This window comes from Somniosus microcephalus, chromosome 2 (assembly GCF_052327205.1).
Source record: "Somniosus microcephalus isolate GS21.2 chromosome 2, FLI_Smic_1.0, whole genome shotgun sequence".
Classification (NCBI taxonomy): Eukaryota; Metazoa; Chordata; class Chondrichthyes; order Squaliformes; family Somniosidae; genus Somniosus; species Somniosus microcephalus.
Window position 1 is genome coordinate 275,140,430 of NC_140988.1, and position 144,179 is coordinate 275,284,608.

Genomic DNA, 144,179 nt, shown 5'->3' on the forward strand with positions numbered 1-144,179 from the left:
GAGGACAACAGAGAACAGGACTTCACAGGCCCAGCTGTGAGAAGAAAAGTGTTGAGGTGTTGAAAGGCATAGCAAGGAGTATCAACACTGTAGCTGAGATCGTGGAGGGCTGTTTCTCCGGGGTCCCACCCATCTCCCACTAAAGTTACAGCAGGAGATCAGGACAACCCTTGCAGAAATTCAGAGCCCAAATGTTTTGAAATCTGCCTTTTTATTTCTATGGACCAAAGCTAACTGGTACTGCATCATTTGTTTATTCATATAGAGCAAAGTTGACTGATGCTGTTAGATTTGAAAATTTCAAAGCACTACATTAAAATGCAGTCTTTCTGGTGAGCTCAGCTTTGTTTATATCAAAGTGCAAAACAACTCTTCAGATCATTCAGTGCCTCATTTAAACCTCATCAGCTAGGACACTGCCACTGTACAAAGCTGTGCATATTGAAATGATTATTTTTTTCAACAATTTGAAATATTTGATGGTTATTCTACATCACAATTTCATTGAAAATGTGCTGGGAGACCAAAGTCAAATAGTTCTTTGTTCGAACAACACAAGACACTCAAGTTCTGGTCTGCATCAATGCGCATCTGTGCCTTTTTACATTAGGAAACGCTAAGTACATAATGTTGGAGGTAAAATGAAGTGCCGTTCTGTTGTTCAGTTTTATTTTTAAAAACGCTTTGTTTCCATGGAAACATATTTAAATGTAAACTGGGGAGGTTGTTGTTCTATATTAGCACAAGTGTAAAACTCAGAAATACCACTAGGTGGCAGAAGATATCTTTCAATTTACCGTCTCACAAAATAGTGCCATAAACCAAATCTTTGAATGCAGGTAATAATACAAGAAAATGCAAATAAAGGAGATTTTACATCAATAAAGTCACATGAATTAATTGAGCACAGCGGCACTGAGCCCTGGCCTAACATTGAAAGTTCCGGGGGAGTTGGAAGGGGCAAAACCTCTACCCACTGATTATTCTGGCAGCAACACAAGAGGAGCAGGGACTGCAACTTCAGGATTTCCCTTGTCCCCTGCCTTCAGAGGAAGTGGGCTCCACCTTAAGGTCCAGGCCAAGATTGTGAAGAAAAAAAGATTTGTTTTTCAGTTAATTATGAAGAAAGGAAAGCAAGAATTTGCTTTTATATTGCACCTTTCATAATCTCAAAACATCCCAAAGTGCTTTACAGCCAATTAAGTTTTTTTTTGAAGTGTAGTTACTGTTGGCCTCATAACAAAAGGGATCGCTGGGGGCCCCTTGTAGGTTCTTAGCGGGGGGATGAACCGGCACCCCCTGGAACCGCCAAGTTACGCCAGACCTTCCAGCATGTTGGGGCAGGTGAGTGCCAGAGAAATGTCTCCAGCGGCACAGACAACGTGTAAAACAGAGGACTTCCTCCGAACCCCATGAACTTTGGCAAGATCTGCAGCAGCGAGCCCAGGTGGGCGTGCCCAGGCACTTAAACTGGGATGCCTCTGCCTGTAGATTTTTGGCCCCACTGTCATTTGTTACATGTCCCAGCTCCTTTGTATTTAAATATCTTAATCTACATAAATAGATTGATATCCAATATAGATACAGGATCTATCAGAAACTGTAACTTCTTACAAAGAGAGACTTCAGGCTTCAGGTGAGATAGATACAGGCTGTGAAAGGGCATATTTTCCAATACATGAAGTTCACGTATGAACCCTTAACATGCTTGTCTATATTCTGTAAAACACTGTTTTAGGACAAGTGTTAGCCTATTTAAAATAAACAGGTTAACCCCGCCTAAAAACTGAGCACAGTGGAATGCAGTACAAATACATTAAGCATTCATAGATGAACTTCACCAATTAGAAAATAAACTTTATTAAAATGAAAAGATGCTACTTCTAATTTCTAAATAATTGGTGATAGTCTCAAATTAATATAAAGTAGTACCTAGCCTATGGGAAGTTATGTGTGCCTTTAACTCCCAACAAAGGGTTTCTACATCACTGCAATGTGAATCAACTCCGCATTGTTCAGCTTTTACAAGCTTTAGAGCAGACCTGATGGAAAATCAAGGAAGAGTGAAACACAGGCTGTATATAATGCATTGGGTACCTTAGGTTATAGGGCTAAACACACTGAGTGCCAGTTCCACGTTGATCATACTGTTGAGTAAATCAAACACCAGCAGTTACAGGTAAAAAAATCCTGCATGTATTGGAACTTATGCAGTGGGTTTATGGTATGTTGCACAACCAAATGAGATGCTATACATGGAAGAGAGAAAATTTGTATTGTTTGAGAAATGGATTTATAATCCACAAAGGGCAGAATACCTGAAAATGACCTCTAATGATCTCTAATACACCTCAGGTCAGTCCCAATCTGAAAGAGAAAGATAGGTTAGCCTTTCAGATAGGGCTCTCATGGTGAATTTACACTACACTGACAGTGTTACTTTGTATTGCACACTAAAGTTGTAAGGGGTAATGTTGCGAGGCTTTGCTTCTGGTATGAAGCCTTGCTCGATGCGAGTGCAGGTCAGAGATCAAGATATAACATTATAGGACTGATTCTACAACACAAACTTGTCTAGTGAAGCTCCCTATCAGGATGCGTACCTTGCTAAATTACCCCTACAGTGTAAATCTGGAGTTAGGGCCCAACAAGACTCGCTGGTCAGGCACTAAGTCTGGATTTATACTACACAATGTTAACATTAGTTCAAAGTGAAACTGCTCTGCACCAATGCTATAGTTGTAGTGTAAATTCTTTAATTATCCCAGTGTGCTAACAATGTATATGAAAGACATTGGCCGAGGTGTTTGATGGTGCCACGCCCATTTCCCTGGTGCAAAATGGGTGCCTAAGCTTCCAATATGGCAGGCGCTCATTACGCACTGGCTACGGTCAGGAAAATGTGGTCCTTAAAGGGATCGCTGGAGGCAGCTACCAAAAAGGTAAGTTTTTAAAATATATTCAAATATACTTACCTAAATATGGAGCAGGGAGGTGCAGGAGTGCCCCTCTCAGCTCCAATGCAGTGCCGAAGACCTTTGCCGGACCCCACTCATGCCCCCTCTCTCTTGATCACCACCTCCCTTTCCTGATTTTCCCCAACTCTCTCCTGATCACCACCTTCCTTGATCTTCCTCCCCTCTCCCGATCATCAGCCCCCTCCCAATTGCCCCCGCTCCTGATCACTTCCCCTTTCTCGTGATCGCACCCTCCCTCCAAATTGCTTCCCCACTCCTCTAGGACCTAGCTGAGGCTGCAGGTTGTCCATTCCAGTGCCAGGATCGTTCCTTGCACCCAGTTTGTGCCGGCAGGCTGGCTTTCTCCAATATCCAGGCCATTGAACCTAAGGCTATAAATTTGCAAAAGCAAAACACTGTGGATGCTGGAAATCTGAACTAAAAACAGAAAATGCTGGAAATACTCAGCAGGTCAGGCAGCATCTGTGGAGAGAGAAACAGAGTTAATGTTTCAGGTCGATGACCTTTCGTCAGAACTGGAAAAAGTTAGAGATGTAACAGACTTTAAGCAGGTGCAGAGGCAGGGAAAGGGGGGAGGGGAGGAAAGAACAAAAGGGAAGGTCTGGGATAGGGTGGCAGCTATGAATTTATGCCATCTTTACTGCACTGGGTCAAAAATTTACAAGACTTCATGCATCTAACAGCTTAAAAAAACAAATTTGTTCCAAATTACAAGGCAATAAATGTTTGCGCACTCTTGTGATTGTGTCCTTCTTGCTACAGTTAAATATCGCAGCATCTGCACAGCCACTGTGCGCTTGGCCTCTCATTTGTTTTCTTTGGTGTTCGCGTGTTACCTGAGTGATCGTGAAGTAAACCTAAACCTAATCAAGTTTAGTATATTACTGCCTGCCTTTCCATTTTCATTATCACAGTGGGAAAAATGAATCTCTGCCGGAGAAAAGCACACAAAGCAGCTGGACCGCAAATGCTGCTTCTGCTGCATGATCTGTTTGCACTTCCTGCTCGGTGAGATGGCAAGCGCTGTGTGAGAAATCCAGACTCTTCATTTTTTTTATGTTGTTAAGTGATGCAGCGAGCATTCAATTACAGTGGGATTCCAGCTGCAGTCAATTAAAATTTTGGATCCAAATAACTGTTTAGCCTCCATGCAGGGAAATACAGAAACAAATGTATAATTGCGTGTGATTATGACACATTACAAAACTGTCTTTTCAGAAAAAACCCACAAATTATTTCATTTACGGCTTGAAAACTTTCCCCTGACTTCATTAGCATAAGATCAACAAATCCATACCTCTCCTTTTCTATAGATTCTAACTCATCAAGTTTTATTTGGACAATGTTGATAAGCAATCAATTAACACAGACCCATTGATGTTTGTGTACAGTTGTGCAGGTCTGTAATAATAACATTAGAGCGCTGTTGTATTAAAACTGGAGAGCAATGCTGGAGAGCATCCCAGTCCCTTCAGTCACTTCGATCGGACTAAAATACCATCATTGCTTAGGATTACCAACCCTGTCGGCCAATTGGAACATCATTCCCTTCAACGTGAGAGAACTCCTTCTCAGATGAGGCTGCCACTTTGAGCAGCTGATCACTCAGCGGTGGTTGTGCAGTCCTCTGTCTAAACCAAACTGGGGAACTTAAACAACTGCTGGTTCAGCTGCTCCTGTGGGGCAGCTGTCACCCCAGCACTGCCATCCAATTTAAATGCATACTTCCAGTATTAAAACGCTATAGTGGGGATTTATAGGATTTCTATAACATGATTTATAATGTCTCTGCATAATAAGTACCAGCATTTTGTGAACCTGCCTTTCATTTTGACTTGGGTGAGTGCTAGAGACAAGATTGGTTATTTAGCCATGAAATATAGGTAGTACCTTGCCAACATGAAATATAGATTCTAGTCAAGTAGTCAGATCCGTTATACGAACTGCCTAGTGTGAAAATATATGGGGTGAAATAGCACCGTGCAATATTAATAGCAAACATGGTTACATGTTGATATGAAATTTTTCCGTCCAAAGGCACTTAAAATAAGTGGATCAGTGCATTCTTTAAAATAACAAATAAAGGTGGCTCATACGAACAGATTTGCATGTTCATCACTAATACTGCACAGTGCGATTACGAACCCATATGAAATAATTGATCCCCGGCAGTGATCATATGAATGTAATCCAATCACTAGGTTCAAATGATGGGGGTGGAATTCATCTCCAGTGGGGGCACAAAACATGCGGTAGTGGATCAGCCAATGAAATCCGTGGAAAGAAGATTGGGCGGGGTGTATAACGGATGCTGATCCACGATCGCCCATTTTACACCCCCACCAGAGGTGAATTTCACCCCTGATATCTTAAAGCTTCAGTGTTTAAAACTATTGTGTGGGTTGCCCATTAGCACCTGGGATATTTTTCCAGGACATTAGTTCAGTGTTTCTACCAATCACTAAGGTCTTGAGACCTCTATCCTTATTACAGTTGGCTCTGGCTGCAACCTGTTGCCATGCCATTCAATATAAAAAGGAAACCAAACTACAATATTTAGTTACCATCCCTGATATCTCACTTTTTTGTATCCATTTGCACTTTCAGTTCTACGTTGTCAATGTATTCAGTTTTAGGTCTGTTTTTTTGCTGGTTGCAGGTGTTGTATTGAATTCCAGCCATCAGTACAGTCTGTGTCACTTCTCCACAATAACGCTCACACTGCAGGGCTAATAGCTGTGATGTCACTAATGCATGCTTACCAAAAAATCATTAGCTGGTAATTACTATAAAATTCCATGGATTACAAAACAACGTGTAAAAATATTATAATCTAATCAGCTGTGACCATTCCGGCCCTACAATAATTATGTTTGTACAGTGTCGCTGGCTGTCATATGAAAAGTGTCCTCCAGATGTTGCTGTTGGTACTGTGGAGCCCCAGCTTAGAGACCAGCGACAATGAGATAATGTAGAAGAGACATCCGCACTAATGGGCCAATTTACTGTCCACGTTGCAATTCCAGCTGACCATTTGTACATTTAAGTGGCCTTCTTCATGAGGTAAATCATCTTTCGGTTATTGCTTATTGTGCTGAGGGTAGTCTGAATTTTGATATTTTCGTTGCATTTCAGCTCTTGTTCTTATAGTCTGGAGTGCAGATTGGTCCAGGCTGGATTGTATATTATATTTTATTAATACTGCTCCACTCTGTGACTGACCCATTATGATCATGTGACATGAACATCCTCCCACACCCCTCTGAACTGCCAAATACGATTAAAGTTCATCCCAAATATGGCAGATAGGTTTGATTCAAACCCATGATTGCATACTTCAGAAACAATTGTTTTCTTCATTTTTTTAACAAATTAAAGAGGAAGGAAAGTCTTTTTTTTAAATATAGAATCAGATTATATTACTTTGTACAAAATGTTGTCAATTTTGTTCATTTTTAGTTCCCTCACTATGCCTGATTTGGGGCATTCCAAAAACAGCTCTATTGACTTTAATGTAATCTAGTGCTTAAAATTTTAGATAGAAAGTCACCCAACTCTGGCAGAAATGAATAGTCAGAAGCAGTGGTCCCCCCATTAAGGTTAGTGAAGCTGATTCGGGATCTAAGTGGGCTGTCATTGCAGTCTAGTTTACTGGGGGTGGCTGAGGATCGAAGCAGAGAGGTGAAATGTCAGCTTCTGTGAGGGCAACAATCACAAGTAAAATCAGTGCTAGTCACTACAAGGTAATATATATAGTCACTTTTTAAAATGTGATTGAGGGGGAGTGATTGGAACAGAAAGCATTTCCTGCAAACATTCTTTTCCTTTTAGTGAAATATAGATAGAAACTTGCCAATGTGAATTCTAGTCAACTAGTCATATCCATTGTGCAAACTACCTAGTGTGAAAATATATGGGGTGAAATAGCACGGTGCAATATTAACATGTCTTCTTTTATGTTAAAAATATTGAAATAAACATTAATAAGATTCTTGTGATATACTAAATGAAAGTTTTGATTATTACATCTTTCCTTTCACCTTACTTCAGACTGACTGCAGAATTGTGATACTGTAATCCCATGCAATAATGACCTAAACTGTCCTCTAATTCACTATAATCAGGAAGGCACAACAAGAAGCTAAAATGGTTTCCATCAGAATAAATCATCTAGAGCTCACTCCAGTCACAATACCCTTAACATTCTTTTACTTTTGCCAGCCAAGGGTGTCCTAGGTTTTTGTTATGAGATAGTAAATGGAGGAAATTATTTCCACAAATACTCTGCCTCAATGTCCTCCTAAACCAGTTCAAATCTCAAAAGGATGTCATTATTTTCTGGAGGATAGAAATAGAGGACCGTTGTCACATAGTACAATGATGAAGTACTGTGCTTACTTACTTCTTATACCGTACGGTGAATTCCTAGAGTGAGTGCAGCAGATTGAAAATAGCACCAAGTTCTTAAACTACCATTACTGATTCATGCTGGCTTTGTCTGATCAACTCGTGATTAAAGAAATGCTCCAGCATGCTTCAGCCTTGATGGAGTAAGTTACATTCAGCCCGTGCCTCCTATGCCACAATATATATATATATATAAAATAAAGGTACATTCATTATAACCATATTTGGAGCATGAGAGGAAAGGCATAGCAAGTCACGGTGTATTTGGGTTAGTTGGTAAACCTGCAGTCCTGATGGTATCTTTAAGGCAGCTTCTGCTGAGCAGAACAGAGTGAGTATCATTTTTCCTCAACAGCGCCCGACAATAGATTGCGGCTAAGGCTGACAAGGCCCTGGGGAGGTAGTGGTGCCCTCTACCAACATATGGTCTGAGAAGGGTCTCATAACAGTTACAAGAGACTCAAATGGGATTTGCATTCTAAATCTTTGCGGGCCTTATTTCTATTCCCCAGGAATAGTCCATTATTTTATATTAGTGTTTTTGCTATAAAACATTTATGAGTAAATTGTTTGGAAAGACATTTCAATATTGCAATATTTGTACAGAGATAATCCACAGATGAAAGAGACATCCATGGTGCATACCATGTCGCATGTTCTAATTGGTGATCTTGGTTTGCATAATACAATATCTAGTATTTAGAAGCACAATATTTTCTTTTTCTTATTTTTAATTTTCTCTTCCAATTTCTACCATATATTTCTCACTCTTGCGCATTGAAACAAAATGCCTATCATTGACAATCAATGCAAATGAATGAAGTAATACCACTTTTTACACACTGTCTTTATAATATTATCAACACTCACAAGTGCAACTAACATACCTTTTCCAAATGCTGCACTCCTTTTAAACATTTTGCCTAGTTTAACAATTTTTATGAATTTAGCCAAATCTGGTTACCTTGTTGACAACTTTGCGATAACTAAAAGAGGCTATCGGCCTCATTTTGGATATACAGTTAATATACATGCAACTTGTCCTAATTATATTAGCGACCGGAACCAAGTGCTGCGTGAGGCACCCAGCCAAGGCATGTTAGAATAGAAAGGCCCGAGGGTCGTCCTAAATTCGACACCCCATGCAGCTCGCTGGTCGGGGCCTGACCAATTTTGGCTGCCTCGGACAGTGGTTGAAGCCCACAGCTAAGTCCCGGGGAGGGGGCTGCAGTGAGGAAATCAGGAGGGGGAAAGTAGGCCGGCATCAGCCACGATCTTAATGTGGAGGCAGGAGGGCCACTCCAGCTCTTCCTGGCTCTACATTATGGTAAGTTAGAAACCCTTGCTTGCAGGCTTCTTCTGCAGCCTCCAGCAGTCCCTTTAGGAATGTAGGAAGAGGAGTAGGCCATTCAGCCCCTCGAGCCTGTTCTGCTATTCAATTAGATCATGGATGATATGTTTCTTAACTCCATTTACCCGCCTTGGTTCTGTAACCCTTAATACCCTTGTCTAATAAAAATCTATCAATCTTAATTTTAAGGACTTGTAGAGCCTAAGAAAGTATCTCCGATTTTAATCGCTCCAACTTTGGCGGCCGTGCTTTCAGCTTCCAAGACCCTAAGCTCTGGAATCCCCTCCCTAAATCTCTCTGCCTCTCTACCTCTCGTTCCTCCTTTAAGTCGCTCCTTTAAACCTCCCTCTGTGACCAAGCTGTTGGTCACCTGCCCTAATATCTCCTTATGTGGCTCGGTACGCTCCTGTGAAGTGTCTTGGGACATTTAAGGTGCTATATAAATACAAGTTGTTGTTTTTGTTGTTCATTGCCAAATCTCCTTTAGCTGCACGCTATGCATTTCATTGGCCCATGAGAGTTAGCAGTACTTCTAACAGAAGGCGCTGGAGTGTACTCTGTGTTCTGGATTTCATCCACTGCCAGATGTTTTTCTCATCTTTAAAAATACGTTAAGTAGCTGGAAAGCAGCAGGAAATAGGATATCATTTTTCCTCTGCTCAATAATTTTAAATAAAACTGGTGGATCCACCTTGTGTTATTCATAGTGAGTGAGAGAATATGCTGCTTTATAACAACAGGAAGTGCATGGGTAACACTTTGCAAGTCTTAGCATCACTTTTCCATGCCTTATAGTGGTGCTCTAGATCCAAGACTTTAAATTATATAGATACAATTACATAGAATATACACCACAGGCCATTTGGCCCACCTAGTCTATGTTGGTGTTTATGCTTCACATGAGTCTCCTCCCACCCTACTTCATCTAACTCTATCAGCAAATCCTTCTATTCCTTTTTCTCTCATGTACTTATGGTAGCACTCTCACCTCTGTCGGATGGTTGTGAGTTCATAGGCCCCATTCCAGAGATTTGAGCACATAATCTAGGCTGTCACTTCAGTGCAGTACTGAGGGAATGCTGCACAAATTGGCTGGCTGCTCTTCAAAAATAAAGTAATTTGTTGGCTGCAAAACACTTTGGAATGTCCTGAGGATGTGAAAGGTGTTATTTAAATGCACGTTATTTCTTTCTTTGAGATGTACAATTGCAGTATTGTAAATGTTAAGTATTACATAGTATTACATAGTATATTGCGACCTCTACAGGTGCTTAGGAGGTGTGTACGCGCCCGTAGGGGCCACGCAAGTTCCCAGTTTAGACATGCGAAGCTTTGCGCTGAAACCCAGAACTTGTGATCTGTCAAGAATCTTCTCGACAGATCCTCCGCATCCCCGGGAGATGGGCCTCTGCGGGCGGAGAGTTGCGTTATTTGCCCAACTTCCGCCTGCTGAATGCCTGTGAAATTCTTATGCCAGCTTAAGAGTTTTAAAAAATAGAAAAAAAATTGTTATCACTCATTTATACATTAAAAACCCTGTCCAATAAGGTAAGTTTATTTTTAGCCCCATTAAAGCACATACTTTTTTTTCAAAACATTTAATTTTTGTTTAAAATATTTAATTAAATGGTATTTGAATTCATTTTAAATATGGAATTTTTAAATTTTATTTCATGTGTTCGTGTATTTTTTAAGTGATCCCCATTCACACTTATGGGGTTTCTGTATGTACAGAACTCCCATAAGTATGAATGGGGATTCCCTTCTTTTATTGGTTGGGCCAGCCCACATGATCCCAGGGGCGCTTGTGAACCGCATGCGCCTCTGGGATATGTGGGCCTCTGCCCGCGCGTACCTGGAGAGGCCCAGGATCGGAAATCTCCATACCTCCTAGGCCACTAGGTAAATTCGTAGGTTTTTTACAGGTCAGAGGCATCTGCCCACGGGAAGCTTCCGATTGCAAATTTTGGGCCATAGTATTTACAGCAGAGAAACAGGCCATTTGGCCTAACAGGTCCATGCCGGTGTTTATGCTCCACATGAGCCTCCTCTCACCCTTCTTCATCTAACCCCATCAACATATCCTTCTATACCTTTCTCCCTCAGGTGTTTATCTAGCTTCCTCTTAAATGCATCTATGCTATTTGCCTCAGGTATTCCATGTGGTAGCAAGTTTCACATTCTAACCACTCTCTGGGTAAAGAATTTTCTCCTGAATTCCCTATTGTATTTATTAGTGACTATCTTATAATTATGACCCCTATTTTGGACTCCCCCACAAGTGGAAATATCTTCTCTATGTCTACCCTATCAAATCCTTTCATAATCTTAAAGACCTCTATCAGGTCACCCTTCCGTCTTCTCTTTTCTCGAGAAAAGAGCCCCAGCCTGTTCAGCCTTTCCTGATAGTTATAACCTCTCAGTTCTGGTATCATCTTTTAAAATCTTTTTTGCGCCTTCTCCAGAACCAGATAGCAACAATAGCAAATCTTTTGTTCATTATCATACAATTGTGCTAGTTATGATTTACAAGTAACGACAATGAGGAGAATGTTGTAATACTCAAGGCCTTAATATGTGTTTTCACCCTGGCCTGTACCTCAATCAAGGTTTGTTTTGACTAGATTTGCTAGTACCTGAAGATGTGGGTTTATCCTATTACATTACTCTGTTTGGTCTTTTCTAATTGTGTAGTTACAAAGAAACTGCTTTTCATTATACATTTATACAGTGTCCTCCTTGTAAGTTGCTGAAGTGTACAGTGGCCTCTTTCATGCTCAGAGCGGGATATCGCTAACTCTGAATAAGTGTCACGTATCTTACAGCATGAGACCCACCTTCAGTTCTCCTTTTAAAAACCAAACAATTGCAAAGAATTTTGGTTAATATATTTTTTTCTGTGTTGTTTCTGTTGATTTAAAACATGTATTTTGTTTAAATGGTAAATGATCATAACGTAATCAAGGGATCTATGTAAATGAAATGATCATGAGCTAAGGACTACTTCTGTTATGCCATTTCATAACATTTGCATTTATACAGTGAAATCCCTCAAAATGCTTCATGCATTGAATTAACTTTGAATTGTAGACTAATTAATGACTTGTGTTAATTCAACCCAGACTGTAAAGCTGAGAGACTCCTTCCAGACAATTTGCCCAATTATGTATTAGTTCGTACTCATTAAAAATACCAAAAACAAAATCAACATAATAAACAGAAAAAGCATCAAGGTGTTTAATGTCAATTTTTTATAACAGTTTGATTTCCCCTGTCACTCCCCCCACCCGCACCCCCCACCAAGGATATGTACTCTCTTTTGAGGGTATTAACCCTCTTTTTACCCAATTTTCTTGCCTTCTAGGTGACTTCTCTCCCTTGCCTCCCCCCCAGCATGTTCTGAGGTACACACCTCCTGCAACAGAAAAAGTAATACAAGTGACATCTTCCCAGAATACTGCCAATGCCACCTTTGGCCAGCGCCCAATAGTAGCCAGCTGGAGAGTCACATTCAGTTTCCACTCTCTGCCTTCGCCATTTCGAGGTTCAAAACTCAGCTGACCCATGGATCAATTCCTCCATACTGCAGAGCCATTTAATAGTGCACCAGTGCCCCATTCCAGTGCATTACTGTGCCACCTGCAACCATTTGAATTTTTTAAAAATGGCTTTGATGGTGATTACTATAAATGTATTTTGATCCCCAACTAATATATTTTACTTTCTGCTCAGTTTCATGTCGGTATGAATCTGAAATCACTTTACACTGACGTTAAACTAGCAGTCTAAATGCACCCTTAAACCATGGCCTGTTAACTTTGTTTATACACATTACAGCCTCTGAATTAAAAACAAAATCCTCAATTCCCTATGTAATTTGGGTTATTTCTGCTATTTCCTGGTGTCAGTTACAATTGTGTTATTTAAATACCAAAGTCGAAGATTCAAGTAAGAACAGCAAAGAAAAAAAGCTTTCACTTTGAGGGAATATGTTTTTTTTATTCGTTTATGGGATGTGGGCATCGCTGCCAAGGCCAGCATTTATTGCCCATCCCTAATTGCTCTTGAGAAGGTGGTGGTGAGCCGCCTTCTTCAACCACTGCAGTCTGTGTGGTGAAGGTACTCCCATAGTGCTGTTAGGGAGGGAGTTCCAGGATTTTGACCCAGCGACGATGAAGGAACGGCGATATACTTTATGGAACAGCTATATTTCTCTTATCACTTTTAAATTTGGAATTTGATAGCATCTGAAGTGGTCAGATGGTGTGCATTCATTATATAATTATGATTACACAATTATTCCCATTCATCCCTATTGTATAGAATTCCAATGTACCTCGCCACTTCCCATTCACTTGCATTATAAAGAATATTGTTAGATGAAATCCTGATCCAAGCAGAAAAGATTTCCCACTTATACATTTTCTTTTGATGCTCAGCAAATGCCAAACATTTCCTAGTGATAATGGTACATTTTAGAGCGGCGAATCTTCCAATCGGTGAAGTTCACGTTCAAATGTTTAAAGCGCTCGTACTACATCCTGTGTGAACGATTTTTACGCAGGCATTAACATGTTTCGAATAAGTAGATTAACATCTGTATCAAAGCAATGCACACAGGAATTAAACATTCATATGTGAACTTCACTAATCTGAGGATTCTACTCTTAGAAGCCTAGTTCTTTTTATATCAAATGTAACTGCTTTTGCTGTTATTAATTCGATTGAATTGCTTAATTGATGACTGAATGGGCCATGATACAAATATTTGAAAATTGTTTTTATATGTAGTAGGAAAAAACTTGATCCAAGGACCTACTTGTCCTGAAAAATGTGTATTTATCAGGATTTAAAACAGAACACTAGGATTGAATGCATATCTTGCCTTGCACTACACCACATGAGACAAATGTCACATAACCTTTTGGTCAGTAACATTCCAAATAGTCAAACAAAGAATGGACACCCCTTAAGAAAAAGAGGCTTTTTGTGGTAGAAGGGATCCACTTATCAGAGATCAATAATTTGTATTGATCATTGTACCAATTAATAACCACAACCTGGGGTTATTAACTTCACTAATGAAGTAGAACATGGAAAAATCAGTAAGTAAGACATATGATGCTGAAATGCAATGAATTGGGCTGGGATCACTTCTGCCTAGTTGATCTTACATGATTCTGTCTTTGTCTTTTAATGGATAGTGCTGACTTGCCAATGTAACCCTTATTCATTCTAAGAAAGCCTTTGTGATCTATCACAGTTCTTCACAGTATATATTCTATTTGCCGTTAAGCTGCTTATTCAATTACTTTTTTAAAAATCACATAAGTTGGACACATTATTAAATGCTAAGTGTGATAGATGTATTTTTTAAATTTACAATTAAACGTAACAATTTTGTAGCATTTTGTGTGTTTGAAATGTGTCTAACAATGTTTTCCATCAGAGGCCTGTGCCCCTTTGAGAAGCCCAGAGCTTCAGTTCATGGAGCTTATGGATTTATAACTTTCAGCTGAAGAGACTCAACAACTTCCAGCATGTCTCTGTGTCTGGGCAAACAGTCTTGTAGAAAAAACTCCCAACTTGCATCTGCAAGTGATCTGTGCATTGTAGCCAGAATTGTAAAGAAGGATTTTCCTCTGAAGTTATGACAGTATTCCAGCATAACTTGGGCAGCTGGGGCTGCCAAATTGGGTGATGATGACCCGTCCCGTAAGATCCCTGCAAATTTACTAGCCTGCATCAGTCTTCAGCAAATGCCAGAAGCAACCTGTGTAAAAATGGCCAACTACACAAGGTGACAAACAGGGTGACATCTAAGGAGCATCCAGTGCTGCTACCGATGGTTGATAGAGGTTTTTTCAAAGTTAAATGATGCCCTCCCCCCACCCTCTACATTTTGCAATCGCCTACCTGGGGAGCTTGGAGGAAGACAACCGTTTAAGCTGCTGCGAGTGCTGGAGTCCTGTACATTCCCATGGAAGACAGCCTGATGCAAGCAGAAATTCTGCCTGGTGTCTGACAGAAAATCTTGGCCAAGAGATTGGATTGTGCCTGAGTTGGGGCATGATCCCGATATAAGCACGTGCCCAATGAGGTTGGCGCTGGAGCCATGGCAAATTGGTCTGCTGGCCTCAGGATTAGGATAGTACCGATGAGCTGTGGGCATCAGTTCCAGCCTCAGAGGCAGCTTGTTCATTGGTAGGGGGGTGGGGGGCACAGTGGGCGGGGGTATAGGTGTGGGGGGGGAAAAAGTCAAGAGACACCGAGAGAGATTGACATTATTTATTTGGTATGATGGGGCGCATATTTATTTATATACCAGCGCTGGATAAGGAAAAGCACCATTTATTTATATTCCATGATTCAATCAAAAAACATTTGCTCCCAAGTCTCTGAGCAGAACCCTTACAATCTTTTGTGCATTCCTCCCACATTCCCACACCCCAACAATCCTCTTACCTCGCAATCACATCATCTCTCACTCATGAGAAAAATCACCATGAAAGATCCACCGGTACTTAAAAAGAAAAGTAAATTAATAATTGTTTTTTAAAAAGAGATATTGACACTTTGAACACACACCAAGGGATGCAAAAAGACTCTTCAATAGCAATTTTAAAGACTATTATTTCTAACTATTGTTTGGAGAGCATTCCATTTTTGAGACCTGTAGGGTTTCTGAGACAACATTTCTCAGATGAAAAGCAGCCATGTACAAATTGCACAATTAAAGAATCTGACTGATCCGGGAGCATTTAATTCACATATTTTCTCCAGTAGTTCATGGGTTTTGTCTGATGCATTCATATGCAAATCCACATGTATTTTGCTGTTCATTTTTTATTCCCTGCTTAACCAGTGCTCACCTCTATCGCTAAAGTTACTCTAATGAAAATCTCCAGAGAACTGCAGAAGCAGTCACTACAAAAAGAGATTTACAGATAAATATCCCACTTAAAAACATGATTTGTTTCATACAAATTGCATTGCATAACAATTATCTGATAGGAATTGGCAGCATGCTGTTCATAAAAGAAACATATTGGAGTGAAACATTGTTGCTATTTACCATTTATAAGCCTAGAAATTCCTGTCAGTGTATGTGCTTAAGCTGGCAACAAAGGAGTTTATGGCCCAGAAAATTGCACGTTGCTGAACTTGCTTGTTTTCTGGCTGCACAGCACTGTGCTTGAAACCCTTGCACTGCTTCCTTGGTGGCAGTGCGCATTCTTACATAGAATGTGCAATACCTTCAGAAGCAAAGCAAATCTGTTGCTGAATATTGTTGAATGGGGTAGCCTACAATTTCCCCTTTTTCACACACCCCATCTGAAGTGTACTGATCAAATGGGTACTAAAGGCTAGTCAAGTTCTCACAGGCCAGGAAATGGGCTCTTAAAACTGCATTGTCCTTTTTTCTTGTGTTGATGTTGAGTTGAAACCTTGATTTAATAGAATAGAATAAAAATAAGTGGAACAAAGAAGGGATGGCAGAGCCTGCATGCATCTGCCAATGTGCCACCCATCACATCCAGAGGCCCATGTGCAGTTGACACTGGCCTTTGGATTTTGATACTCCCCTGTGCCCTAGCAATGGTGGTACAGGCTCGAGTGGCTGAATGGCCTACTCCTGTTCCTAATGTTCCTATTGCCAAGGCTGGATGGGAGGGATCGGTGGGGTTTGGTTAATAAGTGCCAGGTAAAAATGAAGTGAAAGGAAACCCAATTTGGAGGCTTGAAATAGAGTCTGTGGTACAGCACCCAGGCCTTGTTTGATACCTGGGAAGGTGAATGTACCACTGATTGAAATGGTGATGTGAGGATTGTTGCCCTGTGTGACATTTTAGGGCACCGCCCCCAACGGACAGCAAAGCACCATACCTGTCACAAGGCAGCAGCCAGGATCAACAGTCAGTGCAGTATGGGTGGCGTCTATAAAGCTCTGCACTATTAGGTATCCTGGAACCTCGGAAATATTCTGTACCCTGTCCAGCTGAGCTTACTTTGCACAGGAGGGGACAGAACTTAACTTTGTGCGATAGTGTAAAAGAGGTGATAGCGAATCGGCAGCCCGTTTTACATCTCTCCTGATTTTCATTTTCATTCATTTCAATGGAAAGAACAATCGGAAAAGATTTATAACAGGCTGCCGTTTCACTATAATCCGTTTTACACTGTCACACAAAGAGTCAAGATCTACCCCGGAGTGTGAGGAATAAGTTGCTCTTGCAAATGGTTAATGCATCTGTCAACAGCTGACTGATTAAATTTGAATATGTCACTGGAGGTGACTTGGAATGATCCAGTGGCAACAATTTAAATGCACCTCCATGGGACGAGCCATTCCTGTACCACATGTTCTGTGCGGTTAGGCCTCATGTAGCTGTATGACAGTTTCTCTTGTGAAGCAGAGGCACCAACAACAGATCTCCTGTGGCTTGTGTAGATAAGTATGTTGGGATCCATAAATACAGGTCCTGCAAAATTATGGTTAGTGCCTTTGCTATCTCCCTCTCAGGCTACTTTAATATTCTAGGAGGTATACCATCTAGGCTTGATGCTTTTTCTATTTTTCGTCCCACTATCTATTTTTAATCAGTGTCCATTTAAATATGAGTCTCTAGTAGGGGCTCTGCCACATCTCCCACAGGTACGTCTACAGTCCCACTTTCACCTTCATCTGTAAACAATGAGACAAAATATTTATTAAGCATCTTCACTGTAATGATCAATAACATGTCATTCTAGAGTGGTACACTAGATGGAGCCGTAGAGCTGTATAGAGCTGTATATTTAGTTGTATGTGTTTAAGACTACACTACCCACGATGCACTAGGCTACCCACAAGGCAGTAGTCAAGATGGCTGCCTGCACACAGAAGTACACATGCTGAATCTCTACAGATGCTGCACCTAGAGAACGTGTACTGAATAAATGACTAGCTAGAAGCTAGCTGTTCATAATAAGAATGTCTAGTTATTAATGAACATATATTACGAACATAACATGGTACCAGGATTGGTGAAGATCTGCTCAAAATTGTGAAATGCGACATGGAGAATTTGAAGCCACCGGAGTTTTTGAATCTCACGGGAAATGTCGACTACAATTGGCGGACTTTCAAACAACAATTTGAACTCTACATTGCTGCCATCGGGTTCGGTACAAAGCCAGATGCAAGGAAAATAGTGTTGCTGCTCACGGTTGCAGGCCCACAGGTGATAGAGGTATTTAATACATTTGTATTTAATCCAGAGGAGAACAGAGAAAATTTAGACGATGTGCTAAAGAAATTTGATACACATTGTTCTCCCAAAAAGAATGAGACCTATGAAAGATACGTGTTCCATTCAAGGACACAGCGGCAAAATGAGACTTTGGATAGCTTTGTGGCTGATCTGAAACTGAAAGCACAGACATGTAATTTCTCTGAACTGAAAGCATCCATGATTCGTGACCAGATTGTGTTTGGTATTCAGGATAAAAAGGTCAGGGAACATCTGTTGAGAGAAACCGAACTGACATTGGAAAATGCTGTGAAAATATGCCAAGCCAGTGAGCTAGCTCGACAGCACGCGAAGACTTTCAGTGAAATCAATAATGATGCGATTGTAGTCAGTGCTGCTGTCGGTGCTGTGTCCTACAAAGGAAAGAAAAGTGGGCAGAACAGAAATGAAAAGCAATCGGAGGATGACATTTTTAATTGTAAATGCTGGGGTTACAAACAACAGTTAAAACAATGCCCAGTGTTTGGAAAAATGTGCACAAAATGTCATGGAAAGAATCACTTTGCCAAACAATGCTTTTCAAAAGTAACAACAAAGAAAGGGCAACAAGTCAATATGATTGAGGACACTGATTTAAGTGAGACATTTTTTGTACGAATGGTGTCATGTGACAATGTCAAAAATGATACAGAAAATGTGCAGCCCTCAGATATGGATAATGCTGAACATAAAGTTAATGCAGTAAAAGAGGACAAATGGATGATCCCACTGCAGATAAATGGAGCATTAGTTACATTGAAACTGGACACTGGTGCAAAAGCAAACTTAATCAGTATGAGCGACATTAAAAATATGAAATAAAAGCCCAAAATACAGAAAAAGTCAGCACTACTGAAGGACTACAATGGACAGAAAATAAATAGCTTAGGTGTATGCAGACTTAAAGTGACAGTCAAAGACAAAGTGCATCATCTCATGTTTTCTGTTGTGGCTGGAGGACTTGATTCACTACTGGGTGACAAAGCTTGTGAGGACTTAGAACTGGTCAAGAGAGTATACCGTATAAACTGTGCCATAAACAGACCAGATGACTCAGTGGATTCTGTAGTAAATAATTTCCAGGATGTGTTCAAAGGATTTGGAGTTCTACCATTCACTTACAAGATCCAGCTAAAGGAGAATGCTCAGCCAGTGGTACATGCTCCACGAAGAGTTCCAGCACCCCTGCGTGACCGGCTCAAGAATGAACTGGACAGAATGACCACACTAGGAGTCATCAGGAAAGTCGAAGAGCCAACAGACTGGGTTAACTCCACGGTATGTGTAAAGAAAAAGAACAATGATCTAAGAATATGCATGGATCCAAAGGACTTAAATGCAAACATAAAACGTGAACACTACCAGATTCCCAAGCGAGAAGAAATCACCAGTGAAATGTCAGGTGCCAGATACTTTTCAAAGCTCGATGCCTCACAAGGATTTTGGCAACTGAAACTGGGTGAAGAGAGCACCAAATACTGTACCTTCAACACACCATTTGGCAGGTATTGTTTCCTCTGAATGCCTTTCGGGATAATATCTGCATCTGAAATCTTTCATAGAGCGATGGAACACATAATTGAAGGTCTGGAAGGAGTTCGGGTCTATGTTGATGACATCATCATCTGGGGCTCCACACTGAAAGAACACAATGAGAGACTGACTAAAGTGCTACAGAGCATACGCTGGAATGGACTAAAGCTCAACAAAGCCAAGTGTCAGTTTGGCATCCAGGAAGTCACTTTCCTAGGAGATAATCTATCTGGTAAAGGAATAGAGCCAGATATGGAAAAAGTAAATGCCATACTCAACATGCCCTGACCCACTGATAAAAAAGGAGTGCTACGCATCATGGGGATGATAAACTTCATTGGAAAGTTCATTCCTAACTTGTCAGCCAAGACAACCTGTCTGCGAGACCTGCTACATAAAATAAATGAGTTTGCATGGACAGAAAAACATGAACAAGAGTGGATGAACCTCAAAACAGTGCTGACAACCACACCTGTACTCAGTTTCTTTGACCCAACAAAGAGAATCAAACTGTCAACGGATGCATCAAAGGATGGCCTAGGCGCAGTCTTGCTACAAGCAGAGGGTAAAGATTGGAAGCCTGTTGCCTATGCCTCCAGGTCTATGACTGATACTGAGTGTCGATACCCCCAGATTGAAATGGAATGTCTAGGCTTGGTAGTTGGATTAGAAAAGTTACATGGCTACTTATATGGACTTCCCACCTTCACAGTTGAGACAGACCACAGCCCACTGGTTGCCATCATAAAAAAGAACCTGAATGAGATGCCTCCAAGAATTCAATGACTCATGATGAAGCTGCAAAGATATGACTTTGAACTGATCTACACACCAGGCAAATACATAGTGTTAGCAGATGCACTATCCCGAGCACCCACAATGAGTCATGTGAGCTCTACTGAAGAAGACGTGGATGTTCATGTGAGTATGGTCACTGCCGCGCTGCCCGTGTCAGACACAAAATCAAAGCAAATAGCAGAAGAAACAGTAAAAGATAGTGTTACAAACAGTAATAGAAAACATTCATCATGATTGGCCAAAAGGTTCCTGTCCAAAATACTTTCACATAAGGTCAGAATTGAGTGTCGCAAGTGGACTATTACTAAAACAGAACAGAATAGTCGTTCCACAGGCTCTACGTCAAGACATGCTCAAAAGGATTCATGAGGGACACCTCAGAATTGAAAAATGCAAAAGGAGAGCAAGAGACACTGTTTATTGGCCTGGCATAAATAAGGACATTGAGAACATGATAGGCAAATGTGAGACATGTCAGAAACACCAAAACAAACAAACAAAGGAACCAATGATAGTAGCTGACTTACCAACAGCACCATGGCAAAAGGTTGGTATGGACCTCTTTCATTTAAATGGTAAAGACTATCTAATAGTGATTGACTACTATTCTAACTATCCTGAGATGGCACTGCTCTCAAGCACACCAGCAAGCAGTGTCATAATGCATGTGAAATCCATCTTCGCCAGACATGGAATTCCCAGGATTGCAGTTAGCGACAATGGTCCGTGCTTCAACTGTAAGGAGTGGCAACAGTTTGCAGCACAGTATGACTTTCAGCACATCACATCCAGTCCTTTGTATGCTCAGTCAAATGGTAAGGCAGAGAAAGGTGTTCAAGTTCTCAAGCAGCTACTGAAGAAAGTGACAGAAAGCAAGTCTGATCCTTATCTCGCCCTGCTGAGCTACCGAGCCTTACCTTTAGACAGTGGTTCTTCACCTGCTGAACTACTAATGGGTCGCAAGTTGTGCACCATGCTACCCTGCTGTGCAAAAGAACAGCAAAGTAAGGAACTGAGACAGAGACTTCAACTGTTAAAGCTGAAACAGAAATCATACTATGACAAGTCATCCAAAACTCTAAAACCATTGACAAGGGATGATGTTGTCAGGATTGAGGATCCAGATGCATGGAACAGGAAAGCTACAGTTCTTGAGGAAGTACGACCGAGGTCATACACTGTTAGAACTGAGGAAGGGCAGATTCTCAGGAGGAACCGCCATTCCCTCCTGAAAACACAAGAAACTATCCAAGAGCAGTTTGATGACAATGCCGCAACTGAATCTTGTCATTCACCACCAGAACAATCTCATGAAAACACATCAGACTTACCCATGCTGAGAAGACCCACACGTGTAGTAAAAGAGCCTGATAGACTTAATCTTTGAGTACAAAGAAAAACTATGTTGAAAATGTATTGACTGTTGTGAAAATGTTTATGTTTATAGAGCACTAACAAAAGTGTTACTGATATCATCTTTATCATTTTTCTTGAAAGTTGATTGATATTGATTTTGTTAACCTCAAAGAAAGGAGGATGTAATGATCAATAACTTGTCATTCTAGAGTGGTACACTAGATGGAGCCGTAGAGCTGTATAGAGCTGTATATTTAGTTGTATGTGTTTAAGACTACACTACCCACGATGCACTAGGCTACCCACAAGGCAGTAGTCAAGATGGCTGCCTGCACACAGAAGTACACATGCTGAATCTCTACAGATGCTGTACCTAGAGAACGTGCACTGAATAAATGACTAGCTAGAAGCTAGCTGTTCATAATAAGAATGTCTAGTTATTAATGAACATATATTATGAACATAACATTCACCATTCTCTTATTTTCAAGAATAAGATGGCCCCTTCATCTCCAAGTAGGTAGAATTAGGAATGCGGTTCTGCTGAGGGAGTTTGAGGAGCTAGAATCCAAATGAAAAAGCAGAACCTCAAAGGTCATAATCTCTGGATTGTTACCTGAGCCATGCGCAAATTGGCATAGGGACAAACAGATTAGAGGTTTAAATGCGTGGCTCAAAGAGTGGTGTGGGAGGAAGGGGTTTCAGTTCATGGGGCACTGGCATCAGTCCTGGGGACAGAGGGAGCTGTTCCATTGGGACGGGCTCCACCTAAACCGGACTGGGACCAGTGTCCTGGCAAATCGAATAACTAAGGCAGTAGACAGGGCTTTAAACTAATGAAGGGGGGGGGCAGTGGGAGGATTCAGGAAGGAGTAAATTTAAAAGCAGCAAGAGAAATGTCAAGGCTTTATGGCAGAGTAGAGTTTTGGGTAAAAATAAGCAGAGTGGGTCCGGAAGGGACAGAGAGAGTAACAAAGATAATAGGGCATCAGTGACTAATGTGACAGCAGCGAAAAATAGAAAAAGGTCAAAGCTAAAGGCACTATATCTGAATGCGCAAAACATTTGCAACAAAATAGATGAATTAATACCACAGATAAAAATTAATAGGTTTGATCTAATAGCTATTACAGAGACGTGGTTGCAAAGTGACCAAGGTTGGGAACTAAATATGCCAGGATACTTAATTTTTAGAAGAGATAGGCAAAATGGAAAAGGAGGCGGGGTAGCCCTGATAATAAAGGATGGGATAAAGACTGTAGAGAGAAAGGATCTCAGCTCCGAAAATGAAGAATTAGAATCAGTTTGAGTGGAGCTAAGAAACAGCAAAGGACAGAACACATTGGTGGGAGTAGTTTATAGGCCCCCAAACAGTAGTTGTAATGTAGGGAAGAGTATTAATCAGAAAATTAGAGGCATATGTAACAAGGGTAATACAGTAATCATGGGGGACTTTAATCTACATATAAACTGGGCAAACCAAATTTGCAGTAATAGTGTGGAGGACAAATTCATGGAATGTATACAAAATAGATTTCTAGAGCAGTATTGTCAGGGTTGCTGTCATGGGGCCGTGTAGACACGGGGCCGTGCTGTCCGGGCGAGGCTGGTTTTGGACCCAAGAGCAGACAGACGAGGCGAGAAGCAGATATGCAGTCTTAAATAACAATACTTTACTAGAATCACACAGGTAAACAGTTACAAAACATAGGAGCTCAAGACAAGCTACCACATAGGCAAACGGCTAGTCAAGATAGGAACTCAAGACAAGCTACCATGAGGCAACCGGCTTGTCAAGACTGAGCTCAAGACAAGCTACCACAGGGCAACTGGCTTGTCCAAACTGAGCACCTTGTCAAGACTAAGCAACTTGTCAGCACCTTGTCAAGATCGAGAACAAATGGAAGAACCACAGAACTTAAATACAAGCAAAAACATAACACAGATAAACAGTTATAGACATAGGAGCTCAAGACAAGCAACCACTAAGGGAAACGGCTTGTCAAGACTTAGCCCAAGACAAGCTACCCCTAGGCAACCGGCTTGTCAAGGCAAGCTACCACAGGGCAACCGGCTTGTCCAAACTGAGCTCAAGACAAGCTACCACTGGCAACCGGCTTGTCAAAACTGAGCACCTAGTCAAGACAGAGCACCTTGTCAAGACTGACTCCCTTGTCAGGACTGAGACCAGAGGGAAGAGACCACAGAACTTAAATACAAGCAAAAACAGGTGAAACCAATAAATCTAATAAAAGGCAGTTAAATAATAAACACAGAAGAAACTAGTCACAATTAACAAAGGGAAGCAAACAAGTGAAGGTGCCATCTAGAGGTTACTGACGGAACTGACCGGCACCCTCACAAGTATGTTGAGGAACCAACTAGGGAACAGGCTATTTTAGATCTAGTATTGTGCAAAGAGAAAGGGTTAATAAATAACCTTGTGGTAAAGGGGCCTTTAGGGAAGTGTAACCATAATATGATAGAATTTTATATTGAGTTTGAAAGTGATTTAGTTAAATCCAAAAATAGGGTCTTAAATCTAAACAAAGCAAACTACATAGGTATGAGGGGCGAGTTGGCTAAGGTAGATTGGGAAACTACATTAAAAGGTATGATGGTAGACAAGCAATGGCTAGCATTTAAATAATTAATACATAATTTACGACAAATATACATTCCTTAAAGGCACAAAAACCCCACAGGAAAAGTGGTCCAACAAGAAAAGTTAAAGATATTTTTAGATCAAAGGAAGAGGCTTATAATGTTGCTAAAAAGAGTAGTAAGCCTGAGGATTGGGAGGATTTTAGAATTCAGCAAAGGAGGACCAAGAAATTGATAAGGTAAGAGAAAAAAGAATAGGAGAGTAAGTTAGCAAGAGACATAAAAACAGATTGTAAACTTTTCTATAGGTATGTAAATAGGAAGAGATTAGTGAAACTATATGTGGGCCCATTAGAGGCAGGGACAGGAGAAATTATAATGGGCAATAAGGAAATGGCAGAGACATTAAACAAATACTTTGGCCGCAATTTTCCGAGTGGAGGCGGGTTGGAGTCGGGTTTGATGTTTGGCGGGTTCCTGTCCCACTGCTGGTTTAATCCGCTCTGAAATAACGATTTTTGCTTTAGTGGGCTGATTAAGCCCATCGTGCGCGCTACCCGGCCCAATCTGTGGGTTCAGGTCTGCTGCTCGCCTCTGCTGATGTCTTTCACCAGCTGCATTTAAGGGGCCCATGCAGCCTTGTGGTTGTTCATTCCTATTCTGCTGCTTCTCAATGTGGCACTTATCGAAATGAATGCTTCAAGACCAAAGGCATCGCCAGGATTTGATGCTGACTCCCTCCATGCTCTTGTGGAGGGAGTGAGAGGGCGCCATGTAAGGTTTCGCAAGAATTTCCAAAATTTCTACAGTCCCAAAGATTATATTTTTGATTAAAGAAAACCTGGGTAGAATATACCTTAAAAATCCAGGGCATCAAAAATGACTGTCAGGCCTCGTGGCAGAAGAAAAAAAAAGGCAGCCTGTGTGTATGTGAAAAGGAAAATCAAAGATGGCTGTCCGGCCTCGTCGCAAAAGACACAACACAGCCTCTGTGTATGTGGAAGGAAAATCAAAGATGGCTAATAAAGGATTTGAAAAAAAAAACCAGCCTCTGAAGTAATGAGGTATTTAAACTGTCAATCAAATACAGTTTGGGAAGCTCCAGCATGAACAAAAAACTTTGTTTACACGAACTCTCTACAATGTTGACTCAAGAGATTAAGGCCTAGAAATTGAGTGGGCTTTGCGCCCATTTTGCAGCGCTAGAGGTCATTGCGCTGGACTTACAGCCGGTTCAGAAATTCCCTGGGGCCCTACCATCGGCGGTAGACCAGTTGCGCTGCGCCGGCACCGATGACGTCATCGGTGTGCGCAGCGTCCCGGTTGCCGTGGTGACGGGCCCCAGCACCGAAATTGAGTTGCGGCCGCCTCGCCCGTGGCAGCCGCAACTAAGACTCTGGCAACCGAGTCTTACAGGAGTTTGCGCCGGCGCATTAAGGTCGCGCGGCGGCCGGCCGCTTTCCCACCGGCCGCCTGCCCGCACCTCCCTCCCCGGACTCCTCCACCCCCCCCCGCGGAACAGATGCTTCTGGGCTGCGAGCCCGGCACTTCCCCGAGGTGCCGGGCTCATTTTTGTGAAGATTTTACCGGCCAGCGGGCGGGTGCAGGGAGCTCCTCCTTAACTGAAGGAGGAGGCCTGCATTTCCCGAGCCTGCCGCACCGCATCGGGCGCCGCAGCGCCGGAATAGCGCCGCAATGCGGCAGGTAGCGCCCATTTTCAGGCGCAAACACCCTTCAGTAGCGCCGGCAGCCGTTTGGGCGCGGCGCTACTGAATTTTTGGCGCGCGCAGGGGGACTTAGCGCCGGCGCTAACTTTCCGGTGCTAAAGCCCTGGCGCGGCGCCAACTGAATTTCTAGGCCTAAGTACTTGAGACTGTCAATTAATTGCGGTTGGGCAGTGACCGCAGGACAATGGATTTGTTTACACTAACATCCAAGGGCTGTTTACTCAGCACTTAAGGAAACAGACATGTTTTTTCAAACTAAGACAGCTTTATTCAAACCAGTCAATGAATGGGGTAATACATTGAAACCCATCACAGTCAATGGGGACAGATCGATTCCCTTTTGTATAGCCCAGATACATCCGGATTTGGGCGCGAAGATTTTGGCTCCCAATTGGGGTATATAGATAGCCTCTCAGGAAGCCATTCTCTCTCTCTCTGCCGCCTCGCCTCCGTGCTCTGCCTACAGAAGAACAGCTCAGCAAGCCCACCCAAAGAAGTGGAATACCAGCAGTTACTTTTAAATACTGGGGTATCTCTACTTCGGGGTGGTGAAGAATACAGACCGCAGGGGCACGGAGCAGGCGTTTCACTGGCGAGCATAGATTTTCTGGCCCATTACAAGGCAACCTAGATAGGTATTAGGGGTGGGAATTAAGGGGAATTTTTGTTAAATTGTAATTTTAGTCAATTTTCCCTCGATGTGTCCGTTTCCTCTCCCCTATTAAGTAAAAGTGCTGTACTAAGAAAAGTCTGCAGTATTAAGTAAAGGTCTGCAGTATTAAGTAAAAGTCTGCAGTATTAAGTAAAAGTCTGCAGTATTAAGTAAAAGTCTGCAGTATTAATTAAAAGTGTGCTGCACTAGGTAAAAGTGCTGTATTAAGTAAAAGAGTAAGCAAAAGTTGTAGTGTATGTGCCTTTAAGAGCCCCATGTGTACTGTAATGCCGGTAATGGCCACTTGGGCTATATAAGCCTGTATATTGTGTTGTATCAGTTAGTTCCCCTCCAGACTTTGTTTAGTAAACACCTATGAAACCAACTCCTGTCTTCAGTGTCTCTATCAACACACAGACACAACAGTGGCGACGAATTGGAAATGGACTTACCTGCAATTCGGCAGCACCTCAAGGACATCGATTCTTCTGGCGTCCAAAGTTGAAGAAAAATCAAGAAAAAGAAAAAGCTGTGGTTTCACCAGCTAGCCAAGCTGGTGGCAGGTACTGCAATAATCCTCCCTTGGCGTCGGTCTGGGGCTCCAGCGGCTGGCTCTACAGCTGGGCCAAGCAGCGAAAGCGGAGGCAAGCAGTAACAGACGGGGAGGGAGCACTCGGGAGATGGCCGGCGCTGCAAGCAGGTCAGCGTTCAGACCTAGAGAGAGAGTCCGGCGGGAACGAGTCTCCAACTGTAAATAAATAAATAAAAAGAACGGAAACCGTGGGAAACAGCGTTGTCATCGGCAGCAGTGGCGGGGAAGCGCGGGAAGCGCCATATCTTTTCTGCAGAAAAGAAAGAAAAGCGCGGGAAGCGCCATTTTATTTCTAGGATGCCTAAGTCTGGCAATATTGATGCTTTTGATAACGAGGTAGAGGATTGAACCACATATGTGGAAAGAGTGGAGGTATATTGCACCGCAAATGGAATAGAAGATGAAAATAAAGCTTCAGTACTGCTAAATCTAATGGGCGCAAAGACATACGGGCTGTTACGAAATTTAATCACTCCAGCCAAACCAAAGGACAAGAATTTTAAAGAAATTGTTGATACCCTACGGGAGCACTTAAACCCAACACCACTGCTGATAGCGGAACGATTCAAATTCTTCAAGAGAAATCAACACAAGAATGAAAGTAACGCTGATTACCTCAACGAATTAAGAAAGCTATCAAAACACTGCCAATTCGGGGCAGGACTAGCAGATTATCTTCAAGACAAATTCATCTGCAGTCTCTTAAGTGAAGGAACACAGAAAAGGCTGCTTTCTGAAAAAGATTTAACACTGGACAAGGCTTTCAGTATGGCTGTATCATACGAAGCAGCCGCAAGAGGAGCTGCAGAGATACAACAAAAGACACAGGACTTCGGTACCCATGAAATGACACAGGGTTTCGAGAGATGTTATCGCTGCGGCAGATCCACCCATGACCAGAGGGACTGCTGGTTCAAGGACAAAGCATGCAGGCAATGCGGAAAGATTGGACACATTGCACGGGTATGCCGATCTGGACACAAAAAATCCACAGGAAAAAAAAAATCAATAAAGAAAAGTACAGAAAGGTACAAATGATGACGGACAGTAGCTCCGAAGACCAGAAGAGCGATAGCGACTCCGAAAACAAGGGACTAAGCTGTCTCAAATTACATAATGTAATTGCCAAAGATGATTACCAGACCATTTGGGTTACCCTCACGATAGCAGGGTCCCCAGTTAAAATGGAGCTAGATACAGGATCAGCTCTGACCATCATAAATCGATGGGATTACGAGCAGCTATTTCTGCATATACCTTTAAAAGACACATCCATTATCTTGAAAACATATACGGGGCAGAAAGTATACCCCAACGGAAAAATAAGGGTGCCTGTTGTATACAACGGCAAGGAAATACAAAAGTTGTATTTATACATTCTACAAGATGGTGGTCCACCGCTGTTGGGACGTGAATGGATCAGGAAAATACGTTTAGACTGGCACTCCATTCAGGCACTGACGGTGACCAGTAAGAAAAAAAACGATGATGACGTCATACCTGAACGATTAAAAGACATCTTGGCCAACGCCAAAGAAGTGTTTCAAGAGAAACTAGGAACCTTGAAAGGCATCACCGCATCAATAAAAGTGGAAGATGCAGCAATTCCCAAGTTTTTTAAGGCAAGACCGGTGCCATACACAATTCGTCCAGCAGTCGAGGCAGAGCTGGAGAATTTAGAAAAGGCAGGCGTATTATCCAAAATAGATTGGAGCGAGTGGGCAACACCCATCGTTCCAGTCATGAAGAAAGCATTGAATAATGATAAATCTGAAGGACAGAGAAAAATTCGCATCTGTGGAGACTTCAAGGTGACTGTAAACCCGATCCTTCACACGGTACAGTATCCTCTTCCGAGGATAGAAGACATTTTCGCCTCACTATCCGGAGGGAAACGTTTCACCAAAATTGACTTGGCACAGGCATATCTACAGATGGAGGTTGAAGAGGCCTCTAAAAAATATCTCACGATAAATACACACAAAGGTCTGTACCAGTACAATCGACTGGTTTTCGGAGTAGCATCCGCTCCAGCTATCTGGCAAAGAGCTATGGAGCAAGTCCTCCAAGGGATTCCGGGGACTCAATGCTACCTAGACGACATCCTTGTAACAGGAGAAAACGACAACGAGCACCTTGCCAATTTGGAGCAGGTGCTCACTAGGCTGAGAGAACGGGGCCTACGAGCAAATCGCCCCAAGTGCGAATTTTTCCAAAATCAAATGTCATATTGTGGCCACATAATTAATAAGGAAGGGTTGCATAAGTCACCTGAAAAAATTGAAGCGGTCATAAAAGCCCCAGCACCTGAAAATGTTTCACAATTAAGGTCGTTCCTGGGGTTAATAAATTACTATCATAAATTTTTACCGAACTTATCAACTCTTCTACACCCTCTTAATGAACTGCTACAAACAGGAGTAATTTGGAAATGGAGCAAAGACTGTAAACGTGCCTTCCATAAATGCAAAGACTTAATCACGTCCAAAGAAGTTTTGGCTCATTACAACCCATCACTGCCAATCAGACTGGCGTGCGATGCATCCCCTTACGGCGTAGGAGCAGTATTATCGCATAAATTCCCTGATGGCTCGGAACGGCCGATAGCTTTTGCGCCACACTCATTGAACTCAGCTGAGCGTAACTATGCCCAAATCGACAGGGAAGCACTCAGCCTGGTATGGGGAGTGAAGAAATTCAACCATTACCTACACGGACAAAAATTTACCTTGTTGACTGACCATCAACCCCTCATCTCCATATTCAACCCTAAAAAGGGTGTTCCCATTATGACAGCGCAAAGGCTACAGAGGTGGTCCCTTTTTCTAGGGGCACACCAATACAACATAGAATACAAAGGATCAAAACAGCATGGGAATGCTGACGGATTATCGCGCCTACCATTGCCAACGGTAGAAGAAGCACCTACCGTAGACCCAGTGGAAATTTTCCACTCTACCATAGTCGAATGTCTACCAGTAACAAATTCTGCCATTGAAAGGGAAACTAGAAATGACCTGACTCTCTCACGAGTCTACGATTTAACAGTGAAGGGATGGCCAGTACATGGCGAACCACTGTTGCCAGCACTCTCGCAAAGAAGAGAACAGCTGTCAGTGTGCCGAGGAACCTTGATGTGTGGATCCAGAGTGGTGATTCCACCCAAACTCAAGTTTAAAGTTCTAAAGGAGCGTCACGAGGGGCATCTAGGTGGAGTGAAAATGAAGAACCTAGCCAGGGCGTTTGTATGGTGGCCAGGTATCGATGGAGACATCGAAGAAATGACCAAGAGCTGCCTAGGATGCCAGAAGGTCCAAAACGCTCCACCTCAAGCCCCTCTACATCCATGGGAGTGGCCCTCATCTCCCTGGCAAAGGGTACACGTCGACTTTGCTGGTCCATTTATGGACTCAATGTTCTTAATTGCGGTTGATGCACACTCCAAGTGGCCGGAGGTAATAAAGATGTCCTCCACCACCACGGAAAAAACCATCACAGTATTAAGGACCATATTTGCCAGGAATGGGCTGCCGGAACAGATCTGTTCTGATAATGGACCGCAATTTGTGTCCGAAGAATTCAGGAAGTTCTTAAAAAACAATGGGGTTAAGCACTACATGTCCGCCCCATACCATCCCGCCACCAATGGATTGGCTGAAAGGTTTGTCCAGACCTTCAAGAAGGCCATAAAGGCCATGGGTAATGAAGACATAAAACTTCAGCACAAGGTGGATAACTTCTTGTTCGCATACAGGAATGCAACACATATGGTTACAAACCAAACTCCAGCCATGATGTTCTTCAATAGAAGCCTAAGATGCCGGCTGGACTTGATCAAGCCCAACATCAGAAGGGACGTGGAGAACCGGCAATTTCAAGGCATGAATGAAAGACCAACTAGAACCTTCCAGATAGGTCAACAAGTTTTGGCCCGGGACTACCATACCGAGAAATGGCAGCCTGGAACTATCTGCACACGACTAGGACCGCTGATGTATACCGTGGACATCGGAGAAAGCATAATAAGGCACCATGCTGACCAGATCATAGAGTCATCCGAAAAGGGACAACCTACACCACAACTCGATATGCCTAACAATGAAGTAGAGATACCCATATCTACCTCTGATCCGGTGATACTGGAACCCAATGAACCCGACACTAGTATTCAAGCCGAATCAGCCTTGCCAAAAGAACCTACTACACCACCAGAAACTACTACTCCACCGAGGTGTTATCCGGACCGAGTCAGGAAGCCTCCAGAAAGACTGACTTATAATTAATTAACTGCAGCAATGTGTAGATTATTTTTCTTGTAACATGTAATTAATAATTACTTAAAATATTTTGTACTGGTTGGCTAAAAGGGGAGGAATTGTAGTGTATGTGCCTTTAAGAGCCCCATGTGTACTGTAATGCCGGTAAATGCCACTCGGGCTATATAAGCCTGTATATTGTGTTGTATCAGTTAGTTCCCCTCCAGACTTTGTTTAGTAAACACCTATGAAACCAACTCCTGTCTTCAGTGTCTCTCTCAACACACAGACACAACAAAAGTGTGCTGCACTAGGTAAAAATGTTGTATTAAGTAAAAGAGTGCTGTAGTAAGCAAAAGTGTACTGTATTAAGTAAAAGTGCTGTATTAAGCATAGGTGTGCTGTAATGATTATTTTCAATTTATTTCTTTTTATTTCAATAAATACTGGTCTTCTTTGCACCCAACCACGAGTCTCGCTTTGTCTACATCGCTATTGAATAAGTCAGGTGGTCAGAACCAGAAAAGGGGAGCGATTTTAAACCGCACGGAGCTCTGGAGCAGCTCAGATACTTCTGACTGGCCAGAGGCAATAACCCCAGTTATACCCCCCTTAATTTCTACAAAATGGCAACCGCGGCAGGACCGTCGGCAACAGTATGCGATGTAGCAGACGGTGGTTTGGGTCTGGAGAGAGAAGCAGTTATTGGTTTTCTTTTTATCACCCCACTGATCTGTTTGTGGTTAGGTGCCTGCAGTCTTGGGAAAGTTACCTGCAGGCTTAGGGAATCTAAAGCAGAGAGTTAGGATAGGAAAAGGGAGATTGAAGAATTCCAGGCCAAGATAGAGCGCCTGGTGGTCCAGTTTAGTGAGGGCAAAGCCACATGAGGCACGAGTCAGAGTACCTGAAGTGCCTAGTTGCAGAGGCCAAGAGCAATGAGATGAGGGTGCGGGAGGAGAACGCCCGCCTCATACAAGAAATAAAAGAGCAGGAGGAAAAGGTTAGGGAGGTAAAGGCAGCATATAAGCTGGCCTGCAAGCAAGGGTTTGAGGAAGCAGATCATGGTCCCTGTAGGGAAGAGATAGAAAGCTTGAATATGGCTTTAAAGAGGGCAAAGGGGATGATATGTCTGATCAGCCCAAAGGCAGGTCAGCCGGATTTTACCAGCAACCCAAATAAAACCGTCCCACAGGCAGCACCCAGGAAAAGGTTGGTCAGGGAATCAGAGGTCCCACGACCACCATCCATGGCTCTGAGCTTTCAGCAGCTCTGGCAGCAAAGGGGGGTTGAGGATGAGGTGGTAGAGGAAGCACAGCAGGCCCCGTTAGATAGGCTGGATCCAGGACCAGTGTACCCCCTCCGACAACGGAAGTACGGTCTGCCCGTCGATGAAGATGACCCAGGGGACATCCAGAATCAGTTTGTGGTGCCGTATGGCACCCACCAGCTCAGGGACATGGTTAGCCACATCCACAAGCTCACTACAAAGGGAGACCCCTCTCTACACTTCAGGGAGATAGAGCAGGCAGCTTGTGTAAATGACTGCGATGACGCAGAGCAAGCAAAAATGCTGCTGTTTTCCCTGGCAGGTGATCTCCTCCAGGCCCTATCTGGCGAGTGCAAAAGGGGGCAGAAGGATTATGAGGATCTGAAGAATGAGATTTTGGAGGCCATGGGACTCAATGATGGTAGTCCGTTCGTCCGGGTAGAAAGAACGGTGCAGCTCCCTGGGGAGTCCCCGCAGGCGTTCGCAGACAGGCTGTGGCCAGTCTACCGGAGCGCGTGCCCGGGAATGCCAGGGCAGGCAGCACTGGACCCAGTCCAATTGACTCACTGGCTCCGTTGTCTTATGACAAACAGCCTACCCCAGATCCAAGCCCAGGTCGTGGCTTGGTTTGACCCCCGAAACCCCCAGGCCACCGAAGAAGCGGTGATCCGCCGGCTCACAGTATCCTTCAGGAACATGAGGTGTGTCGAAGTACCCCAACCTAAGGGAAAAGTCCATGAGGTTAAACCTGGGAGCCAGAGTAAGAAAGAGTGGCACCAGGAGGGGAACCGTCCCTCCCAGGCTAGGTTAAATTGTTATGGGTGCGAGAAAGACGGTCACTGGAGAAAAGACTGTAAGAATCCCTGGAAGGATAGCAAGGGAAAGGATCCCACAGCCCCAGCCCAAAAGGCAGGATCAGATATCCCTCCCGCAGCGATCGAGTCATTTTTACAGTCCCTACGGTCTCTTCTGACTGGCCAGGAGAGAGTAGCAGCCACCACCGGTGCTTTGGTCCCGTCTGCCCCACCCCACTCCCAGCAATGACTAGAGTCAGCGCAACCGGTTGACCTGTGTCTCCGCAAAAATGCTGAGGGGAGCAGGCCCTATGTTAAGGTGGGGGTGAAGACGGGGCTGGGGAGATATTCGGTGGACACTGGAGCCTCCAGCATGGTGGTCAACTCAGAAGACCTGACCAATTCACCCCAGCCTAACAAGGTCCCATTTAGCTTAATGGGACCCACAGGGAAACGGGCAGCTGGGAGTGAACCTGAGGTCAGAAATCCTCAGCCCACAGTGGGTACAAGCTCACAGGCTGCACAGGCAGGCGCTGTGGCTTGTGTTAGGGGAGGAGCCATTCATGACCAGTGTAAGCTGTTTAAGCAGGGGGACAGGAAAGGAGAGTTCTGCGACCCCTGTAGAGCAGGTCTGGTAGCAACAATCCGGAACAGGGGAGGCACACATGGGATAGCTTTGGCCCCGGACCAAAAGCAGGTCCAAGCCCAAGATTCCACCTTTAAGGCCGCCCTGGTAATGGAAAAGGAGTTAGAACAGAGTTACTGGCAGGCTGCCAGTTATATTAAACAATGCAGGTTGTTTGAGCCGAGGGCAGGGAAACAGGCAGCTGGGATTGTACCTGAGACTAGAAATCCTCAGCCTGCAGCGCGTACGCACACACAGACTTCACACGCAGGCGCAGTCGCGTGCGGGAGAGGAGAAGTTCCCCAGCACTTGGCCTGAGCAATTCCCCCTCTCTTGTGGGACTCCGGGGAGGAGCCTGAACCAGGTTTGAGACCTGAAGGGGAAGGCTCTCAGCCACTGGCAGCCAGTGGCAAGAGATTGCCTGTCCCCAGCCCAGGTTTGGGAAGGGAGGGACCTGAAGGAGGAGGTCCCCAGCCAGCAAGGAGTGTGACCCGAGCTAAGGGTCCGCTCGCCGGGGTAGCCCCACCAGCGACACTCCCTAGGAGGTCTCTTTGGGTACCCCAGCCCAAGAAAGTATGGTCACCAGCTTTCCAGTGGAATAGGGTGGTCTCCCGAGTCAGGGAGAAGCCAAAAGACAGAAGTCCCCAACCAGCAGCCATAAGCTGCGAGGGATTTAAAGTTGGGATCAATCCAGCCACGCCACAGGGAGCAGCCTGTGGCAGCCCAAAGAGGGATTAGGCTGGCCACCCGGAGATGGGTGGCGCTTGTACGTAGCTTTGTTCAAGTAATGTGTATAAAGGATTAAGGTAGAACGTGTTAATTTTAAATTTTATATTGCATTTCGGTAGTGTTAATTATTAGAGTATAAGTTTGAAGTATGGTACCATTCCAGAGGTTGTATTATGTGAGCCAAGGTCGCGGGACCTGATCACACTCCCCCGAACCAGGGGACCTGGCTAGATGTTTTCTTTTTAAAGTCTTTTTCAGAGTTCCGGAAGGTACAGAGGACCATCGTGTCTTTGGATGCTTGAGGAAAGGAGCACCCCTAGCCCATGATGGGAGGGGTCTGCAGGAGACAGATGCCCACAGCATTTAAACTGTTATTGGAGATCCTGATTAAGATTAAGAGTTTACAAAAAGCTTGTTAATTATTTTATATTTTGTATTATGTATTGGTCCCAACTCCAAAGGAAATAATGTGTGAATTTAGTTCCTAACTGTAAGATTGTACTACTTGTTTAGAGTTAATTGAACAAATTGCATATGCCTATGGATTGTCGTGTTTGCAGATTGTAAAATTTGAAAAACATTTATGGCTGTAGAATGGTGCCATTTATTAAAGTGTCAGGCTATTGCATTATATAAAAAAAAGGAAAAGGGAAGCTCGTTTTCTTCCATTTGTTTTTTTAACAGATACGTTTTGGCTTGGTGGTAATCCCATTAAAGGTGTTGTATCGTGTTAAAACGATGTCACAAGTGGTGCAGGGGCATTGGAACCCCTCCATGCTTGAATTATTATAAATACTCAGTGGTGCAGGGGCATTGGACCCTCCGTGTTTGAATTATTGTAAAATTTGAAAAACATTTATAGCTGTAGAATGGTGCCATTTATTAAAGTGTCAGGCTATTGCATTATATATAAAAAAAGGAAAAGGGAAGCTAGTTTTCTTCCATTTTTTTTTAACAGGTATGTTTTGGCTTGGTGGTAATCCCATTAAAGATGTTGTATCGTGTTAAAACTATGTCACAAGTGGTGCAGGGGCATTGGAACCCCTCCATGCTTGAATTATTGTAAATACTCAGTGGTGCAGGGGCATTGGACCCCCCCGTGTTTGAATTATTGTACATATCATGTTTTTCTGTCGATAGATGCCTACCATGTACTGCAATTCTCTCTGGGTAGGGGAGATGGAGGTGTCGGGGGATCAAAGATAGATATAGATAAGTATAAGGGAAGGTTGTTTGTGGGGGTGGTCAGAAATTATTGCTCACCTTTGGATGGGATACTACAAGCAAGTTTTAGTATCCGATGGGGGACTGTAAGGTTTTGCAAGAATTTCCAAAATTTCTACAGCCCCAAAGATTATATTTTTGATTAAAGAAAACCTGGGTAGAATATACCTTAAAAATCCAGGGCATCAAAAATGGCTGTCAGGCCTCGTGGCAGAAGAAACAGAAAAGGCAGCCTGTGTGTATGTGAAAAGGAAAATCAAAGATGGCTGTCCGGCCTCGTGGCAAAAGACACAACACAGCCTGTGTGTATGTGGAAGGAAAATCAAAGATGGCTGATAAAGGATTTGAAAAAAAATCCAACCTCTGAAGTAATGAGGTATTTAAACTATCAATCAAATACGGTTTGGGAAGCTGCAACATGAACAAAGAACTTTGTTTACACGAACTCTCTACAATGTTGACTCAAGAGATTAAGTACTTGAGACTGTCAATCAATTGTGGTTGGGCGGTGACCACAGGACAATGGATTTGTTTACACTAACATCCAAGGGCTGTTTACTCAGCACTTAAGGAAACAGAGATGTTTTTTTCAAACTAAGACAGCTTTATTCAAACCAGTCAATGAGTGGGGTAATACATTAAAACCCATCACAGTCAATGGGGACAGATCGATTCCCTTTTGTATAGCCCAGATACATCCGGATTTGGGCACGAAGATTTTGGCTCCCAATTGGGGTATATAGATAGCCTCTCGGGAAGCCATTCTTTCTCTCTGCTGTCTCACCTCCATGTTCTCCCTACAGAAGAACAGCTCAGCAAGCCCGCCCAAAGAAGTGGAATACCAGCAGTTACTTTTAAATACTGGGGTATCTCTACTTCGGGGTGGTGAAGAATACAGACCGCAGGGGCACAGAGCAGGCGTTTCACTGGTGAGCATAGATTTTCTGGCCCATTACAAGGCAACCTAGATAGGTATTAGGGGTGGGAATTAAGGGGAATTTTTGTTAAATTGTAATTTTAGTCAATTTTCTCTCGATGTGTCCGTTTCCTCTCCCCTATTAAGTAAAAGTGCTGTACTAAGAAAAGTCTGCAGTATTAAGTAAAAGTCTGCAGTATTAAGTAAAAGTCTGCAGTATTAAGTGAAAGTGTGCTGCACTAGGTAAAAGTGCTGTATTAAGTAAAAGAGTAAGCAAAAGTGTGCTGCACTAGGTAAAAGTGTTGAATTAAGCAAAAGAGTGCTGTAGTAAGCAAAAGTGTACTGTATTAAGTAAAGGTGCTGTATTAAGCATAGGTGTGCTGTATTGATTATTTTCAATTTATTTCTTTTTATTTCAATAAGTACTGGTCTTCTTTGCACCCAACCACGAGTCTCATTTTGTCTCCACCGCTATTGAATAAGTCTGGCGGTCAGAACCAGAAAAGGGGAGTGATTTGAAACCACACGAGGCTCTGGAGCAGCTCAGATATTTCTGACTGGCCAGAGGCAATAACCCCAGTTATACCCCCCTTTAATTTCTACAGCCAAGAGGTACTGTTCCCCTCAAATGGACGGAGGAAGCCACCTCAGCAACCAAGGCAGCCTGGCTATGAATTGCTGAGGGGGTCAGTGCAAGGTCGATCTGTGCACGCACCTGGGTTCAGTGCAGGAAAAGGTTCAATGACGTGCTACGCACAGCAAAAGTGAGAATAACATCACACTTACCTTCAATCTGCTCCCCATCTCCTCTCATCACCAGCACTCTGCATTGTCAACGTACTCCTGCACATCCCAATTTACCCTAACATCCCTTGCACCCTCACCCATCCCTCTCTCTCTATGTACAGAATCACTTCACCATACTACTATGCACCCCTCACACTCGCTATCACTGTTATGCAATGACAACAACTAACAACGCACAGGGAGGGCCCTTGGTATTGGCACCTCACTCCAGCTTTGTCTCCCTCTAAGCATCTATGCTATGGATTCACTACACTCACTCCAACATTCTCACTCAAACTCCACTTGTGTCCCTCATTGCAGGAAAAGAGAGCCCACAATAAGAAGGAGAGGGGCAGGACAGGAGGAGGGCCACCTTCGATTGCCCACTCGACCAATGCTGAGGAGGCTGCTCTCAACATCGTCTGAGGATCTGGAAGTGGGGGACGGTCAGACGGGCACAGTAGAGCAAGCTGGTGACAGAGTAGATTTGCAACCCTCTCAATTAGATTGCCTGAGTGACTGATATGGCATCTGATGTTCATACAGATTGAGCTCTGATCATCTGGACAATTGGATGTGCCTGCTATATTAACATCACATGTGTAACTCATGCCTTTACTCCCCTACAGGACCATCGAGAACCCCCCTCCCCACTGTCCAGGAGAAAGAGCTGAAAGACTCCACAGAGGAAGCTGCAACCTCTGAGGGCGCAGTGTCAGCAGAACTGAGCGCACCCAGCACCAGTGCAGAGACACAAACCTCGGTGGGTCATTCGCGAGATAGATTAGTGTTGTCACTTGGTGTATCACAGCTCACTAGTGAGCATCAGCAGATGGTGGAGACAGGAACAGCAGTAGAGAGTCCTCGTCGGAGGCCGCAGGGCGTTCCTAGCTCTGTTCAGCTGCATGTGGACCCTGTGCCTCTGGGGCCATCCAGAAAGAGAGCGGTGCTGGAACTTCAGCAACAAGTGCAGGAGTCTCTGACAGGGTTTGCATCCATGGTAACTGTGAGTGTGCAGAGAATGGAGGAGTCCATCTCAAACATAAGCAATGCTATGGTGGAGGCAATGGCACATGAGCATGCCGCCATGGACAGTGTGGCAACCTCCTTGGAGAACATAAGTCGCCAGACTCAACAGAGCATGGTGGCTCTTCTAAATAGATGGCCTGCAATGGAGGCTAGATGGGCAGCTATTGAGGAGAGACACCAGAGGTACATGGATGTCCCTGTCATGAGGACTGCCAGTACAGAGGCGGGTCCTCATGGCCCCACTGATGTGCAGCAGGGTGCTCTCCAGCTACTTGCTAGCAGTGAAATGCGGGCGACCCATGAGAGGGATGTTGGTGGTCGACAATGAGGATGTGTGGGCTCCTCTCCAAGTGCTCACACTCCCATGCCACTGCGGAGCCCTTGGTCAGAGCCCCAGATTCCTCACCCAACTGAGATGGCCATCTCAGCCCCTGTACAGCCACAGGAGGAGCAGACTGTTGTTGAGCCCTCCCAGGCTCCCAAACCCAGAGGACACTCGCCAAAGGTGTCGAAGCAGGAGCAGCATGAAAGTGAGCAAGGTGCCTCAACATCTGCTGAAGCCACAGGGGAAGCACCACGTAGAAGCACGTGTAAGAGAATGTTAACACACAAATAGTCACAAGGGTAGTCACTTGGGTGTTTTGATGTAATACAAATTGAAGATTATCATAGTCATTTCAATTGTAGTAAAGAAATGCGATGGCAAAGATTCAAAGAGTTGGCCTATGTGTGCCCAGAAATGGAAGTGTCACAGTGAGGTGTCAGGGCACCTTTCATCTGTAATAATGGTGGTGAGAGTGATAGGAACCCACAGTTTACTGTACAGATGGCGTATGGTGTGTTAAGAAGGTGGCAGCCACATGTGTTTGCTTCGTAAACTTAAGCGAATCTGGCATGGATTAGTGCATCCCTTGCCTCACGGCCAGCAATATGCTCGCGTGCTGGTGGAACTAGCACATCCGCCTCCGCAAGGTCTTCCTCCTCCTCCTCCTCTGAGGATGAGGAGGAGGCTGTGCACTGAGCCACTTGTTCCTCAGGCAGCAGTAAGCCACGCTGCTGTGCGATGTTGTGCAGTGCACAGCAGACCACGATGAATCTGGAGACCCTGGCTGGTGAGTACTGTAGGGCTCCACTTGATCTGTCGAGGCATCTGAATCGCATTTTGAGCAAACCGATGGTTTGCTTGATGGTGCATCTGGTGGAAATGTGGCTCGCAATGTAGCGCTCCTCAGCTTCATTTGATGACCTCCTCAATGGCGTCATAAGCCATGTCTGCAGGGGATAGCCCTTGTCTCCAATTAGCCATCCGGAAAGTTGGGTTGGCGGATTGAAGAGCTGAGGCACAGTAGACTGCCGCATGATGAACAAGTCATGGCAACTGCCAGGGAACTTGATGCAAACATGCATAATGTTCTTGCGGTTGACAAATACAGCAGGGTTGTGATAGGGTGCCCTAATAGCCACATGTGCGCAGTCTATGATGCCCTGTAACCTTGGCAAGCCTGTCATATTTGCAAAGCCAACCGCACGCGCAGTTACACTTGCTTCATCTGTGGAGAAGTGGATGTAATTGAGTGACTTTGCAAAGAGGGCATCGGTAACCTGTGTGATGAAAGTGTGTGCAGCCGACTGGGAGATGCCGCTGATGTCTGCTGATGATCCCTGGAAGGACCCTGAAGCAAAAAAATTGAGGGCGGTGGTGACTTTGACAGCCACTGGTAAGGAGTGTCCACCCACTCATCCAAACCCTAGCACCCGGTCCCTACACCGACAGCCATCCCACCCAAGCCCTATCCCCGTAACCCCGCGTATTTAATCCCCACTAACACTAAGGGTCAATTTTTTTATCATGGCCAATCAACCTAACCCGCACAGCTTTGGACTGTGTTGGGTTTGATAGGAACTCCCAGACCCGACACTTTGCAAAGTTGGGTGGAGGTGGGATGACGGCGGGTTCCGAACCCGCCGTCAATCAAAAAGACTTTAACCTCTGACCTGCCTCCAAACCCGTCCTCTGAGCGCCGGCAAAATCGCGGCCTTTGTATTTGTCTTCACAGTAGAGGATACAAAAAACATTCCGGAAGTAATGGGGAACCAAGGGTCTAGAGAGAATGAGGAACTTAAAGAAATCAGTATAAGTAAAGACATAGTACTGGAGAAATTAATGGGACTAAGTGGCAACAAATCCCCTTTACCTGACAACCTGCATCCTAGGGTTTTAAAGGAAGTAACTGCAGAGATAGTGGATGCACTGGTATTAATCTTCCAGAATTCCCTAGATTCTAGAACAATCCCCAAGGATTGGAAGGTAGCAAACATAACCCCGCTATTTAAGAAAGGAGGAAGAGAAAAAAACAGGGAACTATAGGCCAGTTAGCCTGACATCAGTAGGCAAAATGCTAGAATCTTTCATTAGGGACGTGGTAACAGGGCACTTAGAAAATCATAATATGATTAGGCAGGCAATAACCTGCTAACTGACGCCGAGTTTGGGTTCCGCAAGGGCCACTCAGTTCCTGACCTCATTACAGCCTTGGTCCAAACATGGACAAAAGAGCTGAACTCAAGAGGTGAGGTGAGAGTGACTGCCCTTGACATCAAGGCAGCATTTGATCGAGTGTGGCATCAAGGAGCCCTAGCAAAACTGAAGTCAATGGGAATCAATGGGAAAACTCTCCATTGGTTGGAATCATACCTAGCACAAAGGAAGTTGGCTGTGGTTGTTGGAGGTCATTCATCTCAATCACATGACATCACTGCAGGAGTTCCTCAGGGCAGTGTCCTAGGCCCAACCATCTTCAGCTGTTTCATCAATGACCTTCCCTCCATCATAAGGTCAGAAGTGGGGATGTTCGCTGATGATTGCACACTGTTCAGCACCATTCGAGACTCGTCAGATACTGACGCAGTCCGTGTCCATATGCAGCAAGACCTGGACAACATTCAGACTTGGGCTGACAAGTGGCAAGTAACATTCGCACCACACAAGTGCCAGGCAATGACCGTCTCCAACAAGCGAGACTCTAACCTTTCCCTTGACATTCAATGGCATTAATATCGCTGAATCCCCCACTATCAACATCCTGGGGGTTACCATTGATCAGAAACTGAACTGGACCAGCCATATAAATACTGTGGCTACAAGAGCAGGCCAGAGGCTGGGAATTCTGTGGCGAGTGTCTCACCTCCTGACTCCCCAAAGCCTTTCCACCATCTACAAGGCACAAGTCAGGAGTGTGATGGAATACTCTCCACTTGCCTGGATGAGTGCAGCTCCAACAACACTCAAGAAGCTCGACACCATTCAGGATAAAGCAGCCCGCTTGATTTGCACTCCATCCACCACCTTCAACATTCACTCCCTCCACCACCGGCGCACTGTGGCTGCAGTGTGTACCATCTACAAGATGCACTGCAGCAACTCGCCAAAGCTCCTTCAACAGCACCTTCCAAACCCGCGACCTCTACCGCTTAGAAGGACAAGGGCAGCAGACGCATGGGAACATCACCACCTACAAGTTCCCCTCCAAGCCACAAACCATCCTGACTTGGACCTGTATCGTCGTTCCTTCACTGTCGCTGGGCCAAAATCCTGGAACTCCCTTCCTAACAGCATTGTGGGTGTACGTACACCATATGGACTGCAGCGGTTCAAGAAGGCGGCTCACCACCATCTTCTCAAGGGCAATTAGGGATGGGCACTAAATGCAGCCCTAGTCAGCGATGCCCACATCCCATCAATGAATAAAAAAAAAGAGTCAACCTGGCTTTATGAAAGAGAAACCGTGTTTGACAATTCTGTTAGAGTTTTTCGAAGATGTAACTAATAGGATGGATAAGGGGGAACCAGTGGATGTAGTCTATTTGGATTTTCAAAAAGCATTCGATAAGATGTCACACAAGAGGTTATTACACAAAATGATGACTTATGGTATTGGGGGAAATATATTAACATGGATTGAAGATTGGTTAATGGACAGACAACAGAGAGTAGGAATAAATGGGACTTTTTCAGGTTGGCAGGCTGTAACTAGTGGGGTGCCGCAAAGATCAGTGCTTGGGCCTCAGCTATTTACAATCTATATTAATGACTTAGATGAAGGGACTGAGTGTAACATATCCAAGTTTGCTGATGATACAAAGTTAGGTGGGAAAGTAAGCTGTGAGGAGGACGCAGAGAGGCTGCAGAGAGATATAGAAAGGTTGACTGAGTTGACAAGAACATGGCAAATGGATTACAATGTGGGGAAGTGTGAAGTTATCCACTTTGGTAGGAAAAACAAAAAAGCAGAATATTTTTTGAATGGTGAGAGACTGGGAAATGTTTGCACTCAGGGGGACCTGGGAGTCCTTATACATGAATCACAGAAAGTTAGCAAGCAATTAGGAAAGCAAATGGTATGTTAGCTTTTGTTACAAAGGGATTAGATAATAAGAGTAAAGAAGTCTCAGTACAATTATTCAGGGCATTGGTGAGGCCACACCTGGAGTACTGTGTACAGTTCTTACCTAAGGAAAGACATACTTGCCTTAGAGGGAGTGCAGCGAAGGTTCACTGGACTAGTTCCTGGGGTGAGGGGATTTCCCTATGAGGAGAGATTGAGTAGACTAGGCCTACATTCTTTAGAGTTTATAAAAATGAGAGGTGATCTAATTGAAACATATAAAATTCTTAAGGGACTTGACAGGGTTAATGCTGGGAAAATGTTTCACCTAGCTGGGGAATCTAGAACACGAGGTCACAGTCACAGAGTCAGGGGTTGTCCATTTAGGACTGAGTTGAGGAGAAGTTTCTTCACTTAAAGGGTTGTGAATCTTTGGAATTCTCTACCCCAGAGAGCTGTGGATGCTCAATCGTTGAGTATATTCAAGACAGAGGTCGATAACATTTTGGGAACAAAGGGAATTAAGTGATATGGGGATAGAGCAGGAAGGTGGAGTTGAGGTAGAAGATCAGCCATGATCTTGATGAATGGCGGAGCAGGCACAAAGGGCCAAATGGCCTACTCCTGCTCCTATTTCTTATGTTCTTATGTTCTTAAGTGATTCCACCTCTTCTTTGTGTATCCTGTTACTTCTTATGTACTTATCAAAGTCCTTGCTCTTTCCTTTTATGTTAATCAACTTTACTTCTAGACAAAACATATTTAGCTTGTGTCCATCCTGTATTTAAGTATCTCCAACAGCTAGTTCGATTGGGGCTAGGTTTCCTTTTGTCCCACTGAAATTATTTTCCAGTCCAGCGCCTTTATCTTTCACTTTTTTATAAATCTATTTTCAATGTGAACCTAATTAGGTTGTGGCCACTATTTCCCAAACATTTTCCTACTTTCTGGTAACTTAGTTATCCTGCTTCATAACCCAGAGGCAGATCTAGCAATGAATCCTTTTTTCTTGTACATGTAGAAAAAGAAATAGTCCTGGACATATTCCAAAACTTCCTCTATTTTAAAGGAATAAAAATTCCCATTATTATAACTCAATTACTGCTGCAAACCTCTCAACATTTCTTAATAACCTTATTGGTTTCTTTGGCACTATTTGGTAGTCCATAAAGGGAGAAAAGGGCATTGTTTAAAACGGGAGAAAGGCATAGACCGAGTAATTACAGGCCAGTCAGCCTAATCTTGGTAGTGGGTAAATTATTGGAAAAAATTCTGAGGGACAGTATTAATTGTCATTTAGAAAGGCACGGATTAATCAAGGACAGTCAGCATGGATTTGTTAAGGGAAGGTCGTGTCTGACTAAGCTGATTGAATTTTTTGAGGAGGTGACAAGGAGGGCCGATGAGGGTAGTGCGTTTGATGTAATCTACATGGATTTTAGCAAGACTTTTGACAAGGCCCCACCTGGAAGACTGGTCAGAAAAGTAAAAGGCCATGGGATCCAAGGTAAAGTGGCTAGTTGGATCCAAAATTGGCTCAGTGGCAGGAAGCAAAGGGTAATGGCCGAAGGGCGTTTTTGTGACTGAAAGGCCTGTTTCCAGTGGGGTTCCGCAGGGCTCAGCACTAGGTCCCTTGCTTTTTGTGGTATATATCAATGATTTAGACTTCAATGTAGGGGGCATGATTAAGAAGTTTGCAGATGATACAAAAATTGGCTGTGTGGTTGATAGTGAGGAAGGAAACTGTCGACTTTAGGAAGAAATCAATGGACTGGTCAGGTGGGCAGAAAAGTGGCAAATGGAATTCCATCTGGAGAAGTGTGAGATAATGCATTTGGGGGGGTGGCTAACAAGGCAAGGGAATACACTATAAATGATAGGGCACTGAGAAGTGCAGAGGAACATAGCGACCTTGAAGTGCATGTCCACAGATCCCTGAAGGTAGATAAGGTGCTTAAGAAGAAATACGGAATACATTCCTTTTTTAGCCGAGGCATACAATATAAGAGCAGGGAAGTTATGCTTGAACTGTATAAAACACTAGTTAGGCCACAGCTAGAGTACTGCGTACAGTTCTGGTCTACACATTACAGGAAAGATATAATTGCAAAAGAGAGGGTACAGGCAAAATTTACGAGGATGATGTCAGGACTAGAGAATTTTAGCTGTGAGGATAGGATAGGCTGGGGTTGTTTTTTTTGGAACAGAGGAGGCTAAGGGGAGATTTAATTGAGGTGTATAAAATGATGAGGGGCCTAGATAGAGTGGATAGGAAGGACCCAGGGGGGCATAGATTTAAAGTAACTGGTAGAAGGGTTAGATAGGAGATGAGGAGAAATTTTTTCACCGAGAAGGTAGTGGGGGCCTGGAACACGCTGCCTGAAAGGGTATATTCATAGTTGTAATGTAGGAAATGTGGCAGCCAATTTGTGCACAGCAAGCTCTCACAAACAGCAATGTGATAATGACCAGAAAACCTGTTTTTGTTATGTTGATTGAGGGATCAATATTGGCCAGGAAACCAGGGATAACGCCCCTGCTCTTCTTTGAAAGAATGCCATGGGATCTTTTACGTCCGCCTGAAAGAGTAGACGGTGTTGGATCCGTGGTTCAGTGGATAAATAATCACACGGATGCTGTACATTAACAAATAACAGGTCTTTACTGGAAGAAGGTAATCTCTAGACTGGGGGTACAGAGGCATGCGCAAAGCTTATATACAGGTGTGGTCACTGCCGGTACTACAGTATACAGGAGCTGTAAAAGTAGTTCTGACTTAAAGGCACATACACTACAATTCCTCCCCTTTTAGATTAGTAATACCCCTAATATTCAAATTAAAATTAACATTTCAACATGTACATTAAACAACAAAAGTCCATTTATAGATTCAGTCTTTGGGGCGGCTTCCTGACCCTTTCGGGATAGCGCCTTTCCGGAGGTTCTTGTTCTTGGTGCAGAGGCGATTCTGACCCATTTTCATCGGACAGTTCGTCGGGTTCCACTGCTACTGGGTCTGAGGTAGATGCTACCGGTATGTCGGGTTCATCCCCAGGTACTCGAGACATGGGGTTGACGCATTCCTGTGACGCTAAGATCTGATCGATGTGGCATCTCACAATGTTCTCCCCAACATCCACTGTGTACATTAATGGCCCCTGCCTTGTACATATCATTCCGGGTTGCCATTTCTCTGTTCGATAGTCACGGGCCAAGACTGGTTGCCCTACATTGAAGCTCCTTGTCGGCTTCTCATTGATGTGCTGGAATTGTTTGTCCTCCACATTTCTTCGCACATTTGGTCTGAGCAAGTCCAGATGAGATCTCAACCTTCGGTTAAAGAACATCATGGCCGGGGTCTGGTTGGTAACTGCATGTGTCGTGTTTCGGTAGGCTAATAAGAAATTGTCCATCTTATGCTGTAGTGGAATTTCATCGTCGCACATGGCATTTATCGCCTTCTTAAAGGTTTGTACGAACCTCTCAGCCAATCCATTGGTGGCTGGATGATACGGGGCGGATGTGTAATGCTTTATCCCATTCCTTTTCATAAATTTTTGGAACTCGTCGGACACAAACTGTGGTCCATTATCAGAGCAAATCTGCTCTGGCAAACCGTTTCTGGCAAATATGGTCCATAGGACTGCAATCGTTTTATCTGTAGTGGTTGAAGACATTTTTATCACCTCAGGCCACTTTGAATGAGCATCCACTGCTATTAAGAACATTGAGTCCATGAATGGACCAGCGAAATCAATATGCACCCATTGCCATGGAGAGGAGGGCCACTCCCATGGGTGTAGAGGGGCATGTGGTGGTGCATTTTGGACCTTCTGGCATCCTAAGCAGCTCTTAGTTAGGTCTTCGATTTGTTGATCGATTCCCGGCCACCACACATAAGCCCTAGCAAGGCTTTTCATTTTCACTCCCCCCAGAAGACCTTCATGTAGCTCATTTAGCACTCTCTCCCTTAACTTGGGTGGAATCACCACTCTGGATCCACACATCACTGTCCCCTGGCATACTGACAGCTGTTCTCTTCTGGATGAGAATGCTGGCAACCGTGAGTCGCCATGTGTTGGCCATCCCCTCACCGTCAATTCATATACCCGTGACAGCGTCAGATCATTGCGGGTCTCCTTCTCTATATCCGCGTTTGTTACTGGCAATCGTTCAATTATTGATGAATAAAATATCTTGATAGGGTCCACTGCTGGTGCTTCCTCCACAGTAGGCAGTGGCAGGCGCGATAGCCCATCAGCGTTCCCATGCTGTTTCGTGCCTTTATATTCTATTTCATATTGATTCGCCCCTAGAAACAGGGACCATCTTTGTAACCGCTGTGCAGTCATCACTGGAACGCCCTTCTTAGGGTTAAAGATGGAGACAAGTGGTTGGTGGTCAGTCAGCAAGGTGAACTTCTGCCCATGCAGATAGTGTTTGAATTTTTTTACTCCCCATACTAGGCTGAGGGCCTCCCTGTCAATCTGGGCATAGTTGCGCTCGGCTGAGGTTAGTGACCGAGACGCAAAGGCTACTGGCCTCTCCAACCCGTCTGGGAATTTGTGCGACAGCACCGCTCCAATACCGTAGGGTGATGCATCACATGCCAAACGAATTGGTAGTGCTGGGTTGAAATGGGCCAACACCTCTTTTGATGTGATCAATTCTTTACACTTCTGGAAAGCTCGTCTACGTTCGTCATCCCACTTCCATGGTACCCCTGTTTGCAGTAGGGTTTTCAGCGGGTGTAATACCGTAGACAAATTTGGTAAGAACTTGTGGTAGTAGTTTACCAGCCCGAGGAACGACCTCAGTTGTGACACATTTTCCGGTGCTGGAACCTTGACTACTGCCTCAATCTTGTCAGGGGACTTATGTAACCCCTCTTCATCGATGACGTGGCCACAATACGAGATCTGTTTCTGGAAAAACTCGCACTTGTGGCGATTAGCTCGTAGCCCATACTCCTTTAATCTGGTGAGCACCTTCTCCAAGTTGGCGAGGTGATCAACATCATTTTCGCCCGTGACCAAGATGTCGTCCAAATAACACTGGGTCCCTGGAATCCCTTGCAGGACCTGATCCATCGCCCTTTGCCAGATAGCCGGAGCCGAGGCTACTCCAAATACCAGCCGGTTGTATTGATAGAGACCTTTATGAGTGTTGATCATAAGGTAATGTTTCGAAGCTTCTTCAACCTCCATTTGCAAGTACGCCTGGGCTAGATCAATTTTGGGGAAGCGTTTACCTCCAGATAGCGAGGCGAAAATATCCTCAATTCGTGGAAGCGGATATTGCACCGTGTGAAGGACTGGGTTCACTGTCACCTTAAAATCCCCACAGATGCGGACCTTCTTTGGTTCCCCAGGCGTATTACTCAACGACCTCTTCATTACAGGAACGATGGGTGTAGCCCAGTCACTCCAGTCCACTTTGGACAGTACTCCTGAATGTTCCAACCCTTCCAGCTCTGCTTCAACAGCTGGTCTGATCGCATAAGGCACTGGTCTGGCCTTCAGAAACTTTGTGCTTGCATTTTCCTCTATTTTAATTGTTGCTGTTATTCCTTTTAGTGTTCCTAGTCCCTCCTGGAACACTTCTTTTGCGTCAGTTAGCATTTTTGACAGTCGTCCAGGTGTGACGTCGTCATCCTTTTTGGCCTCAACCTTCAGTGCCTGTATGGAATGCCAATCTAATTGTATCTTCTGGATCCATTCACGTCCTAGCAGTGGTGGTCCTCCATTTGGCAATACATATATATCCATTTTAGGTATTTCCTGGCCTTTATATGTCACTTTCACCCTTATTTTTCCTTTGGGGTAGACTTTTTGCCCCGTACATGTCTTCAAGACAATCTCTGTAGCTTTCAAGGGTATGTGTGAAAATAGCCGCTTGTAGTCTCTTTGATTTATGACTGTTAGAGCTGACCCTGTGTCCAATTCCATTTCCACTTGTGCTCCGTCTATCTTGAGTGTAACCCAGATAGTCTGGTGATCCTCCATTTCAGTTACCTTATGTAGTTTCAGACAACCCAGCTCCTTGCTTCCGGAGTCTGTGTCACTTTTCTGTTCATCTGAACCACTGTCCATCACCTGGTGTACCTTTTTGTACTTCTCCTGTGGAGATTTCTTACTGTTGGTTTTCTTCCCAGACCTGCAGACTCTTGCTATGTGTCCTGCTTTCCCACACTGTCTGCACACTTGGTCCTTGAACCAACAATCTTTCTGGTCATGTGTTGTTCTGCTGCAGCGATAGCACTTCCCTGTTCCATAGGACATTTCATTGGCGCCATATTCTTGCGGTCTCCGTTGTATTTCTGCAGCGCCCCTTGCGGCTGCTTCGTGTGATACTGCCATACTGAAAGCTTTGTCCAGCGTAAGGTCCTTTTCTGATAGAAGCCATTTCTGGGTTCCTTCACTTTTTAGCCCACACACAAACTTGTCCCTTAACGTGTCTGCTAGTCCCGCTCCAAACTGGCAGTGTTTCGATAGCTTGCGCAGTTCCGTTAGGTACTCAGCATTGCTTTCGTCTTTGTGTTGGTTCCTTTTATGGAACTTAAATCGTTCTGCTATCAGCAGCGGTGTGGGGTTTAAGTGGTCCTGTAGGATTTCTACTATGCTTTCAAAATTCTTGTTTACCGGCTTCTCTGGGGTTATTAGATTTTGCAGTAACCCATAAGTTTTTGCACCCATGGAATTTAACAGAACCAGTGCTTTATTAGCATCTGGCACTTCCCTCGCCCTGCAGTACATCTCAATACGTTCCACATATGTCGCCCAATCTTCGACTTCATTGTCGAACGTAGAGACACTGCCACTCTTCGGCATCCTTGGGTGTGCGTTAACTATCACAAATGGCGCCTCCCGCGCTTCCCCTTCTTCTCCGCTGGCACAAAATGGTGTCTCCCGCGCTTTCCTTCCTTCCCGCGCTCGCCCTTCTTCTCCGCTGCGGCTTCTAAAAATGGCGCCTCCCGCGCTCTTCCTTCTTCTCTGTGGCTCAATGGCGTCTCCCGCGCTCTCCCTTCTTCTCCGCGGCTCAATGGCGTCTCCCGCGCTCTCCCTTCTTCTCCGCAGCTCAATGGCGTCTCCCCGTTCTTCACCCCACGGACCACGTTCAGCCCATGAGCACTGGCTGTGCTCTGCGCGTTCTTCTTTTATATTTTTCGACACTGCTCAGTCTAGAACCCGGCTGTTTCTTACCCTCTCTCTCTCTGGTTTGTCTTATTTTTCTCGACGCCGCTCGGTGTTCAACCCCCGGCTGCGCCCTGCGCTCTTCACCCTCTGTCTTACCCTGTCGACGCTGCTCGGCTTTCTCTCCGCCGTCAGTCGACTCCAGCCGCCGCTGCTCGGGAAGGATCTGCGCTGGACCTTTCGTCGGTCTCTTACTGCTCGTTCTGGCTGGGGAACCAAGCCCGGCTCTGCACAGCCTCCCCTGCGAAGTTGGATCCCTGCCTGACTGCTGGGCGGTTGCTCGTGGTCAACGCCCGTGTTCCTGGCCTCGACTATTTTTTTTTAATGTTGCAGGTAGATTTGAATTGACCCTCTTCGCCACTGTTGGATCCGTGGTTCAGTGGATAAATAATCACACGGATGCTGTACATTAACAAATAACAGGTCTTTACTGGAGGAGGGTAATCTCTAGACTGGGCAACGCTTATATACCAGTGTGGTCACTGCCGGTACTACAGTATACAGGAGCTGTAAAAGTAGTTCTGACTTAAAGGCCCATACACTACAGACGGGGCCTTGGTTTAACCTTGCATCCGAAAGACGGCACCTCCAACAGTGCAGCACTCCCTCAGCACTGCACTGGAGTGTCAGCCTAGATTATTGTGCTCAAGTCTCTGGAGTGGGACTTGAACCCGCATCCTTCTGACTCAGAGACAATAAGTTCTACTGTTGAGTTGGTAAAAAATGCTTAAAGGTAAGTCAAATATTTATTTTTGCTTCATCATTCTAGTACTTGGTGCACAGGCTTATGCATCAGTTGTTTTATGTTCTGTATCTAATTAATTTTTGTATCTTCTGTGGCTCTGGGTAGCAGTTGACAGTAGCTAATGTCTTGGCAAATACAAGAGAGTCTTGGGGGGGAAAATTCAGCTGGTTTGCGCCTCCCATTAGCGCCTTAAGAGGGCGCTAATGGGGTGCAAAGCAACTAGCCTCTCGCGAAATTGACCGGACATTTTGCAGCGGCGCTAAACAATACCGCCCGATCTCCTGCGCATGCAGATCTTGACATCATTCGAGAGTGCAACACACTTGTGATGCCCCGGGATGGAAATTGAGTGGCGCCCCCCTCCTTTCCACCTGGCGCAACCAGCGACAGGTAGACTGGAACACTTCCCAGTTGCTGTGAGGCTGTGGGGCGCTATTTAAAGGGGGCCTCTTCCTGGCTTTGTGTGGTAGCCATTTTTGCACCACTCGTTCTGAGAGAGAGAGAGGGATTTTGAGAGAGACAAAGAGAGAAAGGGAGATTTCTGCATTGAGTCAACGCTGTCTGAGGTAGTTTTGGTTTCTGACCATAACTTTGCAGGTACTTTGGTTTTTGACCTTCAAACTTTGATTGCCTAGATACTATGGGGGCTGCAATGGATGGGGACGTCGTCCTTCTCCATCACATTCGGAGGGCACAGAGACGCAGAGAGAGAATGGCAATCATGGCCAGATGGAGGAGGGCCAACAGGCCTCTGTACAGGAGATCTTACCTTCCCAGGGTTTTTCGCCAACAGTTCTCCTACATTAATATGTCTGAGTAGCAGTGTTTGCGAAGGCTGCGCTTCAGCAAGGAGGTGGTCACTGAGCTCTGCCATCTGCTTCAGCCAGATCTGCAGCCTCAACTGAGGAGCAGGACATCTCTGTCGGTGGCAGTGAAGATAACAGTGGCTCTCAACTTTTATGCCACCGGCTCATTTCAATCAGCTACTGGGGACATCACCAATATCTCCCAGTTCGCGGTGCATTGCTGCATCCGTCAGGTCATAAATGCCCTCTTTAAAAGGAGACAAGAGTACACCTCTTTCCCCATGGCCCCGGACAAGCAGCAAGAACGCGCAATGGGCTTTGTGATGATAGCGGGCTTCCCCATGGTGCAGGGCACCATTGACTGCATGCATGTGGCTTTGCGTGCACCACAAGAGAATGCCGAGGATTTCCCCAACCGAAAGGGCTTCCATTCCTTAAACATTCTGTTGGTCTGTGACCACAGACAGTTGATACTCGCTGTCAATGCCCACTTTCCTGGCAGCAGCCATGATGCCTTCATCCTGCGCCAGACTTCTGTGGTAGACCTTTTCCAGGCACCGCATCACCCAGGTGGTTGGCTTCTCAGGGACAAGGGATATCCTCTGTGCACCTGGCTGATGACACCGCTCCGTACGCCCAACACCCCTGCTGAACTGCGATAGAACGAGAGCCATCAAACTACCAGGAACATCGTTGAGCACACAATCGGCGTGCTCAAGCAACAGTTCCGCTGTCTGGACCATTCTGGAGGAGCCCTTCAGTACTCGCCTGAACGAGTCTCCCACTTCGTTGTTGTGTGCTGCATGTTGCATAACCTTACAATCCTCAGGACCCAGCCAATGCCACCAGGCATTGGAGCACCACCAGAGGAGGAGGAGGAAGAGGAGGAGGAAGATGAGGAGGATGATCATCAGCAGCACCAAGGCGGGAGGGAGGCACACAATGTACAAAGTGGAAGGGCCGTCCATCAAAGGCTCATAGCAAGTCGCTTCTAGGCCCCTTCTCAGGAAATGGCTTCTGCCATTCAAACAACCTGAATGAAACCATCCCACAACCCCTAAGCCGGTCAAAGCAACAATGATTGCAAAGACCAAACATGTACATTTTGAATACAGAAACTTATTTATTTTACAAACTCTGTGTGTCTCATTTCCGCAGGACAAACTAATAGAAAGAAACACAAAAAGACAGTCATTAACATAACTGGCTCTCACAACCTGGAGACAATGTCCAAAACAGTTTTATTTGACCACGAACCTCGGCCTTTAATAAAACAATGAACAACATTTTGTCACACCTCCTACTTTTTCCCAATCGAGGGTGATCTGCTTCCCTTGCGAAATTCCCCCCTTCCCACCCTGCAGCTCCTCCGTAATGGGACCCCAGTGGCTGGAGCAAGGCTGGTGGAAGGCTGCTGATTGTCACAAGCTGAGACTGCAGATGCCCTTGAAGGACAGCCTTGACCAGCTGTGGGCCTGGAGGGCCCGGCTTCAGACTGCACCAACTCTGCATGACCGGCAGCAGTCTGTCCTGCAGGCAGTGGCAAGTGCAGTGGAGAAGTGACAGTGGTGGCAGCAGGAATGCTGTCATCTTGAGAGAGGACTGCACCTCCCTGCTCGACCGACACACTGGCACTGCCACGGGGCAGCACTTCAGCATCCGGAGCAATCTGCTGGAGCACAGATTGCTGGCCTGCTGCGGTGCGGTGAGAGCCCTGGGGAAATGTGTCCAAACCAGCGAGGAAGGCAGCAGTCAGTGCTCGCGTGGCCTCAATCTGCGTCTGCATGAAAGCAGCCAGTGACTGCATTGCAGCACTAAGCATTTGCGTGGCAACCGCCTGTGCTACAGCGAAGTGCTCCACACTCCTTGCCAGTGATTCAATGGATTCAGGCACCCTTGCCACTGCAGTCATGAGCACAGTGTGCCTGTGCTCCGCCTGGGTGCTCATTTCAGCGAGGACCCGCTCCTCCTCTGCGTCCAGTGCAGCAGGACGCAATGACATACTCTCCCTCCGGGGAGAAGGCCCCCGAGCTTCCCTACCCCCATGGCGTTGCTGCAGCCCGCTGGGTCCTGGAGCTTCACCCTCATCAGATCATTACCCCCTGCTCCCCTCCAGGGAAGGCGTGTTCCCAGTGTGGGCATGGGCTTCCTCGGGAGAGGGTGGCGCTGATGATCCGGCTTCCTCTTCCTCCTCGCCTTCAGCTTCACTCCCACTGGCAGCTTGAGGACCCATCTCCTCACCTGGTGAATCACCATCTGAAAGCAGCGAGGTACAAGGGTGGCTTTAGTGTGAGGACAAGGTGGTAGCAACAGAGGCATGAGTGCAGCGATTTAGTGATTTGGATTGAAAGTGTCAAAGGCTGGTGTTGTGAGGAACAAGTGGAAGGAGAGAGGACAAAAAGGTGATGACCTTACCGTTGCTGTCCAGAACGGGGTCGACGTCTCAAGTGGCGACGGGTCCAATCACCCGGCTTGCCACAATCCTGTGGACGCGCACCTCAAGATCGCTGAGGCATTGCAGCTGAGGCCGCCCTCCACCCGTCAATTGCTGCTGTCTCCTATTATGAGATAGCTTGGCCTACAAGAAAAAGGATGGCGTCTGAGTAAATATACAGCCATGGTCTTGCCTGAAATGCCTCCCATATTTGAATAGCCCTTACTGTATGCAGCCATGGTCTTGCCTGATGTGCCTCCCATAGTTGAATAGCCTTTACTGTATGCAGCCATGGTCTTGCCTGATGTGCCTCCCATAGGTGAATAGCCCTTACTGTATGCAAAGTGTGGAATGTGCGTGTGTGTTTGATGAAAGGGCCATAGGTGTTGGATGAGTGTTGGGCATTGGGGCTTTTAAGACCCTCTGGCCATAAAGTGAGGTTGAGATGGAGGGATGGAGAGGTTTTGAAAAAAAGGCACTCACCCTGACGACCCGAGTGAGGTCGTTGAACTTTTTCCTACATTGGAGATGGGTCCTAGGCACCATGCTGCTTGAGGTGACTCTCTGAGCCACCTCCCTCCACACTCTTTTGTACTCGCGTAGCAAAGACCTCCTGCCACTCTCTGGGTACAGGATGGATCTTCTGCGCTCCACCGCGCCAACCAGAGCCTCCAAGGCCTGCTCACAGAAGCGCTGTGCTCGCTCCCTGGCCCTCTCCATAGTCTTTGGCTGCAAGATTTAGCCACAGGTCTGCCCAGGCCGAAATTCAAGGCTCCAATGAGCAGGGTGTGGCTGCAGAGCAAGATCGACCCTCCCCTTGAAGAACTGACCGGCACCAGTGTGTCTGTGTTCAATCGCTAACTGGCAGCACCTGCACAGTGCCCGCCCTCTGAGGTAATGCCTTGCTCCTCGGCCTTAACGCCTTAAGAGAGGTGTGTAGTGCTTGATTTAGTGCTCCAATCACCTCCAGGGGCGATAAAAGCCAAGTTTGCCATCAGAGGCGATAATTAGCGCCAGGCGCTAAACTTTGCGCACGGCCGCTAATGGCGCCCCAAACAGAGCTATACCGAATTTCTCCCCATTGTTTTCTAATGAATCTCCATAGCATAAGTGATGGTGGAAACTGTCCTGCAGTTGTGTAGGGGGTACGACCCTGGAAATCGAAGGGTTACAGGATGAAAAGGATAATGTGTATACAAACGACTTGTTCGTCTTCATTTTGCAGCTGTCAAAGTCAGTAGCTATGAAGCATTTTCATAGTCTGATATATTGTGTGTTTACTTATGGCTAGCTTGCCAGTGTTGCCGCCGCCTGCCTTGCCAACCCATATTAAAGGCTGGCAAGAGGCCCTCCCAACAATACTATACATGAAGCACTCAATGATGAAAACAATGAGTTGATTTAGTCAGACAAGAAACATCTGTTGCCTAAGAGACAAACTCTGCTCCAGAGAGGAGACTTTAAAGATTGATTGGAAAGGATTTTGTCAATCATGACACTATTGTGTAAATATATCCATGATAAAATGGTGGTTGGGCGGCTGTGAATCGTCTCACATTTCATAAGGCCACTGTTGCAGTGTAGAAAGGAAAAAGTGTTATAGTGGAAGATGCCGAATTTCAGCCATCTAATTAGTACAAAATGAATGAACGTATGGTACAGGTAAATGACTATTTTGGGATTGGCAAAAGCTATCGCTAACACACATCCCTATCTAAAATGAACTTACTGATGAAATTCTATATTGTAGTTTAATAATTAATTGGTCAGGTCACTGTGTCAGTTTTTAAAACTCAATACAATGATTTATTAATTCATCTGCTTGGGTTCAGGGGTAATCTTTACCAGAACAATTTCACATTTTGAAAAGCACTGCATGAAATGCTGTGAAGCTTGGAGTACATTAATTAGGATGCTCTATAGATATCATTCTTTTCAAAGTCCATATAATCTTAGAAATAGTGGTACTGTTATTTTAAATTTTTAGTACCATTGATTTGGGTACATATTCTGAACTCATATATCAACAGAATGACGAGGTCTAATTTTCTCAGTTTATCCTTACAATTATGTATTCACATATGCATTATGATGTGCTCTTTATTTAAAGAACTTGTTAATTTATTTGTTCTTGTTACAGGGAAAATATGATGTTGCTTGAATGGGGCATCTCCTTATGCTTTTCTTTCTGCAACAATACTAAACCTGGTATGGCATAGATGATGGGAAACGCTGGCCCCTCCATTCACAATTCTGTCAATGCACATTTGGTGTGAATTATCTTAAGGCAGGGAACAATAGATTGAGCATGGCTGTTGTAGCAGAAGCAGTGATAATACTTCAGGTAAGCTGTGGTGCAGTGGTAGCATTTCTGCCTCTGAGTCAGAAATTTGTGGGTTCATAGACCCACTCCAGAGATTTGAGCACATAATCTAGGATCGCACCTCAGTGCAATACTGAAGGAGTGCTGCACTTTCAGAGGTCCCATCTTCTGGATGAGATGTTAAAGTGAGGTCCCATCTGCTCGCTCAGGTGGATATAAAAGATCCCATGACAGTATTTGAAGATAAGTAGAGGAGTTCTCCTGGTGTCCTGGAAAACATTTTTTTCCTCAGCCAACATCATTAAAACAGGTTATCTGGTCATTTATCTCATTGCTGTTTGTGAGACCTTGCTTTATGCAAATTGATTGCCGTGTTTTCCTAAAATAACAATAGTGACAACACTTCAAAACTACTTCATCGGCTGTGAAGTGCTTTGTGACGTCCTGAGGTTGTGCAAGGTATTATGTAAATCCAAGTTCTCTCTTTCTTAACAATTAGATTTTTCTTGAAGATTGTAGTTCTAAGAATCAAATACGCTAGTATTCATTTAATGGATTTTACTACAATGCCAACCATTTTCTCTGTCCACCAACTGTTGAGAGTTCAGGAAGCTACATGCAGTAATGTACAACATGTAGTAAGTATGCTTTTTTTGAGGGAATATTCTTTAAAACATATTTTGTTACTTTATTGACTTTCTCTCATAACTAATTGCATAAAATAATCTCTGTCCTATTCCTGGACACAGCAATCCAGGGAGCTGAATTTCTACCTACCTCTTACCTTAACATCAAGCAAGTGAGCACCACCAGCACAACTTTGTATCACTAAGTTGCCTCTTTCCTTTAGTCTAGTTGGTAATTTGGAGAAAATAAATATATTGGAAACATGTGTGTAGCTCATATTTATTGCTATTGACAAGTAGACGATCAAGTTACTCCAAGGGTAGCATTTCACCCAGCTATTGCTAATAGGAAACTTGCTTCCATTATTTCCTCAGTAAGAGGACAGCCCCATTTTTATCCCAACCCACTACATCAGCATGGTGTTCCCCTATGTTCTTGGTCTCCGAAAGCTGAGAATTCTGGACTTTTAATTTAAGGCACATTTCTACTAGTGATTGTCCTAATAGAGCTAGAAATGAAGTTTCAATAAAGTTGGGAATTTGAATTACATAGAAACATAGAAGATAGGAGCAGGAGTAGGCCATTCGGCCCCTTGAGCCTGCTCCACCATTGATGCGCCATCAATTACTCAAAAGACTGAGGTTAAGCGAGTAACAACCAGGCTTTTATTAACTAAAGAATGAAGGTCTAGCCTCGAGTGGTCGACCCGTCCAGAATACTAAGGGACTGGGAGGTAGTCACTTATATACCTGGAATAGTGGGAGGAGTCAGCCGAGGCATGTCCAGACCTGTACCTAGTGGAATACACATACACATACAGACAGGTATAACAGTGGTTTACCACAACTATTCAATGAGATCATGGCTGATCACCCAAACTCAGTACCCTGTCCCTGCCTTCTCCCCATATCCCTTGATCCCTTTAGCCTTAAGGAATATATCTAACTCCTTCTTGAATATATTTAATGAATTGGCCTCAACTGCCTTCTGTGGTAGAGAATTCCACAGGTTCACCACTCTCTGGGTGAAGAAATTCCTCCTCATCTCTGTCCTAAATGGCTTACCCCTTATCCTTAGACAGTGACCCCTGGTTCTGGACTCCCCCGCCATCGGGAACATCCTTCCTGCATCTAGTCTGTCTAGTCCTGTTAGAATTTTATAAGTTTCAATGAGATCCCCTCTCATTCTTCTAAACTCCAGCGAGTAAAAGCCCAATCGACCCAATCTCTCCTCCTATGTCATTCCTGCCATCCCAGGTATCAGTCTGGTGAATCTTCGCTGCACTCCCTCCATGGCAAGAACATCCTTACTCAGATAAGGTGACCAAAACTGCACACAATACTCAAGATGTGGTCTCACCAAGGCCCTGTACAGCTGCAGCAAGACATCCTTGTTCCTATACTCGAACCCTCTCACTACGAAGGCCAACATACCATTTGCCTTCTTAACCGCCTGCTGCATTAATTAAATTAATTTATGAATATCTAAATGTAAAAATCATAGGAACATAGGAACAGGAGTAGGCCATTCAGCCCTTCAAGCTTGTTCCGCCATTCAATGAGATTATAGCTGATCTGTGGCCTAACTCCATATACCCGCCTTTTGCCCATATCCCTTAATACTTTTGCTCAACAAAAAGCTATCGATCTCCGATTTAAAATTAACAATTGCCATTTGTAGAAGAGAGTTCCATACTTCTACCACCCTTTGTGTGTAGAAGTGTTTCCTAACTTCATTGTTGAAAGGTCTGGCTCTAATTTTTAGACTATGCCCCCTTGTCCTAGAACGTCCAATCAGCGGAAAAAGTATATCTCTATCTACTTTATCTGTTCCCCTTAATATCTTTAAAACTTTGATCAGATCACCCCTTAACCTTCTAAATTCTAGGGAATACAACCCTAATTTGTATAATCTCTGCTCGTAATTTAACCCTTGAATCAATATGAATCAATATGAATCTGTCAGGTGTGCCTGATACTTAAAAGAAAATAGCCTGTGAATTTACAGTAGATTAACTTTTCTGTGAAGCGGATCCACACAGCTGTTTGTTAGTATCAAGTCAAAGGTTCGGATGCTGCCATTTGTTGCTAGTTTCAGCTATTGACGCTGCAAAATAACAACTATCATTGTGGAAGCTGTGCTTTGCAACAATGCTGCTTTTTCATCTAAATTCACGTGCTACAGAAATAACATATTGATATAGCATCTTTGTATATGAATTCAGGACCATCATACTTTCACAGTGCAGGTTTGGACCCAAGCCATGGAAAAAGAAGTTTATTATTGGTTTAATAATTAGAGGAGTTGAACAAAGCCATGGTTGAAGCTGTAGGTTTCAAGGAGGCTTTTGAAGGAGGGGAGGGATGAAACAAAGCTGTAATGTTTGGGGACAGAGCTGCAGAGTGTGTGGGTCAGTGCCTGAAGGCTCCGCCACCAATGATAGAGTGCAAGGAAGAAAGGACATACTGTAGACCATAGTTGGAAGAGTGGAAGGTGTAAGCAGGGATGTAGGGCTGGATGAGGCTGCAAAATTATGGAGAAGTGAGGCCATAGAGAGATTTGTAGATGAGGATAAGAATTTTGAGGTGAGTGCACTGAGGAATGGAGAACCAATGAAAGTTGCAGAAGACAAAGGTGATATGTGAGTAGGACTTTGTGTGGGATCGGATGTGAACAGTGGAGTTCTGGATGAGCTAGAGTTTATGTACAGTGGAGTTCAGGAGGTTGATGAGATGGGTATTTGGAAATCAAGCCTGGAGGTGATAAAGTAATGGATGATGGTTTCAGAGGCAGTGGGGGTGGAGACAGCCAATTTTGGAAATGGAAGCAGATGCTCTTTGTGATGGACTAGATGTAAGGTTTGGAGCTCAGTTCAGGGTTCAGAAAGTCACTGAAGTAATCAAATCAATTTTCCTGAAGAGGCTAGAGAAGCTGGGGTTGTTCTCCTAAGCAGAGAGAAGGTTAAGGTGAGATTTAATAAAGGAGTTTAAAATTATGAGGGGTTTTGATAGAGTAAATAAGGAGAAACTGTTTCCACTGGCAGGAGGGCTGGTAACCAGAGGACACATTTTTTTAAATAATTGGCAAAGGAACCAGAGGAGAAATGAGGAGACATTCTTCTATGGAGCGAGTTGTAATGATTTGGAATGCACTGCCTGGTGGTACCAGATTCAATAGTAATTTTCAAAAGGAAATTGGATAAATACTTGAAAAGGAAAAAAATTGCAGGACTATGGAGAATGGGTAGGAGAGTGAAACTAATTGGATAGCTCTTTCAAAGAGCTGGCATAGGCATGATGGGTCAAATGGCCTCCTTCTGTGCAGTAAGATTCTATGATCCTATGATTCCTGATGTAATGCTGGCTACAATCCATCTATCTGAGTTCCATGGGGAGTTACTGGGTTTAATGTATTTTAGTTCTCTAGTGGTTTAGTGTCAACACATTCATCCATTTGAATTGCTCAGCAATGTCATAGCTACCAATTTGAATCTTTAGTGTTCTTTTGTGCTGGTTGGTGGGCTAGTAGGTCTGATTCATGAAGTTATACAGAGATTTAATGAATAGGCGTCAATCTGTTTGAGCCTTGTGTTATATGTCCATTTTTCCCAGTTCTCTGGTGACCTAGTAGAAGTGTTTGACACTACCAAATGTCTGTTGCATTCAATTTTCCAACAATCTGATGGGTTCAATGTGACTGTATTGCTTCATGATCTGGTAACTTTGAGGCTACAAAATTTCTTGATCATTAGTTTCAGTGCCTCCAAGATTCTATCAGCTTTCTAATTTTGAATATGTTCAGGTAAGATTCTTAGTAGTTCTATAGTTATCCACCCATTTGTCAAGAGTTTCCAAGCAAACCTAATCACTGTACCTCTCTGTGTCTTTGTTCCCTGGTGGTCTATAGTCACCAGCCTTCTAAAATATCTGAATAGTCTGATGATTTGATGGATCTGATGTGTCTGGAGTCCCTTTATACTCTGCATGGCCTAAACTATCTGAGATCTGTCAATCTAATAAATCTGATCTATAATTTATTTGGTGGTCTGGTAGCTATGCATCCATTTGTCTCATGTAGCTAACTCTCGTGGCTGCAAATCCCTCTGTCTGAGTTTTCCATTGGCCGATTAGCTATTGATTTATTCATCCAAGTTTTAAGATTGTCATGTGGCTCCAGCATGTCTGAATTACTTGACAGCTTACTGGTTTTGATGGTCCTGAATTCATATACGTGTGAATAATCCATATTGGGAGGAGAAAAATCTGAAACTGGACATAGTATACTCTTGTCTAAACAATTTCTTTATGGGCTTAACAGGCATAGTTAAAGGAGAATATGAGCCTAAAACAACAACTTGCATTTATATAATGCCTTTAACACAGAAAAACATCCCAAAGTGTTTCACAGAGATAAAGTAAAATGGGTTCTAAGAAGATTAAGAGCGGTGACCAAAAGCTTTGTTTTGGGGAGTGTCTTAAAGGTAGAGAGGGAGATGAAGAAGCAGAGGGGTTTAGGGAATTGAATATCAGAGAGTGGGATCTAGGCAGCTGGAGGCATGGTCACCAATGGTAGGCCAAGAATGGGTGAGTGATTACCTAGAAATTACACATGCATTTTTTTTAGAAACAAAAATTCCTTTCAAAAATATTTATGTTCACATTGATCTTCTGTGGAGTCCTGCACTTATTCATTGTAACAGGCAAAATGTGGAGTGAATGCTTTGTGTTTGATGTTAAACAACAATATTCTTTTAGAATGCATCTGCTTTTTATCAGTGCTATCAGTGGGATCTGTCCATTTCCCTTGATTTCAGTCTCAACCAACAATTTGTAAAACATGACAACTAATGTGGACCTGGAACAGAAAGAATGAATACAAATAATCTAGAGACTATGGCCGGAATTTTCCCATTGCAGAGTGTATGGGTTTGGGGGCGTGTCGGCGGTTAAAAGCATGGAAATTGACAGTGCATAGGGAATCCTCTGTCATCCCGCCAATTTCCGCATTTAACTCAGGCGTGTTTCGAGGCGCTCAACGGACCCACTCGGGTAAGGTGGGCAACCTCATTAAGGTACTTAACTATTCATTTACAGACCCTGTGCTGCTTTTTTAACCTCAGGTTTGGGCTTTAACATGTTGCACACAGGATTCATGCACCTCGGGAACCTCACCTGTGAAGGGGAGGAAGAAGCTCAGGAAAAAGGCCATTGTGCGAATTCATTAAGTGACAATTGGAAAAAACACATAAATACTGTAAGGGGTTTCCTCTCGAGATCGCAGAAGTTTCTCTCGCTAGAGGCCTCTCTCTCTCTTTTGCACAGTAAAACCTTGAGTGGTTCGACCCACTCGCCCCTTAGGTTCTAGACACTGGACTTGGGTGCAGGAACTACAATGTAGAGAAAACTCTATAGACCAGATTTAATGAAAACGAAATGAAACTTTATTGCATAAAGGAACAAATCAAACTATAAACCAATAAGGTACATGGGAGGGAAAAACAAATCATAATACAGTACTGGCTAAGATAAATACAGGCATATTATTCTTTACAAAAGTCATCACAAAATGGGGAAACACACGGAACATCGAGGGACAACTCATTGTTAAAAATTACCCCTTAAATGCCCACCCCCTTAAGCCTATCTAGATCAGATTGTGAGGGGCCAGAAACATGCTCACCAACCTAGTTGGAAAGTATAGAGTTTTGAAACAGGTCTGCGTTTTGATCCTTTCAGGCGTCCTGTCTCCACGTGGTCAGCGCTGCGGGCTGCGACACTCTTCTTCCTCGAGGTGAAGGTCACGGGCAGGCTGGACACTGGCAGGCCTGGATGTCGGCGAGGTCGGAGACCACGGTTAGAGGGGTCTCTAGCTGGTTACCATTTTCAAATAGGTTTCTTCTGTGGGGCTGCTGCCCTTTCATCTCGTCAACGGCCCGGGGTTTGTCAATGATCCCCCGATGGTTACCCCGGGGCGGGACACAGACTCGAATCACCTTCTTGATGGCTGCCTCGTTTTCTTCTTCTTCAATCCTTCCGAGCTGGTGATCTGTGAAGGAGGATGATGAGCCTCCTGATAGCTCCCAATGGCTACCCCGGGACTCCAAATATACTTCTCAAGAGAAGCCTTTATCTCCCGCCAAATCAAGGTTAGTCTTTGTTTAACTTTTGGCGGGCTTGTATCACAACGGGGTAGTTATTATATTTAAACTGCTTTCGGGATGGCCAGTGATGGCCATCTCTGGTCTGGAATGACCTTGTATTGTTTTGAATGTCCTCTTGATGTCTTTAATGGGTCTTTGATGCTCCCCTTATGAATATAAAACTGTTTCCCTTTGTCTGGGTAAATATTTAGATGGCCTTTATCTACAGGCCGATCTGACTGGATCTGCATCCAATCCATATGCATGTGGCTGTGTCTGGTTTCGTTTTCTCCAAAACGGCCTTCCAGAACTTACTGTGGGCTGAATCCACAAAGGCTGCCTGGGGACTGCAGGAACCATTTTAAAGTGTCCAAAAAGCTGGTCACGGGGTCTGGCGGCCATTTTATGTGTCCCTTTTTCTGGGCTTCTTTTAAAACAGTCTTTAAAATCACGGCCTCTTCTGCCAATAGACCCTTATGTAATAATATTCAATTTTGCGAATCTTACAACACTCAGACCTTACACCTGCTTCCTTGCCTAAAGGAAAGGCTCTGGCTGACACCATTTTGTGCAGAGATTTTGCTTTCAGGAGTTTGCAGGTGATTTCTGCAACCTTGGAAATCACTCTCACCACATTGCTAGTCACTATCAAAACATTGAGGGACTGTCCTCTGATCTCCAATTTACCTGCCATCTATTAGATCAGTATGGGTGACGCTTATGCTGTCTCAGCTTGGACCTCAGAATCAGACCAAGATGAGCCCCAGCACCAACAACACCAGCAGCAATAGCAACCACAACAACAGCCTTTTCCTCAACGACCTGATGCTCGATTGCCCTCAACTTTTTCGCCTCAGGCTCCTTTCAGGGATCTGCAGCAGATATTTGCAGGATCTCACAGTCGGCCACCCACAGATGCATCATGCTTCACAAGTTAGCCAATTATATGAACTTTGCCATTGATGAAGCCAATGTTACTGAGCGGGTGCTCGGCTTTGCGGCTCTGGCTGGCTTCCCACAGGTGCAGGGCGTCATTGACTCCACACATGTGGCCATCAAGGTACCATATCATTACCAAGGAGTGTTTGTGAACCACAAGGGCTTCCACTCCCTCAATGAACAGCTCGTCTGCAACCATAAAAATATCATCATGCATGTGTGTGCCAGATTCCCAGACAACTGTCATGACTCTTTTGTGCTGCGCCAGTCCACCCTCTCTCAGCTCTTCGCACCTCCAAATAGACTTACCAGCTGGCTGCTTGGAGACAAGGGCTATCCACTGAAGACATGGCTGATAACACCATTGACGAGGACAAGCAACGAGGCCAAGGAGCATTATAATGACAGCCACATGTCCACCAGATGTGTCATAGAGCAACCAATCGGCACGATGAAGATGCACTTCGGATGCCTTGACAGATCTGGAGGAGCCCTTCAGTACGCACCATCCAGGGACTCCAGAATCATCATCATATGCTGCGCGCTACAAAACATAGTGCAGCAGCGAGGATTGGAGCTGCAGGAGAAGCAAGGCGCACAGCACACAGCCTCTTCGGAAGAGGAGGAGGAGGAACAGGTGGTACACGAGCAGGAGGAGGAGGAACAGGTGGAGATGGCACTAGCAGTGGTGCACATTGCTGCCAGGGAGGCCCGGGATGGCCTCACAATGGCCTGATTTATTTAACTTGCACCAGTCCACCCATATGGCTCCCAGATGCTGTACTAACTTCCCCCACCCCCAACAACACCACAAAGCAGTCCTACAATGACCAAACCATTCCTGTCACCCAAACCCCCATTGCTCGAGGTTAAGTAATGTCTCACCATTCACTCAAAGACACTTCCCAGGTAGCAGGCAAAATTGGACAAGACAGGAAAGTTGTGCAAAGAAATAAATTTATGTGCATCATAAATATAAATGAAACTTAACACTAACATTTTTTCATACACCCATGTGCATACCCTTGTGCATCTAGTATTGTGTCTTTTTTCGTTTACGTATGCTTCTACGAGGTGCAACCCCTGTGGCTTCAGCAGAGGTAGAGGCAGGTTGCTCACTTCCCTGCTGTGACTGCTTAGACACTTTTGGTGGACGTCCTCTGGGTTTTGGAGCCTGTGATGGCCTCGCCAAAGTCTGCTCCTCCTGCAACTGTACAGGGGCAGACTCAGCCATTAGAATCTGAGGCAGCATGTGGGGCTCTGACTGAGGGGGTGGCAATGGGGGAGAAGTGGGAGTGCTTTGAGCAGAGCTCCCACTTCCATGTCCCCTCTCAGCATCATCCCTCTCATGGACCACCTGTATTTCCCTGCTAGCAAGGAGTTGGAGAGCACCTTGCTGTACATCAGTGGTGATGAAGGCCCAAGTCTACATTAGCATCCCTCCTCGAGATGAGGTCAATGAGTGTCTGCAATCTGTTGTTCACAGCAAGCACATTCTCATGTGACTGGTGCATTTGCTGCTCCATGCAGGTAGCCATCCTTTCCATGGAACAGCACATCGTTGCCATCACCTGCGAGATGCTGGTGCTCATGTTGGAGATGGACTCCTCCATTCTCTGTACAGTTACACACATCGTGGCTGCAAAAGCTGCCAGAGCCTCGCGCATTTGTTGCTGCCCCTCCAAGATCACCCTCTTTCTCGATGGCCCCCGAGGCTCAGCGTCTGCATGCAGCTGAGCAGAGCTTGGAGCATCCTGTGCCCTCCGGCGAGGACTCTCACTGTTGTCCCTGTCTCCACCATCTACTCTCGCTCACTTGTGATCTGTGAGACACTAGCTGACAACACTAATCTATCTCGCATAGAACCCACCGAGGTGCGTGTATCTGCGCTGGTGCTGGGTGCGCTTGTGTCTGTTGACGGTTCACCCTCAGAGACTGAAGCTTCCTCTGAGGAGTTCCCTTCCTCCTCTGGCTGGACATTGGGGTGGGGGGGGTGCACACTTGATGGACCTGTGGGAGAGTAGAGAGATGAATTAGAAGTGTTATGATAAGAATGTGTAACATCACCATTATGCACATGATGACATTTCACTGGCTGTTGACATCAGTCACCATGAGTAACTGTTGTATGCCATGTGGCTGTATGAGATTTAATTCTGTCACCAGGTTGCTGGGAGGTCCCACTCTCTCCATCTCCCACCGTCAGCAGCTCTGCAACTCTAGAGATTTCAAGTGCCTCCTCCTCTGCTGGAGTCAAATTGGTGAATATTGGAGGGCCACCCCTGGTTCGCTGCCTCTCCCTTTTGTTCTGGGCTCTCTTCTCCTGCAAGTAGGGAAAGTAGAGAACTTTAAGTGAGAGTGATGGAATGAGTGTAAGGAATGGATGGGCTACATCTGTAGAGGGTGACTGTGAGGTAGTGGCGTGAAATTGCCAAATGGCCTCCTTCTGGGGTGCATTCGGATGAGGGCAAGTGTCAATCATCAGATGAGGATGTGGTGCACAGACAGAGAGGGATGGGTGAACCTGCAAGGTAGGTTGGTGTGAGGAGCAGGCTTGGGAAGGCAGAGTGATGGAGTTGGGGTGATACGCACATCAGGATGTAGGTGAATGTGGCAATGCACTCACCTTTCCTGACCTCATGAGATCATTAAGACCTTTGTGGCACTGGATCCATGTCCACCTCACGACATCCCTGCTGCTTGCCTCCACTGCAATCTCTAGCCATGCCCTCTTAGTGTCCCTGGCTGGTCTTTTGCAGCCATCCACAGGGAAGAAGGCCTACCTGCAAGCTCTGACTCCCTGGACCAGCATTTTCAGGGAGGCATCAGGGAATCTTGCTGCAGCCTTCTGCCTGTGTGACTCCATGATCCATAGAAATCTCAGTGATATGCAACAATTTCTACCTCTCCCAAACACCTTTATTTCCCATATAACAACCTTCAACTGAGATGTGTGCAAGTCTGCTTTAAATATCTGTGCTGAAAATGAGTCATCGGTGACGTCAGTAGAGCCGTTCCATTTAATTGGGCTGGGAAACCTGCATGACTGTTTCAATTGATGTAATTGAGTTAAACGCGCAGTGCAGAACGCGCTGTTGAATAGCTCGGGATGGCGACCCGCACGCACCCGCCCCGACGCTCAGGTAACGATTCCGGCCTATATTTTTGAACATTTGTAATTTTAGTTATCTTTTGGACATTTATCAAATGAATGGAGTAGAACGTGACTTTGTGCGACAGTGTAAAAGGGATGATAGCATTTCGGCAGCCAATTTGTACATATCTTCCGATTTTTATTTCAATTGACTTCAATGGGAATAAACATCAGGAGAGATATAAAATAGACTCGCTATCACCCGTTGTACACTGTCGCACAAAGTCAAGATCCACGCCAATATGTTTAATCCATGAATGGATGAATGCAGGGCTCCTCAATGGATGCAAAATACAAACATTTAAAGTAATTATTTCAAATCTTTAAATAGATGGTAATTATCTATGGTTAAATACTTGTTATGTACAATTAGGAACACAGGAACAGGAGTAGGCCATTCAGCTCCTCGAACCTCCTCTGCTATTCAGTGAGATCGTGGTTGATCTATATCCTAACTCCATCCACCTGCCTTGGCTCCATATCTCTTTCTACCCTTGGCTAGCAAAAATCTATTGATCGCAGGTTTAAAATGATTAATTGAGCTAGCATCTACTGCTTTCTGTGGGAGAGAGTTCCACACTTCTACCACTCTTGGCGTGAAAACGTGTTTTCTAATTTCTCTCCTGAATGTCCTGGCTCTAATTGTAAGGTTATGTTCCCTTGTCCTAATCTCCCCCACCAGAGAAAAAAGTTTCTCTCTATCTGTCCTATCAATTCCTTTCAAAATCCTAAAAACCGTAACCACATCATCCCTTAACCTTCTATATTCTAACCTACAGTCCTCAGTCATAGCGACATTTTGGTCTTCGAGATATTTAATTTGAAGTTTCGGCGTGGGATACTAGCATTCTGTGACTGATATTTTCCTCTCTGTTATTTTAATGGATGTTAACACATTTATTTTAAACGTGTCATCACTTTTGCTAAAAGCAGAGAGGATTTCAGACAAAGGCTTTAAGTGTCTGTTTGCTATTATCCCACAGTGTACTTTCGAGGTCCATGTCTCTATAGGCGAAGAGTTGTAACTGAGACTAGTCACTCAGCCAGCTGTGACATCCCATCCCTTCTGTAGATGTTACAATAGTTGTTATCTAAATTTTGCTAAAGATTCTTGTTTATATTGACAGTTTCATGCCAGAATGATACTATCTCTGCAAATGAACTGAAGCTTTGGGCTAGAAAGTGGTAACTTAGTGCCTCCCGTTAGCGCTTCTGGGGTGCACTAACGGGGTGCAAAGAACTTTTCGCCTTGGTGCAGTGACGCTAATGACTCCTGCTAAATTCACGATGTCAACACCGTGCGCAGCACCCCGTTTTCGCCCTGGCTGCAAAATTGGCCTGTGCCCCCTGAATCTGCGCCGGCCGATAACAGTGACCGATTCAGGGGGCAGGATCGGAGTGGCAGGAAGTTCGTGGAACACTAAGTAAAGGGGATGTGGTGGACAGGGAAAAAAAAATCAGCCGACTTACTTGTCGCGGCCCATTGCATTTTTGAACGCGGGGTCCGTGCCACGATCTGGCAGCCCCGCACTCCTCTTCTGTGCCAGGCTGCTGGAATGGCACCCCGCTCCCTGCTGGTCCAGGTAGGGCCTTGCAGAGTTGTGGGCTTGGGCCGTCCCCTTTAATGAGGGGAGGAGCCCTTCCATGTGGCAGCGCTACGTGGCCCAGTGCACAGCGCTGCAGAACGCACCGACTTGATATTTGGGGTAGCGCTCTAAGAAGGAAGAGGAGCACTTGAATTAGTGCTCCACCTTCCTCTTGGGGTGCTAAAACTGAATTTCACGGTTGCTGGCATTAATTAGCGCCCAGGCACTAACGTTAACGCCAAGGCGATGTTAGTGCCCAAAATGGTCGATACCGAATGTTTCCCCCAAAATCTTTCTTTCCTCAGGGTAGGTTTCATACCAGTTTGACTTTGGAGACTGCAATAAAAATACCCAAGATGGCACATCTTTCTGAGAAGGAGAAGGATTACCATCTGAGGTCTGAACTTTTAACCTCTGACAATATAGGGAGAAGAATGAATTCAAATAACCTAGAGACTGCATTTCTGAACATTTGTGATTTGGTTGTTGTAATGATCAATAACATGTCATTCTATAGTGGACACTAGGTGGAGCCGTAGAGCTGTGTAGAGCTGTATATAGCTGTATGTATATTAAGACTACATTACCCATGAGGCACTAGGCTACCCACAAGGCAGCAGTCAAGATGGATGCCTCTACAGATACTGTACCTAGTCCACATGTGCTCAATAAAAGTGTCTAGCAAAAGCTAGCTGTGTTCATAATAAGAATGTCTATTTATTAATGAACATAAGATGGTACCAGGATGGTGAAGGTCTGCTGAAAATTGTGAAAAGCGACATGGAGAATTTGAAGCCACCAGACCGTTTGAAACTCACAGGAAATATCGACTACAATTAGCAGACTCTTAAACAACAATTTGAACTCTACATTGCAGCCATCGGATTCGGTACGAAGCCAGACGCAAGGAAGATAGCGTTGCTGCTTACGGTTGCAGGCCCACAGGCGATAGAGGTATTTAATACATTTGTATTTAATCCAGAGGAGAACAGAGAAAAATTAGAAGATGTGCTAAAAATATTTGATGCACATTGCTCTCCCAAAAAGAATGAGACCTATGAAAGATACATGTTCTGTTCAAGGACACAGCAGCAAAATGAGACTTTTGATAGCTTTATAACTGATCTGAAACTGAAAGCACAGACATGTAATTTCGCTGAGCTGAAATCATCCATGATTCGTGACCAGATTGTGTTTGGTATTCATGATAAAAAAGTCAGGGAACGTCTGTTGAGAGAAACCGAACGAAACTTGGAAAATGCAGTGAAAATATGCCACGCCAGCGAGCTAGCTCGAAAGCACGCGAAGACTTTCAGTGAAATCAATAATGATGCGATTGTAATGAGTGATAATGCTGCTGTCAGTGCTGTGTCCTACAAGGGGAAGAAACGTGGGCAGAACAGAAATGAAAAGCAATCGGAGGATGAAATTTTTAATTGTAAACGCTGTGGTTACAAACACCAGTTAAGACAATGCCCAGTGTTTGGAAAAATGTGCACAAAGTGTAATGGAAAGAATCACTATGCCAAACAATGCTTTTCGAAAGTAAAAACTAAGAAAGGGCAACGAGTTAATGTAATTGAGGACACTGATTTAAGTGAGACATTTTTTGTAGGAATGGTGTCATGTGACAATATCAAAAAGGATACAGAAAATGTGCAGCCCTCAGAAATGGACAATGCTGAACATAAAGTTAATGCAGTAAAAGAGGACAAATGGATGATCCCACTGCAGGTAAATGGAGCATTAGTTACCTTGAAACTAGACACTGGGGCAGAAGCAAACTTAATCAGTATGAGTGACATTAACAATATGAAAGAAAAGCCCAAAATACAGAAAAAGTCAGTACTACTGAAGAACTATAATGGACAGAAAATAGATAGCTTAGGTGTATGCAGATTTAAAGTGACAGTCAAAGACAAAGTGCATCATCTCATGTTTTCTGTTGTGGCTGAAAGACTTGATTCACTACTGGGTGACAAAGCTTGTGAGGACTTAGAACTGGTCAAGAGAGTCTACTGTATAAACTGTGCCATAAGCAGACCAGATGACTCGGTGGATTCTGTAGTGAATAATTTCCAGGATGTGTTCAAAGGATTTGGAGTTCTACCATTCACTTACAAGATCCAGCTAAAGGAGAATGCTCAGCCAGTGGTACATGCTCCACGAAGAGTTCCAGCACCTCTGCGTGACCGGCTCAAGAATGAACTGGACAGAATGACCACACTAGGAGTCATCAGGAAAGTCGAAGAGCCAACAGACTGGGTTAACTCCATGGTATGTGTAAAGAAAAAGAACAATGATCTAAGAATATGCATGGATCCAAAGGACTTAAATACAAACATAAAACGTGAACACTACCAGATTCCCAAGTGAGAAGAAATCACCAGTGAAATGTCAGGTGCCAGATACTTTACAAAGCTCGATGCCTCACAAGGATTTTGGCAACTAAAACTGGATGAAGAGAGCACCAAATACTGTACCTTCAACACAACATTTGGCAGGTATTGTTTCCTCAGAATGTCTTTCGGGATAATACCTGCATCTGAAATCTTTCATAGAGCGATGGAACACATAATTGAAGGTCTGGAAGGAGTTCGGGTCTATGTTGATGCCATCATCATCTGGGGCTCCACACTGAAAGAACACAATGAGAGACTGACTAAAGTGCTACAGAGCATACGCCGGAATGGACTGAAGCTCAACAAAGCCAAGTGTCAGTTTGGCATCCAGGAAGTCACTTTCCTAGGAGATAATCTATCTGGTAAAGGAATAGAGCCAGATATGGAAAAAGTAAACGCCATACTCAAAATGCCCCGACCCACTGACAAAAAGGGAGTGCTACGCATCATGGGGATGATAAACTTCATTGGAAAGTTCATTCCTAACTTGTCAGCCAAGACAGCCTGTCTGCGAGACCGGCTACATAAAACAAATGAGTTTGCATGGACAGAAAGACATGAACAAGAGTGGATAAACCTCAAAACAGTGCTGACAACCACACCTGTACTCACCTTCTTTGACCCAACAAAAAGAATCAAAGTGTCAACGGATGCATCAAAAGATGGCCTAGGTGCGGTCTTGCTACAAGCAGAGGGTGAAGATTGGAAGCCTGTTGCCTATGCCTCCAGGTCTATGACTGATACAGGTAGACTATCCTTTATCCGAAAAACTTGGGACCAGCCGAGTTTCGGATAAAGGAGAATTTTGGATTTTGGAAGGTGGGTCGGCGGGGATCCGCGGGGGGATCGGCGGGGGGTCATGCGCACGACTTACGCTGACGCTCAGCGTAAGTCAGTCGGGGTCGGCGGGGGTCAGGGCCGGCGGGGTATGCGTGGGGGATCGGCGGTTGTCGGGGCTGGTGGGGTCCACGGGGGGGTCGGCGGTTGTCGGGGCTGGCGGGGTCGGCGGTTGTCGGGGCCGGCGGGGTCCGCGGGGGGGTCGGCGGTTGTCGGGGCCGGCGGGGTCCATGGGGGGTCGGCGGTTGTCGGGGCTGGCGGGGTCGGCGGTTGTCGGGGCTGGCGGGGTCGGCGGTTGTCGGGGCTGGCGGGGTCGGCGGTTGTCGGGGCTGGCGGGGACGGCGGGGGGGTTGGCGGGGGGCCGTGCGCACGACTTACCCTTTATCCGAACTTCCGCAACCGGAACCCTCTAAAAACCGAAGGTTTTTTCGTTCAGCGTAAGTCGTACGCACGACTTACGCTGAACGAAAAAACCTTCGGTTTTTAGAGGGTTTCGGTTTTCGGAAGTCCAGATAAAGGGTAGTCTACCTGTACTGAGTGTCGATACGCCCAGATTGAAAAGGAATGTCTAGGCTTGGTAGTTGGACTAGAAAAGTTTCATGGCTACATATATGGACTTCCCACCTTCACAGTTGAGACAGACCACAGCCCTCTGGTTGCCATCATAAAAAAAAACCTGAATGAGACGCCTCCAAGGATTCAACGACCCATGATGAAGCTGCAAAGATATGACTTTGAACTGATCTACACACCAGGCAAATACATAGTGTTAGCAGATGCACTATCCTGAGCACGCACAATGAGTCATGTGAGCTCTACTGAAGAAGACGTGGATGTTCATGTGAGTATGGTCACTGCTGCGCTGCCCGTGTCAGACACAAAATCAAAGCAAATAGCAGAAGAAACAGTAAAAGATACAGTACTCCAAACAGTAATAGAGAACATTCATCATGGTTGGCCAAAAGGTTCCTGTCCAAAATATTTTCACATAAGGTCAGAATTGAGTGTCGCAAGTGGACTATTACTAAAACAGAACAGAATAGTCATTCCACAGTCTCTACGTCAAGACATGCTCAAAAGGATTCATGAGGAACACCTCGGAATTGAAAAATGCAAAAGGAGGGCAAGAGACACTGTTTATTGGCCTGGCATGAATAAGGACATTGAGAACATGATAGGCAAATGTGAGACATGTCAGAAACACCAAAACAAACAAGCAAAGGAACCAATGATAGTAGCTGACATACCAACAGCACCATGGCAAAAGGTTGGTATGGACCTTTTTCATTTAAATGGTAAAGACTATCTAATAGTGATTGACTACTACTCTAACTATCCTGAGGTGGCGCTGCTCTTAAGCACCACAGCAAGCAGTGTCAAAATGCATGTGAAATCCATCTTTGCCAGACATGGAATTCCCAGGATTGCCGTTACCGACAATGATCCGTGCTTCAACTGTAAGGAGTGGCAACAGTTTGCAGCACATTATGACTTTCAGCACATCACATCCAGTCCTTTGTATGCTCAGTCAAATGGTAAGGCAGAGAAAGGTGTTCAAGTTCTCAAGCAGCTACTGAAGAAAGCGACAGAAAGCAAGTCTGATCCTTATCTCGCCCTGCTGAGCTACCGAGCCTCACCTTTAGACTGTGGTTCTTCACCTGCTGAACTCCTAATGGGTCGCAAGTTGTGCACCACGCTACCCTGCTGTGCAAAAGAACAGCAAAGTGAGGAACTGAGACAGAGACTTCAACTGTTAAAGCTGAAACAGAAATCATACTATGACAAGTCATCCAAAACTCTAAAACCATTGACAAGGGATGATGTTGTCAGGATTGAGGATCCAGATGCATGGAACAGGAAAGCTACAGTTCTTGAGGAAGTAGGACCAAGGTCATACACTGTTAGAACTGAGGAAGGACAGATTCTCAGGAAGAACCGCCGTTCCCTCCTAAAAACACAAGAGACTATTCAAGACCAGATTGATGACAATGCCGCAACTGCATCTTGTCATTCACCGCCAGAACAATCTCATGAAGACACATCAGACTTACCCGTGTTGAGAAGATCCACACGTGAAGTAAAAAAGCCTGATAGACTTAATCTTTGAGTACAATGTAAAGCTTTGAAAATGTGTTGACTGTTTTGAAAATGTTTATGTTTATGGAGCACTAACAAAAGTGTTACTGATATTATCTTTATTGTTTTCTTGAAAGTTGATTGATATTGATTTTGTTAAACCTCAAAGAAAGGGGGATGTAATGATCAATAACATGTCATTCTATAGTGGACACTAGGTGGAGCCATAGAGCTGCATATAGCTGTATATAGCTGTATGTATATTAAGACTACATTACCCATGAGGCACTAGGCTACCCACAAGGCAGCAGTCAAGATGGATGCCTCTACAGATACTGTACCTAGTCCACATGTGCTCAATAAAAGTGTCTAGCAAAAGCTAGCTGTGTTCATAATAAGAATGTCTATTTATTAATGAACATAAGAGTTGTATTACAGTTTAATGTAGTACTTGTTTATAATGGAGGGAAAAATAACTTTTCAAGCAAGGTAACATCATCATATGAGCCAAAAAGCAATAGAGTGACAAAATATTTTACCCAAAAGTAAAAAGCAACCTTTAGAATGTGCAATGTTACTCAACAATATACAGTGCACTAAAGGAAGCAGAGAGATCAGCAGTGCTTCTGCCATCAGCAGACCCATTCTACTGAAATGGAGACTGGCGCAAAAGTAAACATAAAGAGATCAAACACCAGGATTACCTATACATGAGGAATAGGCAGTGGAGTCAGAGAACAAACTAGACTCAGTCGTGGCTTCCTATCAAAGTTTCAGTTATAAATCTTACTTCAGGAAAGGAGTAGAAAATCCCTTCTCTCTAATCATTGATTAAGTCACAATTTATTTGAGTCCCAGAAATTTGGGACCAGTCTCCTGACTTAAATTAATGCAGTAAACATGTAGTGTTAGCTGTAATAAATTCAGATTGTGTGCAGAAAGAAATGACATTGCTTTATTATTTGTTCACTTTCAAAAGCATTGGCCCCGATTTTTGGTGGTAATGACAGCAAAACTGTCAGCGTTCACCGTCATTCCCCCTCTAAAACTGACAGCAACTTCAGGATTTAGTGCGTGCGCAGATAAACACAGAAATCCTGAAGTTGCGGTGAATCATTCCCTGCTCCACCACAGGTTGCGCTGAGGAAGTCCCCAGAGCCGGCAATCAATTCAAATCACATGTAAGGATGAAAACTTCCACTACTGTGCTGAAATATTGCTATAATCTTCTCCGCAACCCCCCCCCCGCCAACAAAACTGGGTTGCTAAGGGCGTATTGACTGCTGAACAACCATCATTGCCCTGAAAATTTAATTTTATATTTGTAGAATGTCAAATTTTTCCATAATATATATATTTTTAAGTTTGTTTATCACATTTCAGTTTCCAGCTTAATCCTATGTGTATGCCACAGTCTTTATTTTGCTCTCTGTAAAATTTATAAAAAGTAAATTAGAACCTGTGCATTTTACTTCCTGGTTTGCTGACTGTGAGAATTCTTCAGCCTGCTTGGTGACATCATTGTTGTTGGAAGCTGGAGATTCGCTTGATTTGGCGCCAGATTCAAACTAAGGTCGGGAGAGCTGAAATTCACGGCACAAAGATCACTGTATTTTTCTGGACAGCTTTCTTTGAGATCAGCGGCGAGTGTCGTCGCTTCGCTGCTGACTGCAAATTCCGGGCCATCTTTTTTAAAGAAAGTGATACCAGACTTGAACAACCACGTGGAACCTGGAGGGTAATTTTAACCTAAAAAGGGGGGTGGGTTTTGAGCATGGGGGGTAGTTAAATTGTTAAAAATGGGATCCCTGACCTGATCCCAACTCCAACCCGCCCACTTTAGGCTTTAACGGAGGCGAGATGGGGAGCGGGCGACCAACCCACTCGAAGAGGGCGGAATGTCAATTTAAATATTATAATGAGGCTGGAAGCCTCTTTTTTAACCTCCATTTTGTTTTTAACTGCATGTGGACGTGTTTGTGAAACACGGCAGTTAAAGCAAGACGGGGAATGCTGCATCCAGGAGCCTTTACACATACCTCCTGGATCCAGGGTGATGCGCTATCAATTACTCATAAAAGACTGAGAGTTAAGAGAGTAACTAAAGGCTTTTATTAACAAAAGAATGAAGGTCTGCCTCGAGTGGTCGACCGGTCCAGAAATACAAAGGGCTGGGGAGCAGTCACCTTTATACTAGGACTTGTGGGAGGAGTCAGCCGAGGCATGTCCAGGCATGTACACAGTGGAATACAAACAGTGGTTTACCACACAGGGTCACTACCTAACCCACCCCCCGTGATCGGAGACTCCCTCATGAGGCCTCCGATCACCCTCCGAGGCCTCCACCGCCCGTCCCGCCCCAGGCCTCCCCCCACAACAATGATGGTGAGGCCGACCACGATCCTCCGGTGGCCGGCCCTGATCTTCTCTTCAGCCACCCCGATTAACCGGCCCCAATCCTCTCTCCCTGCCCCCTCCCCGATCGTCTTCCCGGCACACCCCCTCTGCCCCCAATTCTCCCCCCGGCCCAATCTCCGATCCTCTCTCCCCCCCACCCCCGTCGATCGTCTGCCTGACACCAACGCCATGATCCTTCCCCCGGCCCAATCCCCGATCCTCTCTCACCCTCCCCTATCTCTGCCCAACCACCTCCCCTGATCCTTTTAATGGCACGGGCCGATCCCCGATTGGTGGCCGTATCCCGCCCTCTTATAGTTTCCCTGGTCCCCGTTCCCCGGTCCTCTCTCCCCCCTCCCCCCGATCCTCTGCCCAGCCCCCGATCTCTGGTACTCTCTCCCCCCTGCCCCCGATCCTCTGCCCAGCCCCCGATCTCTGGTCCTCTCTCCCCCCTGCCCCCGATCCTCTGCTTAGCCCCCAATCTCTGGTCCTCTCTTCCCCCTCCCCCCGATCCGCTACCCAGCCCCCCGATCCCCGGTCCTCTCTCCCCCCTCCCCCCGATTCTCTGCCCAGCCCCCGATCTCTGGTCCACTCTCCCCCACCTCCCCACAATCCTTTTAACGGCCTGGCCCTCATGCAAACCCTCCCTCTCTCCTCTATCCAGCCGAAGGCCTACCCACCTGCAGCCAGTCAGCCTCTCAATTGGGTTGGCTGTGGGCGGGAAACAGAAGTCTCACATGCAAATTAGGCCCTGCCGTTAAAGTCGGCAGGGCCTGCGGTGTGGTGTATGTAACCGTTCCACCTTTAAGAGAACTATTTTAAGAGATGCACTACTTTATCTTGGCTGCTGTATACTGTAATACTGGTGGTGACCACACCGGTATATAAGTGCTGTGTAATGATTTATTGGGCAGTTCAGCCCGACCTCCGACTAGTAAAGACCTGTTGAATTTACTCTTGTGGTCTGTGTGCAGTGATTCTTATTAACAATAACTAGAACACACAGACTTAACAGTGGCGACGATGACGATCTTACCCTGCGGCAGAGATGTATCCAAGGCAGTTTAACGGGCGTCGAGAAGAGGCATCCGCCCTCATCATCCTGCTGAGAAAAGACTCGGGTCTGAAGAGCAAGGAAGAATCCTGACATGAAGCCTTCCATCAGCAACAGGCAGTGATCATCCCTTCTATCACAGTGGTGGGTAAGCCGATCAGCGACGAGCAGCAAGTCGGCCACGTTGGCTGTGAAGTAGGGGAGGGAAAAACGGAGGATATAAGGGCGGAGAACTCGACCACGGCCGGGGAAAAGAGCCGGACAGAAGTCGGGGCCAGAGGCGCTGAGACTGGGGCAGCGTAAGGCATGGGAGCCGCGGTGAATGCAAACGCAGCCGGTGTAAAAGACCGGGCTGCAAGCAGGCTGGGAGACGCAACAGCATCGAGAGAGAGCTCGACCGCGACCGGGGAAAAAGGCCGGGCAGCTAGCGAGGCCGCGAGGCGCGGGATAAAATTTAAAAAAAACGCGGAGAACTCAGCCGCAGCCGGGGGAAAGGACCGGACTGCAAGAGGGGCTGGGAGGCACGATTTGAGAACCGCTGGGGAGGGCGAACACAGCATTATGGCAATCACCATTACAGCCAGCGGGGGAGAAAGGCAAACGCGGGAAGCCGCCATTTTCGTAGGCGGGGGAAGAAGACAAGCGCGGGAAACCGCCATTTTGAAAAAAAAAATTAAAAATTTATTTTTGTTTCTCAAGAAGATTGCGAGGATGCCTAAGCGTGGTAACATCAATGATTTCAATCCCGATGTTGAAGATTGGGCCACGTATGTAGAACGCATAGAGATTTATTGTAAGGCAAATAAAATATCAGATGAAGATAAAGCACTAACCTTACTAAACTCAATGGGTGCGAACACATACGGGCTATTGAAGCATCTTCTATCACCAGCTAAACCGGCGGATCAGACTTTCGCTAATATTGTTGCTGTCCTGAGAAATCATTTGAACCCCACACCGCTGATGTTAGCGGAACGATTTAAATTTTATGCGAGAACGCAACTGAAAGAGGAAAGCAACGCGGAGTATTTAATTGAACTGCGTAAGCTAGCGAAATACTGTCAGTTTGGGGAAAGACTGACAGAAGCACTGAGAGACAAATTCGTGTGTGGATTGTCGAAAGAAGGAATACAAAAGCGGCTGCTTGAAGAGAATGATCTTACACTTGATAAGGCTGTCACTATTGCAGCATCGCACGAAGCCGCAGCGAGAGGCACTGCGGAAATGCAGCTGAAGGCAGCGGTACTCAGCGTAGATCAAATGGCTTTGGGTACAGCGAAATGTTATCGTTGTGGAAAGACAACACACGATCAGAACCAATGCTGGTTTAAAAATCAGGAATGTAGAAAATGTGGCAAGCTTGGTCACATAGCTAAAGTATGCCAGTCAGGAAAGAAGACCAGCAACAAAAAGTCACCGCAGGAAAAGTGCAGAAAGGTACATAAGGTGGCTGAGAAGAGTTCGGATGAACAGAATTCGGATTCAGACTCCAACAGCAAGGAACTGGGTTGTCTGAGAATTCACAATGTGAGTAAGGAAGCTGACCTACAAACTATCTGGGTCACACTTCAGATAGCAGGAGCCCAAGTGAAGATAGAATTGGACACCGGATCGGCGTTGACGGTCATGAATAAGCAAGATTACAAAAGGTTATTCACACATATTCCCCTACGGGATACGGAGATAGTATTGCAGACATACACGGGGCAAAGAGTATACCCCATCGGAAAGATAAAAGTCAAGGTGGTACACAAGGGCAAAGAACACCAAGGATTGGACGTATATGTACTACCTGAGGGAGGTCCACCACTTCTGGGACAGGAGTGGATCGGGAAAATAAATATGGACTGGCACTCCCTAAAAGCAATAATGGTAGATTCCGGAAAAAAAAAAGATGTCAAACCTGAACGATTGTCCAGAATATTGGATGAGGTTATAGAGGTGTTCCAACAGGGACTGGGAACACTGAGAGGATTTACGGCGAAAATCAAGATTGCAGAACATGCAAACCCAAAATTTTTCAAAGCCAGACCGGTACCTTATGCGATACGACCTGCTGTGGAAGCTGAGCTGGAAGGGCTAGAATGTTCAGGAGTACTGTCTAAGGTGGACTGGAGTGAGTGGGCCACGCCCATTGTTCCCGTCATGAAGCGTTCATCAAGTAACAAGTCAGGGGAACCAGGGAAGGTCCGCATCTGTGGAGACTTCAAGATCACGGTTAATCCGGTGCTTCACACGGTGCAATATCCGCTTCCGCGGATTGAGGATATCTTTGCTTCATTATCAGGTGGGAAACACTTCACCAAGATAGACCTGGCGCAAGCGTACTTACAGATGGAAGTTGAGGAAGAGTCGCGCCAGTATCTCACAATCAACACGCACAGAGGCTTGTATCGATATAATAGACTGGTTTTTGGAGTGGCTTCGGCTCCAGCAATTTGGCAGAGGGCCATGGAGCAGGTATTACAGGGAATTCCAAGCACTCAATGTTACTTGGACGATATCCTGATTACAGGAGATGACGATGAGGAACACCTTGCAAATTTGAAACTGGTGCTCACCAGATTGAAGGAATATGGACTTCGAGTTAATCGCCAGAAATGTGAGTTCTTTCAGAAATGGATCTCGTACTGTGGTCATGTCATTGACCAGGAGGGGCTGCACAAGTCACCTGACAAGATCGAAGCTGTTGTGAAGGCTCCCGCTCCGGAAAATGTATCCCAGTTGAGGTCGTTCCTAGGGTTGATTAACTATTACCATAAGTTTCTGCCAAATCTATCCACGGTGCTGCACCCGCTGAACGCTCTTTTGCAGAAAGAAGTACCATGGAAGTGGAGCGAGGACTGTAAGAAGGCCTTTCGCAAAAGCAAGGCATTGATCACCTCAGAGGAAGTGTTGGCTCACTTCAACCCAACGCTACCTATTCATTTAGCTTGTGATGCTTCTCCTTATGGTATTGGAGCAGTACTCTCACACAAGTTGCCAAATGGCTTGGAAAGGCCAGTCGCATTTGCATCCAGATCATTGACCTCCGCTGAGCGCAACTATGCTCAGATAGATAGGGAGGCTCTCAGCCTTGTGTGGGGAGTAAAGAAGTTTAATCATTACCTGCAGGGCCAGAAGTTTACACTGCTGACAGACCACCAGCCGTTGGTATCCATTTTTAACCCTAAGAAGGGTGTTTCGGTGATGACAGCACAGAGGGCACATCAATATCAGATAGAATTCAAAGGTACAAAGCAGCATGGTAATGCTGATGGGCTGTCGCGCCTGCCACTACCTACTGAGGAGGAGGCACCGACGGTTGACCCGGTGGAGTTATTTCACTCGACCATCATCGAATGTTTACCTGTCACCAATGCAAATATTGAAAGGGAGACTAGGAATGACCCGACACTGTCCCGGGTCTACGAATTGACAGTAAAGGGATGGCCAGCCCATGGTGATCCACTGTTACCGGCATTCTCAGCAAGACGAGAACAGCTGGCCATCTGTCAGGGAACATTGATGTATGGAACAAGGGTGATTATCCCTCCTAAGTTAAGAGAGAGAGTTCTAAAAGAACTACATGAAGGTCATCTGGGGGGAGTCAAGATGAAAAGCCTTGCTAGGGCTTATGTGTCGTGGCCGGGTATCGACCAACAGATAGAGGATCTGACGAAAAGCTGCTCAGGGTGCCAAAAAGTCCAAAATGCACCTCCAATTGCACCGCTGCATCCATGGGAATGGCCTTCAACCCCATGGCAACGTGTACATATTGACTTTGCTGGTCCATTCGTGGATTCCATGTTTTTAATTGCGGTGGACGCACATTCTAAATGGCCAGAAGTGATTAAAATGACTACCACTACCTCGGAGAAGACGATCGCGGTGCTAAGAACGATATTTGCAAGAAATGGATTGCCAGAGCAAATATGTTCAGACAACGGACCACAGTTCATGTCAGAGGAATTCCAGAAATTCCTGAAGAAGAATGGGGTGAAACATTATACCTCTGCCCCATATCATCTAGCTACGAATGGGCTGGCCGAGAGGTTTGTACAGACGTTCAAAAAGGCAATAAAGGCCATGAGCGAAGATCAGATTCCACTGCAACACAAGGTGGACAATTTCCTACTGGCATATCGAAACGCCACCCATGCAACAACAAACCAAAGTCCTGCCATGATGTTCTATAACAGGAGGTTGCGGTCCAGGTTGGACTTGTTAAAGCCAAATGTGCGGAGGGAAGTCGAAAACAAACAGTTCCAGCATATCAATAACAAGCCGACTCGGAGTTTTGAAATAGGACAACCGGTGTTAGCCAGGGACTATAAAAACGAGAAATGGCAATCTGGAACAATTCGGGCCAGACAAGGACCCCTGATGTACACGGTAGATGTTGGTGAAAATGTAATGCGACGTCATGCTGACCAACTGGTGGGATCGAGAACAAGGGTCGAGCCCATGGTTACGACAGAGACAACCATGGAGGAAGTTAGTGAACCTGAAGCATCTACCTCAGAAGTGAATATACCTGATGATGATGTCCTATCCATAGGGGATCAACTAGATGAGTCACCCCAGCAACGAGAACCAGAGACCCCTGAAAGGCGTTATCCGTCTCGGATCAGGAGGCCTCCTCAGAGACTGAATCTGTGAACTGTTTTTACATGAAGTTGTGTATATATGTTATTATGTTATGTTTAATGGGGAATATATACTGTTAAGCTAAAAAGGGAGGATTGTGGTGTATGTAACCGTTCCACCTTTAAGAGAACTATTTTAAGAGATGCACTACTTTATCTTGGCTGCTGTATACTGTAATACCGGTGGTGACCACACCGGTATATAAGTGCTGTGTAATGATTTATTGGGCAGTTCAGCCTGACCTCCGACTAGTAAAGACCTGTTGAATTTACTCTTGTGGTCTGTGTGCAGTGATTCTTATTAACAATAACTAGAACACACAGACTTAACATGCGGGAAACCCGGCCTCCCGAATTTACCGACCGCCTTGGAGCCCCCCTGCCCCCAACCCGCCTTTCTCCAGAAAAATCCGGCCTAAGTAACTGGAGGTCTTGTCCAGAGCCTGGGCTATTTCTGACTCCTGCTATGCCTGACCTGCTAACATCTGGTTCCAGCATACAACGTCAAGTGGAGAAAAAAAATCAGCACTGCGTCTGCTCCATCTTAATGAGCCGTCAAAATGTTATAGAATTAATGGGAAACAAGTACATGCATTACAAGATAAAATGTACACCCAGCATGTAAGCGCAAGATTAAAGGTACACTGAGTGCCAAGGGATTAATATTACAAATAGCTGAACTGTTAAAAGAAATGATAGCATGCAGGCCACATGTGGCAGAAAAGAGTAACAAGTATAAAATCGCATTTGTTCAAATGATGTAAGCAGATTGATGTGCTTAGACATCATAGTGAACTGCATAGGCCTTAAATATTGACTCTAACATTTGCCGGTACTGGCAGCATCATATTGACTTGGGTTTGAATAGATTTAGTTCATTCAGCCCTTTACGAATAGCTGTAGGAAATGCTATTTAAAACAGAGCCAGATCAGCAAGGACCCAGGTTTGATTTGTAGGCTGTGCTGGCTGAGTACCAGATCTTTAGCCAGGACAGCAAATTAGTCTTAGTGTCCTCGACTAGTGAAGGTAAAAATCATACAGGCTATGACCTTTGTTAGAAAGCCTACAAATGTGGATACCAGGCGAGAACAGGATGAGCTGAGCTGTAATGTCCTCTAACATGGTCAAATAGCTTCCCAACACTCACTGTCGAGAGTTACACATAAGAATGGCCATTTGGGCAAGGAACCCAAGGATTGCTGGAGCTCGTGAAACTGTATTTTGTTCATTTTTATTCATTCATGGGATGTGGGTGTCACTGGCATTTATTGCCCACCGCATACTGCCCTTGAGAAGGTGGTGGTGAGCCACCTTCTTGACAACTGAGTGGCTTGTTAGCCCATTTCAGAGGGGCAGTTAAGAGTCAACCACATTGCTGTGGGTCTGGAGTCACGTATAGGACAGGCCAGGTCAGGATGGCAGATTTCCTTCCCTAAAGGCCATTAGTGAACCAGATGGGTTTTTACAACAATCCGGTAGTTTCATGGTTACCATTAATGATACTAACTTTTTAGTCCAGATTTATTTAGTTAACTGAATTTAAATTAATTAAATACGAGTCAAAATAGGAAAGAAGAAAGTGAGAAAAACTTTTATGAAAAGAAAAAATATATATTTTTTTTAAAGTTGCAATTAGTAAACAAAGGCTATCCATTAAAATATAAAATAGTTTTGATGATAAGACATGAATGGTGGATGTCTCTCATGTGCAGGAGAGGCTGCGCGTGTGCATTGAACTTCGTTTTTTTTGCAGGTTTTCCCGGGAGGGTAAGTCTCCAGAATTTACACATATGAAAAGCAGGCATAAGGCCTGCTTTTTACAAGGTAAGTGGTGAATTAATTAAAATTAAAACATTTTTTCCACAGGTTTATTATTTTTAAATACTTTAAAGAAAGGTAAGTTTATTTTTAGCCCCGTTAGAAAATAAAATTATTTTTTTCAAAAATTTAAATTATTGTTTAAAATAGTTATTTCATGTAATTTATAGTTTATTTAAAAAATGTGATGTTTTTAAAAAATTTATTTGAAGATTTAGTGATGTTTTGGGGCCCGTAGCCCCTGGGATATGCAAGCACAGCGCGCTGGCAGTTGGAGCAGGCCCAGGATCGGAATTCCACGGAGGCCCACAGCTCAACGGCCGGCACGCAGGGTAATTGCAGGTCGGGGGCTTACACCCACGGGAAGCTCCCGACCCGAATTTCTGGGCCATTGTATAAGATGCTCTTTATATCAAATGTTGAAATGAATTTTCACAACTGAGAGATTCAAATAGTAAAAAAAAAATATTTATCATCTACTACATTACAAAATTTCAGTCATTGTCCTTTTCATTTGGGCAAGTATAATTTGACACAAAGGCCGGAATTTTCTTTACCTGGGCAGGTCAGGTACGAGCGGTCAGCGTGGTGGATCGCGATCCCATTATTGCTTCCATCCCGCTGCAGAAATCGACTTTGCGCTAATGGGGCCTATTAAGCCCACCCTGCGCATTACCCGGCCCAATTAAATGGTGCGGGTCTGATGACGTCATTGATGACGCGTTTTCAGCCAGGTTATTTAAAGGAGCCATGGCCACATTGCAGTTGAAGGTTCATCTAGGAGTGTGCAGTCACTGTGTTGGAGGCTTTGATTGCTCCAAACAGCTGGAGGCATGACTGCATAGAGGCAGAGGGCTGCACCCAGGTTCTCCAATGACTCCCGCCTGTGGGTGCTTGTGGAGGGAGTTAGAGCATGCAAGGAGGTCCTCTTCCATTCGAATAGGCGGAAGAGACCTCCGCAGGAGACAAAAAAAGCCTGGCTCCAAACTGCAGAGGAGGCCAACAGCAGGGATGTATTCAAGAGAACCTGAACACCCCCTCAGTCAGAACCCTAGTGAAAGCCTCCTTGGACAGCGATGGCCGAGTCTGCCCCTGCATAGTCGTAGGAGGAGCAAACTTTGGCGGGGCTATCACAGGCTCCAAAACCTAGAGGACGTCCGCCAAGAGTGTCTAAGCAGCAGGGAAGTGAGTAGGCTGCCTCCAGCTCTGCTGAAGCAACAGGGGTAGCACCTCATAGAAGCACGCGTAAAAGAGAAAGATGACACACAAGTAGATTCACAAGGGTTGCCACTTGGGTGTTTTATTCAATGTTAATGTTAAGTTTCCGTTAATGTAATGTCAACCGTAAATATCTTTATTTTCACCACTTTCTGGTCTTGGACAAATTTGTGTGTACCTTTGGAAATGGCTTAGTGAATTGGAGTGAATGGTGAGACATAACGTTACCTCCAGCAATGGTGGTTAGTGTGAAAGGAATGGCTTGGTCATTGTAGGGATCCTTTATGGTGTTGCTGTGGGATGATACCAACCTGGCACAGCATGTGGCAGACATATGGGTGTACTGCGTAAAGTTAAGTAAATCTGGCTATGATGAGGCCATCCCTGGCCCCCCACGCTGCAATGTGCTCGGGTACTGGTGGGATCTGGCCCACAGGTTCCTCCGGCTCCTGCTCCTCCTTGTCTTCCAGCTGATGCTCCTCCTTCTCCACCTGCTCCTCTTCCTCTGAAGAGGCTGTGCGCTCAGTGCCTTGCTTCTCATGCAGCACTAATCTTCGCTGCTGCGCTATGTTGTGCAGGGCGCAGCAGACCATGACAATTCTGGAGATCCTGGCTGCTGCATACTGAAGGGCTCCTCCAGATCTGTCAAGGCATCTGAAGTGCCTTTTGAGCATGCCTATTGTCTACTCTCTGACATATCTGGTGGAAATATGGCTTTCATTGTATCTCTTCTGAGCCTCAGTACCTGGTCTCCTCAAGAGTGTCATGAGCCACGTCTTCAGTGGATAGCCCTTGTCTCCAAACAGACAGCCGGAAAGTCTGTTTGGAGGAGCAAAGAGCTGAGGGAGGGTGGATTGGCGAAGGACGAAAGAGTCATGGCAGCTGCCAGGGAATTTGGCACACACATGCATGATGATCTTCCTTTGGTTGCAGACCAGCTGCACATTGGGTGAGTGGAAGCCCTTGCGGTTGACAAAGACTCCTGGGTTATGATGGGGTGCCCTGATGACCACATGTGTGCAGTCGATGACTCCCTGCAACCGTGGGAAGCAAGCCAGAGTGGCAAAGCCGAACGCCCACTCAGTAACACTGGCTTCATCAGTGGCAATGTTGATATAATTGTCTGACTTGTCAAAGAGGGCATCGGTGACCTGTGTGATGTATCTGTGGGTGGCCAACTGAGAGATGCCACAAATGTCTGCTGCAGATCCCTGGAAGGAGCCTGAGGCGAAGAAGTTGAGGGCGCTGGTGACTTTGACTGCCACTGATAAAGCGTGTCCACCCGCTCCTCTGGGCTGCAGGTCTTGCTCGAGCAATGTGCAAATGTCTGCGACGAGCTGGTGCAATAGCTTGAGCATCCTTTGGCACTGCTGCTCAGTCATGTTGAGGAAGCTCATCCTCTGCCTATATACCCTGTGTTGGGGGTATCACCTCCGGCGCTGATGCCCTCTGTCCTGTGCAGCATCAGGTGGTTGAGGACAAGGTTGGTGGTGTTGTTGTTGGTGCTAATGGTGCACCTGGTGCTGCTGGTGTTGGGGCTCATCGTAGTCTGATTCTGAGGACCAAGGTGAGACAGTATAAACAGCACACATGCTGATGGAATCAATGGCAGGTCAAGTAGAGAAGAGAGAAGCAATCTGTCAATGGCGTGATAGGTTGTACCAATAAGGTGAGACTGGATGGCAACTTTGCTGTAAACAGTTGCAGCCTGTAGAAAGCTAAATCTGTGCTGGGAATGCAGTCAACAACAGCTTCTGCCTGAGGAAAGTGACCAGCTGTGAGGTGGGAGTTTTATAGTACATTTCATGTGGTCATCTAATCAGCTGGAGCAATGGCCACTCAATTCCCGAGCTGTATGAATTCTGTGGGCAGCCAGGGACATTTGAAAGGTAGGCTGAAAAAGGCGTTTTGGGGTCTGAAACTACCTGTTAATGATTTGAATTAGGTTGCCCGCCTCTGCCGGTTGGGTCGCTGCCGCACCAGCAAACGTGCCCGAGGGAAAGGCGCATGGGGGCGGGATGATGGCGGGTTCCCGACCCGCTACAACTTATTTCAAATTATACACCCGACCCGCCTCCAATCGCACCCGCACAGACCCCATAAAATTCCGGACATAGTTTTACTGTAAACCAAACAATGGGACTCTATTTTTCAATAGACTTTGTCAGATTTTGGAATAGCTTAGGAGGGTTCAAAACATGTGAAAGTGCTGTGGTAATATACTTAACTTTTCATTTCCTAGTTTGTAGGCCATGTGTGATATTAAAAAGTTGCAGGTCGTTCCACAAGAGAAAATTTCATTTCAGAAAGAAAGAAGACTGATTAATCTGAGTTTTTATCCACTGCTCTGCCTTTTGTCAGAATTCTTTCCTACCCATCATTTGATTGAGAAGCCTCATTTTCTGTACAGTAAGAGCAATATGTGCCTTGTTAGGCCGGGACAGAAGTAGTATATGTTATGGCAGGTACAATGAGGGATGCTCCCCTGTGTCAGATAAAATAATGAATGATGATGATCACTATAAACAGTTGGACATTGTTTGACTGCGTAGCTGGTGGTCCCACCTTGCGATGGCCCATGCATATGTTTTATCTCTTGCCACCTTTCAAATGAACCTGAAAAAGCATTCAACATCATGAGATCTGTGGAAGTTTGGAAAAAAAATTACCAAATTTAACCCTATTGCTTGTCATCAAAATGTGTTCTACCATACCAGATTAAAAGCATTTTTGAACCAAAGCTATTGATTCAGTGAACATAGTGTGACTTTATGGTTAGGTGTTATACCTACAAATTTTATTTCTGTATAATTTAATTTTTTTCTGACTTGTGTTTTCTCTCAAATGGCTGTTGCAAACATAAACCAAACTATTGTCAGTGCATCAGTATTTTTCATGGGAAAAATCACCATTTATGGATTTGGAAAAAGGGGGGAGAAGTTAAACTCGCAACGGAAATGGGCGTGAAATGGGAGGCATGATTGTGAGGCCTACTTGAAGATGAGGCACGTGCGAATTTGGAGTGTGTGCCTCGTTTGATTACGATTGGTGAGGTGTCAGCACTAGTTGCATCGTTTATTAGCAGCTCGCTGATTGGGAGAGCGGGAAATCTGGTGTCAGCCATGCTATTTTAGAGCAGCCTGCACCTCTTAAAGGGGAGGTGCACTTTGCCTTGACTTAAGTGAATCAGCGCTATACAGTGTAAAAGGCAGTACAGCAAGTGCAGAAAGATTTTCAGACACTGGTTTAAAGGTTCTGGTTAAGGAGGTCCAATGGAAGCTCAGAATGCTGCCATTTTGGCTTTGGGTTTCAACATTGCCTCCGGATTTCAAAACATGAAGGAGATAGGGCCTACCAAGGTGTCACGTCACTCCTGCACTCTGTTGTCTCGCATAGCAGTGGGAGTGCTGAGTGCAGCCCCATTAGAGTGGCAGTGGTGCCATGGGAGAGGCACGCGCTATCCTCTGTCAGGATGACAGCATGCGTGCTCCCCCACCAGCACCCGGGTTGTCGCAGAGTCAGCCAGGTGGGCCAGACTGTCCTGGCCACCACTGAGATGCTGCAGTCTACAGCCAGGACATCTAAGACCACCACAACTATCTCAGTTGCCCTCAGTGGATGATCAGCAGCCTTCCACTTCCCATGCTGTAGCCACTAGGATAGCACCTCGTAGGAGCACCAGATTAGACAAAAGAACACATAGGACAGATACAAGGAGCTCGATTTTGCCATTGGGGGCAGACTGGGGTGTGTCAGGTGGTTTTCGTGTCAGGACCCCGACTCCGAAGTGAAGTGGGAAAAAAGTGTGATTTTGCCATAATTGGGCATTTGATTTCCAGCGTGTGGAAACCCCTGGCCCAATGAGTCTTTCCATACAGAAAGCCGTCTCCGAAGACGTCATCAATGCTGCTGGATTTAAGGCCTGCAAGCAGCCTTGCTTCTTCTGGAGACCTTAAACTTAATGCCCATTGTTGTGATCGCTTCATTCAGCAACTATGTCCAGCAGTAGGCCAAAGTGTGCTCCAAGGTTCGATGAGGCCTCCCTCCAAGCTCTGGTGGAGGGAGCAAGAGCAAATAAGGAGGTGCTCTTCCCTTCCTCAGGGAGGAAAAAGCCTCCCCAGCAGACTAAAGCTGTGTGGATGCAAGTGGCCCAGGAGGTCAACTCAATCTCTATGTACCGCAGAATCTGGTTGCAGAGCAGGAAGAGGTTTCATGATCTTCTCCGCACAGGAAAAGTGAGTATGACTTTCCCATCATCCTCAATCTGATCCCCGTCGCCTCTCCTCGCCAGCACTCTGCTTTGCCAATCTCTTCCTCCACATCCCACTTGACACTGACATCCCTGCACCCTTACCCATTCCCTCTCTCTCTATGGTCACATTCACCTAACTATTTGACCATGCAGCCCTCACACTCCTTATCACTGTGATGCAATGACAACAACTTACAACACACAGAGAGAGGGCCCTTTGTCTCCTTCTAAGCATCGATGCTATGGATTCTCTACACTCACTCCTTCATTCTCACTCAAACTCCAGTTGTGTCCCTCATTGCAGGAAAAGAGAGCCCACAATAAGAGGGAAAGAGTGAGGACAGGAGGAGGGCCATCCTCAGTAGCCCAGTTCACCACTTCGGAGGAGGCAGCCCTGGAAATCGCCAGTGTTGAGGAAGATTCACAAGTGGGGGATGGACAGACGGGCGCATCACAGCAAGCTGGTGACAGAATAGTTTGACATCTCTCTCACTGACATTGCATGAGTAACTGATAATGATTCTGATGCTCTAACAGATTGACTTATGATCATCTGCACAACTCAATGTGCATGCAACCTTTACCTCATATCTCTAACTTTTTCCTTTATTCCCCCACAGGACGATCGACAGCCCCCGTCCCCACTGTCCAGGAGGAACAGCCTGAGCTTCAAGACTCCTCAGAGGAAGCTGCAACCTCTGAGGGCGTAGCGTCAGCAGAATTCAGCGCACCCAGCACCAGCGCACACTCACACCTCGGTGGGACCTTCGCAAGATAGAGTAGAGTTGTCACCTGGTGTATCACAGCTCATAAGTGCGCATCAGCAGATTTTGGAGACAGGGAGAGCAGTGGAGAGTCCTCATCGGAGGGTGCAGGACTCTGCCAGCTCGGCTCAGCTGCATGTCGACCCTATGCCTCCGGGTCCATCCAGAAGGAGAGCGGTGCTGGAACTGCAGGAACAGGTGCTGGAGTCTCTGGCAGGTTTTGTCTCCAAGGTCGCTGCAAGTGTGGAGCGAATGGAAGAGTCCATCGCGAACATGAGCAGAGCCTTTGTGGAGGCGTTGGTGCATGAACGCATCACCACAGAAAGTATGGCAACCTCCATGGAAAAGATGGCTATGGTAGAGAAGAGGATGGCTACGGCCATGGAGGAGCTAAGTCGCCAGAGTGTTGAAAACATGGTTATTGTTCAGAATAGACTGGCATCTCTTGAGGAGCGATGGTCAGCTTTTGAGCATAGAAACCAGACCTTCATGGAAGTCCGCTGGAGTACGACTTCCAGTGCAGAAATGGCTCCTCATGGCCCCCCTAAGTGCAGCAAGGTGCTGTCAAGCCACTTGCTAGCTCTGAAGTGGGGCTGACCCATGAGAGAGATGTTGGTGGCAGACAACAAGAAAGTGGGGGCTCCTCTCCAAGTGCTCACACGACCATGCCACTGCAAAGCCCTCGGTCAGAGCCCCACCAGAATCCTCACCCAACTGAGATAGGCATCTCATCCCCTGCACAGCCGCGGGAGCAGCAGACTGTTGCCGAGCCCTCACAGGTTTGCAACCCCAGAGGACAGCCGCCAAAGGTGTTGAGACAGGAGCAGCAAGAAAGTGAGCAAGGGGCCTCCACATCTGCTGATGCCACAGGGGGAGCGCCACGTAGGAGTACGCGTAAGAGGAAGATAATGCACAAGTATTGAGAAGGGTAGTCACTTGGGTGTTATGTTGTGTTTATTTTTGAAATGCCATCAGTTGCTTGTTGTGATAAAAAATTCTGATGGCAAACTATTGAAGTTGTGGCCTGTGTCATTTCGCAAATGGGAATTCCACATTGAGGGCTTAGAGTGACTTGCAATTGTCAGTATGGTGGTCAGAGTGATAGGGATCTGTAGGTTCTTGTCCATTGTCGATGCTCTGGTAAGAAGGTGTGAGGCAAAAGTGTTTGTGCAGGCTAAGCAAATCTGGCCAACATGAGTGCGTCCCTTGCATCCCGGGCAGCAATGTGCTCACGCGCTGACGCCTTCTGCCTGTGCAGCTTCAGGTGGGTGAGCAGCAGCTTGGCGTTCCTGTTGTTGCTGCTGCTGTTGGTGCTGCTGTTCTTCATGGTTCTGCTGCTGCCATGGCTGGTCTTTGTCAGAATCTGATGTCCAGGAGGAAAGGAAATAAATGGTTCCCATGCTTCTGGTTTAGGCCTCAGTTGAGGAAGCGCTCAGGGGAGAGGGATTTCCCAGGAGGTCACACTGGAGATGGGTGTCAGGCTCCAAACTTTCACAACACTGAGTATGCCTGCTCAAAGTTCCTCCAGACCTGAGGCAAGAAAGTTCTGCCGCCTGCTAATGATCATTGGTGAAAACTCCTTTGTAATGGTGGAGCTGCAGCTGTTAGTAAGCAATCCACTTGTGAGGCCGCCAGGATTAACTGGCGTGTTCCAGAGGAGACGTACAGGACGGGGGGAAAGTGTTAAAATCAGAAAGGCCTCTCAAAATGGGATTATAGAGGCAATTAACTGGTTGTTAAGGGCCTTAAGGGCCTATCCCGCCTCTTGGAGGCGGGATGGAAACGGGGTCTGAAACCCCGATTCTGGGAAAATTCCGCGGAGGCAGGATCAGAGCCGCCCGCCATTTTTTGTGATTTTAACACCTCACACGCCTGCAATCCTGCCTCCTCGGGCCTGGCAAAATCGAGCCCAAGGGGTTTGCAAAAGGGTGATTCTCAGTTTTGAAACTTGTTTGTTCACAATTCTCAAATGAATCAATTCATTTCCTCCATGTTAATTCTGAATGTGTTTCTCGTTGAGCACATTTTCTTTGCATTGGCGTTTGTATGACCATGCCTTGTGATGTCATTCTAATACCTAAACAGGTGTAGAATTTGAGGGCATTCATTTGGAGAGTGTAAGGACAGGATGTGCTGGTAGCAGCTACCATTGGTGTGAGGAGGTGGGATGTTTCAACTGAAACATTCCTCAATGATTTATTGCCACGATTGGTGGCCCTCGCTCTTCCTCTTCACCCGCAGCTTCCTCCCCAGGTGGCTTTAAGGGTTGTCCCCTTTGCCGGACAAAATTGCTGAGCATGCAGCATACCACAATGAATCTAGACACTCTCTCAGCGCTGTACTGAACGATGCCTCTGTTTGAGAATGCCAATCGTTTACTCAATCAGGGCTGGTAGAGGTCTGATCTCATTGTAGCACTCCTCAGTGACTCTGCTCGGGTTCCTGATAGGTATCATGAGCCATGTGCTGAGGAGATACCCCTTGTCTGGGTGGAACAAAGGGGGGAAACTGAGGGCTAGTGCAAGATAAAGGCATGACAACTGCCAGGAAACCAGGCACCGACCTGCAGGATGTGATCCTTGTCATTGCACACTAGCTGCCTTTTAAGGAGTAGAAGCCTTCCATATTTACAAATATGGAGCATGCAATGCTGTATAGGTACAATCAATGATGCCCTGTTCTTCTTCTTGCATTGCTGTCTCCATAGGGAAATGGTGAATTTTTTGCACTTAGCAAAGAGCACATCCATCACTTGCTTAATACAGCAATGGACTGCAAATTGACTGACGCTGCCAATGTTAGCTGTTGCAGCCTAGAGATGACTCTTTTTCTGCCTTCACTAATATGGCAGACAGCGAACTTCTGCTGCGGAATGTGTCCATGCACCCCACTCGCCATATCGGACGCTAAGGCGTCAACCAATTTCTAGGACTTTGTGTCTGACGTCTTTGAAACAGGATAAAATAGTAGTTTCACATTAACCATCTCCTAGTGATAGTGGGTAATACAGCTGAATATGTTAGCATTTAGGCCCCAGTACATTAGCATCACACTTCACCAGCATTGGGGCATATTTAACTGATTCAATGTCATTTTTTAATTGGTGTAGAATGAGATTATTTTATTTTCTGTTTGTTCTGTACATTGCCCTAGTCACCATTGTCTGAACAAATGTGCAGGCAACAAAACTATTCCAGAGCCTCTGTTAAAATTGCTACTTTAATAAGTAACATTTTTAAAATTCCAATTTCCTAAGTATAGTACAGTAGTAGCTGCCGTTGTGGAACAGTCATAGCAACACCATGTAAATGATCTCATTCCACTGTGTCAGCAAACTTTAAGAACTTTTCAATTTGTATTGAGTAAAATACTCAGCCTTCCCGGTAACATGTTCAGCAGAGCCTGTGGCCAGCAACCTCCATGCTCCCTTGTTGTTTTGTGGTTTATAGAATGGGCAATGTCCTGAAAACAGTCTGCCATCTTGACTGTTCTGCACACAAACTGTTTCAGAATCCCATTGATTCAGTGCTATTTAGTGTGGGGGAGAGAGTCAGACCTCGACCTCATCACTGTCAGCCTCTTAGCAACCAAAAGCGCAGACATAAGCATTCCTACTATGTCCCTACAAATTGTCAGACCTGTCAAAACCTAAAGCCGCATCTTTGGGTTGACAAGAGGCACCCCAGCACACACACCTTCATACCTTCAACATTTTCCTCCAAAAAGGAAGATATTCTTTATTAAAAAAGAAATTGGGAAAAAAATTTGAATGCAAGATCGTAAAATCTTTAGTTGCTAAAATTTGCTGAAGCTTATCCAGGGCAATTTGCTGCCCCATCAAAATGATTGGGGATCTCAAGAGGCAGCAATACAAATACATAATTGATTCTGAGTACGATATTTAGGAACTCACTGCGTGGGAAATCATGGGGGAGAACCCACAAGCTACCACTCCATGGCACAGTGTGTCAGGGCACTAATGTGCTGCACCACTGGAACTGGTGACACAATGGTAATTTTTTAAAGGTCAGCTTACTTATTTTTATTAGCTGCTGCAGTAAAATCACACATGCGTTACAGCCATTAGCACGCCAATTCAGAAATGCCATCAGGCATAAGACACACGATTTAGGGCCTTTATTGCTTAAATATGGGTTTTCAGCCAGACTCATGAGAACATGCTGATTTTTAGGAATGGTAAAAACCCATTAGGCCCAACAAGGACAAACCTTTTTGATAATTCAAAACTCCTCCTACATAAGTCAAGAGGAGCCCATTTCAGAATATTTGCTCAAATACTGATACATTGCTCTCCAAGAAAAGTAAGTGCCGCAGCAGATACTATAGTGGTGATTTCAGAATCCAGCAGCGAGCGCATTTTGATAACCTCATGGGTACGCAGCCTGCGTTTTTGCATCTATTAAAATTAAGTGGACAAAGAAGTCACAGGCTGTGCACCAGCAATTTCTCAAGATGTGCTTCCTACAAAAACCAGTCCCTACTGGCAGGACTGGATTGAGGAATCACCTATTTAAATTTGTTGCTGTGCAAGCCTTCGAACTGTAGTTTTTGTACTTTTTTTTATCTTCTATTTAAAAAAATATATTTATCTTCAGGCATCTAGGACGGCCACCTAAAACAAGCATTAGTCACCTTGCATATGCCAATGAGGGGCATAACACCTGTTTTAGGACCTCACAGGGAAATTGGGTGATGCTGAGCAGAGCAGGCATTGAGCTTGAGATTGACAACATAGACTGCAATTTCCTGCTTTAGAGCATGTAGAAGCATTATACTGCTATTCAACCAAAAGTTTCAAGAAATTGTCTCCATTGATGAAACTGTTTACATTATTAAGTTTAACACTTTGAACACTGTGGGTTAGGTTAGTTACATGTGCCCAGATATTCCCTAACTTACTGCCATGAGTTAGCACTGCAATCCTGGCAAAAAATAGCAGCTGCCACTCTTACGCCCTTCTCTGGCATGGGACTCGGTGGCCACCATATTGGTGAGGGCCTTAGCTCCGCCGGCAGCAGCACTGGCCCTGGAGATGCAAATATCGAGAGCGTGACGTCGCTGACTTAACATCACGCTCTGCATACTTGGACCTTAGCGCTGAGTTCACTCTGATAAGCGAGTGTGCAGCAGACTGACAGAGACGCTATCAGCACTTCTTAAGGGGACGCACACATCTTTCAGATAAGTTTGCATTTAAGCTTTTATTAAAGTAGTGGCATGGTGCAATACAAGTTAAAAGTTTTTTAAGTGCGCAGGGAGTGCAAGGAGTGCTTCTGGGTGCTTGTAAGGCCTCAAATGGTAAAGGAAGACCCCTGAGAAGACAGAAAATGCTGGAAATACTCAGCTGGTCAGGCAACATCTGTGGAGAGAGAAGCAGAGTTCACGTCTCAGGTCGAGATACTGCCTGACCTGCTGAGCATTTCCAGCATTTTATGATGTCATTTCAGATTTCCGGCATCCGCTTGCAGAGGGAAGAGGAAGGCACAGAAGAGGAGGACACAGAAGAGGAGGAAGCAGAAGAAAGGATGCAACCCAGACAGCCCTTTCTGGCCGGGATATCCGGGATGGAATCATCCACCTGCGGTACCAGTGACCGCAACCCCAATTCCCCTTTCAACATTAGTCCTACACCTTACCTTTCCTCTGTTACTGACCATCACAGCCTCCTCTTGGCCACAATGCTGAAATAAAAGTCACCACAAAGCAAACTTTCCAATCCAACTTTATACATCTATCCATCCAATATGACATCAAGAAATCAACTCATCACCCTTATGCATTCTCTTAGTGATTGTCTTGTGTGTGCCTTTGCCTATCCTACTGATGTCACATAGTGCTACCCCAATGGCTGCAGCATGGCTGGTGGAAGGCTGCTGACTTTCAGTGGGGGACACTGCAAATGGCCTTGCTGGTCGACCTTGAGGAGCTGATGATTGAGAGTGTCAAATCAAGTGATGGTGTTTCTTCTTCTTCACTCTCCTCTCCCTCTTCTTGGTCAACCACTGGCTGGGCAGGCTGCATTTCTTGGGTGTGTGAAATGAGGAAGGCACAAGGGTGGAGTTGTGGTGAGGGGAAGGGCAGGAAAACAAGAGGTGCATGCAAGAAGGAGGATAATGTATGAGGATACCAGCATCTTGTATCCTTTCAGCCCTGTCATTGGCCAAGGGCTCAGCCATGCCCCTGCCAAGAATGGCCTGCATTGTCTTCTCCAAGGGGGCGAGGTGAGGCTAGTAATGGGAGGTGTTCCTCATATTTAGTACAGAAGGTAGATGAATGATTGGTGGGGGTGGAGTCATGCATTGAGAAGTGTGTGAGGCTAGTGATGCCATTGGCAGGAGATAGCATTTGAAGATGCATTCACTGACCTTGACCACTCGTCTGAGATCCTGAAGCTCCTTTGGGCACTGGAGCCAGGTCATGGGGGCGACACTGCTGGCAGTGATGGCCTCAGTGACATGGTCCAACATCGTTCTTTCTGGAGGGTCTCCTGTCCCCTGTGGGTAGAGGACAGTCTTTCAGCATTGATCCCCTACACAAAGCTGGAGTGTTGCATGCAAGACCCTGGGTGCCCCTTCCCTGGCTTGCTGAACCATTTGTGTTAGTGCTGAAGCAATTTTAGCATTTTTTTAAGGTGCAAAATGCAATTCAACTTTAAGAGCTGAGGGTTCCCATTTGGGAATTCTTTTTAATGTTAATTTTTTTTCAGAATGCAGTTGAGCTGTAAGGACTAAAGGCTGCCTATTTGTACATAATTTTTACTTTTTTCATTTCAGAAGGCAGTTCCCCTTTAAGGGACCACACTGCTTGCTGAAATGTGTGCCTTGCTTTAAGGGAAGGCTGTTTTTGCTGCAATGACGCTACGGCCACCCTGTATTGTGTCTCCTGCCAGGACTAACACCACCAAAATGGCCTTGCGCTGTAAATTTAGCACTGAGCTAATGTTAATTAGCCACCAATGCCAATTTACCAGTCCTGCCAGTGCTATCAATTTTGGTGGCCATTAACACTGGCCCACGGTGGCACCGGCAGGTTTTTAGGGATGTTGAATTTTTAGGCCATGGACTTTTTCAGGCTATAAAGATTGCTGATTGGTTTACTTATTTAGCAGCCTGCTCTGTCGTTTTGACATGTAAAATGTCATATGTTGATCTGTAGCCTAAGTCAGTCTGCCAAGTCTGAGGGGATGATTTTGTCAATTGGGGCACGTTGGAGGCGGGACTGCTGCTTGTCAGGTTTTAGTCCCGCCTCCATCGACGTCAGGCCAACCCATGCTATTTTCCCTTGATTGACCTTGTTAAGCCCGCCCAGCGGGCTTCGCAGACTAATTAAGGGAAAGCCGGTGACAGAGAACGTCAGCGTATTACGTTTCATCTGTCAAGTTGTCAAACACTGACAATCTGTTTTATAAGCTGAGTCCTTTACTCAAGACTCACTTAGAAAGCTTTCCTGAGCAGAAAGCAGAAGGCTGCTGCATTTAAGAATGTAGCGGCCATTCTGCTTTCTCTGCTGGTGAGATGAGGCAGCTCCGCAGCCTAAAGGGATGAAGCCTGGAGGAAGAAGCAAAGGTAAGTAATCTTATTAAAACACTTTAGAGTTACCTCACACACTTACTTCTCCACACTTGCACTCATCACTCACCTGCACAGCACACTTTTTGGCCTCTCTGACCCCTGCAGACCCACGGCTCACCTCGCTGACCCAGGCGAGGGTCGGAGTAGTCGGAAAGCCCACACTTTAGGGCTCAAAATAGGGGTTAGCCAAAAAATTGGCACTAATCCCCTTCCCACCTCGAGGAGATGGGACCAGACGGGGGTCGGGTACCTGCCTCCTAGGAAGATGGCACGGAGGCGGGTTGGGGGCGGGATGGGTACCCGCTCCCAGATTCTGCCATTTTCCCAGCAGCCCCGCCTCCATACCTGCCTCCCCAGGACTGGGAAAATCACCTCCTAAGTTTCAATTAGCTAAAAATAAAGGCAGATTTTCCTCTTTAGTACTTGGGCGTAAAACATTGTCTAGGTTATTAATGGACTGAAAATCTGTGGAAAAATGACTATCTGCTTCAATCAGTTTTCCTCTTCGTGCTCCAACAGAGAAGACACCCCACACCCTCGTGCTAAAGAGGAAAATCGACCCATGATCTTTGAAGCTCTAGCGAATAAAACGCCAGTTTTTTCTAAACTTGCTCCCAGTTTTAAAATGAAGGACGAGAGCAGAAGAAAGAAGTAAGCAGATCAATAAAACATGTTCAGAATAAGAAAAATAGGATAGATTAGATTAGCTAGCAAAAAGGTAGTAGCAAAGTTAAAATGAAAATAAATGGGACAGATAGAGAATGGAACAGAGAATAGGATAAAAATAGCAATGAGGGCAAGTGGGATTAAATATTTAAATTTTGGTAATAATTTTCTGAGTTTGTGTTACCTACTTGCTATTGCCACCCGTTCCAAACCCACTAGAAGCCCGAGCAGCATATAAAATGGATATTGATCCTTTGGGACTGATCTCTGTCCATTTTTGCGATCTGCTATGCAATGTCTGTTTCTAAAACATATAAAGTCGGCCCCATTACATCATGACAAGGATGAGCTATTTTGGGATAATGCCATAACATAAGTTCTGTACAACATAGTGAGCAATGTACACAAACACAGCACGAACACACAGAGATCATTTATTCTCTGTTCATGTAATTCACAGGCAGATGGATAGAATTGGGATACTGTAGCTTTAAGATCAGGGATTAGTTTACTGTGTATTAATGCATGTAGAAATCTGACATTCCTTCATTTAAGCTAATACTTAGCAGTATTAGTATTTTACTTCAAACTTGTAGCCTTTGATGTTATTGAGTATGAAAAAGAAATTGAAGGAATAAATGGTACCCTTGAGCTTATCCCTGAGTTTGCTCTACTTCAAGATTGTTGTTTATGACCTAGTAATAGGAAGTAATTGCCTTTTATCCCTTAATGAGGTGCTTTTGTATTTTTATGGTGCCAATCGAGGTGAAGGCTGGCAGCACTAGCACATTGAACATTTCAATGTTGCACCCTGTGGCATGATACTGTACTTCTGTGAGGTTACGTAAATGGCTTTCCCAAGTGTTAAAAACCCTCCACTTGCTGCAGCTCTGGGCTCACAAATACCTTAACAATGGTGCAAACACCTTTTCAGCTGCTATATCTCGCAGAACACTTTGTCTGTACACTTTTATCAGGCTGTATGATATTTTTTTTAAAACCCAGACTATTTCAGTGTGCAAATTGCTGATTTTTGTTTTAGAAACATAGAAGATAGGAGCAGGAGTAGGCCATTCGGCCCCTCGAGCCTGTTCCACCATTTAATGAGATCATGACTACAGTTAAATAATTCCACTCATATCCTGATCGATGTCTGACTTTTTTTGAGATATGTCTGTCATTTCTGGAAACTGCAGATAAAAATATAGCCATTTGTAAATTTTCACGCTATAATCCAATCAATTCAGTGATCAAAACAAAAGCAACAGAAAAGATTTTTTTCTTCTTTTCATCATTTTTTTCTCTTCTAAATTTATATCCTTCCCCCTCTTCTTATAAAGGCACTGGCGCAGAACTTACGGTCAGCTTTTGTAAACTGCTGTGACATCAACAGGCTTTCTAAGCAGCCAATCAAAATGCAGAATTCTCACAGAGAGCGAACAAGGAAGTGAGTAAGCTCTTAAAATTATAACTTTAAAAAAATGTTAGAAAGAGCAAACCAAAGACTGGGGCTCTCACATGGGGAAAAGGCAAACCTGAAATAAAGATGGACAAACTTTAAAAAAAAAATTGTAAAAACATTTTGGAAAACTTTTTTTTAAATTTAAACTTTCATTAAAATGGACAAATTTCATACTGCACAAAATTAAAATTAGTTTTCCAGACCCTTAACATTTATTTTGCAGTAATAATGCTGTTAAAACCCCAGTTACAACTAATCCCTTTGGGTCTAATTTTTATTGGAGAATTTAACAGCGTAATTACTGCAGAAGAGCCGAAGTTTTCGCCAGTTTCAATGATTTGGCTGATTACACAGATTGCCGGCTCGATGGGGGGGGGGGGCGGGTGTGCACAATGCAACCTGTTTCAGAGCTGATAATGACTGACTGTAACTTCGGGATTTCCGCATGCGCCTGCGCCAAATCCCAAAGTTGCGGTCAGTTTCAAAGGCGGAATGACGGCGAATGCTGACAGTTCGCTATCATCCCAACTGCTAATTCCAGGCCATTGACTTCTTGCTACAGTACAGCAAAATGGGCATTGGTCAGCCTCCAGTACCTCGATCAAGAGGCCATTATTCACGTATGAGCCTTCATTTTGAGGCTTAGCATGCTATTTCATTATCTGAGGGATCACAACTGAGTCCAATCCTGCCCTGAGGCAACATCCACACAGGCGCTCGTTCAGCAGGAGTCACTGGATGGTGATCGGGGATTGGAAACCTAGCTGATTTTTGTTGTCTTCCTAATCCAGAGGCACGTAAGTCAACTGTAGCACTCTTACCTCTGTGCTGGCTGGAATTGGCTAACTCACCACAGTCTGAGGATTGAAACCTAGGATCTTCTTGCTCTGTACAGTTCAGCTACTCACTGAATATACTTGCAAAGCAAACGGAGGAGTTGCATGAAAAGTAAAAACTTAAGAAAACATAGATTTGATATACTGGGCAGAGTACATTTGGTGTATAAATAGATAATTGGGAGCCATTTTATGCTCGGATCAAGAATTCCATTAAATGAGAGTGTGAGATTAATCTATTAAAATTCTATGTTCAGATGGGAATAAACATTAAATTAGTTAAGTATTTATCTGGATTTGATTGTGCTGGTTAAATATTGTCACAAACAGTTGGACAAAACTAAAAATGTACAGATTCCAGCCACACCATCATTAAAAGAGTATGCTTCAAAGGGGTGATGTCACTCCGGTACATCCGTTACATCGATTGCTGGAGGAAATGAATGGTGTGCAGAGGTCCACACATGGAGGTAATCCAGAGTAAGCATTTAGCATTACTAATACTTCTCCATAGTTATCACTTCCACGGAATTAAATTGTGGTTTTAACCACAGGCCATGTACAAGCATCTAATTAATATATACCATGGGATAATTCTTAGCTTTATGTTGTTAAGCTTTGTTCAAATCCAAATTAGGCAACTTGAGATCTATTCAGATGGTTTTGAATTGGTACAGAATCAGTTTAGAATTTGACAGCCACATGTTTACCTTTTATTCTAGAGGAAGATCAATCCCTTCTCAGCATCAGCAAACAGCTGCAAATATAGGTCTGAATATTTATTAACTGTAGGGAGTTTGCAAAATTCCCCCACCTCGCCTGCTTTCTGAATCAAACAAAGTTGGCCACTTTTTAAACGTACAAAATGAAGTTCTGGGACACGTGACCAGAAAGCTGCTGGAAGTGAGTCATTTTTCTCCCCAGCAACAGGACTGGAGACAGGGCCTGGAATTCCACAGTCCCTATGTGGATTCCAGGCCAGACATGGAATTGAATATGTAATAGCAAGTCACCAGTAGGCCGGTAAGAACAATGAACCTGGTTGCACTGCAATCAGGGTTAAGCTAGTTAAAACCATCATCGGGCCCATCCTAACAGACCCAATCATATCAGAAACCGTTTTAGAGGACTAGGCACCAGAGACACCATTGTATGACTGAAACCAAAACAATGAGGGCCGGTGATAAGGCCGTTAGTGGGAAATCGGCCATTTTGCAGCCATTTACAGTTAACGAAGTAACCTGGGACACCTCTCGATCTGGGGGAGGCAAGGCAGATCGAGAGAGTATAACTGTTTTTAGTAAGCAGACAGAAAGAGCAGTTCGAGACACTTTGACTTGGAACACACTTCAGGAGAGACAGCTTCTACACTTCACTTCGATTTCATCCTGGGACTTCGCTGCAAAAGGGAAACTTCAAGGACTCTACTGGGAGAAGCAGTCTCCAAGATGGGGAAGGCTATGCGCAGCAGGCCCATGCTTTGGTAAGCAGGCGAAGCTCCCGGTCCGTACTGCCTCCCGATTTAAACCTGACTGTTCCCCACCCCACCCCCGTGCCCACCACCTCAGGCAGGGATTCAGAGTGGAACCAGGAAGACACGGGACGGAGTGCACCATCCCGGTACGGACCGGAGCCCAGAGCGGGCCTCGCTAAACGGCGCAGCCTGACCCAGGAGGGAAGCCTTTTCGCCCAGCCAAGGAGGAAGACCCACTACCTGACTGACGGGAGAGTGTGTGGCCAGTGCACACTGAACTTTACCAGGCCAGACCAACTAAAGCAGCAGTCCCAGGACAACCTAAAGGCTTTTGCTCCAATGCGTTGGGTGAGCATGAGAGTCTGACCCCCCTTTAGTTCGACCTAGGTTAGGGATAGTGTAGGAGGTGGGGATAAGGCTAAGGGGAGTGTTAATGTGTGATACCCCTTGATGTGTCGTAATCCTTCCCGCACTCACGTGCCCTCTGTTTTGAATATATAGTATTCCTTTTTTTTTTCTTTTTTTAAAGTGTATAGAGCTGTAGCCTTGGTTTAGTATTGTTGAACCAATTAATTTCTCTGCTTGCTTGTTTTGTTTTATTTTTCTCTCAATAAAACCGTTATTATTTTAACCTTTCACCTGCTTGTCTGTCTCGAGCTTGTTATTCTGCGCATCAGCTGCCTGGTAGGATCCCAGTGTCAGAACTAAGTGGGAGTGTGGGGATGCCTCGAAAACGTCCACTGGGTCAGGCCCGGGCCAAACCGACCACCCAACCAACAACCCCTACAAAATGGCGACCGCGGCAGGACACTGGGCGCAGGCATCTGGTGTTGTAGATGGCGAGTCGAATGAGACAAGCTTGATGGACGAGAGAATCTCGGACTATGTGTTCAGGAAGGTGAATCTCACTAAGAAGTGGATCACCGCTCTGCTGAAGGCTGGCTTTCCGGTGGACGCCGCAGCTCAGTGGATGCAGGGGAGGGAACACAAGAGATCTCTTGAAAAGGCTGTGTGGCTGTGCTGCTACAAAAAGCAGGTACAGCTCCTGGATGGGCTCGTCACAGCCCAGGCAGCCAGGTTAAAGGAGCTGGAACTGGAAGTCCAGGAGAAGGCTCAGGCAGGAGAGAAGTTAGTTGTGGCGCTGCAGGCTCTTGCACAGGAGAGGGTGCAGCTCTTAGGGGATTATAATTCCCAGTTGGAATACCTGCGGTGTCAAGTCACCGAGGCCAAGGGGAATGAGTTTAGGCTGCGGGACAAAAGTGCCCGCTTGGTAAAGGAAGTAAAAGAACAGGAGGAGAAAGTCAGGGAAGTGAAGGCAGCCTATAAGCTGGCCAGTGAACAGGGGTTCGGGGAAGCTGACCACAGCCCCTGTCAGGAGAAGATAGAGAGTCTTAGCCGAGCCCTCCGGAAGGCCAAGGGCATGGTATGCCTGATGAATCCGAAGGTGGGTCAGGCGGATTTTCTGGGGAATGAGGGTAGGACCATTTCACCATCCCAAGTGGTACCTAGGGAAGCAATAGAGGAAAGAGAGGAAACCACGCGTCCACCACCCACTACTCCGAGTTTCGGGGAAGTGTGGCACCAAGGGGAGGTGAAGGCGGAGGTGGTCCAAGCCCCGGCTAGGACGGGAGCGGGGCCCATGTGCCCGGCCCGGCAACTGAGATTAGGTCCGCCCGCCGAAGGGGAAAGAGAAGGGCCTCTCCAGAACCAGTTTGTGGTCCCTTTTAATACCCAACAGCTTAGGAGTATGGTGAGCCATATTCCAAAGCTCTCCCGGAAGGGAGATCCCTCGGTTCATTTTAGGGAGGTAGAGCAGGCAGCCAGCGTCAACGACTGTGATGACGCTGAGCAGGCCAAAATGCTGCTATTTCCCCTAGAAAGCAGCCTCCTCCAGTCCCTCTCTGACAGGGATAAAAGAGGTCAGAGTGGGTACGAGGAGCTCAAGGACGCAGTCTTAGAGGCATTGGGCATGGATGAGGGTAGTCCATTCTCCCGTGTGGAGAAAACGGTCCAATTGGTGGAAGAGACTCCGCAAGCTTTCGCAGACCGGCTGTGGCCGGTGTACCGGAGAGCTTGCCCAGGGACACCCAACCGGGCGTTCCTGAACGGAGATCTCCTGACCCATTGGCTCCGTTGCTTGGTGGTGAACAGCCTGCCGCAAGTTAGAGCAAAAGCAGAAGTTTGGTTCAACCCCAAGGACCCCGGGGCCACAGAAGCCGTGGTGATCCGGCAGCTCACCCTAGCCTACAAGAACGGTCGGGCAGCCGAAGCGCTCCCAGCGAACGGGAAGCTGCATGAGGCAAAACCCGGGCCGGGCAGGAAGGAGTGGCGCCAGGAAGGGACTACCCCAACACACCCCAAACTTAATTGTTACGGGTGTGGTAAAGATGGCCACTGGCGGAAGGAGTGTAGAAACCCTTGGAAAGAGGCCAGGGGGAAGGTGCCCACTGGCCCAGCCCAACCGGCGGGGGCAGGACCCAGCCAGGTCGAGATAATACTGGACGCCGTACGGTCCGTATTGTCTGGCCAGGGGAAGGTAGCAATGGCCACCGGCGTTCTTACTCCGGCAGCCCCAGCCAATTCCCAACCCTGACTAGCAAGAACGCAACCGGTCCACCTGTGCTCTGTCCGCTATGATGAGTGGGGGAGACCCCTCATGGAGATGGAGGTGGAGAGGCTGAAGGGGACCTATCTGCTGGATACGGGAGCATCAAGCACCGTAATCTATGCAGATAACCCCGCCGCCTCGCCCCTCTCCAGCGGGGTCCCCGACAGTCTATCGGGATTTACAGGGAAGGAACAGGCTGGGTCGGTGTCCATCCCGCTTTCCATCAAGTTGGGACCACTCCACACCACATGGAAGTGCATCCTGATGAGGTGGGAGCTGGAGGGTGGAAGGGGAGTCCTGGGGGCCGACTTCATTGTAGGTCACGGGATTCTGGTGGATCTAAGGAGCCACTGCTTGTGGGGAGCAGGTGGAATAAAGGATGGTGAGGTAGTAGTGATCCCGGGAAAGGAAGGGAAGGGGACTCTCTGCACCATGAAGCCAAAGGGAGGCTACGACCTCGGGCTTATGCTCAGTGGTGTCCCCGAGGAGTTTCGGGCATTCGTGAAGGCGCACCTGGCCACGTTTGCCACTCACCAGCACGACTGCGGTAGGGTCACGGGGTTTGAGGCCACAGTAGACGGGGATCCCATGGCCAGACCACAGAAACAGTATAATTTCCCAAGGGAAGCTGAGCCAGACATGGAAGCAGCCATGTCCTCCCTAGTGCAGCAGGGAGTTCTGAGACCTATAGCAACCCACGTGAACTCTCCATTGTGGCCGGCGAGGAAACCGGATGGTGCCTGGAAAGCCACGGTGGACTATCAGGTCCTCAATAGTAACATTCCTGCCTGCGCCCCCACCATGGCAGCAGTCGCTGACCTAATTGGGAGTATCCCAGCATCCGCGACCACGTTCACGGTACTGGATATTTCAAACGGGTTTTGGTCCATCCCTGTACGGAGGGAGGACCAGTACAAGTTTGCCTTTACGTTTAGGGGGCAACAGTACACTTGGAACTGCTTGCCACAGGGCTTTCACAACAGCCCCAGCATCTTCCATCAGTGCATGGCAGGTAGCATCAAGGAGTTTAGCCAGCCCAGACAACTAGTCCAATATGTGGACGACCTACTCCTCTTCACCGATTCAAAGGAGGAGCATGGCCCACTATTGGCCGAGTTGCTGGAGCTGTTAGAGCAGAAGGGGTTTAAAGTTAACCCCAAGAAAGCGCAGATCGGCCGGCAGGAGGTAAAATTCCTGGGCCTGACCGTGTGCGCTGGAGAAAGGGCCATAGATAAGGCCAGGAGGGAGGCGGTGCAAGAGCTACCGATCCCAAAAACAGTATCGGGTGTGAGGTCGTTTCTAGGACTGACCGGTTACTGTCGAGATTTTATTGAGGACTATGCAGCCTCGGCAGCTCCTCTGCTCCGACTCCTGCACAAGGGAGTGGAGTGGCGTTGGGATGAGGAGTGCCAGGCAGTGTTTGTCGGGCTCAAAGAGAATCTGCAGACCGCACCAGCCCTGGGAGCCATAGATGAGGGAAAGGAGTTTTTTCTGGAGGTAGCAGCCAGCGGGGACAGCCTGAGCTCAGTGCTGCTTCAAGAGCGGCATGGCCGGCTGCGGCCCGTGGTATACTCCTCCAGGGTGCTCACTGATGTTGAGAGGAGCTACTCCAATTGCGAGAGGCATCTGTTAGCCACGCATTGGGCTGTGAAGAGGTCCCTAATCTTCACAGGCACCTCTCCCATCACCCTCCTCACACATCACACGCCGACTCAGATGCTACTGGATGGGAGAATTAAGGATGGGACAGTGAGCAGTGCCCGCATTGCTCGCTGGACCTTGCTCCTCTCCCAGATGGATCTGAGGGTGAAGGGTCTCTGCGAGCCAAAGCTCGCGGCCAATTTGGTCTACCCGGGAACAGCCCATCGGTGTTCCGTAGAAGGGGTTTGGGAGGTGAACATAGGTTTACGGGCCGGGATACATCCCACAGGCCGCGAAATCTATGTTGATGGTTCCAGCACGGTGTCCGCTGGCAAGCGTCTCACGGGATGTGGGATTTATGACCTTACGGCAAGCATTGCCCTAGCAATTAAACTCCCCAGCACCATGAGTGCCCAGCAGGCTGAACTGTCCGCAGTGGTGTATGTCGTTACACACCCCGAAATCTTCCCTACATGATTTGCTCGGACAGCATGTTCACGTGCAACTCGTGTACGGAATATTTGGCCATCTGGTCCCGCCGCGGATACACCTCCGCTGACGGGAGACCCCTCACAGTGAAGCCCTTGCTGGAAAAGATTCTGGCAGCCGTGGGGGAGGAAGGGGACGTGTTCATCCATAAGGTGAAAGCTCATTCCTCCACTGATATACCTTAAATAACTACAAAGACTGGTAGTTATAACTCAAACAGTTGGCTTTTATTAGCTTAGAACTGGACAGAACAGAACACACATGTTAGGCTACTGACCAGCTTCTCAGAACTGCCAGGAGGCGGAGCCAGGGGCGAAGTAACAGTATCAGGACAATCAATGGCACAGCAGAGTGGTATACAGTACATCAGCATTCCTGGCCAACCAAGAAAGCCGCAGGGTTACAATAGATTACAATAGGAAACTATACACAGGTAGACTAAGGTATATACTTATGACTTATTTCACCACATTCACCCCTCCTATAAGTTAAGTCTGACCGGGGGTTTTACAGTTCGTAGTGAGCGACGTAGCGTCGGCCGAGGAACCTCCTGGGGAACTTGCTCAGGTTCCTCCGCCGTCCTGGCGTCTGCTGGGTTTTCCAAAACGACGTTTTGTATGTCTTGTACCTCCGGGCATCCCACCCCCACAGGCGGCGCATCATGGTGCTCCACACCCGCATCTTCGCTAGCAGCATCGCTCTCTCTCTCTTCTCCTGCCGGAGCCAGGTCCTTTATTGAAACAGTATCCTCACGTCCATCAGGGTATTGGATATATGCGTACTGAGGATTGGCGTGGAGGAGCTGTACTTCCTCCACTAGGGGATCAATCTTATGACCTCTCACATGTTTTCGTAACAGTACAGTGCCCGGGGACATCAACCACCCGGGTAGTGAAATACCTGAGGAAGATTTCCTGGGGAAACCGAACATCCTCTCATGAGGAGTAGCATTTGTTGCGGTGCACAGCAGAGACCTTATGGAATGCAGTACATCGGGGAGAACTTCCTGCCAGCGAGAGGTCGGTAGGCCTTTCGATTTTAAAGACAGGACGACTGCCTTCCACACTGTGGTATTCTCCCTCTCAACCTGCCCATTGCCCCGGGGGTTGTAGCTAGTGGTTCTACTAGTAGCAATCCCTTTTGATAGTAAGAACCGGCGTAACTCATCACTCATAAACGACGTTCCTCTGTCGCTATGGATATAGTTGGGCATACCGAACAGACAGAATAAGTTGCAGAGGCTTTTGATTACCGTAGCACTGGTCATGTCCGGGCAGGGAATGGCAAAGGGGAAACGAGAGTATTCGTCTATAACGTTGAGGAAGTAGACATTACGATCAGCCGATGGGAGAGGACCTTTGAAATCGAGGCTTAGGCACTCGAATGGCCGAGTTGCCTTGATGAGGTGAGCTTGTTCGGGCCTGTAGAAGCGGGGTTTGCATTCCGCACAAACGCGGCAGGCTCTGGTCATCGTTCGGACCTCCTCAATGGAGTAGGGTAAGTTGCGAGACTTGCTGAAGTGATTCAATCGGGTGATTCCTGGGTGGCAGAGTGCGTCGTGGAGACTTTGGAGCTTGTCAGTACTAAGGCTGGCACATACCCCTCGAGATAGGGCATTGGGTGGCTCGTTGAGTGCTCCTGGCCTGTACATAATATCGTAGTCGTAAGTGGACAGTTCTATCCGCCATCTTAGGATCTTGTCATTTTTTATCTTGCCTCTCTGCTTCGTGTTAAACATGAAGGCCACAGACCGCTGGTCAGTGAGGAGTGTGAAACGTTTGCCGGCGAGATAATGTCTCCAATGTCTGACCGCCTCGATAATTGCTTGTGCTTCCTTCTCAACGGAAGAATGCCTGACTTCAGGACCCTGTAGTGTATGGGAAAAGAAGGCTACCGGTCTCCCGGCCTGGTTGAGGGTTGCAGCCAATGCGAAATCAGTTGCATCGCTCTCTACCTGGAAGGGTATCCTCTCATCTACAGCACATACCACGGCCTTTTCAATGTCCCGTTTGATGTTGGTGAATGCCTCCTGCGCTTCTACTGATAGAGGGAAAGACGTCGACTTGATAAGGGCTCGGGCTTTGTCCGAGTAGTTGGCCACCCACTGAGCATAATAAGAGAAGAATCCCAGACACCTTCTTAAGGCGTTAGGGTTATGTGGCAGTGGTAGTTCTTTAAGCGGGCGTAATCGTTCAGGGTCTGGCCCGATTACCCCATTCTCTACCACACAGCCGAGAATACACAGACGAGTAGTGTTGAAAGTACATTTGTGCTCGTTATAGGTCAGGTTTAGCTTTTGGGCAGTCTCTAGAAATTTAGCGAGATTCCGGTCATGCTCCTGTTGGTCGCGTCCACAGATAGTAACATTATCCAGGTACGGAAATGTTGCCTCCAACGCATTCTCATCTACCATACGGTCCATTTCCCGTTGGAAAACGGAAACTCCATTCGTGACCCCGAAGGGTGCCCTAAGGAATTGGTACAGGCGCCCATTTGCTTCAAAAGCCGTATAAGGACGGTCATCTACTTTTATGGGGAGCTGGTGATAGGCAAACTTTAAGTCAATAGTGGAAAACACACGATACTGGGCAATCTGGTTCACCATCTCGGAGATGCGAGGCAAGGGATAAGCGTCTAGTTGCGTATATATGTTGATGGTCTGGCTGTAGTCGACCACGAGCCGTTTATTTTCGTTAGTTTTAACCACCACTACCTGAGCACGCCACGGGCTATTACTATTTTCGATGATACCCTCCCGCTGTAGCCTTCCTACTTCTTCTTTTATAAATTTTTTATCATCCGAACTGTACCGTCGACTTTTGGTTGCCAACCAAGAAAGCCGCAGGGTTACAATAGATTACAATAGGAAACTATACACAGGTAGAATAAGGTATATACTTATGACTTATTTCACCACATCCACAGAACCCCGCGGTCAGGGTAACCAGCAGGCTGACCTGCTTGCCAAGGAGGGTGCCCGCACCAGCACTTTCTGGGATCCATTTGGGTCCGGACCTGTGGCAGCGGTCAGAGGTAGGAACGGGACACAAAGGAGGGTTGGGGTAGCATTAGCCCCGGACCTTAAGTCTGTCCAGGCTCAGGACCCGGCCCTGAAGGCTGTCCTCAGCGCAGTCATTGAGGGCAGGAGGGTAGAGGGGCCGTATGGGACAGCGACCCTCTCCGTTAAAGAGGGCATGCTGTTCAGGGGGGAGCAGTGGATTGTGCCGCAACAGCACCGGAGGGAGTTCCTGCAACTGGCCCATGAGGGACCGGGAGCAGGACACCCCGGGCCCGAGGCCACCTGGCAGCGGGTGGAACAGGCGGGATGGTGGCCGGGACTCAGGGAGGACGTCCGCGAGTTCTGTGCAGACTGTCTCGTGTGCGCTGCAAACAACCCTGACCCCCAGAAAAGGAAGGTGCCCATCGGACACATCAGGCGGGTAGAGGGACCATGGCAGTCGATCCAGGTCGACTACACCGGGCCCCTGCCCACCGCCCAGGGAGGCTTTAAGTACTGCCTAGTCCTGGTGGATGTGTTCACCAAGTGGGTGGAAGCCTTCCCCTGTAGAAATGCCACGGCTCTGGGAACTGCAAGGGTCCTGGTCCGAGAGGTGTTCCCGCGGTGGGGACTACCACAGTATGTGGAGTCCGACCAGGGGAGTCACTTCACCGGACAGGTGATGCAGACGGCCCTTATGCTGTTGGGCATTGAGGGAAAGTGGCATGTAGCTCACAATCCACAGTCATCCGGGATTGTGGAGCGCATGAACCGGACCCTCAAGGAACGGTTGAGAAAGGAGACGGTGGACTCGCCCCGCAAATGGGCCGAGATCCTGCCGTTAGTGTTGATGGGGATCCGGGCCAGCCAGTCAAAAAGCACGGGGTACTCCCCGTACAAGCTGATGACAGGCAGGGTCATGCGGACCCCCACCCATGTGTTAGCGCCGCTGCTTACGGAGGGGCAACTCCGGGAGGTGAATCGGGACAAGTTCGCCCGAACCCTCTATGAGCACCTGAAGCAGGTCCATGGGCAGGCAGCGGGGAACATGGGGAGGCAGCATCAGAGTAACCGATTGCTGCTGGAACCGAAAGGGCACCAAGAATAGGAAGTGGGAGATCAGGTCATGGTCAGGAATTATGCCAGAGTAGGAAGTTTGTAGCCTTTGTACATGGGGCCCTTTAGTGTGGTAGACAAAGCCAGCCCTATGGTGTACGCCGTGAAAATGCCACGGCGTACAAAGTGGTTTCATATCAACCAGTGCAAGCTGTTTAAGCCAAGCAGGGCTGGACAGCTGGCTGGTCAGGGGTTGGGGAATAGAAATCCCCAGCCCGACGTGGGAACCAGGTCACAGACCGCAGCAGGTCTGGTGACGTGTCTGAAGGGAGGAGCCACCGGCGAGTGGGGCATTCCTCCACTTCTGTGGGATATGGCTGAGGGGGAGGAACCCGAGAGCGGCGTCTCCAGCCTCAGCTCAGGTATAGAGGGGGAGGAGCCCGAGGGCAGCGCCTCCGCTCTCAGTTCAGATGAGATGGGGGGGGAGACTGAGGAGAGTAGCCCCGCCCCTAGCTCAGGTGTAGGGAAGGAGGGACCTGAGGTCAGGAACCCCGCCCCGGACCCCGTCGTGGGAACAGGGGGCGGAGACCTGCGGGTCGCAGCAGTAGGCTGCAGCGGGACGTTTGTCCCAACGGTAGGAGGGGGGGATGGATGCAAGGGAGCGGCGGCCCGAGTCAGGGGACCACCGGCCAGGAAAGCTCCACCCGCCCTCAGGAGGTCTTCCCGCACACCCCAGCCCAAGAAGACGTGGTCACCCGTCTTCCATTTGCCCAGTGCCGTCCCGAGGATTAGGAAAGCTGAGGACAGGGGTCCCCAGCGGCCGGCCACCGACCGCGAAGGGGCCATAGGGAGGGACACCACGGGCCCGCCGGAAGCAATGGCAAGCCGGGGCCCTACCAGGGACTGACTTAGCCGTCCGGAGACGGGCGGCGGATGTATATAGTATATTATAAGTTAAGTTAGGTTTATAAGTTTAGTGGTTAAGTAAGTCTTGTTGCTCACAGTGTATGTGTTTGGGTTCGAGGTCGAGGGACCCAACTATTACGTCCGTGTATGATTGAGACACGGACAGCAGGAGTTGAACAAAACAAGTCTTTACTGAATGAAGTCAATCGGGAAACTGAAACTACAGAGGCTTACTAGCGCCTTTTATACAGGGGTGGTCACTGCCGGTACTGCAGTCTGAGACCAGTTATTCTCTTAAAGGTACATACACAACAATTCCTCCCCTTTTAGATAAACAGTACATAACATTCATTTAACAACAAAATGCTAACTAATTACAATCACAATTACGGTTGCTAGATACATTGGTTGAGTTTAAACAATTATAAGTTCAGTCTTTGAGGAGGCTTCCTGATTCTGTCTGGATAACGCCTCTTTGGGGTATCAGGTTCTTCTGGCAAGGTTGAGTCGGGATCAATGTCGTTGTTTGGTTCATCTGCTTCCAATATCACCGATTCTGCGGTAGCTGCAATTGGTACGTCGATTTCATTGTCAGGTGTATCAGATCGTGGTGTGGAGTTGACGTTTTCCAGTGACTCTAGAATCTGGTCAGCATGGTGTCTTACAATGCTCTCTCCAACGTCCAAGGTATACATGAGAGGTCCTTGCCGTGTACAAATCGTTCCTGGCTGCCATTTCTCAGTGCGGTAGTCCCGGGCCAAAACTGGTTGACCTATCTTAAAACTCCTGGTCGGCCTTTCATTCATATTCTGAAACTACCTGTTCTCCACATCTCTTCGGACGTTTGGCTTAACCAAATCCAAGCGGCATCGTAGTCTTCGATTGAAGAACATCATGGCTGGAGTTTGGTTGGTAACCGCATGTGTCGCATTCCGGTAGGCAAACAAGAAGTTGTCCACCTTGTGTTGTAGGGGTAAATCTTCATTACACATTGCTGTGTAATGATGTAATGATGATATGCGGCAGATGTATAATGCTTAACACCATTGTTCTTTAAGAACCTCCGGAACTCTTCAGACACAAATTGTGGTCCATTGTCAGAGCAAATCTGTTCAGGCAGCCCATTCCTGGCGAATATGGTTCGTAAAACTGTGATAGTTTTTTCTGTGGTGGTTGAGGACATTTTTACTACCTCTGGCCACTTTGAATGTGCATCCACCGCAATTAAAAACATCGAGTCCATGAAGGGACCAGCAAAATCAATGTGCACCCTTTGCCATGGAGATGAGGGCCACTCCCATGGATGTAGAGGAGCTTGTGGTGGGGCGTTTTGGACCTTCTGGCATCCTGCACAGCTCTTGGTCATCTCTTCGATTTCTCTATCGATTCCCGGCCACCACACAAACGCTCTGGCTAAATTCTTCATTTTTACCCCACCCAGATGACCCTCATGAAGCTCATTGAGCACTCTATCCATCAACTTAGGTGGAATTACTACTCTGGATCCACACATCAAGGTTCCTCTGCACACTGACAGCTGTTCTCTTCTTGGCAAGAATGCTGGCAGCAGTGGTTCACCATGTGCTGGCCATCCCTTCACCGTTAAATCATAGACCCGGGATAGTGTCAGGTCATTTCGTGTTTCCTTTTCTATGTTTGCATTCGTCACAGGGAGATGTTCGACTATGGTCGAGTGGAATATCTCCATTGGATCCACTGCAAGGTCTTCTTCCACCGTCGGCAACGGTAGGCGCGACAATCCATCAGCATTCCCATGCTGTTTAGTTCCTTTGTACTCGATGTCATAATGGTGTGCCCCTAGGAAAAGGGACCACCTCTGCAGCCGTTGCGCTGTCATTATCGGTACGCCCTTCTGAGGGTTGAAAATGGAGACAAGAGGTTGATGATCGGTTAGTAGAGTAAATTTTTGACCGTGCAGGTAGTGATTGAACTTCTTCACCCCCCACACTAGGCTGAGGGCCTCTCTGTCAATCTGGGCGTAGTCACGCTCGGCAGAAGTTAACGAGCGTGACGCAAAAGCTATCGGCCTCTCTAAACCATCAAGGAATTTATGTGACAGTACCGCCCCAATGCCGTAGGGAGACGCATCACACGCGTCTGATTGGCAGTGCTGGGTTGTAGTGAGCCAATACTTCTCTTGAAGTGATTAAGTCCTTACTCTTCTGAAAGGCCCGCTTACAGTCATTGCTCCATTTCCATGCTACTCCCGTTCGTAGTAGGGCGTTCAGTGGGTGCAGAATTGTGGACAAATTCGGTAAAAACTTATGGTAGTAATTCACCAATCCGAGGAATGACCTCAGTTGCGACACATTTTCAGGCGCTTGGGCCTTAACAACCGCTTCAATTTTGTCAGGGGACTTATGTAACCCCTCTTCATCAATCACGTGGCCACAATACGATATCTGTTTCTTATAAAACTCGCACTTGGGGCGGTTGGCTCGTAGCCCATGTTCCCGTAGTCTAGTGAGCACCTGTTCTAGGTTGTTAAGGTGTTCACTGTCATCTTCACCTGTCACAAGGATGTCGTCCAAGTAACACTGAGTCCCCGGAATCCCTTGCAGGGCTTGTTCCATCGCTCTTTGCCATATCGCCGGAGCCGATGCTACTCCAAATACCAATCGATGATACTGGTAAAGACCTTTGTGAGTGTTTATCGTGAGATACTTCCTAGAGGAGTCTTCAACCTCCATCTGCAAATATGCCTGTGCTAGGTCAATTTTCGTAAAACGCTTCCCTCCAGATAGTGAGGCGAAGATGTCTTCTATCCTTGGAAGAGGATATTGTACTGTGTGAAGGACTGGGTTCACCGTCACCTTGAAGTCCCCACAGATGCGAACCTTCCTTGGCTCCTCAGACTTATTGCTTAACATTTTCTTCATGACAGGAACGATGGGTGTCGTCCACTCGCTCCAGTCGACCTTAGACAACACGCCTGCCTTCTCCAGATTCTCCAGCTCTGCCTCGACGGCTGGGCGAATTGCATATGGTACCGGTCTTGCTTTGAAAAACTTGGGAATTGCATTCTCTTCTATTTTTATCGAGGCGGTTACGCCTTTAAGAGTGCCCAGTTCTTGTTGAAATACCTCTTTGGCGTTAGCTAAGATTGTTGACAATCGTCCAGGAGTGACGTCTTCATCTTTTTTACCATCCACCATCATTGCATGAATGGAGTGCCAATCTAAGTTTATCTTTCTGATCCATTCACGTCCCAATAACGGTGGTCCACCATTTGGCAGTATGTAGAGATACAATTTCCGTATTTTCTTGCCGTTGTATTCGACAGGCACCCTTATTTTTCCTCTGGGGTATACTTTTTGCCCTGTATACGTCGTCAAGACGATGGATGTCTCTCTCAAGGGTATGTGTGAGAATAGCCGCTCGTAGTCTCGTCGATTCATGACGGTTAGCGCTGATCCTGTATCCAATTCCATTTTAACTTGGGACCCTGCTATCGTGAGGGTGACCCAAATGGTTCGGTGATCCTCTTTTGCGATTACATTGTGAAGTTTGAGACAGCTTAGTCTCTTGTCCCCGGATTCACTATCGCTCATCGGGTCTTCAGAACTACTGTCCGTCATCTTTTGTATTTTCTTGTATGGTTCCTTAGTAGCCTTTTTGTTGTCGCTGGTCTTCTTCCCAGACCTGCAAACTCGTGCAATGTGTCCCATCTTTCCGCATTGCCTGCATATTTTGCCCTTGGACCAGCAGTCCTTCTGGTCATGGTTAGTTCTGCCGCAGCGATAACATTTTGCAAATCCCCGTGTCATTGCGTGGGTGCCGTATTCCTGTGGCTTTTGTTGTATTTCCGCAGCTCCCCTGGCTGCTGCTTCGTACGCTACTGCCATGCTGAAAGCCTTATCTAGCGTCAGCTCTTTCTCTGAGAGTAACTTCTTCTGTGTTCCTTCACTCAGGAGTCCACAGACAAATTTGTCCCGTAGGGTATCTGCCAGTCCTGCTCCGAACTGGCAGTGATTTGATAGCTTGCGTAGTTCCGTAAGGTACTCAGCATTGCTCTCATCTTTATGTTGAGTTCTCCTGTGGAATTTAAATCTTTCTGCTATCAGCAGCGGTGCAGGGTTTAGGTGTTCCTGTAGGACAGCAGCAATTTCGTTAAAACTCTTCGCCTTCGGTTTGGCTGGAGTAATCAGGTCCCGCAATAAGCCGTACGTTCTTGCGCCCATTAAGTTTAGCAATACCGATGCCTTTTTCTCATCGGCTATTTCGTTTGCCTCGCAATATACCTCGATTCTTTCCACATACGTGGTCCAGTCCTCTATTGTATTATCAAAGGCAGTGATACAGCCAGTCTTCGGCATCTTGAAAATCTAAAATGGCGCCTCCCGCGCTTTGCCTTCTTCCCCGATTTAACAAAATGGCGCCTCCCGCGCTTTGCCTTCTTCCCCGTTGATTAAGATGGCGCCTCCCACGCTTTGCCTTCTTCCCCGCTGTTGCGAGCGCTGCTTTCCACGGTTTCCGTTGTAACCTGCAGCTCCTCGCGGTTTCCTGCGCGTTTAATATTTCTTTTTTTATTATTTTCCCGTCGTGGAACAACCCTGTGGGACTCTTGCCTCCCTCTTCTCGGGTCTGGACGCAGCCCAGCTTCGTAGCACCGGCTGCGCCCTGTGTGCTCCACCCTCTCTCTCTCCTCTTCCCGGCAACGCTGCTCGGCCCCGTTGCAAGCCACCCGCTCGAGTTCGCGACCGCCGCAGCCCAGGAAGGATCAGTGTACTACCTGCCACCAGCCCGATTAGCTGAAGCACCATCGACAGGAATCAGGCCCCGCTTTCGACAGCTTCTCCAGCAATCTTCAACTCTGCTGACTCAGGGGTGGATGCCCACGGTCGGCGCCCGTTTCTACTGCTTCTTTCTTCCTTCTGGCCTCGACCTCTGCTCACTTCGCTTCAGGATTGGACCCCAGGAGGTGGTGCAGACTGTAGGCAAGCTCGTATCTGCTCGTCGCCGGTATTATGCCCGTGTATGATTGAGACATGGACAGCAGGAGTTGAACAAAACAAGTCTTTACTGAATGAAGTCAATCGGGAAACTGAAACTACAGAGGCTTACTAGTGCCTTTTATACAGGGGTGGTCACTGCCGGTACTGCAGTCTGAGACCAGTTATTCTCTTAAAGGTACATACACAACACCAACCACCGCTTAACCCAGGCCAGAGCATCTCCGGAGAGACCTGGCTGCATGTTCCTTTTTGTTTTACAGAGAGGCATTCGCGCATGGCAGCTGGCCATCCTGCTCGCCCTAATCGAGGGGAGCAGAGGACGCCGGGGAGACGTAGAAGACTCCCACGTTTTTGGGTGCTCCGGGCCGAGAGCTCTGGTAGTCACTGCAGGGAGCTGTGAGAGAGGCTCCGAGGGACCCGCCACCTACACCCACCAGGGGCGCTGGCCCGGATGGGTCGGGTCCAATTCCACCCGGTATTCTGACCAGCCCGATTTCACCTACGGCGAGGCAGCCCTAGCGTGTCCCACGGTGGAAATAGTGGCTGCGCGTGTGGGAGTCATCGTTGGCAAGAAGGTCTGCCTGACCTGCACCGGAAGGATCCCGGCCGCGCGATGGTGGTGGATCCGCAAGTTAAAGAATGACTTAAAAGGCGCTTCATCCACGTGGGTGCGAATGGACAATGACACCCACCGAACTGTCACTGCTACGGCAGAAAGGACAAGTGTCTGTTGGGACAAATGGTGGGAATCCGAGCAAGGGATTTATGTGTGTATGTGGGGATCGAAGGAGGCCTGCCCCGCAGGAATCTCAGTTGTCTTCTCTGCCGCCTGGCAGGACCAGGGGAAGGGGATAAGGTGGGGCTCTCACATACGTTCATGCGTGGTTTTTCAAGGGGCAGCCCCAGTTAAAGCCACAGAACTGGTGGCGCGCACCCGCAAGCCGTTACCCACCAATCCACCTAATAGGACACCCCGGGAAGGGTGCCCTACCACCACTAAGGGACCTGGGAATGGACTGGTACTAGTGCCTACTGATCAGGTGCTGTACCAGGGGGTACACTACGCGGTGGCCTCGGTGATCTTAAGTCTCACCGAGGTACGTCTACCCGAGTGGTGCCCCAAGGAAACAGAACAGTTATACCAGGCCCTCTTAAAGGACATGTTCGGGAGGTTTTACGAATTTGATTTTTCTAGTGGAGATAGGACTGAACTCTACACTACACCACGCGAGTTTTTGGGTGACACGGGGAGACAGAGAAGGGGTATTTTGTGTGATACTTTCACCGCGTTTAATACTGGGACTTCTGTCATCAACTCTTTAGACGACATTGAGTTATAGACCCAGATAAATGAGCTGAAAACACAGCTAAAGGGGATTCTCATGGATGAGAACAAAGTAGTGAGCTCGGAGTTGCATGAGGACCAGGCTATGACGGTCCATTTGAAGGAAATCATAGCAGAGTTGGAGAAGCATGCGAAAACAGTAAATGCTCTCATACGAGAGGTCAGGAATGCGTCTGACCAAGCAGCGCAGAGCGCGGTGTGCGTACTGTACGGGGCATGGTTACTGGGCGAGGGCCGCAGTAATCTGGAGGACCTGAAACAGGGCTTGGTCCCTTCCTGGATCAGTAACAAACACCTCGCCGCCCTCCACCCGTATGAGAACGCATTGAGCCCGTGCCAACTCCGGCTAGCCTCCGAGGCTTATCCAGTTCCCGTGGACTGTGGTCGGTCTAACCACACAGTCATGGGGGTGGTTGTTAGGATGCCGGTCATGGGTAGGACAGCCCGACCCGCACCGGTGTACAGGGTGGAGAATATTGGAGTGATCCAAGGGGGTGCGCACATTCGTTTCACCGTGGTCCCACCTTACATCATCAAGTGGGAGCACGAAATGACAGGCATGAACCTTTCAGGGTGCCGGAGCCGGGGAGCACACATAATCCTGTGTCCCCAGCACTTGAATGCCTTTTTAAGACCGCAGTGTGGGTTCAGAGCTGCTGGCGCGAAGCCTATAAATTGCACCATGGAGGCGATGGCACAAGGCCACGTTCCCCCCCAGGTGGCATATATAGGAGGTGGGACCTACTGTGTCACCACCGGCGCGTCCCACTACCGGCACGGACAGCACAGCTGGTGTGCGGTGAGTGATAGCAGTTTCTGTTTCAAACCCGAGGCAGAAGTTCAAGTGGCCCAGGAACGAATTGTCCCCATCCCGGAGCCCTCCACTGTTCACCTCACTGTTAAAGAGAATGTAACCAACTTGTTACAGTATGTAGCACACTTCGGCTACGAGATTCCCTCTCTCCCTGAACACCTCGCAAAGCTACTGAAGGCCGTAGTGGTTTCCCAAAAACACTTTTACACCCTAGAGCAAAAGACGATAGATATAGGGTCCAAGATTTTGGATATAGTGGTTCCACCGTGGTGGGACATTTTTGAGAGTATAGAGGTCCCCTCGTGGATCCGTCTGGCCTCCCACATCCTGGTGGTGTGTCAGATAGGGATCGTACTGTACCTAGTCTGCGTGCAGTGTAGAGGGAGGGGTCGGTTGACACAGTTCCGCAACCAAAGAACTTGGCAGGAACACTACGTGGGAATCAACGGGGGTTCGTCTGCATAAACCCTCCAAAGGGACTCTCCTTACTATGAGAATTCTTGCGGCGCGGTTGTTAATAAAGATTGTGAATGATGAATGTACTGAACTGAGCAGGGACGTCGGAGCCGCTCCATGTTTGGATGTAAGTAATGTAATGCACTTGGTTGATTTTTCCTTTTCTAGCTGCTTGTGTACACCACGGTCTCGCGTTATGGGAAGTGCGATGTGTAATAATAATAAATAACTTCCGGAGGAAGTTATGCGCACATCACTTACTGTGAACTGTGAACTCTGTGCATACATCACTTCCTGTGCATACGTCACTTCCTGTGTTTGGACTAGTATAAATACTGAACTGCTCAGTATAGTAAAAGGGCTTCTCCTAGAGGCATGGTGAAGACCGCTCTTGTACATAGTATAATTATAAGTTGTTTAAAGCTTACTTTAAAGTTCCTTGATGTGTGAGACTTTTTATTACATCACGATGTATCGTGGGTATCTGTAGAGGGGAGAGATTAATCTAAGGGGAAGGTCGACTAAGGAGGGCCAGAATTATGATACGTAATGGAATTTTCAAGAAAAATTATTATGTATCACAGGGGGGTGTAGGGAATTTGCAAAATTCCCCCACCTCGCCTGCTTTCCGAATCAAACAAAGTTGGCCACTTTTTAAATGCACAAAATGGAGTTCTGGGACACGTGACCAGAAAGCTGCTGGAAGTGAGTCATTTTTCTCCCCAGCAACAAGACTGGAGACAGGGCCTGGAATTCCACAGTCCCTATGTGGATTCCAGGCCAGACATGGAATTGAATATGTAATAGCAAGTCGCCAGTAGGCCGGTAAGAACAATGAACCTGGTTGCACTGCAATCAGGGTTAAGCTAGTTAAAACCATCATCGGGCCCATCCTAACAGATCCAATCATATCAGAAACCGTTTTAGAGGACTAGGCACCAGAGACACCATTGTATGACTGAAACCAAAACAATGAGGGCCGGTGATAAGCACCATCGTAACAGTTTCTTTTCACATTGCCTGCGCGTTCCTGCTGAGATTGTAGTTGACTCTTCCCCAACTGGTTTGACCTCTTCTAATGGGTTTGCCAATTGGAAGCTGCTTGTCACTGACAGCTAATACTTCTGTAATTTGTTGGATACATGCATAAGTAATGTGTGTATCCTTCTGCCGTCAGCTTTGTTTCCTGTGGTTAAAAAAGGAATAGAAAACCAGAGCTTTACTCCATGTGACTGTGCACTTGTAAGTAGATTATTACTTTTGATCACAGCATGTGTAAAATAATGATAATTCTGTTTGTAGTATTTAAAGAGGTCTTTTGGATTGTTCCATTAGTGGCATGAGTGGTGTCAAATTCTACCAAACTGCTATATTGAGGCAGAACTGTTTGCATAAGGAATGTCTTCATCTTCAGTTTAATAGTAGCTTTAGGTGGTTCTATTTGTCTGTGAAATAATACTCATAAGCAAATTCAAAACATAAGTATACGCACTGTTTTGTTTGACAAGTATACAATTGAAAGCCTTTTTTAGATAATTATTGCATGCGTGAGGCCCTGGGTCAATCCCCAGCATATCCATATGCATCATGTTTCAAATTTTAGGTGTCAGCCGTGGCTCAGTAGCAGCTTGCTTCACCTCTGAGTCAGAAAGTTGTGGGTTCAAGCTCCCACTTCAGAGACTTGAGCACATAATCTAGGCTGACACATCAGTGCAGTACTGAGGGAATGCTGCACTGTTGAAAGCTGTTGTCCTTTGGATAAGATGTTAAAATGAGGCCCTGTCTGCCTGCTCATGTGGACATAAAAACATCCCATGGCACTATCCCAGTATCCCAGCCAACATTTAACCCTCAACCAGCAACAAAAAACAGGCCGGGTCATTTATTTCATTACTGTTTGCAGGAGCTTCCTGTATGCAAATTAGCAGCTGCGATTCCTACATTACAACAGTGACTGTACTTCATTGCTTGTAAAGCGCTTTGGATGTGACCTGAGCTTGTGAAATGAGCTATATAAATGCAAGTTCTTTCTTTACAAACACTTATTTTATGTCTATCTGCAAGAATTAATATTTCATTAATAATGTACTGAAAGTTTTCTGCTTTTCTGTATTAACGCAACAGGCTATCTGTTGCGAAGGAAGTCTTTCTTTTGATAATAAAACCTATCAGGCTTTTGTATTAAACAGCAGGTGTCAGTGTTACTCTGACTTGGAGCAAAGTTAGTCCTGTAATTTAATGTTCCTCAAAGATTACCCATAGATTCCCTATAAAGAAAAATAAAGTTTAATTACTTACAATATAAAAATACTGCAATTTGTTTTTATTTATGTAAAAAAACATAAAACTAACCTGTAGGGTCTGAAATGACACAGTGGTTATTGGTGGATGAATATTTAATGTCTTTGTTTGAAATTCCTCTTTCTGCTATTTTGTTAACCCACTTATTTTTAACATAGTAAAATCACCACTAAAATAGCAGAGAGAGGAATGTCAGACAATGCGTTAGCGATTGTCTGCTTGTATCTCACTTCATCATCTCAGACCTGTAGAGAAGCACAAAATGTACATTGTCACTGAGTATCTGCTTTTCCCACAAAATTGACAGAATATACAAAAGCATTCTAAATAGAACAGGTTCTAGAAACAATAGCTCATATACAAACCACAGGAACATTTAACTGCTGAAGTAACTTCACAATATAATTTGATGTATTAGGGACTATGACATTGTTGGGACAGGAATTGAGCACATAATCTAGGCTGACAATCTAGTGCAATACTGAGGGAGTGCTGCACTGTCGGAGGTGCCATCTTTCAGATGAAACATTAAACCGAGGTCCCATCTGCTCTCTCAGATGGATGTAAAAGATCCCATGATATTATTTAAAGAAGAACAGGGGAATTCTCTCAGTGTCCTGTCCAACATTGATCCTTCAACCAAAATGTGTAAAACACACTGGGGGCTAAATTGAATATCCCCCAAAACAGGCGCAGGGATCGCGATGCATGATTAATCAGGAACGGTAGCATAGTGGTTGTGTAACTGGACTAGCAATCCAGAGGCCTGGACTAATGATCCAGAGATGTGAATTCAAATCTCACCACGGCAGCTGGGGAATTTAAAGTCAGTTAATTAAATAAATCTGGAATAAAAAGCTAGTATCAATAATGGTGACAATGAAACTATCAGATACTGTACCCAGAGAGTGGCAGGAGGCCATTGCCCCGCGACTATAGAAGAGTGTGGAGGGAGGTGGCTCATCATGTCTCCTCCTGGAGCATGGTGCCCAGGACCCATACGCAATGTCGCAAAACGTTCAACGATCTCACTTGGGTGGTCAGAGTGAGTGGCTGCTTTTCAATAACTCTCCATCCCTCCATCTCACCCTCACTCTATGGCCAGAGGGTGTAAAAACCACAAGGCCCAACACTCATCCAAGACCTATGGCCATCTCATAAAAAGCACATGCACATTTCACACCTTGCATACATTAAGGGCTGTTCAACTATGGAAGGCACATCAGGCAAGCATATTGCTGCATATTTACTCAGATGCCATCCTTTCTCTTGCAGGCCAAGCTACCTCACAACAGGCGACAGCAGCAACGGATGGATGGAGGGTCGCCTCAGCTGCAAATCGTCAGCAATCTGGGAGTGCGCGTCCACAGGATCATTGCAAGCCAGGTGATCAGTCCCATCACCACTGGAGAGGTTGACCCTGTTCGGGACAGCAATGGTAAGGTCATCACCTTTTTGTCCTCTCTCATTCCACTTGTCCCTCACAACACCAGCCTTTTACACTTTCAATCCAACTTACTAAATCTCTCCAGTCCTTGCTCCCTTACTGCCCCCCTGTCCTGATGCTAAAGCCACTCTTGTACCTCCCTGCTTTCAGATAGTGAACCACCAGCTGAGGAGACGGGCCCTCAAGCAGCCAGCAGGAGCGACGCCGCAAGCGAGGAGGAAGAGGAAACTGGAGCCTCAGCGCCAGCGTCTCCCGAGGAAGCCCATGCCCACACTGGGACCATGACTTTCCTGGAGGGGAGCAGGGGGGAAGGGTCTGATGAGGGTGAAGCTCCAGGACCCAGCGGGCCGCAGCAACGCAATGGGGGTAGGGAAGCTCGGGGGCTTTCTCCCCGGAGGGAGAGCAGGCCAGCGAGTCCTGCTGCACTGGACGCAGAGGGGGAGCGACTCATTGCTGAAATGAACACCCAGGCAGTGAACATGCACACTCAGCTCACGGGTGCAATGGGAAGGGTGCCCGAAAGCATTGATGGACTGCAAAGGAGTGTGGAGCACAGGCCGACGCACCGCAACTGCTTAGTGCTGCAATTCAGTCACTGGCTGCCGTGATCCAATCACAGACTGCTCTCATGCAGTCTCAGATTGAGGCAACACATGCACTGACTGCTGCCATCGTCACTGGTTTGGCCACATTGCTTTCCATCATGTGTTCTCCATGCCAGAAGCCATCTTCTGAGTAGGGGCCTAGAAGCGACTTGTTATCACCCGTTGACGGACGGCCCTTGCAGTTTCAACATTGTGGGCCTCCCTCGCGCCTTGGTGCTGCTGATGATCATCCTCCTCCTCTTCCTCCTCCTCCTCCTCCTCCTCCTCCTCCGATGGTGCACCAATGCCTGGTGGCATTGGCTAGGTCCTGAGGATTGCAAGATTATGAAGAATGCAGCAAACAACTATGAAGAGGGAGACTCGCTCAGGAGAGTACTGCAGGGCTCCTCCTGAGTGTTCCAGACAGCAGAACCATTGCTTGAGCATGCTGATTGTCTGCTCAATTATGTTCCTGGTGGCAATATGGCTCTCATTTAACCGCAGCTCGGTGGGGGTGTTGGGGTTACGGAACGGTGTCATCAGCCAGGTGCAGAGTGGATAGCCCTTGTCCCCGAGGAGCCAACTACATGGCTGATGTGGTGCCTGGAAGAGTTCTGGCACAGCAGTCTGATGCAGGATGAAAGCATCGTGGCTGCTGCCAGGATAGCGGGCATTGACAGCGATTATCAGCTGTCTGTGGTCACAGACCAACTGGACGTTTAAGGGGTGGAATCCCTTGTGGCTTCAGAAAACCTTTGCATTCTCATGCGGTGCCCGCAATGTCACATGCGTGCAGTCAATGGCACCCTGCACCATGGGGAAGCCCACTATCCTCGCAAGGCCCAATGCGCGTTCATGCTGTTTGGCCCGGGTCATCGGGAAAGAGACGTACTGGTGTCTCCTTTTATAGAGGGCATTTGTCACCTCCCAGATACAGCAATGGACTGCGAACTGGAAGATAATGGCGATGTCCCCAGAAGCTGCATGAAAGGAGCCAGTGGCATAAAAATTCAGAGCCACTGTCACCCTCACTGCCACCGACAGACGCCCTGGTCCTCAGTTGAGGCTGCAGATCTGGTTGCAGCAGGTGGCAGAGCTCAGTGACCACCTCCTTGCTGAAGCGCAGCCTGCGCAATCACTGCTCCTCAGACAAATGAATGTAGGAGAATTGTTCCCGGAATACCCTGCGGGGGGTGGGGGGGTAAGGTCTCCTGTGCAGAGGCCTGTTGGCCCTCCTCCCTCTGGCCATGATTGCCACTCTCTCTCTGCGTGTCTGATGCCTCCGATTCTGCAGGCGCAGGACGACGCCCCAAATCAGTACAGCCCCCAAAGTCTCTTGACGATCAAAACAATGAAGGTCAAATCCAAAAGAACCTGCAAAGTGATGCGCAGTAACCAGCGTTGAATCTTTGCAGAAGTTACTTGCTCTCTCTCTCTCTCAGAATCTTTCTCTCTCTGTCAGAATGAGTGGTGCAAAAATGTCTTCCACAAAAAAAGGCAAGAAGAGGGCGCCTTTAAATAGCGCTCCTCCAGCCTCTTACAGACTGGAAAACATTCCACTCTCCCTGTCGTTGCTTGCGGCAGGCAAAAAGGAAGAGGGCACCACTCAATATCCGGTCTGGGCCATTGCACGCTCCACTGATGTCATGATCTGTGGGCGCAGGAGATCGTGGCAGTAGAGTTTAGCACCGCCGCAAAAACTCTGGTCAGTTTAGCAAGCGCCGCAAACATCGCTAGTTGCTTTACGCCCCATTAATGCCCTCTTAGGGCGCTAACGGGAGGCGCAAAGCAACCAAATTTTTTCCCCAATAAGAATAAAACCAGACGGACCACCCGGCATCGACATCGGCACTGACTATGCACTCTACAACGGCCCACCCAGCCCAGTCGATCCTGCAAAGTCCTCTTCACCAACATCTGGGGACTTGTATCAAAATTGGGAGAGCTGTCCCACAGACTAGTCAAGCAAAAGCATGATATAGTCGTACTCACAGAATCTAAGGGTGCGATTTTGCCAGCCCTGGGGAGGTGGGACTGCCGGGAAAATGGCAGAATTTGGGGGTGGGTGCCCAAGCCACCCCCAACCCGCCTCCGTGCCATCTTGCCCGGAGGCGGGTAGCTGTCCCGCACCGAGTCCTGTCTCCTTGGAGGTAGGAAGGGGATTAGTGCCACTTATCTGCAGATAAGAGTATTATCCCCATTTTACTCACAAAAGTGTGGGCATCCCGAAACTCTGAACCCCACCCGGGTCACCAAGGTGAGTAGTGGGCCTGCGGGGATCTGCGGGGTCCAAAAGTGTGCTGTGGAGGTAAGTGATGGGTGCAAGTGTGGAGAGGTGACTATCTGAGGTAAGTGGAAAGTGTACTTACCTTTGTTTCTTCCTGCAGGCTTCAATCGCTGGCTATGCGGAGAGTCTCGCACCACTGCAACAACCATCTAATTTCTGCAAAAGAAAGAGGTTTGATGAGGTCTTGAATTCAAGAACTCATCAAACTACAGAGAATGTCACTGTTTGACAGCTTCACAGAGCTGTCAAACGTTGACAATTCATCTTTGACAGATGGAACGTTATACGTTGGCGTTCTCTGTAACCGGCTTTCCCTTAATTGGCCTGCTAAACCCGCTGGGAAGGCTTAACAAGGTCAATCAAGGGAAAATAGCGTGGGTTGGCCACAAATCAATGGAGGCGGGACATCGACCCGCCAAGCAGCAGTCTCGCCTCCAACGCACCCCCATTGGCAAAATCACCCCCATACCTTTCAGCCAATGTCCCAAACTCATCCACCACCATCCCTGGGTCGTCTTCTTCTCTTCTTAGCCAATCCCTCGGAACCGAGGATGACTTGCTTCCACATTAAAAATAAGTTCGCAGGTGACTGATTAGTCCAATGCGGGACCTACAGTCTCTGTCACAGGTGGGGCAGACGGTGGTTGAAGGGGCGGGTGGGTGGGGTGCTTGGGTTGACGTGCGCTCCTTGCGCTGCTTGCGCTTGACTTCCGCTTGCTCCCGGCGAAGAGACTCGAGGTGTTCGGCGCCTTCTCGGATGCTTCTCCTCCACTTTGTGCGGTCTTGGGCCAGGGATTCCCAGGTGTCGGTGGGGATGTTACACTTTTTCAAGGAGGCTTTGAGGGTGTCCTTGAAGTGTTTCCTCTGCCCACCTAGGGCTCTCTTGCCGTGCCGGAGCTCCGAGTAGAGCGCTCGTTTTGGGAATCTCGTATCAGGCATGCGGACAATGTGGCCCATCCATCGGAGCTGATTGAGTGTGGTCAGAGCTTCGATGCTGGGGATGTTGGCCTGAGCAACAACACTGACGTTGGTGCGCCTATCCTGCCAATGGATTTGCAGGATCTTGCGGAGGCAGTGTTGGTGGTACCTCTCCAGTGCTTTGAGGTGCCTGCTGTACATGGTCCATGTCTCGGAGGCATACAGCAGGGCGGGTATCACTGCTGCTTTGTAGACCATGAGCTTAGTGCAGGGTTTGAGGTCCTGGTGTTCAAACACTCTCTTCCTCAGGTGACCGAAGGCTGCACTGGCACACTTAAGGCGGTGTTGGACTTCGTCGTCGACGTCTGCCGTTGTCAACAGAAGGCTCCCGAGGTATGGAAAGTGGTCCACATTTTCCAAGGCCTTGTCGTGGATTTTGATAATCGGGGGGTAGTACTGTGTGGCGGGGGCAGGTTGGTAGAGGACCTTTGTCTTACAGATGTTTAGTGTAAGGCCCATGCTCTCATACACTTCGGTGAAGGTGTTGACAATGGTTTGGAGTTCGACCTCCGAGTGAGCGCAGACGCAAACGTCGGCTGCATGCTGTAATTCTATGACAGAGGATGGGACGGCCTTGGATCGGGACTGGAGGCGACGGAGGTTGAACAGTTCCCCGTTTGTTCTGTAAATTAGCTCCACTCCAGTGGGGAGCTTACCGAATTTGAGGAGGACACTCCATAATGCCTCACAGTTGACAGTGTCGAAGGCCTTTGCGAGATCAAAGAAGACCATGTACAGTGGTTGGTGCTGTTCCCTGCATTTCTCTTGTAATTGACGTGCGGTAAAGATCATGTCCATTGTGCCCCTTAGTGGGCGGAATCTGCATAGCGACTCTGGGAGGAGCTCTTTGGCCACTGGGAGAAGGCGATTGAGGAGAGTTCTTGCGATGACTTTCCCTGTGGCAGACAGCAGGGAAACTCTTCTGTAAGTACTGCAATCGGACTTGTCACCTTTCTTGAAGATGATCACAATTACGGCATCTCTGAGATCCCCTGGCATGCTCTCCTCCTTCCAGATAAGAGAAATGAGTTCATGAATTTGCGCCAGTAGTGCTTCTCCGCCATGCTTTAGTGCCTCGGCGGGGATTCCATCTGCTCCTGAGGCCTTGTTATTCTTCAGTTGTCGGATGGCCTTTTCAACCTCATGCCGGGCTGGGGTTGTGCTGAGATGGTGGCGGGTAGCATGCTGTGGGATGGAGTTGAGGACACTCGTGTCGAAGACAGAGTCGTGATTAAGGAGATCTTCGAAGTAGCAGTATGTTTCTGTGTGTGTGCTAGGCCGTTGTAGCAGAGCCTGGTCTCCAATCGTCTTGGATCCCCTTGCCATTGGACCAAGACCTTGCTCTGTCAAGCCCGTGTGGTAGCTGGTGTGCAACGGCCACCCTACGTTAAAAGAATTCACGCACAGGCATCTTCCACCCTGTAAAATGAAGTTCGGGACCTGGAATGTCAGGACCCTCATGAACAACCCCAACAGTGACAGACCGGAACGCCGTACTGCTATCGTTGCCCGGGAGCTCAGACGCTTCGACATTGACATCACCGCCCTAAGTGAGACCCGGTGGGCAGGGGAAGGCCAGCTCAAGGAGCAAGGTGGTGGTTACACCACCTTCTGGAAAGGCAAACCTGAAGAATGCTGCCTCCATGGGGTAGGCTTCGCCATAAAAAATGAACTGGTTGGGTGTCTGAGAATCCCCTAGTGGTATAAACGAGCGCCTCATGACTCTTCGACTCACCCTAGCCTGGAACCAGTGCGCTACGGTCATCAGTGCGTACACCCCAACACTTGAAGCCACAGATGAGACCAAAGATGAATTCTACTCCAGCCTCGAACAATCCCTGTCCCGAGTCCCAACGGGTGACAAGCTGATCCTCCTTGGTGACTTTAATACCAGAGTTGGAAAGGACACAGACCTCTGGGGAGGTGTGATCGGCAGAGAGGGGGTAGGAAAAGCTAACGCCAATGGTACCCTCCTCCTGTCGAAATGCTTAGAACATGGCCTCGTCATAACCAACACCTTGTTCCGTCAGAGAGACAAGTACAAGGCTTCATGGCAGCACCCTCGTTCCAAGCACTGGCATCTGCTGGACTACGTCATTATAGTGATCTGGGTTGTTATGGTTGGGGTTGTCCACCGGGTGGTGCTGTAGCCAATGCTGCTGCTAAGGTCGGGGGTTTTACTTCCTGTTTAGGTCAGAAAGGGCCAAATGCCAGGATGCAGGCCTGATGTATGTGTTTCCCAGTTGTTAATAAAGTACTCGTGTTAATTCTACAATATCGCCTCTTTGAGTCCTTGTTCCACTTAATGGATTTATCACATTTGGCGACGAGGTAACTAAAGGACCCTGAATAATGAAGAAAAGTCTGCCAGGATGTTTAAACAACAAAATTACGAGCTACGGTTAGCTACCAGTTGGAAGAGAGCATGGCTGCCATGGTAGGAACGGTCTCCACTTTTGATATTCAAGCACAAACTTGGGAGGAATACTGTGAAGTGTTGGGTTATTTTTTCGAAGCAAATGAAATAAATGATGCCGGAAAAAGGAAAGCCATTCTGCTTAGTTCAGTGGGAAGCCAGGCCTACAGTTTGATGAGGAATCTGCTCAGTCCTGAAAAGCCTGGAGACAAATCATTTGGTGAATTAGTGGCCTTGCTAAAAGGACATTTCAACCCTAAGCCTAGTGAGATTGTACAGCGGTCCAAGTTTAATTTAAGGAACAGAAAAGAGGGAGAGAGCGTAATGGACTATGTAGCGGTGTTGCGTAAATTAGCACAAGATTGCAATTATGGGAACAACCTGAAGGAAATGCTGCGAGATAGGCTAGTTTGCGGAATTATGGACGACCGAATGCAGCATAGGTTATTATCCGAGACTGGGCTTACTTATGAAAAAGCATTGGAACTTGCTCAAGCCATCGAGACAGCGAACTGAGATGTAAAAGAAATACAGGGTTCAGACAGGTCTAATGCTACGCACGTTGCAGGTCAGGTTGTTGTGCACAAGTTGAACATGCATCAGAAACCACAACGTGAGCATGTGAAGGCATGTTATAGATGCAGGGGCGATCACCTGGCGAGTGAATGCCGGTTTCTGGAGGAAAAGTGCTACAAGTGTGGGAAACAAGGACACATAAAACGAGCTTGCAGGGCGAAATCACCTGTGGAGGAATCCAAACCAAAAGGGGGAGGACAGCAAAACCAAGGGAGAGAAGTGAAAAAACATGGAGCACACCACATCAGCGGGGAAGCTGAGGAAGAAGAGGACATGTTCATAATGTATAGCATGTTAGAGAACATTCCAAAAGTGGCTCCTATCACATTGCAACTGTCAGTAAATGACTCTAAGGTGAACTTTGAAGTGGATACAGGGTGCGGCGTGACCATAATGAACAAGGCAGAGTACTCAAAATTGTGGAACCATGCAAAAGTTCCAGAGTTAAAGCCTTGCTCCCTGCATCTTAAAACATATACAGGTGAATGAGTAGCGACATTAGGTACAGCTAAGGTAACTGTGCAACACAGGGACACAGTGGAACAGCTACCTGTAGTTATAGTATCGGGTACCGGACCAAACCTGTTAGGTCGGGGCTGGATAAAAGAACTTAAATTAGACTGGGGAGCAGTACATCAAATAGATGCGGGCAAACAGTTGACTTTGCAAAAAGTGTTGAGTGAAGATGAGAATGTGTTCAAGGAGGAACTTGGCACATTTAATGGCCCCCCAGCTAAGATTTATGTAGCCAAGGAGGCACCGCCAAGGTTTTTTAAACAACGACCTGTGCCTTATGCCATGAAGCCAAAGTAGAGGCTGAGCTTGACCGTCTATTGAGAGAGAACATACTGGAGCCAGTGAAATGTTCGGAATGGGCAGCTCCCATAGTACCTGTTTTAAAACCAGACAATTCGGTAAGACTCTGTGGAGACTATAAATTGACAGTCAATCGGGTGTCCAAACTAGAGCAGTATCCTATTCCCAAAACAAAGGATCTCTTTGCAAACCTGGCTGGAAGAAAGAAATTCACAAAGTTGGATATGAGTCATGCCTACTTGCAGATTACACTGGATGACGAATCAAAGAAGTATGTCACCATAAATACACACAAGGGCTTGTTTACATATAACCGCTTACCGTTTGGTAGGGCTTGTTTACATATAACCGCTTACCGTTTGGTGTCTCATCTAGTCCAGCTATCTTCCAGAGGACAATCAAAGGTGTACTGCAAGGGATTCCACATGTTTCCAGCTATCTGGATGACATTCTGATGACGGGAAGAACCGACCAGGAGCATCTGAGCACTCTGAGAGAGGTACTACAGAGATTGGAGAGGGCAGGGTTTTGGCTCAAGAGGAGTAAGTGCACTCTCATGGGGAATGAGGCAGTGTTCCTGGGACACAGAGTGGATGCCACTGGGTTCCAGCCACTCAAGGAGAAGGTACAAGCACTGCAGGACGCCCCTGCTCCTACAAATGTGGCTGAGTTAAAAGCTTACCTGGGACTGTTGAACTATTATAACAGGTTTTTACCAAACTTGTCAACAGTGTTAGCACCTCTTCACAAACTACTGCGCAAGGAGACACAGTGGCAGTGGGGAGAGGAGCAGGGGGTTTCATTTTAACAGTCCAAGAAACTGATGCTGTCGTCGGGTGTGCTGGTTCACTACAATGCAGAGAAAGACATCATTCTCTCTTGTGACGCTTCACCTTACGGGGTGGGGGCAGTTCTTTCACACTGCATGGAAGATGGAACTGAAAGACCAATAGGGTTTATGTCCCGAACTCTAACACCAGTAGGAAAAACTATTCCCAGTTAGACAAAGAGGGGTTAGCAGTAATGTTTGGGTTACAGAGGTTCCACAAGTACATATATAGCAGAAAGTTCACCATATGCACCATTCATAAATCTCTTCTCTCTCTTTTCAATGAAATGAAAGCAGTTCCACAGATGGTGTCACCCCGGATCTAGAGGTGGGCTGTGACGTTGAGGGCAGATGAGTATGTCATCGTCTACAAGGCGGGCAAGTACCATGGGAATGCAGATGCCTTGAGCCGTCTTCCACTGCCAGGTACACCTATCCATGCAGCTCCAGAGGACAGAGTGTTGATGTTGGAGGACACTGACATGGCACTTGTGACTGCAGAGCAAGTAAGAACATGGACAGGTAAAGATCCAGTACTGTCTAGAGTTCGAGAATATGTGGTGAGAGGATGGCCACAGCATCCGGAAGGGGCTGACTTCACACCCTACAGTGTCAGGAAAACAGAGCTGAGTGTGCAGGATGGTTGCGTGTTGTGGGGAGCATGAGTGATTATTCCACAGCCAGCACGACAGCCTATCCTAGAGCAACTACATCAGTGTCATCCTGGGGTCTTGCGTATAAAAGCCTTGGCTAGGAGTTACTTGTGGTGGCCAAAGCTAGATGAGGAGATAGAAAATCTAGTCAAGACATGCAGCACTTGTCAGGAACACCGGAAGGCATCAGCAGTGACTCTTCTCCACCCCTGGGAGTGGCCGGATAAACCTTGGAGAAGATTGCACTTGGATTATGCGGGTCCATTCATGGGGAAGATGTTCCTCATAATCATTGATGCACATTCCAAATGGATGGATATTTATCCTGTAAATTCTGCTTCCGCCACTACTACTATAGACTGCCTGCAGTGGAGCTTCAGTAATCAAGGGCTACCGGAGATCGTGGTAAGTGACAATGCCACTTGTTTTGTGAGTACAGAGACAAAAGAGTTCTTGAGAAAAAATGGCAGTGCTGGTGACCTCAGCTCCATATCATCCATCCTCAAATGGACTTGCAGAGAGAGCCGTACAAACATTTAAAGAGATGATGAAAAAAAGTGCAGAAGGGAGTTTAGCAGCCAGTGTCACGGGTTCTGTTCAGCTACAGAATAACACCTCAATCCACCACAGGACTCTCTCCTGCTGAGATGTTATTAGGTCATAGACTACGCTCCACTCTTGACCTTGTCCACCCAGACCTAAAAAGGAAAATGGAAAACAGACAAAACAAACAAAAAGAGAACCATGACAAAAGAACAAAGAGCCGAAGTTTTGGAGAAGGAGATGCGGTCCTTACCAGGAATTTCAGTTATGGACCAAAGTAGATTCCTGGCTTCATAGACTCAATGACCGGTCCAGTATCATACAAGGTCATGTTGGGAGATGGTAGGGTAGTACGCAGACATGTAGATCAGATACTTCCCAGACATGGGGAAATTGAAATGAAGGTTCCAGATGCAATGACTGAGGACAGGTTTACACCCAGTTATCCAAGTGCATCTGTGGTGCCACCACCAGGGACAAAGAAAATTCCACAGGAACCCATTCGTCAAGAGGGAACCATCGTTGCAGAGTCAGATACTCCGAGCACTGCTCAGGAGCAGCTGGTGGCTTCACCACAAACAAGCAGGGACTTTACCGTTAGACGTTCACAAAGGTCTCGTAAGCCACCAGAGAGATTGATACTGACCTGTTAGATTCATCAAGTATGGAAAATGGTGAATGGAGACTCCTTATGTGACCCTTAGGAATGGTTGTTTGTTAAGAAATTCATACTGAAATGTTAAGAGGGGAGGGATATAGTGATCTGGGTTGTTATGGTTGGGGTTGTCCACCGGGTGGTGCTGTAGCCAATGCTGCTGCTAAGGTCGGGGGTTTTACTTCCTGTTAAGGTCAGCAAGGGTCGAATGCCAGGATGCAGGCCTGATGTATGTGTTTTCCAGTTGTTAATAAAGTACTCGTGTTAATTCTACGATATCGCCTCTTTGAGTCCTTGTTCCACTTAATGGATTTATCACAGTCATCGTCCGAGCGAGGGACCGCAAGGACGTCCGCATCACCCGCGCCATGACAGGAGCTGATGACTGCTGGACAGACCACTGCCTAATCTGCTCTGTCATCTCCATCAATGTAGTCCCAAAACAGCGGCAGCAACAGAAACAATGCCGCAGGAAAATTAACGCTGGAGCACTCAAATACCCCGCTAAGAAAGCCCTGTTTAGCCTACGCCTCACAAACAACCTGACGACTCCCAGCGATGCAGAGACACAGAGTGCCCACAGCATCTGGTCTGCACTCAAGGCCTCCATAATCAGAACGTGTGAAGAGACGCTCGGTCACTCGACCAGGAAACACGAAGACTGGTTCGACGAGAATGACCAGGAGATCCAGGACCTAATAAACCGCAAGCGCGAGACATTCCTGATCTGGTAACAGCAACAGAACTCGAGAGCAAGAAAGCAGCTCTACAGAAGCCTGAAGGCCGAGGTCCAATAAAAAACTTGCGACCTAAAGAACAGATGGTGGGTGGAGAAAGCGCAGGAGATCCAGCAGCTAGCCGACAACCACGATGTGCGTGGATTCTTTAGCGCAGTCAAGACCATCTATGGCCCAAGCACCCAAGGCCCTTCCCCACTGCGGGCCAAGAACGGAGAGGTACTCTTCAAGGACAGAGAGGCAGTCAGTGCCCGCTGGAAGGAGCATCCCTGGGTATATCCTGTCCCAAAGGGAGGACAGACCCACCAGGGGTGGTGGTACAGTGGTATACAGTCGGGAAGGAGTAACCCTGAGAGCCCTCAACATTGACCGCTGACCCCATGAAGTTTCATGGCTTCAGGTCAAACATGGGCAAGGAAACCTCCTGCTGATTACCACCTACTGCCCTCCCTCAGCTGATGAATTAGTACTCCTCCATGTTGAGCACCACTTGGAAGAAGCACGAAGAGTAGCGAGGGCACAGAATGTACTCTGGGTGGGGGAGTTCAAGGTCCATCACAAGAGTGGCTCGGTAGCACCACTACTGACCGAGTTGACGAGTCCTGAAGGACATGGCTGCTAGTCTGGGCCTGTGACAGGTGCCGAGAGATCCAACATGAGCGAAAAACCTACTTGACCTCGTCCTCACCAATCACCTGTCGCAGATGCATCTCTCCATGACAGCATTGGTAGCAGTGACAACTGCACACAGTCATTGTGGAGGCGAAGTCCCGTCTTCATAATGAGGACACCCTCCATCGTGTTGTGTGGCACTACCACTGTGCTAAATGGGATAGATTCAGAACAGAAATAACAACAGAAAATGCTGGAAAAACTCAGCAGGTCAGGCAACATCCGTGGAGAGAAATTTGAGTTGACGTTTCGGGTTGGACCTCCGATGTAGTTTCTTTTCTTTCCAGTTTTGAAGAAGGGTCCAACCCGAAACGCCAACTCAAATTTCTCTCCACGGATGTTGCCTGACCTGCTGAGTTTTTCCAGCATTTTCTGTTGTTATTTCGGATTTCCAACATCTGCAGTATTTTGCTATCGTACTAGATTCAGAACAGATCTAGCAGCTCAAAACTGGGCATCCATGAGGTGTTGTGGGACATCAGCAGCAGCAGAATTATTTTCCACCACAATCTGTAACTTCATGGCCTGGCATATCCCTCACTCTCCCATTACCATCAAGCCAGGGGACCAACCCTGGTTCAATGAGGAGTGTAGAAGAGCATGTCAGGAGCAGCACCAGGTGCACCTAAAAATGAGGTGCCAACCTAGGGAAGTTGCAACACAGGACTACATGCATGCTAAAAAGTGGAACAGCGTAGACAGAGCTAAGCGATCCCACAATCAATGGATCAGATCAAAGCTGTGCAGTCCTGCCACATCCAGTCGTGAATGGTGGTGGACCATTAAACAACTAATGGGAGGAGGAGGAGGCTCCATGAATATCCCTATTCTCAATGGTGGTGGAGTCAAGTCAAGGCTGAAGCATTTGCAACCATCTTCAGCCAGAAGTGCCGAGTGGATGATTGATATCGGCCTTCTCCCGAGGTCCCCACCATCACAGAAGCCAGTCTTCAGCCAATTCGATTCACTCCACATGATATCAAAAACAGCTGAGTGCACTGGATACAGCAATGGCTATGGGCCCTGACAACATCCCGGCTATTGTGAGGAAGAGTTGTGCTCCAGAACTAGCTGCGCCTCAAGCCAAGCTGTTCCAGTACAGCTATAACACTGGCATCTATCCGACAATGTGGAAAACTGCCCAGGTACATCCTGTCCACAAAAAGCAGGACAAATCCAATCCAGCCAATTACCACCCCATCAATCTACTCTCAATCATCAGCAAAGTGATGGAAGGTGTCATCGACAGTGCTATCAAGCAGCACTTACTCACCAATATCGTGCTCACTGATGCCCAGTTTGGGTTCCACCAGGCCCACACGCTCCAGACCTCATTACAGCCTTGGTTCAAACATGGACAAAAGAGCTGAATTCCATAGGTGAGGTGAGAGTGACTGCCCTTGACATCAAGGCAGCATTTGACCAAGTGTAGCATCAAGGAGCCCTAGTAAACATAGAAGATAGGAGCAGGAGTAGGGCATTCAGCCCCTTGAGCCTGCTCCGCTATTCAATGCGATCATGGTTGATCATCCAAATTCAGTACCCTGTCCCTGCTTTCTCCCCATATCCCTTGATCCCCTTAGCCTTAAGAAATATATCTAACTCCTTCTTGAATATATTTAATGAATTGACCTCAACTGTCTTCGTTGGTAGAGAATTCTACTGGATCACCACTCTCTGGGTGAAGAAATTCCTCCTCATCTGTCCTAAATGGCTTACCCCTTATCCTTAGACTTTGACCCCTGGTTCTGGACTCCCCCGCCATCGGGAGCAGCCTTCCTGCATCTAGTCTGTCCAGACCTGTTAGAATTTTATAAGTTTCAATGAGATCCCCTCTCACTCTTCTAAACTGTAGTGAATATAAGCCTAATCGACCCAATCTCTCTTCATACATCATTCCTGCCATCCCAGGTATCATTCTGGTGAATCTTCGCTGCACTCCCTCCAGGGCACGAACATCCTTCCTCAGATAAGGCGACCAAAACTGCACACAATATCACATGGGAATCGGGGGGGAAATCTCTCCACTGGTTGGAGTCATACCTAGCACAAAGGAAGATGGTTGTGGTGGTTGGAGATCAATCACCACAGCCCCAGGACATTGCTGCAGGAGTTCCTCAAGGCAGTGTCCTAGGCCCAACCATCTTCATCTGCTTCATCAATGATCTTCCCTCCATCATAAGGTAAGAAGTGGGGATGTTCGCTGATGACTGCACAGTGTCCAGTGGCATTAGCAACTCCTCAGATAATGAAGCAGTCCACGTCCACATGCAGCAAGACCTCAATGACATTCAGCCTTGGGCTGATAAGTGGCAGGTAACATTCTCACCACACAAGTGGCAGGCATGATTTTCTCCAAAAAGCGATCATCTAACTATTGCCTTTGACATTCAATGGCATTACCATCGCCGAATCCCCCACCATCAACATCCTGGGGGTCACCATTGACTAGAAACCTAACTGGACCAGCCACATAAATACTGTGGCAACAAGAACAGGTCAGAGGCTAGGTATTCTGCGGCGAGTGTCTCACCTCCTGACTCCCCAAAGCCTTTCCACCATCTACAAGGCATAATTCAGGAGTGTGATGGAATACCCTCCTGCCTGGATGAGTGCAGCTCCAACAGCACTCAAGAAGCTTGACACCATCCATGGTGGCATAGTGGCTAGCACTGTTGCCTCACAGCGCCAGGGACCCGGGTTCGAATCCGGCCTCGGGTGACTGTGTGGAGTTTGCACATTCTCCCCGTGTTTGCGTGGGTTTCCTCCGGGTGCTCCGGTTTCCTCCCACAGTCCAAAGATGTGCGGGTTAGGTTGATTGGCTATGATAAATTGACCCTTAGTGTTAGGGGGATTAAATACGTGGGGTTACGGGGATAGGGTGGGATATGTGTTGGTGTAGGGGTTACGGGGATCGGGTGGGATATGTGTCGGTGCAGGCTCAATGGGCCGAAATGGCCTCTATCTGCACTGTGGGGTTTCTGTGATTCTGTGATTCTGTGAAAGCAGCCCGCTTGATTGGCACCCCATCCACCACCTTTAAACATTCACTCCCTCCACCATCGGCGTACTGCGGCTACAGTTTGTACCATCTACAAGATGCACTGCAGCAACTCGCCAAGGCTTCTTCAGCAGCACTTCCCAAACCCTCAACCTCTTCCACCTAGAAGGACAAGTGCAGCAGGTGCCTGGGAACACCACCACCTCCATGTCCCCTCCAAGTCACACACCATCCTGACTTGGAAGTATAGCGCCGTTCCTTCATCGTCGCTGTGTCAAAATCCTGGAACTCCCTCTGTAACCGCACTGTGAGAGTACCTTCACCACACGGACTGCAGCCGTTCAAGAATGTGGCTCTCCAACACCTTCACAAAGGCAACTAGGGATGGGCAATAAATGCTGGCCTTGCCAGTGACGCCCACATCCCATGAACGAATAAAAAAAAACACGCCCGTTGCATGCGATGCAGGCAGCAGGCAAACTTCGTGTTGCCTGCTAATTTAAATAATTGATGTGATCAGCCAGCGTTAAATGTACTGTTGAATGCCTACATGTCTCAGCAGGAGGCCCAAGTTTTTGCGAGGCTAATACCACTTAAAACTAGCCTGCACTACTTAAAGCCAGTGTACACCTCTTAAAGGGGAGATGCAGTCTGCTTGGAACACGTGCTGCAACAATTTGTGGAAGAGAGCTGAGCAGGAACAAGACTGAATTATGATGCAACAGGGGAGAGAGCATGCTCCAAGATTCTCTGACACTGCACTGGAGGCCTTGGTGGAAGGGGTAGACAGGAGGTGAGAGAGCCTCCATCCACAGGGGCCAGGAGGCCCTCCAGGCAAACTCTGAAGGCAGTGGGAGCAGATAGCTGTGGCAGTCAATCCCAGGAGTCAAGCCCCGAGGACCTGGATGCAGTGCCGCAAGTAGTTCATTGACTTCACACGAGCGGTCAATGTCACTGAATGCATCTTAAGTGCCATATCCTACCAACTGCACCACTAGCCTCATCCACTGTTCAATGCACCAGACTCCCATCACTCACTTGCCAACAATCTCTAACAATTATGACTCATTCCTCACATTCATAGCTTCAACTCACCCTCATACACTTAATGCTGCTGCAAGCCTCACACCCAGATCTCACAGCTTGCACACACTGCCAGCTAATCAACCATGGCAGGCACATCAGCCAAACACAGTGAACCACTCTCTCTCGCAGGACAAGTTTGCACATAACTGATGGCAGCAGAAGCTAACCGGCAGAGGACAGGCATGGCTACATGTCCTTACCCCGATGGAGGAGACAGTGGTCGCCTTCATTGGAGTGGTCATTGCTGAGGCCATGGCCAGCGGCAGGGCTGCCCCCTCATCTCTTCTGATTTACAAGCTGCAGATGGTATAAGCATGCACCTCTTGCTTTTGCCTGCCTCCCCTCATCACAACCTTACCCTTGTGCCTTTCTCCTTTCAGATACCCAATCTAGCCAGGCAGTGATGTAAGAGCAAGAGGTGGAAGAGCAAGAAAACAGTGATGAAGAAGAAACACGGTCACTCGATTTCACACTCGCAGCTATCAGCTCAGATACTGACACTGGACATAATATCCATAATAGCTTAGAGGCAGGATCTGCATATGATGAGCCACTGGGCACATGTGGTCTCCAGCCAGGGCAGGGGACAAGGATAGCGTAGGTGCCAGCTTGCTGGAGGACGAGGTTTTTTTAAATTCGCTTATGGGATGTGGGAGTCGCTGGCAAGGCTAGAATTTATTGCCTATCCCTAATTGCCCTTGAGAAGGTGGTGGTGACCCGCCTTCTTGAACCGCTGCAGTCCGTGTGGTGAAGGTACTCCCACAGTGCTGTTAGGTAGGGAGTTCTAGGATTTTGACCCAGCGACGATGAAGTATCGGCAATATACTTCTAAGTCAGGATGGTATGTGACTTGGAGGAGAACGTGGAGGCGGTGTTGTTCCCATGCGCCTGCTGCCCTTGTCCTTCTAGGTGGAAGAAGTCGCGGGTTTGGGAGGTGCTGCCGAAGAAACCTTGGCGAGTTGCTGCAGTGCATCTTGTAGATGGTACTCACTGCAGCCATGGTACGCTGGTGGTGGAGGGAGTGAATGTTTAAGGTGGTGGATGGGGTGCCAATCAAGCGGGCTGCTTTGTCCTGGATTGTGTCGAGCTTCTTGAGCGTTGTTGGAGCTGCACCCATCCAGGCAAGTGGAGAGTATTCCATCACACTCCTTACTTGTGCCTTGTAGATGGTGGAAAGGCTTTGGGGAGTCAGAAGGTGAGACACTCGCCAAAGAATACCTAGCCTCTGACCTGCTCTTGTTGCCACAGTATTTATGTGGCTGGTCCAGTTAAGTTTCTGGTTAATGGTGACCCCCAGGATGTTGATAGTGGGGGATTCAGCGATGGTAATGCCATTGAATGTCAAGGGGAGGTGGTTGGACTCTCGCTTGTTGGAGATAGCCATTGCCTGGCAGTTCTGTGGCGCGAATGTTACCTGCCACTTATCAGCCCAAGCCTGAATGTCGTCCAGGTCTTGTTGCATGTGGGCATGGGCTGCTTCATTATCTGAGGAGTTGTGAATGGCACTGAACACTGTCGTCATCAGCGAACATCCCCATTTCTGACCTTATGTTGGAGGGAAGGTCATTGATGAAGCAGCTGAAGATGGTTGGGCCTAGGACACTGCCCTGAGGAACTCCTGCAGCAATGACCTGGGGCTGTGATGATTGACCTTCAACCACCACAACCATCTTCCTTTCTGCTAGGTATGACACGAGTTCTGCTACAGATGACTCAGATGAGCACTTCAATTGAGGGGGATGTGCGGCTATAGAAGAAGGCTGATGGGTATCCACAATGAAATGCCTATCAGAAAGCCTGTGTACAATGTCAAGGAGCATGGAGGTGTCTGGCACCAACTTGGCACAGAGCTATGCTTAGAGCTTTGAGACCATCCTTTCCAGCGTGGAAGTGGTGGCCAACTCCAATAGCACACTTGTGGACCCAACCAGGATGCAGCTTCAGATGGCCACTGTCTCAGCATCCATTGCAGCACAAGCAAAGGCCACCCAATGTCTGGGTGCTGTAGTGGAAGCTCAGACTTCTGTCATGTTGCGAGATGTGGGAGCCAGTGGACCCCATTGAGGTTCATGGTGATTACATCTGCGACAAGTGTTTGCTGCTAGAGGAACTCAAGTTCCATGTTATGGAGCTTGAGACCGAGCTTCAGACACTGCGACACATCAGGGAGGGGGAGAAGTTCCTGGACTCTATGTTTCAGGAGATGGTCACACCTATGAAGTTAATTACTGCAGATGTAGTCCGTGGTCAGGGACAGGACGGTGTGACTATGAGTGAGGAAGGTACAGGGATCCAGGATGTAGTGTTGAAGGAGATGCAGCCCTCGCTCTTGTCCAGCAGGATCGAGGTTCTTACTCCCTGTGAGGGCGGGAGCGGGGACTGCAGGGAGGATGAGCATCCTGGCCACAGCACCGTGGTACAGGGGGCCATTCAAGTGGAGGGAGTAAAAAGAAATGTTGTAGTGGTAGGGGATAGTATCATTAGGGGGATAGATAGGGTTCTCTGCAGTCAAGAGCGGGAGTCCCGAAGGCTGTGTTGCCTGCCCGGTGCCAGGGTTAAGGACATCTCTTCTGGGCTGGAAAGAAACTTGGAGTGGGAGGGGGAGGATCCAGTTGTCGTGGTCCATGTTGGTACAAACGACGTAGATAGGACAAGGAAGACGGTTCTGTTAAAGGAGTATGAGCAGCTAGGGGTCAAATTAAAAAAGAGAACCTCAAGGGTAATAATCTCTGGGTTATTACCTGAGCCACGAGCGAATTTGGCTAGGATAAATAAAATTAAAGAGTTAAATGCGTGGCTCAAAGACTGGTGTGGGAGAAATGGGTTTTGCTTCTTGGGACACTGGCACCAGTACTGGGACAGGAGGGAGCTGTTCCGTTGGGACGGACTCCACTTGGCCAGTGCTGGGACTAGAGTCCTGGCGAATCGAATAACTAGGGCTGTAGAGAGGGCTTTAAACTAATTAGTGGGGGGGAGGTTTCTAGAGAGCAAATAATAGAAATGACAACAGAGAAGGTCATAGAATTAGGTAGCAGTGGGGGAATTAAAAAACAGAACGTGTCAGGAAGGGACAGAAGGTATGGAGTAAAAAGTAAAGTACTGAAAAGGGAAAAAACAGGAACTAAGTGTTACAAAACATATTTGAAAGTTCTTTATCTGAATGCACATAGCATTCGTAACAAAATGAATGAGTTAACGGCACAAATAACGACATATGGGTATGATCTTGTGGCCATTACAGAAACATGGCTGCAGGGTGACCATGACTGGGAATTAAACATACCAGGTTATTTAACAATCAGGAAGGACAGGCAGGAAGGGAGAGGAGGTGGGGTGGCTATGTTAATAAAGGAAGGAATCGCTATAATACAGAGAAATGATATTGGGTCAAAGGAGCAGGATAGTGAAACAGTTTGGGTGGAGATAAGGAATAATAAGGGAAAAAAACACTAGTGGGTGTAGTCTATAGGCCTCCGAACAGTTGCAACTCTGTTGGACGGAGTATTAATCAGGAAATAGTTGAGGCTTGTAATAAGGGAACAGCTATAATTATGGGGGATTTTAATTATCATATTAGCTGGACAAATCAAATTGGGCAGAGCAGCCTTGAGGATGAGTTCATTGAGTATATTAGGGATGGGTTTCTTGAGCAGTATGTAACTGAACCGACCAGGGGGCAAGCAGCCTTAGATTTGGTCCTGTGTAATGAGACAGGATTAATTAAAAATGTCCTAGTAAAGGATCCCCTTGGAATGAGTGACCATAACATGGTTGAGTTCCATACTCAATTAGAGGGTGAGAAGGTTGGATCTCAAACAAGCGTGCTGAGCTTGAATAAAGGAGACTATGAAGGTATGAGAGCGGAATTGATTAGAGTGGACTGGGAAAATAGATTAAAGGGTAAGACGGTACATGATCAGTGGTGTACATTTAAGGAGTTATTTTACAACTTCCAAAAAATATATATTCCACTGAGGAAAAAAGGGTGTAAAAGAAAAGATAGCCATCCGTGGCTAAGTAAAGTAATTAAGGATAGCATCCGACTAAAAACAAGGGCATATATGGTAGCCAAATCTAGTGGGAGGATGGAAGATTGGGAAGTCTTTAAAAAACAGCAAAAAATAACTAAAAGATTGATTAAGAAAGGGAAGATAGATTATGAAAGTAAATTAGCAAAAAATATAAAAACAGACAGCAAAAGTTTCTATAGTTATATAAAAAGAAAAAGGGTGGCTAAACTAAATGTTGGTCCCTTAGAGGATGAGACCGGGAAATTAATGGTAGGAAACATGGAGATGGCAAAAACACTGAACAATTATTTTGTATCAGTCTTTACAGTAGAGGACACTAAGAATATCCCAACACTAGATAAACAAGGGGCTCTAGGGGGGGAGGAACTAAATACGATTAAAATCACTAAGGAAGTGGTACTTGGTAAAATAATGGGACTCAAGGCGGCTAAATCCCCTGGACCTGATGGCTTGCATCCTAGGGTCTTGAGGGAAGTGACGGTAGGGATTGTGGATGCATTGGTAATAATTTTCCAAAACTCACTGGACTCAGCAAAGGTCCTGGCAGATTGGAAAACTGCTAATGTAACACCCT